General features: G+C 43.6%; 3 protein-coding genes and 2 long non-coding RNA genes across 10 annotated transcripts; 3 read left to right on the top strand and 2 right to left on the bottom strand.

Annotated features, from left to right (window-relative positions):
- Positions 1-6,650: 6,650 nt before the first annotated feature.
- Positions 6,651-11,921, top strand: LOC128324759 (uncharacterized). Its single transcript, XR_008307083.1, has 4 exons — positions 6,651-6,727; positions 6,819-6,912; positions 7,355-7,491; positions 11,390-11,921. It is a non-coding gene; the product is annotated as an uncharacterized LOC128324759 (long non-coding RNA).
- Positions 11,922-13,406: 1,485 nt separating this feature from the next.
- LOC128322671 (uncharacterized) lies at positions 13,407-15,443 on the bottom strand. Its single transcript, XR_008305873.1, has 3 exons — positions 15,384-15,443; positions 13,869-13,975; positions 13,407-13,512 (listed from the first exon to the last, which is right to left on the bottom strand). It is a non-coding gene; the product is annotated as an uncharacterized LOC128322671 (long non-coding RNA).
- Positions 15,444-19,493: 4,050 nt separating this feature from the next.
- ZNF341 (zinc finger protein 341) lies at positions 19,494-61,836 on the bottom strand. 4 transcript variants are annotated; one of them, XM_053250651.1, is made up of 15 exons: positions 61,731-61,836; positions 47,494-47,604; positions 45,507-45,694; positions 41,344-41,496; positions 39,514-39,744; positions 37,334-37,529; positions 36,372-36,456; positions 34,680-34,885; positions 32,463-32,656; positions 31,272-31,480; positions 30,482-30,578; positions 29,093-29,225; positions 28,067-28,178; positions 26,976-27,046; positions 19,494-25,313 (listed from the first exon to the last, which is right to left on the bottom strand). In XM_053250651.1, exons 1-15 carry the CDS (start codon positions 61,759-61,761, stop codon positions 24,790-24,792), a joined length of 2,541 nt encoding a protein of 846 aa, XP_053106626.1. In that variant the 5' UTR covers positions 61,762-61,836; the 3' UTR covers positions 19,494-24,789. The 4 variants fall into 4 exon arrangements, with proteins under 4 accessions (XP_053106626.1, XP_053106629.1, XP_053106627.1 ...); XM_053250654.1 differs by lacking the exon at positions 61,731-61,836 and adding an exon at positions 61,225-61,712 and having other exon boundaries at positions 34,695-34,885; positions 41,344-41,493; XM_053250652.1 differs by lacking the exon at positions 61,731-61,836 and adding an exon at positions 61,225-61,712 and having other exon boundaries at positions 34,695-34,885.
- Positions 61,837-64,688: 2,852 nt separating this feature from the next.
- PXMP4 (peroxisomal membrane protein 4) lies at positions 64,689-73,938 on the top strand. The gene is given in 5 exon segments (XM_053243644.1): positions 64,689-64,821; positions 65,663-65,723; positions 67,085-67,293; positions 73,632-73,784; positions 73,823-73,938. Coding segments are annotated over 5 exon segments (672 nt in total).
- A 9,117-nt stretch (positions 73,939-83,055) lies between these two features.
- On the top strand, positions 83,056-93,674 carry LOC128324029 (peroxisomal membrane protein 4-like). 3 transcript variants are annotated; one of them, XR_008306578.1, is made up of 5 exons: positions 83,061-83,696; positions 85,259-85,321; positions 86,246-86,444; positions 87,965-92,600; positions 92,718-93,674. XR_008306578.1 is itself a non-coding variant. In XM_053248117.1 (4 exons), exons 1-4 carry the CDS (start codon positions 83,584-83,586, stop codon positions 88,226-88,228), a joined length of 639 nt encoding a protein of 212 aa, XP_053104092.1. In that variant the 5' UTR covers positions 83,061-83,583; the 3' UTR covers positions 88,229-93,674. The 3 variants fall into 3 exon arrangements, 2 of the variants coding, with proteins under 2 accessions (XP_053104093.1, XP_053104092.1); XM_053248117.1 differs by having other exon boundaries at positions 87,965-93,674; XM_053248118.1 differs by lacking the exon at positions 85,259-85,321 and having other exon boundaries at positions 83,056-83,696; positions 87,965-93,674.
- Positions 93,675-113,412: the final 19,738 nt, after the last annotated feature.

A 113,412-nucleotide genomic window follows, 5' to 3' on the forward strand; every position in this document is an offset into this window, starting at 1 on the left:
GAATATCTAGTTCACATTGAATCTAGTTTTTTTACTCTCTGCTCCTGCCGATCTCCAAGAGACTCAACATAATTCATAGGGGGTGCAACATGCGCGGGTGGAGAGTCATAGGATGTGCCTCTGGGGGGCCCCTTGAGGCAGTGGGGCCCCAAGACGACTGCCTCCCCTTGCCTAATGGTAGTTATGCCCCTGCTCTTGCCTGCAGCCTTGGAGAAGCCGCTGCCAGGTAGTGTAGACAATACAGAGCTGAACGGACCAATGGTCTGACTCAGTGGAAGGCAGCTTCCTATCTTCCTAAGTTTCTGCAAAAGTTTCAAGTATTCAGTACGGCTCACAAGCTTCTTCTTTCCCATTACCGCAATGCCTAAAGCACTGACAACAAAGCAGGAGGTTATGATCGTTGGCTATTTCTCTAGCTTCTTTGAAGAAGTGGAAAGTGAGTGAGTCTCCCCATTAATATTAAGGGGAAGCATTCCCCTGCTCCCAAATCTCCTTGATTCTACTCCATACTAGCTGCACTCCAAATCACAGCCAGAGCAAATAAGGCCTGAGATACTACTACTACTATGGGTATTTATATACCACTCTTCAACCAAAGTTCTCAAAGCGATTTACATAGAAAAATAAATACATAAATAAGATGGCCCCCTGCCCCCAAAAGGTTCACAGTCCAAAAAGAAACATAAGGCAGATACCAGCAACAGCCACTAGAGGGATGCTGTGCTGGGGTTGAATAGGGACAGTTGCTCTCCCCCTGCTAAATATAAGAGAATCACCACTTTAAAACGTGTCTCTCTGCTCAGTTAGCAGGGGTCAGTGAGCGGTATCTCAGTTAGAGATACTGTGCAGAAAGCTGCCCATCCAAAAGGAATGTGCGTACTCACTACTTCTGAGCCAGCTCAGAACTGATCCACACAGCTGCTGCAGGTGGCAGCTGCTCCATGCCTCCAAAGCAGTGCATCTTTACAGCTGTGGCCTACCCCTGTTAGGAATTATAGGAGCTGATCACTGCTGCAATGCTGCATAGCTTCAGAGGCACGGAGCAGCCCCCACCTTAGAAAGCTGTGTAAACTCTTGGCTGGTTTGGGAAGCAGTGAGTGTGCATTCTTCTTGGTTGGGTTGTTTTATTTGATTTATTTATTTATTTATTTATTCAATTTATATACCGCCCTTCCAAAAAGGCTCAGGGCAGTTTACAACAGGATAAAACCAATTAAAACCAGCTAACAAAATCAGAACGATAAAAACAGAATAAAACCAATTAAACATGCAAACAGCTAAAAGCCCTGGAAGGCCAAGACAAAGGTTTTAAGGGCTGTCCTGAAAGGCAGTAATGAACCCAAATTACGGATTTTTGCCAGGAATGCATTCCATAGCCCAGGAGCAGCTACAGAGAAGGCCCGCCTCTGAGTCACCACCAGATGAACCAGTGGTAACTGGAGAAGGACCTCCTCAGATGACCTTGTGGTGGGGATCATGCAGAAGAAGGCACTCTCGATAGATAGTATATAATGCGTCATATAGTATAGTATGTCAGTCAGGGTCCCTGCCTCCAATTATTCACTGTGAGTATAAACATCCATTCTTGCATTTCACCTTCATAATGTGGGCTGTACCCTATTTGTGCCCGTGATAGACTTTTCAGATTACCTTGCTTGTATCCACACACTCTGCACAATCCAGGCTGATTTAATTTAAAAAAATGATTTCACACAGAGCAGTTGTGTGAATTAGCTGGAAGTCCCTTCTGCACCTCTGCCTGTCACAGGCTTAAATTCCGCTGCAGTCAATAAGAATTTTGCGCCATTAAAGTCTGAGTTAATTGCTTTTCAGCAGCACTTTATTTACTGTTATAAAAGGAAACATACCCCAAAGGCTACAATATCGTGGGGATGAGCTTTCTGCTGACAGAAGTCTTGCTTTCACATCAACACTCATATAATTACCTGACTCTGGCAATAACATGACACTGTTCTTTGCTGGTGGGAACACACGTCAGTGTACACAGATCTAATCCCAGGGCTAAACTGAAGGACTCTGGCAGATGCTAGGAGAAAAGTGACATCTACAGGTGGTTTGTTGCTACTGCAGATGTGCTTCACATAACTCTCTTTTACTATTCTGTAGCAATGCTACAGGTTATGATACTAGTTTCACCTGCACTGTGATTACCCCTCAGAACTCCGAAGAAGGACTAGACTATAGTAGGACAGACAAGTTATCAAGCTACAGTTGGAAGAGACAAGCAAGACATCCAGTAAGGCGGTAGGAGTTGGGGCAAGGGCAGGCCTTTCATGAGGCAAGGTGAAACATTTGCCTTAGGCGGCAGATTATTGGGGTGCCAGCAGGGTGGCAAGATGCCTGCCCGCCACTGGAGCAGTGCTTTGGGACTGCTCTGATCCCAAACTTTGCAAGGATGTATGTATGTATGTATGTATTTTATTCATTTGATTTATATACCGCCCTTCCAAAAATAGCTCAGGGCAGTTTACAGCGAAGTAAAAACAAAACAATTAAAACCTAAACTATAAAAACAGCATAAAACTAATTAACAGTTAAAACATTTAAACAATTAAAAACCCTGGAGAACCAGGCCGAAAACTTACAGCAGTTAAAAACGATTTACAGCAAATTAAAAATCCTGGAAGGCCAGGCCAAACAGATAGGTTTTAAGGGCTCTCCTGATTGCCTTTCCTCATCTCCTCAAACTCTTTGCAAAGCTTGCAAAAAGCACGAGGAGATAAGAGGAGGGTGCCCACAACCTCCCCTGCTCCCCATGCACTTTCAAACAGGGATGTGCGTGAGCTGGCCATATAGGCGTCAGCAGGACGGGGAGTGGTTCCCTTAAAAAGGAGGTAAGTAGGTCATTACCTGCTCCACTGCCAGGAGCAGTGCTCACTCTAGCAAAGGCCATGCATGGCTGCAGTGCTGTTTCCTACAGCTTGCACATGTAGCATCAGCACATGTGCATGCCATGTGCATGCCAGCCATGTGTGTGCCGACACTGTGCATGTAGGCTGCAGGGAACAGCACTGCAGCCATGCACAACCTTTGCTAGAGTGAGCAACACTCCCAGAAAAGTGGCAGGGCAGCAGAAGAGCAGGTAAGGATCTGCTTACCTCCTCCTTAAGGAAACCACTCCCCACCCCACTGAACCGGTTTAGCTGCGGGCATCTGAGCCAGTTCAGCACTTCCCCAAAGAAGCACCAAACTGGCTTGTGCATATCCCTACTTTCAAAGTATGCAAACATGCATTTTGAAAAGGTCCTGCTTCCTACCAGGGAGCATACCCCCTCTGCTAACTGAGCAAAGAGACTCCTTTTAAAACGAGGATTATCTTATATTTAGCAAGGAGAGAGCAACTGTTCCTATCCAACCCCAGACCAACATCCTTCCTGTGGTTGTTGCTGGTGTTTACCTTATGTTTCTTTTGAGACTGAGAGTCCTTTGGGGACAGGGAACGGTCTTATTTTTTAATGCAAGCCGAGTTGAGAACTTTTGTTGGAAGGTGGTAGATAAATATTCATCATCGTCATCATCCATGGTAGGATCTCCTGTGCACTTCAGTTTTTGAAAAACAGCATTGAACTCTAAGAGTTGACAGGAGGGGAACTGTAGGTTGCTTACCTGTAACTGTAGTTCTTCTGGTGGTCATCTGTCCAGTCACACAGATGGGCTTCACGCCTGCGGGAAGAATAGTTCGGAACACCTATCAAGCTGATTTTTCTCCTAAATTGCCTCAGCTGGGCACCTCCCCATACACCTTGGTCACATGACCCTACCCCCTTCTCCTCAGTTCTGGAGTACGCCGAGAAGTAAGGATCTGCAGTGGAGCCGGTTGGGAGGGTGTGTGACTGGACAGATGACCACCAGAAGAACTACAGTTACAGGTAAGCAACCTGCAGTTCTTCTAAGTGGTCTCTGTCCATCACACAGATGGGTGCATAGCAAGCTCCAGAATCAAGGAGGTGGGGCAGAGCCCTGGACAAGGTTGTGAATCTGTAAAACATTTTGATGGCATGCAACCCTCCCGGGAGGGTTGGGAACAGAAAGGCCGGTTAAAACGCACAAAAGAGGAGTTCGTGGAGAAACTCATAGACTTAGTAGTCTTATGCATCTTTCAAACACACTCCATTGTTTCATCTGTTTGGGTACCAAACAACGTGGAACCATCAAATGGAAGGTCCTCAATCCTGGTCCTGGCTTCTGTTTTAAGACCAGAGGCACGAAGCCACTCATGGCGACGGAGTGCTACAGAAGTGGCAAGAGACCTGCCCACAGCATCTGTGGCATGTTTTGAAGTATGTAGCAATTGTTTACTGAGTTCATAACCATCTGCTTGGAATGCTGTAAGGGTAAGCTGAAGAGAGGGTTGCATGCCGTCAAAATGTTCCACCAATCTCTCCCATATAAGGTGATTATATCTGGCCATGCATGCCTGGTAATTAGCAGTCTTGACTCCCGTGGTGGCACTGGTGTACAAGCGTTTGCCCATTGCATCCGTCCTACGGCCCTTGTCCATGGGAGTTGTTAACATATTATTTTTTTACTTAGATTGAGCTGCCACCACAACTATAGAGTTCAGAGAAGGGTGCTTATGCAAAAAGGGAGAATCCTCTTGGTGAACTCTATACAAATTTTCAATTTTCCTCGAAACAGGTGGCACAGAGGAGGGCTTCTCCCAGAAACTCTTGGTGATGTCTGACAGAGCCTGGTTCATTGGAAGTGCAATGGAGTGTGAAGCAGAGGAATCTGAATCCATGTCAGAGGAAGAGTCAGAGGACTGTAGAATCTTCAGGGGTGTATCTAGGGTAGGGCAGGCAGGGCACATGCCCTGGGCGCCACTTGAAGGGGGCGCAAAGTCTTTTTTTTTTTTAATGGCCACCAAAACCAAAATGGCCACTGCACATGCTCAAATGACCTCTGTGAGGCCCTAGGACATGCCAGGCCTCGCAGAGGCCATTTGAGCATGTGTGGTGGCCATTTTGTTTTCAGTGGCCATTAAAAAAACCCAATTATTTTTTAAAATGGCCACTACACATGCTCAAATGGTCTCTGCGAGGCCCTAGAGGCCAACAGTGGGGGGGGGTAACCTAACCTTTGCAGGACCCCCCCCAGCCTATAGGAAGTGCCCCGAAGGAGCTACAGGTAAAAAATAATAATTTAATATAATATAAGTCACTGTACACATATTCAGTTTGGCACTATGTACAGAGAATCAGGGCTTGTGAATACTGAGCTAAAGTTTATGTGCTAGGATTGTATTCATTTGCTCTTACTTTGCTTATGATAATTGAGTTAAATGCGGTGTCTTAAAAATATGGTTATTAATGGTGAGTTTGTCTTTGAATCAGTGTGAAATCCTTAGTATTAAGGCCCACTGGGAGTTTCTTGCTCTCTTTCTCTCATTTTAACTGTCTTTCTGAAATACTAGAATAAATTCCAAGCAGTGACACAGTTTTCTCTGCATATCCTGTAATTATTTTCAGAGTATCTGGGAAAAGTCAAATTCTCCATTTATTTTTAAAACTTATGTAATAGTGATGCTAGTAGATGCATAGTAGAGAATTAGACAGGCACTTCTGTTTAGTTTTCCAAGTATACCTCCACATAGTAATTGGGTATTTCATGAGCCCCAGCATACTGAAATTCATAGTTTTCCAGCATTTTTTGGTCTGGCTACGTCCACTGCTAAATAGTTTTTGAAATTTGAAAAGATTAATGAGCTTGACTTATATTTTTGAGCTATTATTATAGTAAAGTTATCTGAAAGATGGGTGTGAGATGTTTGGACAGGGGGCGCAATTTCAGTGCTTGCCCTAGGCGCTATTTTCCCTAGATACGCCTCTGAGAATCTTCTAAGGAGGTATTGGACCCAGCGGAACTAGTGGTGGTAATTGAGAAGGAGCAGTCGAAGCCAGAGTTAGATGCTGACCAGATGTACGTTGCCCCTGAAGAGGAAGAGGTACAGTCATGTTCTGGGGCTCCTCATGTAGTGCCACATTTGAGGCAGAAGAACCTCCTGGGGCAGGAGCGGAGACAACAGCTCTGTGACGTTCGTGTGTGCGCAGGATTAAACTGGTGCTCATGCGTGGGGGAGCGCTCCCTCCCCTGGAAGGAGGTGTGTTTCCCTATGTGGAAGGGGGAGCGGGATCTAGAGCTAAAATGTCTCCTTGACAGGCGAGGGAGCTCACGATAAGGGAGTCTGCTATGTGAACACTCATAGGCTGGGTAGTAATTAGGATATGCATAGCGTTTCCAGCCATAAAATCGGTCAAAATAGAGCTCCTATCCGCTTTCTTCTGACAGCTCTGAGTCACAAGGGGAGTAGTAAGCAGATGACTCATAAGGTGATTCTGAGCGCCATTGCCAACCCTCCTGGTAGGAATGGTAGGAACGTTGAGGGGCAGAGTCATCTGAGAAGGAGAGAGCGTGGTCCGACTCATAGGAAGACTCCCCCGAGTAAGCTGTGGCCTCAGTGCCGACTGGGACGTGTGGAGTCTCAGATTGCGAGACACTGGTCAAATGCTGTCCTCCTGGTCTACGGGGGGGGGGGGTCAGGAGTGTGTGTCATATTGGTGCTGGGGAGCTCGACTGCTGTCTTCATGAGTGCTGCTTCCCCTCGGCACCCTGCTGCTTTTTCAGCCTCTGTGAGGCTTCAGTGCTGGAGAGCTCCGAGCGTTGTTGAGGGTTAACGGCGTTCCGGGCATGCTCAGTATGAGAAGCAGTGCGTTTATGGCCGCCATCAGTCTGAGCTTGTTTAGGTTTCGGTGCCAACAACTCCTTAGACTTGTCTTTCTTCTTTTTGTGTTTCTTAGGTGCAAGAGCGGTCAGGTGAGCCCCAGAGTGGACTGCTCAGCGGGAACTGAAGGCTGTGTCGAGACGGAGGATGAAACAGCCTGCCCCTGTGAGGTAATCTTGAGTACAATTGGGGCGGGAGGCAGTGAGGAGGCAGAGGGAGTCCCCACAGGCATCCCAGGCCCTCCTGGCTGCTGTGAGAGCACCCCCAATGATCCATTCACCTCATCAGAGGTCTCATTCGGAGCGGCGCCCAAGCACTCCATGGTTTTTCCCAACAAGGCGCTTTCCCAAAGGAATCAGCGCTAACGAGATGCCCTGTCACGCTTGGCCCTCTTCGAAAGTTTCTGACAATGTTGGCAGGCGTCAGGGAGGTGGGTCTTACCCAAGCAGAAGAGACACAGGGTATGACGGTCAGAGGCAGGAAAAGCAGAGTGGCACCCAGGGCAGCGCTTAAAAGCAAATTTACTGACCATAAACTGAATATGAAGCTTCCAGTCCTTTGCCCTCTCTCCCCTCCTTTTTTTTTTTTTTTTTTTACTAAAAATCCGAATAGGTGACTAAAGTAAAACACAAAATTAGAAAGGAAGGAAAAACGAAAGGAGAGATGTAGCAGAATAAAACAGAAAGGAAAAAATGGCCTAGAGAACAACTTGACACGTACCGACTATTACAAAGCAGTGACCCAGTAAGGTATGTGGATACGAAATCATATACTTAATGCTATGATCTATGTACACTGCTTTGAAAACTCTTTTTAAAAAAAAAGCAGTATATAAATAATAACAGTAATACTAATGACTATTATGTTTAGAATATTTTTATACTGCATTTTCACCAAAAAATTCTCAAAGCGGTTTATTGCAAGAGAAAATGGATTCTTGTCCTGAAAGGGCTCCCATTCTAGAAATAAACACAAGGAAGACAAGACATCTGTAACTGTCCTTAGGAGGGTTACTGTGCAGGGTGGAATAGGGTGATTGCTCTCCCTCTGCTAAATATAAGAGAACCACCACTGGTGGCGCAGTGGTAAAACTGCCGCCCTGTAACCAGAAGGTTACAAGTTCGATCCTGACCAGGGGCTCAAGGTTGACTCAGCCTTCCATCCTTCCGAGGTCGGTAAAATGAGTACCCAGAATGTTGGGGGCAATATGCTAAATCATTGTAAACCGCTTAGAGAGCTCTGGCTATAAAGCGGTATATAAATGTAAGTGCTATTGCTATTGCTATTGCTAAATGACAACCCTTTGCCCGATTATTAGAATGGCAAGCCATTCTGAGTTTCTTTAGAGGAAAAGCTTCATTAGTTAAAATGTACTCTGCTCTCAAGTTCAATACCTTCTCCATTGCTGCCCCAAGGTTTTGGAATGTGCTCCCTCCTGAAATTAGAGCCTCCCGATCTCCAACAATTTTAAAAAAAATCTTTAAAGATGCATCTGTCCACCCAGGCTTTTAACTAAATATTGTTTTAATCGTTTTAACTCTGTTTTAAAACTTTGTTTTGAAATTTTAAATTGTAATGTTTTAACTTGTTTGCTGTTGTTTATTTTAACTGTTTTGATTTTTCTGTTCTCATTTATTTTGTTTTGTTGTAAACCACCCAGAGACATAAGTTTTGGGGATAAAAAAATATGTTAAAATACTAGAAAGCCTATCACTGTTCAAAACCAAAGCAACAGCAGACAATCCAGACAAAGGCAGACCATAATATAGCAGATGCTGAAGGTTTAGGTTTATATTCTTGGAGGTCCAGTGCAGAAGGAAGCACTGAAGGCCTGACTGAATGAAGACAGACAGTCTGGGTAAAGTGAAATGAGATACTCGAGCAATGAATCCAAGGCCACATTCACATGTAATGTGGAACCATGGGTGCAACGGACCCACAGTTTCCCCCCGACCCACTCACCTGCTCTCCTGACTGCATTTGCACATAACAGACAGGAGGCTCTCTGCAGTCAAGGTGACTAAAGAGAGGAGAGAGAACTGGCTGCATGGGCTTCTTTCTTGACTGAAGGACAGCCCCAGCAGCCAATCATAGCCTGAGTAAGGAAGGAGATTCCACCATCTACTCCAGTTGCAGCAGAGTGGGAATGCATTTGGACACAACACTGCCACCGTCAAACCACAAGTCGGGTAGCAAAAGCCACTGCAAACTGAAGGTTCAAATCAGAATCTCAGAAGGGAAACCTCGGGTTGCTTTTGGGCCATAACTGCAGTTGCACGCATTTGGACAATCAAAATGTTCAACTGGAGGCCCCTTCAACTCTGGTTTTGCGTTATGTGTGAATGGGCTCTACTGCTAACACAAGCAGACTAAGGATCATATATTTGCTACATAGATCATGTGGGTTGGTTATCCATCAGTGCATATAACCACTGTGCTACTGACCTTACATGCAATGCACTTCACAGCAGGCTGTTGTTCAACTGGTGCAGAGACAACATGCAAGTGAGAATTTGCATTACTAGTGCATATACTTTATAATCCTTGAAAAGTCTTCCATTTAAAGATGAAGGCAGATCAGAAAAAAATAATCAAATTGCTCGTGCATACATGCCTTTTTAAAACTGCCTCAGCTGAAAACATTTTAGGAGCATTAAAAAGGAAGAAAATAAAAGTCTCTAAAATTTATCTCTGCAGGAGCGCTCCCAGATGTTGATTTTACTTTGATTAACCACAGAAGGGCAAGTGTGCATTCACAAATAATCCAGGTTTAAGCTGAAGTCCCTGCTTGCTATTGTGGAGCACTCCATACATGATTCAGGTTTTTCCATTTCTCATTGTGACTTAGCCCAATTTATGTCTGGGGTAAAAAAAAATCCATTTTGCGTGTTTTTTTAGGCAAATACCCATAACTTGCAGTACTTCATCCCTGTGAATCCTGCTGTAAAGCCTGCTGTCTGGGAAAGCTCCTGGACGGTTTCCCAAGTTGTTAACTGTTCTTGGAATGGTACTGGTTTGCCACCCAGTGTCCAAGCACAGTATTGCATCTCTATGGTCTGTGTTGAATCAGTTATGCCTTGAACTTGTATCTCATTCTTCCTCCAAACTCAGATCAGTGAACATGGGGGTTGTTTCATTTTATCCTCGCGCCATCATGAAGCAGTGCAGTCTAAGAGAGAGTGACTTTCTATGAATTTGATGGATGAGCAAGGATTTGAACCCAGATCGCCACATCCACCATTCTATCCACTTCTAGAGCCCTTTTCAAAGGGCTTTAAGATTCTCTCATGTATCTTTACAACATTTCCCAGAGATGTGGTTTTCTCAGGGACCTGAAGCTGGTCTTTTTAGGACCAAACCTAAACTTATGCATACTACACGATGTTCACATTGCACATTGTGTGGTATAACACAGCCTAATTTATAGTAACCTAAATACTATAAACAATGAATCAACAGCAGTGTAGAAAATAAACCACCATGAAGAATTCTACCAAATCTTCCAATGCACATTTTGATTCCACTGTTTCATCTTGCATCTGAAAGTCAGTGAAAGTCAGACTTTCCAGAGGATTCAGCTCCATTTAAGGTGCTGCCTCACAAGCCGGGCAAAATACTTATCCCAGCTCACTGCCTTCCTTTCCTTTTGTGTAATCCTTCTACCAGGCCTCCTTATGCTGTACCAAGAATCTCCCAGAGCTAAGGTGTGAAGGGAAAATGAAAGGATACCCAGCTGAAAATGTCAATGATCTCTCATTGTGGTTCCTCCCATCATATATCCTATATGAAACCTTAAGGCAGGCATTCTTAGTCTTGGGTCCCCAGGTTTTGTTGGACTACAACTCCCATCATCCACAGTTACAATAATCTTTGGTGACTGTGGCTGGAGATGATGGGAGTTATAGTCCAGCAACATCTGGGGACCCAGGTTCGAGAACCCCTGCCTTAAGGCTTAGGCATCATACAGACCATCAGATCTGGTAACTACAAACTTGAAGGTTATTTACATCCCTGTTCCTTGACAAGCCATAGGCAAGCAACATAAAGCAAGCATTGGAAGAAGACGAGGGAGGGGGATGGCCTAAGAACATTTAAGCCACAATTACAGGATCATTTGTAAGCAACAGCCAAATTCCAGAGCAAAAATAAACACTCATATTTGAAAATTAAACCAAGGACAAGTTAATTGTACACTGAGACATCATAGACTTGGAGGAGAAAGAGTCAACATAAGATGTAGGGAAAGAAATTAAGAAACTGATAGAGCACATTGCAGCAGTAGTCAAGTCTGAGTGTTACCAGCACATGCACCACTGTTTTAAGGCCGTTTATCTCCAGAAATGGACGTAGCTGGAGAATCAGCCAGAGCTGATAAAAGTCACCCCTGGCCACTGCCTCAGCTGAGAAATCAGGGAGAGGTTTGGGTCCAGAAGTACTCCCAGACTATGTGCTCTTTCTGGGGGGGGCGGGCGGGGAATCTGGGACAAACCTATAATACCAAACCATCAGTTGTTATGTCTGAGCCAGCCTGTCAAATATTGCACATGTTTTAGCAAAGGAAGACATGTTTATGAATCTTGTAGTGACTGGAAAGGCATGAACATTTATACTTAAATATTTTCATCATTCTTTTTTTTTTTTTTTAAGCAAATTTGTATGCACTCCAAAACTGGAAGATGCTTGGTGCTCACAACCCAATGAAAATGTAAATATTTGGATGGAGTAGTCATACAAAAGCTAATGGATTGTACATGGACGGCTCAAGGTATTCAGGAGAAAAGTAAAATTTCAGTGACGCAGAACCTGAGAAGTGTGGCATCATTTCTGTGTTATAAAGATGCATATTTTGGCAATGCATACTGAACTATACTACCTTACACTTGTAGGACTTTTGGGATTTGTAGGATGGGGTTGTCATCATTGTAGTATGTAATTTTTAAAGCATGCTTTTTAGAAAAATCCATTGTATAATTTGTTTTCTCACTAAATACTGGAATGGTCTTCAGGGGTTCCCAACCTGTGATCCTCCAGATATTGCTGAACTACAACTCCCATCATCCACAGCCACAATCATCCCACCATCCACTGCCACATCTAGCGGGCCACAGGTTGGGAACCCCTGGTCTGTAAAATAATTATTTATTACCCCCATAACCTAATTTCTTTAATATAACAAATGTGTGGAGTTTGTAATCAAATAAATACAGGGGTGGTTAAGCAGCCTTCACATGCCTTTGTACTCCCCCCACCCTGGGTTATTATTCTTTTTAATTCATCTTATAGTGTTTTTATATAAAAAGAGACAGTTTCAGTTGTCCCTTTAGTTTAGGTTGCCTCTTTTCCTTTCATAGAAAAAAGAAAGAAGTTGTGAAATCCACATACAGATATTGTTCTAGAACTTGCATCAAGAACAGAAAGGGGTTTAACGTATTCATTATATTGATTGGAATTACTACAACTCTCTGGTTCAGAAGCATCTCATTCAGACACTCTGACTAATTTTCTAAAGACTCTATTCAGGTGCCTCAATAGGCTGGTCGGTTTTAGTGACGGAGTAGGAATTACTGTAAATAAGACTCTGCAAAGCGAACAAAGGAGGTTGCAACTAGAAGAAGGTAACATGGCCCTGTTTTCAGCCATTTTAAATGAGGAAAGAGAAGGCGATTTCAAGGGCGGGCGGGCAGGCACACAACATCAGCTCAAGACAACTACATAAAACCATAACTGCTGTAAAACTATAGTTGCCATGCTGCCCCCAGAATTCCAGGTTTCACTCACCATTTCAAGCATCTCACCCGGATTGCTTAGCCCAGCCGGATTCGCCCAGATTTCTTTCTTTCTTTCTTTCTTTCTTTCTTTCTTTCTTTCTTTCTTTCTTTCTTTCTTAAAGCTAAGCTCTAGACCTTGTAGAAATGGAGTTATGGAGCAAAATGTGTACTCACTATTCTGCTCACTACCTGCCTACTAGGCTGTGTATTGTAATGTTTAAGGACTTTCTTGGCTTTACATTCAATGCATGCCTACTTAGAAGTAAGCACCATTGGTTTCAATCAGATCTTCTCTCAAATGTGTGTACAGAATTGCAGCCTTAATTAAAAAGCTGTGCATTTTTTAAATTATTATTTTGTTCTATTGCTACTGTTAATATGTCAAGGAAAATGGTCAGGCAAAGATATCTTCCCCGACTATTGCTGGTAGGTATCCACAGCAAATACAAATCAACTGGAAAATGCAGCTGCTAATTTGCATATGCAAAAATTGTTTCCAAGCCAATTTACATGATATGCAAATTAGGCACCCGGATTTGGAAAGCTGGAATGTGGCAACCCTATGTAGAACCCTACAGAGATATTTTAAGGTTTCCCTTGCCCCTCCTTTTCTGCAGGTATCACATGTTGGGGAAGCACATGAGGATATAGGTGTGATTATATTTCTATCTAGAATTATTAAGAAAGTAGACATACAAATCTGAGGAGCAGATCATATGTACTTGTGTATGTGTACAAGGTGCATGGTCAGCATGTGCACCTGCCATTTCCCAGCAAGGATCATATTAAGAGACTTATTTGACAAATGTTCTAGTCATAAGACATCCCTCTCTTCAGAAATGTCAGGAATTCACTTGGCTTTGAAGGTATAGATACTGAGGACACGTTGGGTAATGGATCTATCTCAGGATCACTGATCTCCAGCAAGTTATTGTCCAATTCTTCCAGCGTCCTTTGTCCAGTATCCTAGTTCATCCAGGATCCAACCATGACTTCATTCGACTTTTGCAAGGGGAGAGAGAATTGTTATTTTCTGGTAGTAGCACCAACACAATAACAATCACATTTGCTAATATTACAGCAGCAAGACACAGTCCCAAGAAACTTCCCACTCAACACAATGAGGCATTCTGGGAGTCTACAAGTGTGTTTACATATCCAAATTATTCTGCTGTTCCCAATGGTGGCCAGAGCTCCAGACAAGATTCTCTAGACCTTGGAGCTGGAAAACTCATAAGTTTGTAGCTGCTATATATTCACACAGAGTATTTGGAATCACAAAAAGCCACTGCATTTTGAAATCACTCCATGCCCAATATTATGTGCAACTCTCTTGAGCTATTACTCTGAAGTCTTACCTCATCAAACAGTTCCTACAGGCTTTGAGATAGCTCTTGAAATTTCATCTGCTAACTCCTGCTGTTCTGCAGTGTCTTGAAGTAGTTCGTCTACTTTGTCAACATCCCTGAAAAAGAGAAGGATTTAAACTGTCCACTCTGTTCATAACCACTCTGTTTATAGACCAACAGAAATCCCCCTTTGTTTTGCAAAACATTAAGATAATCATATAGAGGACCTATCCACAGATAGTCTGAAAGGTGAAGGTTGTAAGTGGGATGGAGGGTGCTCTGCAAGTGGGAAGCTTGGGCACAGGAGCTTGCCACTCACAGAAGCACCCTCCATCATGCTTAAAGCCTTCGCCTCTTTTCAGAGGCTGTACTCAAGTACAGCCTCTATTTTGGAATCTCTGTATGAGGCTTAAATATGAAGGAGAAGGGGATGAGGGGAGGATGGAGTCTACACAATCTTCCTGCTCCACATACCAAAGTTCCTTGCTTATCCTCTACTAGGGATGGCTACTGTTTTCTCTATTATTATTATTATTATTATTATTACATTTATATCCCGCTCTTCCTCCAAGGAGCCCAGAGCGGTGTACTACATACTTGAGTTTCTCTTTCACAACAACCCTGTGACGTAGGTTAGGCTGAGAGAGAAGTGACTGGCCCAGAGTCACCCAGCTAGTTTCATGGCTGAATGGGGATTTGAACTCGGATCTCCCCGGTCCTAGTCCAGCACTCTAACCACTACACCACGCTGGCTCTCAAGACCAGGCCTGCTCAACTTTGCCTCCCCACAAGCTGCTTTTGGACTACAACTCCCATAATCCCCAGCCACAGTGGTCAATAGCCAGGGATTATGGGAGTTGTAGGCCACCTTCTGCAGGAGGGCCAAAGTTGAGCAACCCTGCTCCAGACTGTGGTTGGGGCCAGGAGTGAACAGCAGTAAGGACTTCAGTCATGGAGCACTTATGATCCGAAACAGCAATACATGCAGATATGCATATCTGATATGCAATATATTTAAAAAGTTGTAACATTTGTGTAGAATTATTTCTTGTAACATGAAACTTGCCCTAAACTGTCAAATCGAACTTAGTCCCACCAATTCATGAGATCTGACTGACAGGGCAGCCCTCAAGAATTTTGCCACAGATAATGGCACTCCAAGCCAAGTTGAGCTCGTGAGATGACAAGCTTTCTATAGCTTATTTCTATTCCTTCTGGGTCCAACTAATACTTTGCTTGCCATTTAAAAAGGTCTCACATTTAACAAACTAAGGCTGGGTTCACACAATCAGAAGAATCCTGGTTAAAAATTAATCAGGGTTAGTGAATCCTGGTTATCTATCCTGGTTATATGATGGTTAACCAGAGCAGTTTGACCAGGGTTGCCCTGAAATTCTAGCTTCACACAATCAGCTCTGCTGGACTCACTAATCCTGATTAACTTTTTTAACCAGGATCCTTGTGATTGTGTGAACCCAGCCTAAGATTAAAAGACCGGGACAAGGAAAAATTTCATATGCGTACCTGGCTTCTCAAAGCAAAAATGTAGCTTATTCTGTGTAAGAAGAATATCCTCCTCAAAAATGTACCGTCACAGATGGTACCATTAGATTTCAGGGTCTGCCTTATAAATCAGAGAGCATTTCAATCAGTGCATTGTGGCCCTGCCCAACAAGATCCTTCTGTTACCGGTTATACTAATTAAACACTTGGTCCACACAATGAACTAATCAAAAGGAATGTCTTACATGTTGTCACGAGCAGCTTTTTAGCAGCAAAGCCCATGGTCTTCTTGAGCACTTCATTGTTGGTGCTGGAATTTTCAAGGATTTCTCTCTGAATAACATCATGCCATCTATTTGCACAAGCTCTTTCTCATGCCTCTTCTTTCCCTTTGAACAAAAACAAGGCAAAACAGGCTTGAACTATTATAAATGTCTAACACTGCCTCTGCCAGAATGCCATTCAGAATGCAAAAGCACTTTTAACTGATGCTTCAAGAGAGCTGGTAGGGAAGAAAGCTGGTCTTGTGGTAGCAAGCAGGACTTGTCCCTTTAAGCTAAGCAGGGTCTGCCCTGGTTGCATACAAAAGGGAGACTAGAAGTGTGAGCACTGTACGATATTCCCCTCAGGGGATGGAGTTGCTCTGGGAAGAGCAGAAGGTTCCAAGTTCCCTTCCTGCAGCACCTCCGTCATAGGGCCAAGAGAGATTTCTGCCTGCAACCTTGGAGAAGCCGCTGCTAGTCTGTGTAGGCAATACTCAGCTAGATGGACCTGTGGTCTGACTCATTTTATGGCAGCTTCCTATGTTCCTATGTAAGTGATGCCTCCTGCTTTTTTTGTTCAACCCCCAGCCCCCGCCCCATTAACTTTGGTGACTAATTAAGTGTCCTTTCCTAAGCAAATCCACTTTACTGGAGCCAAGCATTTCTTTTCCACTTTGTATCAAAATACAGAATATAAAGCCAATAGACAAGTGCTGGCAGGCTAGATATTCAGCAGAGATGGTATTAGGCAGCTAAAACACCGATTGACTTGCTGAGGAATAAAGCTTTCCTCTATAACACTCGGCAAGCTGGCAGCTATAGCTGCTGAATAGGGAGAAAGCTCATCTTACTCCACAATCTCCCCATCCTAGAAGTCCATATGATTTGACTTTCCCCCACCCCTGCTATGTTACATGACGGCCACTGACAATGCTCTGGAAGAGGAGCAGAGGAGAACACAGTCAGCCCATATTAAATCAGAGCACTCTGGGTAAGAGCCAGCATGGCATAATGGTTAGCGCATTGGACTAGGACCAGGGAGACCTGAATTCAGGCTAGGCTGCTCATGTGGAGCACCAGGATCCGCATAGATCTCAGCACTCCCACCCAGACTAACCCCAATTCTTGGCCTGGCATGCATCCTGAGGAAACACAGGTGGGCGAATCCTCCAAGGCACCATGCTCATCATGAGGTGCCTTGTGAGATCTCTGGTAGGGATGAGCACAAGCCCATTCGGCCAGTTCGAAGGCGGGGGGGGTTGCACTTTAAGGGTGAGAAGTGCACTTACCCCTCCCTCTGCTTTCCCCCCACCAGTGCTCGGTTATCAAAGACTCCTTTGGGGTGGCAACATATCTCCCTGCCGCCCTATCCTCTCTTTGCCTGGAAGTAGCAGGAAGTACCTGACACGCATGCACCTGCCCAACATGCGCAAGGGCAACATGCGCATAACTCCCCACAAGATTGACAATCTCTTCCAGTTCAGCCTCTTCTCTGGCAGATGATGAATCTAAACATTTCGCTGAGAAAGGACAATAGAAGCCTCAAAATTCTATTCATATTTAATATGTTCTATCAGAGCTGGACCTTATCCATGAAGTTTTTTAAAAGATGTGCAAATCAAGGAACCACAATTCTCTTTTACAGCCACACACAAAAAAGCATTTTATTAGCTCAATAAACTTGAATGGCAAACCGACATCATCATGAGCACTCAAGTTCTGTCTTTAAAAACCATACGGTTCCTGTAGAAATCTTGAGAGATTATGGAATGGAAAATTCATCTTGCAGTGAAGAGAGAGATACTGATGACTTTTTCCTACATAGTGAATAGATTGCACTGGATTTCACACAAGCCACTTGAAGAACGTGAGAGCTTTTCTCCCACTGCAGGTGTGGAAGAGAGAAACACAGTTTTAAATGCACATTTGGCAGGGTTTATGATTTATATCAATATAGGGCTATACAGGAAAATGGACTTTCAATTGTGATCTGTTGGTGTCTAGACAGAATGGTATCTTCCATCTCCATCCAAAGCAGAATCTGTATATTTGTGAAAATAAACCAAATAGTACAAAGGCACCATCAGTCTGCAGTGACCCTCCTTCCAAAGGAAACCAAATCCAGAATCTAGAATTGGGGCAACCAAAGGTAGAGCAACAGTAGTAAAGGGGGTTATAATTGAAGTTTATAGAACATGAACAATGTGGGAAAAGTTGGTTGGTTGGTTGATTGATTGATTAAGTGCCGTCAAATCGGTGTTGACTCTTAGCGACCACATAGATAGATTCTCTCCAGGATGAGCTGTCTTCAACTTGGCCTTTAAGGTCTCTCAGTGGTGCATTCATTACTGTCATAATCCAGTTCATCAACCTTGCTGCTGGTCGTCCTCTTCTTCTCTTTCCTTCAACTTTTCCCAGCATTATAGACTTCTCAAGGGAGCTGGATGTTCGCATAATGTGTCTGAAGTTTGATAGTTTGAGCCTGGTCATTTGTGCCTCGAGTGAAAATTCTTGATTGATTTGTTCTATGATCCATTTGTTTGTTTTCCTGGCTGTCCATGGTATCCTCAAAAGTCTTCTCCAGCACCAAAGTTCAAAAGCGTCAATGCTTTTTTCTATCTTGCTTCTTCAAAGTCCAGCTTCTGCATCCATAGAGTGTCATGGGGAAAACCATTTTCCGAATGATTCTAATCTTTCTAGGCATAGACACGTCACGGCATCTAAACATCCTTTCCAATGCCTTCATTGCAACCCTACCAAGTGCCAAAAGTTACCAAAGAGCATATGTAGAGTTCTCTGTCTTCAAGCATTCAGAAGAACTGGAGCAGCCAAGAAAACTGTTTTGCAGTCAGTTTAGGATAAATTTTTTCTTCGTGTGATGAAAGATGACAGGATTAGTTATGACACCATGTGATAAAGGTAGCTTATATGGATTTAAAAATAAGAATTCAACCAATTCGTGGAATACTTGCCTCTCTGTTCTTCTGCGATTGCTGGATGCTAGCAAACAAACAAGAGGGAGTGGCTATTTCCCTCTGCTTGTGAGCTTCCAAGAGTCATCTGTGGGTCACTGATTGAGCTGGAGCGCTGGATTTTTATGTGAATTAGCATAGCAGAAATTTAGAAGACACTGGATTTTGCTTAACAGAAAGGCCAAGTTGCTTTCCAACATGGAGTAATATTATCTAAGAATGAACTTCTTGCTTTTGACCTATTATCTTCAAGAAGAACATTACTTGCTAACTCTAAGGACAGGATTGCATTGGATCCAAAACTTTGGAAATGTCTGAATTTAGTATTTCTTTCAGTCACAGGTGTGGCTACCCTAGGATCACAACTGAGTCAAAATAGTCCTTGGAGAGAGGGTTTTGTTATGTACAGAAATAACTTCTCCACACCACATTTTCAAAATGGGACTGATTGCAGGATAGCCACAGATTGTAGTAACCACATAATTGTACCTTCAGTACTGGCAGACAGAGAATGATAGAAAGGTATATTCAGCAAACTGCTTCCCTCCAGACATTGTCAAAAGATGCCTGATAAACATCAGCCAATAAACATACCACAAATAAACGAAAGTTGCAATCTTGCCATTGTTGTTCAGTGGAGTAAACCACATTGAACTCTGAGAATTACTTGTGAGTAAACCTGTTCAGGACTGCTCTGCACATTCCTGAAAGCATGTGGCAGAAATTAGTTAGATTACCTAGATTCATATTTTTACTGGCTATTTTCATGAGAAGGTACATAAATAACATACATAAATAACCTGTTTTGTTTAGTATGGGGAAATGTTATGAGATTTGGATCAGCTATCAGAAAGTGATTTTATTTTATTTATTTATTTATTTATTTGAGTGGCTAAAATTGCCAGCTGACATCCAGACTAATGTTTTGCATGCTGAATAATATGTACATTTTGGTGATATCCTCCCTTCCTTCTGCAGCCTTCTATACCACCCAAAAATATGTCCCTTAGGATCCTAGAGCCCTCAGGGACATATTTTGGGGAGGCACAAAAGGCTGCAGAGGGAAGGAGAGATTAGAGAAAACCACCCATCCCCCATTGCACCCACAAAATGTTATTTGGTGCGCACAACATTAGTCTAGATGTCAGGCACTGGTGAGTTGGTGAGATTTTAAAATAACATTACAGTAACTGAGTATAACAAAGTACTTCTGAAGAGGGCATTTACAAACCATAAAGAGCTTTCAACAGACATCTTGAAAATCATTTATTCAAAACAAATGCTGGCTTCATCATCTGATGTAGGGAACTAATACATATTATACCATTGTAAAAAGTATGTTTTAAAGACAATTTAAAACTAGATATGTTGTTCCCTGTTAATTTATAAGTATCCAAAAACCATACAGTGCACATAGATCCGAGTGATGCTTCATATACACCAGTAGCTAATGAAACACCTTTCCATTGTGCATGAAAAAAAATCCCTATGTTTGATGTCCAGCTCACACTGGATGTTAAATAATGAGATATTAATAGTCATTAGATTAGCTATGGACAGGCCTAGGAAATGGTTCTCATCTGCGATGATGTTATGGCTTCCATAACCAACACTTCCCATCACAACTTCTCCATTATCTGCAGAGACAATTGAACAAAGTAAAAATTGAGGTATCACCCTCAAGACAAACTACTTAATTCTGAGCAGCACTGACTTGACTTGAGCCTGGGCTTGGCAGGGAACCCTTTTCAGTGCCCTTAGTCATAAATGCATAGAGTTGAGGTGAGGTGAATAGCAACTGGGGAGAGGTCCTGTTTATGAAATAAACCGGTCACCTTTCTAGGACTGGTTCAGAAATACCTTACTGGCCCAGGCGATCCGAAGAGGACAAGCCCCAAGCGTGCCAGTCGTGATGTTTTGTGGATGTTCTGATCCCTCGCCCCATGTGCCCCTTTATTGCATGGGGATGTTCATCTGAATGGCTGCTCCTCTGGAGCACATGTAGAATATCCACTCAGATTAACATCCACCCCTGCCCCCAATAAAGGGACATGCCAGAACGGCATTGGGATGTCCACAGAAAACCTCAGAACAGGCACAGTCTCAACATGGGTCCTTTCTAATTGCATAGACTAGTAAGGTATTGCCCAAACTAGCCATTATTAAGCTTTAGGGTCTTGCTAAAGACTGTGATTTGTCTGAGCTTATAGACAGTCATTTTATTTTTATCTGTTGAGAGCTTTTAAACAGGATGCTTAGCTATTATCTTGTTATATTTTACTATTAGAGGCCTGGTTGTTGCTGCTTGATCTGAAACTTCTATTTTTTGCATTTTTGTATTGATGGTGTATCACTTTGGAAACTACATTTGAAAAATGGGGGAAGGGGGATAAAAATTCATGAGATAACTAACAAATAAATGTATTTTGTAAAAGTTAGTGGCATTGCTTGCAATTACACTAATTGCTTTCATCATCTGTGTTAAGAATACTACCATGTTTTTCCCCTCTCCTCAGAAAAACCATTCAAATGAACAACAGAGGATGTCTGAACTGCGCAGATTGTATCTTACCTTTCTGTGAAGTCAGAATTTAATGACTAAGGAAATCTCTATAAATAACCTTTTTTAAATGAAGGTGCTCTCAGAGCATTCTGTCCTTTGGCAGGCAGCAGGTTCCTATCCTTTTCATCTAAAGGAGGCGTCAAGGTCATTCACACAACCGAGAACTGGGTGGGGCAAGTGTCCTAACAAGGTTTGTGAGCCGTGTGTGCTCCCAATTTTCAGTTGTGTGGGAGCAAACAACTAGGTAGGAGGAGGGAGAAGTGATTGTGTGGAATCAAGGAAAGAGGAAAAGCGGCATAGGACATTCCCTTGTACCTTGGTCAAATGCTGGGTATGAAAGCTGGGTAGGACAGAGCTGTTTCCCCTCCTATCTTGATTCCACATAATCACATCTCCCTCCTCCTACCTAATTGTTTACTCCCACACAAACAAAAATTGGGGGCACACACAGCTCCCAAATCTGGGTCGCTGTCTTGTCCCATCACTTGTCCCACCCAGTTTTCGGTTGTGTGAATGGCCTCATCTGCTATTAGCAACTATGACAAATGATGTCTTTATACATGAAAACCTGCAAGCATCTTATATTACTTCTGTTCCATATCAGCAGCATGCAGCTGTTACTCAAATTGAATTGGAATGTGCAAAATCTATGATTATCAATGAGGATGTCTAACGAAAGTGCTTTCCCTTTATCTTCTCTATGTAAATGACAATCAACAACTTGCAGAGCCCATAACAAATATGGAGCCACTTTCAACTAATCAAAATTTACTAGTCTTCCTTGGTTCAAACAGGCAATCTCATGGATATTTTGAGACTTGACTATCAAATTCAGTACAATGCAATGAGTGCTGGGTTTATATGTAAGAAATCTGAGTTGTGAAGTTCACTGGAATGACCCTTGGGCAAATCAGTATCTTTCATCCTGACCCACCTCACAGGGGTGTTGTGAGGATAAAATGACACTCTGAGCTTAGAGAACAGGCAGGATACAAGCATAATAAATAATAATAGCAGCAGAAACAAGATCTTTGGTAAAACATAGTGTTTAAGATGCCAGGAGACTCAGAGCTTTCTGCAGGTATCATGAAGTATATCTGTGCACCTGTGTGGACATTTGAGAACAACTGCATGTGGGTATCCTATGACACACAGGATAACACCAGCAATCTAAGTGGTCCATTGACAGCCAACAGAGTAATCACATGAATTATACTTAATAATATTCATATAAATTTGGTACTCAGTGTAATTACAAGTCCTGAAAGCTTTTGGTCCTTAATGAATATAAAGCAGTTATTTATTCAGCTCTGGGCAATCACTCCAAGCTACTGCCAGGGAATGGGGTTGTAGCGCAGTGGTAGAGTATCTGCTTTGTATGCTGAAGCTCCCAGGTTTGATCCCTGGCCTCTCCAGGTAGGGCTGGGAAAGGCTCCTGCCTGAAACCTTGAAGAGCCGCTGCCAGGCAATGTAGACAATACTGAGCTAGATGGACCAATGTAGATGGACAATACTGAGCTAGATGGACCAATGGAATGACTCTACAGAAGGCAGTTTCCTATGTACCTATGCACCAATCAAGTAGCAGTTTCACCTTCATCAAACAAGTGGTTTGAGACAGCAGCAGATCATTCCAAAGCAGCTCTTCTGGTAGATGGATCATGAATTTGAACCCATCAGTCAAGTACCTTATAGAACTCCAGTCTTACCTTAAGTGTATACTGTTCTGTGGTGTAGGGATGTGCGAATAGGTTCAGTTTGATGGCTCAATATCGGATTGAATCTCCACCCCCGGTTCAGTCCGATCTCGAGCTGAACCCTCTGGCCTGTTCAGGGGGTTCACGAGTCTTAAATTAAAAAAACCCAAAACCCACCAGAAATAGAAGTCACCACCGCTGCTCCAAGGGCTTCTTTGAGGTCGCAAGGTGTTCTCCAGAAGTTCCCTCTCCCCACACTGGCCTCCATTATATTCCAAATCACCTGGTTTAGGCATTCTCACCCCATGATGGCAGCCATTTTGGAGGCCGCCGCACATGCCCAATGGGCCTCTGTGTGGCCTCCAAAACAGCCACTGCCACAGGGGCGGGCGAGGCCCAAAACAGACCAAAGACCACCCAAACCAGTTGGAATATAATGGAAGCCGGTGGGGGAACATCTGGAGAATCCCCCACCACACACACACAGAGCCACAGAGAAGCCCCCGGAACAGCGCGGTGAGTTCTATTTCGGGGGGGGGGGGGTTAATTGATTTTTTTTGTAGACTCGCAAACCCCCTGAACTCGAATGGTGGGGGGGAGGGGGCGTTGAGGTGCACAAAAACAGTTGTCCAGACTCGAACCAAGCCAGCAACCCGGTTTTGTGCACCTACTGTGGTGTTATAAAAATACAAAATAAAGGATCTAACTTTAGTGAGGACATGGTTCATTATTAGAACTGTTTCATCATGTTATTTTTTTCTTGCATCCCCTCATCCCCAGTTCTTCTTTATGCACTGTAGATGATTTAGTAATCATCCTCTGGTCATGATACCAGTTTCTGTCTCTCCACAGACACATGTTACCTATACATTTCCAGTACATTTCTACTTCCAAATAGTGTACTCAGATATGTCACTGTTCATGTTAGCCTGCTGCTCATCATCTGAAAATCCTACTGACTTAATGGGGGAAGTTGACATTTCAATTGGTCGACTGTATTTGTATCAAATAATTTCCCTTTTCTATGCACATCAGAAAAGAAGAGCTGCAAGATGTGTCTATGAGGATATTTATGAATGATTTTCCCAAAAGATCACATAATGGACTCACTTCCAGTAGGAAGGATTGTTTGCTCACAGCTGGAAAAAACTAACTGCCCAGATACAGGGCAATATAGATCGGAGGGTGGAACTACAAATGGGATGCACTACTACAACAACAGCAATATTAATTATAATAAAACTTCAGTCTTGGGAGATATTTGTAAGTTATTCCAATAATGTGGATTGTTGTCCTCGCAGGGTTCAGGACTCACTGAGTATCACTGACCATCTGTCAATGAAAAGCATAACCATAGGCTCATTCACACAATCAGAACCTGGGTAGGAGACATGTCCAGCAGCTGTGCATGCTCCTGTTTCCTGATCATGAGTGAGTTAAACATAAGTTAGGAAATGGGGACTTTGATCGCTTGCTAATCTCCAGCTGGGGAGGACCGTTATTTGTCCTAGCTTGTTCTGAAGCTGAGGACACAGGCAAGGCGCGCTCATCCTACCAAACTGGGGTTTACTGGGACCACTGCCTTGTTTTTAACGCACACACAATCAGAAATAAGGAGCTTGTGCAGCTCCCGGACTTGAGTAGGACGCATCTCCTGCCCAAGTTCGGATTGTGTGAACAAGCCTCATCTTTTTGTGCCTGCCGTACATTAAAGGTTCTTCCAGACTAATTCATTTGGACAAGGGAAGACACTTTCTTTCTTACCAACACACTTTTTAAAGAATGGTAGTTTGTGCAGCACTGCATCCCTCCCACCCCCCACACATACCACCTTCTTGTTCATTCACGATCCCCTGCAGCAGGATGTTTCCATCAAACAACAGAGGACTGCCTTCCCTTTATTAAGAGGACACAAGTCACAGTATTATCCAGTTAGTCAGTGGCTTGGATGTAAACAGGGACTGCCAGCATGGCACATGGACTCTCTGAGCCAGGCTGCAACTCAGTCAAGGCAAGGTTGGATGAGATACCACTGCGAGGGCTGTGAGTGCCAAGGTCTGAATCTGTGGCGGACACTGCTGCAGCTGACCTGCCAACCACAATGGACAGGACTGTGTCTGGCTCTGGAAACGGTTCTTTACTGGGACCACCTTTTTGAGGATTCTCTCGGCTCATACTGTCTTTCAGTTCTGTCAAGGCCAATTGAGTGGAAAGAGGAAACCCCACTTTCCGCCGAGTCCCCCACTTCTTCTGGGATTTTCTGACCGGCAGTTCTTTGTCCTTGGGGGAGCTCAGTCTACACTTGTGGTCCTTCATGTACTTCTGGCGTGTAAAGCCCTTGCTGCAGGTAGGGCAGCGGTACTTGTAGTTGCCAGTGTGGGAGCGCTGGTGCTCCACCATGTGGGCTCGCCGGCTGAAGGCCTTGTTACAGTATTGGCACTTGTGGATCTTCATCCCTAAACAAGGAAGAATGCAAGTGACTCCATTACAAAGGGCTGATGGATTATGATGCTGGAATGACCCACTACCAACATTACAATTCTGGAGTTGAAATTCTCCTCTAGGGCAGGAGAGCTGGTCTTGCGGAAAGGTAAAGTAAAGTGTGCCGTCAAGTCGATTTCGACTCCTGGTGCCCACAGAACCCTGTGGTTTTCTGTGGTAGAATACAGGAGGGGTTTACCATTGCCTCCTCCCGTGCAGTATGAAATGATGCCTTTCAGCATCTTCTTATATCGCTGCTGCCCGATATAGTACCAGCGGAGATTCAAACTGGCAACCTTCTGCTTATTAGTCAAGCATTTCCCCACTGTGCCACTTAAGGTGACTGGTAGCAAGCATGAATTGTCCCCTTTGCTAAGCTGGATCTTCTCTGGTTTGCTTTTGAATGGGAGACTACATGTGTAAGCAATGTAAGATATTCCCCTTAGGGGATCGGGCCACTCTGGGAAGAGCATCTGCACCTGCAAGATAGGGCTGAGAGAAATTCCTGCTTGAAGCCTTAAAGAAGCCACTGCCAGTCTGTAGACAATACTGAGCTAGATGGATCAATGGTCTGGCTCAGTATAAAGCAACTTCTTATATTCGTAGAATTAGGAACCAGGTTTTTTTTGGAGGGTGGGGAGCTTCAGCTTACCAGATAAAATGAGACAGACACTTTTGTGAACTCCTTATCCTTTTCTAGGGGGTGATGGGTGCCATTTGAGGGGCAAAAATTATCTAACCGTCTTTCATTGTAAGCCACCGGAAGCAGCAGTGTGCTGGAGAGTAGTAGAGTAAAAATAATAATCTTTCCCGTTCTAAAAATCTGGGATCTTTAGTGAGAGGCAGCATTTTGCTTAAGGCCACAGATAGCTAGTTCAAACAAGCATGTAAAGGAGGGGGTGCGCCCATCAGGACATCCCCCATATCCCTTGACCGTGTATGGAGGCTGTTCACCTAAATGGTCCCTAGGTATGCTCTCCAAGTACTTGTTTAAACAAGTACTTGCAGCATCGGTTTAGGGGCCATTCTGATGAACAGTCCCCCCGACAGATGGTGTCCCCTGCAGTATAGTTTTAATCGGCCCCTAGTGACCTTGTGGCTGAGAAGACATTTGAACCAAGGACTTCACAGCTCACATTCTCAGCCTCCACACTACATCAGCTCTATGTAACGACATACCAGCCCTCCACCCTATCTAGAGTATAACCCAGTCGTTTTGTATGAGAAGCCATGAAAACCCCACTGCTCTGAATCATCCCTACACGAAGTACAAATGTTGCAGGAAAATAGAGCAGGCACGAGTTACGAGGGTTTTGCTATCTTTGGCTTCTGTGAGCTGATCCTAGGACAGCAATTCAATACACTAAATACACTAAAGCAATTCAAGGCACTAAATACAATGTGAAGTGGATTGTTCAGTCTCATTAGCAGATAGAATTAGATGAATCTTAATCGTAGGTCAGAAGGGAGATAATAACATTTTGTGGTCTGAGCTGTGCTGCTCTTTCCCCTTTTCACTGCAGCTGAGAAACAAAACCAAGAGACTCCAGCTTTCCTTGTAGTTCAGTAAATAAATGATGAAAGGGACCCTGTTTATTCTCGGGACAGGACACCATCAAAGCCAGAAGCTCATTTACCTGAATGGGAGAGAATATGTGCCTTCAGCTTGTCTGGCCTGTTGAACTCCTTATTGCAGCCGGTATGATTTCTAGAACAATAAAATAAAGAATTGATAGGTGCAGAATGACAACAGTGGCACAAAGATACAGACAGAAGGCTCAGATAATTTCTTGTCTGCAGATGATCACTGGATGTATTTTGTGATTTAAATGGTCAGACAATTACTGGAGCCATCTGGCTTGCTCACCATGATACCAAAAAAAAAAAAAAAGCTCAAAACAAACAGACAAACAAATCCCCAACATAGTAATGTAGATGGCATTTGGCTGCTAAGAGAAAGATGCTGCTTTTCCTTCCTCTGAGCTTTTTTTGAAAATTAGTCTATTGAAAAAGAGCTGCAAATACGGTGCCAAAAGCTGAAAGTTTATTCTTAATTTCAGTTAGAAGGGACGAAAAGACCATCAGAACAAACTATCCACTTCCAAGGAAGGCTATTTCCACCCTGCCAATCCACTGCACAATGTGCCGCACAGAGGGCAGTTGCCTCACAGGGAGATGCGGACACAGCAAATTACTCAATCAAGTAAGCCAGACTAGGCCCAACAGGGGGAGACAAAACCCTCCTTTCCGGAGGCAGAAGGAACAGCTGCAAGAAGGCACTAAGAGGGTGCTGAACGGAGGGCACGGAGGATAGTGTCATACCCAGTCAGCAGTATGACAGGTGCTGTCTGGAAGTGCTCTTGGAGCTGCAAGGCACCACAAGGACAACTGCCCTCACCTGCCTAGCTCTCATTAGGAAACCCTGTTACACTGAATGATGAGAATGTGACCGTCCAAAAGAGATAACAAGCCAGATAGACACAATGCTCATTCAAGGACCCAGTCCAGGAAAGGATTGAGGGATTCCCCGTCTCCTGTTTGCATTGGCTCCAAAGACTGCAATTTGTTTGGTGTCACACAGACAAAACAACATACAGAGGAACTAAAGACTCTACATTAGCCTAGAATATACTGACAAGAACCATCCTTCCCAAAGCTTAAGGTTAACCCCAAGCTGCTGTCAAAAACCAGTTCTGTTTTTGGCTGCTGTTGGCCATTTGGTACTTACGAAAAGGGGCATTTATATTTCTTGAAAGGTTCGTGGATCAGCATGTGCCGTTTGAGTTTATCTTTCCTATTGAAGGCTGAGTCACACACTGAGCATTTAAAAGGCTTTTCACCTGTACGGGAAAGAAACATGAATGCAGCAAGGAAGCTGGCTGAACTTAGCTTAAAGACTTACAAGTATTCTATTGTTTCCCCCACTTTTATCTGGACTGTAGAAAACCAGCACATCAGAGCCAGACTCTAAAGTTCCCCAAGATCTCTCACCTGTTTCTCTTGGGCACATTCCTAGAGAGTCACATGAAGAGGAGAAGCATAAGCACAGCTGGAAGCATTTCATTGTTATTGTTAAATATACACAATGCACCAGGCAAGTCACATTACAACTGACCTGTCTGTTCATTCACATGGCCGGGTGCAATAAAAGCACTCCAAACACCTCCAGATGTGTGCATGTTCCCCTGTTGCACCCCACAACCCCAGTATATGACTGTTTAGGATGGAAAACTTTGCTGTCAGCTATCCATAGACTATTGATTCGGGATTAAATCCAAAATGGTTAAAATAAACAGGATATTTTGCCATTTAGTTTCTTGGAATGTAGATCTCTAGGATATACCAAATCATATGCTGAAAGATCCACATTCATCTTTCAGTCTCTACCTCTTCTTTGTCCCCTCCCCTCCCCACCCCGTCTAGCTTCTTCTAGCGGTGTGCTGTTTCCTGTGTCCTCAGCTGTGATTGCTTGTGGAAGCCAAAATGCTTAACTTCTGTATTCAAAAGGATGGCTACGCCCTGTCCATTCATCCCCAATGGATATTAGTGAGTTAACAAAGTTGGCTGCAATTTTTTCTGATGTGTAAAATGAAACCCCAGCAAAAAAAAAATATGTCCGAAATAAAGGCAATACCTGACCTGAAATGAAGCAACCTGGCTTAGATTGTGGGCCACTGACCATCACTAAACATGGTTACAGAGCTTCCCTAAGAAGAGAGCTCAACACTCTGGAACGTTTTGTGCGAACACCCACCCGAGTGAATGTGAGCGTGTAGCTTGAGGTAGTGTTCTCGGCGGAATAATTTCTTGCAGATTTGGCATTTGAACTTGCCCCCGCCCCCATGTGTAGGGAGGTGCCGTCGCAAGTACCTCTCACAGGGGAACACCTGGCGGGGAAAGACAACAACAGCAAAGGTCACCAGGAAGGGCAACGTATCTCACCCTCAGGCAAAGGGAAATCAGTTTTGAAAGGTAGTTCGCCATCACAAGACTGTGCAATGCAACCTCCCTTCCAGGGATGCAGGGTGGAAACATTTCCACGACACATTTTTTAAGCAAAAAAATCCCATTTCTCTGAATACTAATCAATTTTATGAAACAATGCAACATAATAAATGGATACCAATACACCATCGGAAAAAGTGGGCAGATTCAAAGTTGTAATGAAGTGTTTTCACTCTAGGAAGCATGAACAGGAATGGCGTGTGAGCACTGTAAGATATTCCCCTTCGAGAATGGAGTCGCTCTGGGAAGAGTCCCTGCATGCATAGAGCACCACTAGCTTTTCTCCTTGTTGTACTACTTCTGAACAGAGAATTATAGAGTGAAAAGGCCCGGAGAGGCAGAAGGGCCTCCTAAGAACTTGCTGAGCTGCTTCAAAGACAACACAGGACTGACTGTGTTGTTCAGTTGACTGATAAACTTGAGCATGAGAGCTTGCTGATGCTACCTGGCAGCCGGGGCTGGGGCATTGCCTCCCCCAGGAAATCCAGAGGAGGGCTTGAGCCTCGCCACCCCCACCTGGCATTCCGGTGGGGGCATTGCCCCCTCCAGGAAATCCTGGAGGGGGCTTGAGCCCCACCGCTCCCACGAAGTTTACACCTCAGGATGTGGCATCAGTGGCAAGGAAGGCCTGCGTATGAGCGGGCAAAGAAAGAACCTTGCAGGGAAAGAAAGAATCAAAGGAACTTTCTGTCCTTGTTTGCCCTCTTGCTGCCACTACTACCATCTCTTGCTGATGCTGGGGGGGAAAGCATGATATTTGATTTGCTGGTATGCTATAGCCACGTGTAGAATGAAAAGGGTGCCCAAAACAGGTCCATCAAGCATTGTCTCTTTTTTCATGTACATCTGGATGTGTCCTTTGTTATAACCTGTGCAGGCTCAGCTCCTGTGGCCATGCAAATACCCACACCACACTCATACCTACCTGCAGTGCATATTGTACAGGTCAGTTGAACATTAGAATGAATCCAATGTACAACCATGCCATTCAGGAGGTGTCCTTGTCACTATTTCTTCAACCTAACATCTCTTACAAGAACAAGGTAGGAAATAAACCTAAATTAAAGGGAGAAGGAGTAAAGGGGGACACAAACCACCCAACATGGCCCAATGACATTTTCCAAGGTCCTCTACCCACCTTCTGACAATGAGGGCAGGGGAAGCTATGCGTTGCTGTCTGTAAGTGATGCTCCAGGGCTTCGAGGGTGGAATACTTATTTACGCACTTGACACACCTAAAGCAGGAGGGAGAAGAAATAACAGATGGAGTTAACCTGACAGAACCCTGTAGGTGGCTAGGTACCAATTTCCTAACTTCTTAAGAATATTTTTCAGAGGGAAAAACAAGACACTTCTCTTGAAAACAAATCATGGGATTGTAAATGGGGCAACAGCGGGAGTTTGGGTGAAAACTGGCTGTCCCCATACCCCAAAACCATCACTGACAGCAGAGACTCCCAAATCATATGAGCCAAGCCAAGCCAAGCCATGCTTTATAGCTAGCCACGAACCTTCAAAACCTGATGACCGAATTTTATCCTCAAAATCTTCTCCATTGTATAAGCATGTTGGTGAGATCTAGCTATCTACACTGTTCAATCAATCAATACAATATTTATGGAGGAAGAATAGCAAGAAAATGTGCTGGCATTATGGGACAGAAAGGAGGTCCTTAATGAATCTCTAGGCCCCACCCCTTGACTCCTCTCAGTTTTATCCAACTCATGCCCTCCATACTCTTCTAAAACAGAGCCAGGTCCCCTCCTTGGAACTCCAGCATGGGGGTGGGCAGGCAAAAACCCATTGTACTCATTGCTTTCCCAACTGCATTGTTAAATGTTTGCCCTGATGTTAACCACAGATTCAAGTCGTAAGTCACAAGGCTTTAGCTCTCTCACTAAATACAGGTTGGAAAACTGCTACTTTACTTGTAGACGGCAATATCCTTCTTGGGACTGTGTTGAGGCAGCAAGCTATGGGAATACTGGTGGACACCCAGCTCATAGAGGGAGGGAAAGTCCTTGCTGCAGAGGTGACAACGGTAACTCAGCTCCTCCTGGTGGTTCTTGATGTGCTCTAAGAAGGAGTCCAGCTTCTGGAATGTCTGTGCACAGCTTTTCACCACACATTTGTACACCTGTGGGTTCACAGGAATAGGAGAAAGATTAGATCAGAAATTTCAAAACAGTGTTCTACGAAAGAATGACCAAGTGTGCCCTGAGAAATACATCAATAAATTAAAGGCTCTTGTGAGCTCAAAATACCGACCCACAAAGGCCATCTGCTACACCTCTGCATGAGTTTTGGCTTTGCCTCCTTCTAGTTGGCTTCCACTAGAGGTCAATCAATCATTACCAGTGAAGAAGGAGAACAAATTGCTTGCCCTCAGATAAGGCTACCTGGTGCAGCTCTGCATGAGTCTCTGTTCTCAAGATGCCTCCTTCCAGCCAGGGCACATAACTTGGGCAGGGGCTCATACAGAGACACAGCAGGTGGGCTCTCCTGCTGCTGAGTAGTTCTTGTCCACACCCGCCTAATATATAACTTTGTGGGTGCAAAAAATGGAGTGTGCCTCCAATTTTAACTCAGAACAAAGTATCTCTTCACCATCAGGAATGCTGGACTAAACCTTGGTGCATTTGGCTTAGTCTGACTGTGTTGTTACAGTTTGGGGGCATAGTCAGCATAGATGCTCTGCCAGGGAACGAAGCGTATTCCAAGGCACACCTTCTTTTGGGTCTGCAGAGGGGTCACAGTCACAGCCCAGTTGTACTTTACCACTTCATATATATCATGCCTCAGGTTCCATCGCTGGCATTTCTTGTTAAAGAATGTCAGAAAGCCAATGCAAGTTAGGTAAGACAGTACTAGGCTAGACTGATGATTGGTCTGACTCAATATAAGTGCACTTCTGTGTACTAAATGATGCCCTGCTAAGGAAATAAAAACTTGCATCAAAATAAACTACATTTGGCTGCAAGAAAAGCTGAGTTCCCTGACCCAAATAAGTTATGCAAATATGGATAATTAGTGGCTCTGTTACCCTACTTCTGCAAGCCATTGGGAATGATCAAGAGTAAGCAGGGCAAGGAGAACTCATGCCTTGACTTGGCACGCACCTGCTCGTGTTTGTGCTGAGTCATGTGTGATTTCAGCTGGAAGTAGGTGTTGAATTTGTTGGGGCAAAACTGGCATTGATAAGAACTATCAATCAAGACAACTTGCTTAGCTTCCAGCTTGCCAGCCTCATTCTCTTCTGTGGGAGGCATTGCCTGAGGCTGTGGAGGACTGCTTCTAGGAGCAGGATTTAAGCCTGGAGGCAAAGAACAGGACACAGAAATATTAGAAGTTCAGCCTGCAGAATTCTCAGGCATGGTGGCTTTTAGCACAGGCTACTATTGAAGGCTAGCCTTGCCGTTTCATGCAGGATCCTATTGCTCTTCTCTAATCACAGCCCCCTATGTCTCACCTTCAAAATGCAAAGCATGCTTTTTCTTAGCTTTGTATTTTATTTAAGTCATACTGTAACTGAAGAGTTAGGCTTCTTTTCCGGAGTTTAAAGCTAGATACACTCCTTTATCAACAGGTCAGTTATTAATGAGCGTATACTTGAGTTTTGGCTGTACCACTTTGGACTGAAGCTGAACACTCACATGACTAAGAAGCCTTTTATACAAAAAACATTTCCTCCACACGGACAACTAAAGGTTAGGAAGAAAGATGCTCCCCTGGCCTACTTCTTGACCTATTAGTTTTCTCTCTGCAGGAATGTGGAGATTTGTTTTGGTTTTTGTGAGGGGCATTCCATGTGAGTTTCTGTCTGCAGTCTGACGTCATGCTTGTAATGCAAGCATGAATTGTCCCCTTTGCTAAGCAGGGTCTGCCCTGGTTTGCATCTGAATGGGAGACTACATATTTGAGTAGTAAGATATTCCCCTTAGGGGATAGGGCTGCTCTGGGAAGAGCATCTGCATGCATGCATCCAAGCTCCTTCCCTGGCATCTCTAGTCAGGGCTGAGAGAGATTCCTGCTGTAACCTTGGAGAAGCTGCTGCCAATCTGTGTAGACAACACTGAGCTAGATGGACCAATGGTCTGACTCAGTATATGGCAGCTTGCTATGTTCTTATGTAAGTGGTGTCTATATCACGATATTCAAATGATATGATGTGCACGAATCACCCATTTTTATTTATATCTATATATATGTACCACCCTTCATTCCCCCAGGACGAAGTTAACAAGATAAAAACAATTCAATAAACACATAAATACAGCTAAAATTTTAAAAAGAGCAAAGGACAGCTCATTGCCCAAAAGCCTGGATAAAAAGGGCAGTATTTCCTTAAGATCAATCAAGACCAGAAGTAAAGGTATTAGGAAACCAGCGACATTGCACCAAATCAGTGGATACATAGGCCTTACCCTATAAGGCTATGTACATGAGCAGCCCTACCCAGGGTAGGGCTGCTCATATGCAGTGCCAGGATTGAGCCCAATCCCAGGTGCTGCCTCCCCCGCAAGCCCAAGTGTTGTATCCGGGCTTTTACCTGAGTCAAAGGGCACAAGCGTGCCGGTACAGGGTCGTGTGTATGCTTAGGCTGCATGCAGCCTGAGCATACAAAGAGTCCAGCGCCTAGAGGACCCAACTCCCGGGGAGATCCCCCAATCCCACTTGTCACATAGTGCACTGTGGGAATCCTGGAGACCAGGATGAGTCCTGGCCTCCAGAGATCCATGATGCTCCGTGCAGCGCAGATCGCATGGGCAAGTGGTGGCATGCCAAAGAGGACCTTCAGGAATCGTCTGGGGGGAAGGTAGGTTCCACCCTGCTCTCCCGCCCCCCACCCTCCGGTTGCTTCTATAGAGAGTTCTAATTTAGGAGCAAACTGGTTTAGATGAATGGTACAGAGATTCAGTATACTCAGTATAGTATAGCATCCCCTATTGCATGGCTGGTTGGATGTAAGACATCCAACCATATCTAAGCTGAGATATAAACTGGAGAGAAAAATTCTGCGTTGGCCACCTAGCACGAAATTCTGCCACTATGTGAAGTTTTCACAGTAGGAGTAATACTGATTTCTAGAGCTGAGATAAAACAACATGGAGGCAGAATACAGAATAGAGTTTGTGCTGAACAGGATCCTGTTGGCCTACATATCTGACTTACAAATTCCTACACCAATAAATTACCAAGAGAGCAATGCACAGCAATGAACTCTCTAAGCCTTCTCTTCCAGGTGACTATGAAAAAGACAGACAGGTAGAAGAGGGAGGAAGCACAGTTAAATTGGACGTTTGGGGAGCAGGTCATCAGTCAACTGGCCATCCCACCAGTAAGCAATGCACCTGCATTTTCCTCATCCTCCTGCTGGCTGGGGTTGAGTGCCATGACTTGCACAGTGACAGAGCTCCGTGAGATGGTACACCCAATTCCTGGTGGCCACACCTTATGCGTCTGCATGTGCTTCTTGACATTGGACTTTTGCGCAAAGGCACGGCCACATACGATGCACTGGAATGGCTTCTCCCCTGTGTGACTGAAACAGAATACCACATCAGAGAGGAAAGACAGAATCTCTCAGCGGGGAGTAACTGCCTTGGTGCTGGTTAGTATGAGTGCATTTAATGATAATCTGAAAGGCTATGGACTCAAGTCATTCCTTAAGGACTGTCCATCCCCATTCAAGCTCACTTGTCAGTATAGGCCTTACCGTCCATACTATCTTTGCAGCAAATACAGAAAGCCATGGCCAGAATTTGAGCTTTTACAGCAATTGCTCCATATTTATGGAACCTCCTTATGTAAACTGCCCTGAGATTTGATATGGGGCTGTATAAAAATACGATAGATAGATAGATAGATAGACAGATACTGTTACAGTCATGCCAGTATAGTTAAGATGAATGTTTTCAACACCCCACCATTATTTATTTATTATTATTTATTATTTTCAACACCCGACCTGAATATTCTACTGCTTATAAAATCAAAAGTATCACTCCAATCCCCAACTTTGCACACATCTACAAGGAGATAAGATCCACCTCTCCTCCAGCTTGGTGCAAATCCGTTGCAAGATTGTTGAGATACAACAGTTTAGGTTTTTAAATCCTAAAAAGAGGGTTCAAAGTGTTGGTGACATTTTTTTCACCTCAATTTTTTTTTAAAAAAAAAAATGTTTTATGTCTTTTTAGCATTCCCCCCAAATTCAGGACCATACTGGACTGGTGCCTTTTGCTGGTTTGAAAAACAGCTAGTGATTTTTTAAAAAAAGTAATTATTGTTTGAAATCCGCACAACAGCGGAAATAACTAAGGGAAAGTTAGCTAAGAGCATAACTGAGTCTGCCCACTGAGAATTCTGAAGCCAGTTGGAAGGGGAAAGTCCTGGCAATTTCTAGTGAGAGACTAGGTAACAGGGGTCCTTACAAGCTATATGAGGCAGTGAGAACAGGGTGATGAATAGACTTGTGAAGTCACATATGGCAGCAGTGAGGTATCAATTGTGAAGCAGCCCATAGTAATAAGTCTATCTGTTGGGGAGCAAAGGTAGGAGCTGAAAGTGGCTGGAAACTTACCATTATTTATTTACTTAGATTAAAATGTATAGGCTGTTTTTCCACCCAAAGAGGGCCCTCAAAGCAGTGTACAAAAAGAGAATAAAAATACAATTTAAAAAATCAATATATATGATACAAATACTCCCAGTAATAACCAATCAGCAGGGCCAACCTAGCAGGCTGGCAACAGACCCTGTAAGATCTTGAGGCTCTTGTGCTAAGCAGCCAACAGCTAGGCCTGAGTGTAGGTTTGAGACACACAAACACATACACACACACTGAGATCTGCACTGGAGATTTTGGTGTATACACTACCTGTTAAAGAGATTTAAATTTTCAAATTCTTAACCAACAAAAATGGCGCCAATGAAAGCAATATAATTATTTCTCAGAGAACCTAGTAAAACTCTCCTCCCACCATTCAACCATATCTTCTGCAGCTGTTTAGGAAACTCAACATTACCTCCTGATATGTTGCTGCAGATCAAAGTTCTTGGTGAAGGCCTTATCACAGTATGTGCATTTCAGCTTGGGGGACTTGGGTTTTCCTGAAAAACAAACAGTGGGAAACCAGAATAGGTTCATGCTGAGGAGACCATGCTCACTGATTCCTGTTCCCTCAATCTCCATCATGAGACTGAGCCCCATCATGGAGCTCTATTTGAGAACAACAAATAAGGAACACAGAACACTATGGGAATACACCGAAGCAAGCTTCTTAGGCAAAAAGGTGTATTTTTTGTATTAAAAAATTGCAGGTGGCAATTTAATAGAATAATTGAATAAACAAGCAAATTTAACAGTCAATTTAATAAAGAAGCCAGTTTAAAAGACATAAGATCATAATCATTAGTGAACAAAACAAAATACTTGGGACCAATACTTGTGCATTTCCCCACAGAGTGGGGTGAAAGATACAAGTAGCATTTAGAGTTTCTATGGCGGTGCAGGGAGCAAGAAGAGTCAGACACTTGTAATTTTTCTTCCCTCTGCATTCCATAATATGCAAAATTCCTCTCTAGCTAATGTCAAGCTAGATGTTCCCCAGTAGAGGGGGACAGGCTGTGTCTCATAGAAAAGATATGGAACATCTATTTCAGATGTTCATGAGAGGAAAGGAAGCATGTGGCATTTTATATACTTTTAATCAATCAATATATGTTATTGTATGATTGTAGGCCATAACCATGTAAGGCAAAAATAGTAACGTACAGTACAATCATGAAAACAAGAAGCAAAACAATCAATTAAAAACCAATTTCAAATTAGCGCTAATAATTCAGCAAATTTATAATACACTTTAAAAAATAAATAGATTCTTGAGAATCTAACAAAAGTCTGCAGGCCATTCAGTACTGCATAGGGACCTTTTGCTACCCACCAGCGGATAAGACCATGGCAAGGGTTGGCAGCAAGGAGTCTTACCTTCTAGCAGGCTGCTGTCTGTTTTGGAGCGACGACTCTTAGAAGAAGACGTTGAATCAAAATTGGTCACATTTCCGCCACATGTGTTGTTCAAGGGAGCAGCAGTGTTGGGGCTTTTAGCTTTAAAACCTTGCTTGCCTGGACTGTACACTGGAGGAGAGGGGTACACAGAACTTTCCACACACTGGCTGGGCACCTGAAAGACATAAATCACCGGTGAAAACATGCTGCAAAATTCACTGCCAACATCAGCTCAGAACAGACCAACTCAACACATTCCATCTTCTCCCTACCACCAAAACAACAGATATGGGATCACAAGGTCTTCAAATGCCTGGCCTAATTTCAAACATGTAATTAGCATCCCAAAGGTCCAAGTTACAAAACTAGGAGGGAAATGGTGAAACCAAACCTGTGTCCAAAAACTGAACCTTTAATTTTTCTTGAGCCAAAATCTGAACTGAATCTATCCTTTCAGTCTTCAACTGTGCCTTAATTAACTGACTGCTGCCAGGAGGCTATTGTTATCACTATTCATGGCTGTTGTGAATTATCACGGTGCTTTTCTTACATATTTTTAAGATTAACATAGAATATGTTTGGACCCTCGGTCCTTCTGGCTCACTCTGAAGTATCTTATGTGACGTACTTACTTTCTGACCAGTGTTCTGAAATTAGCTGTAAGGTGACAAAATTTTGTGCAGCTGTCTGTAAAATTAGGCAGAACCTTACCAATTTTGGAATTTGTAACTTTTCAATAGCAGTTGTTAGATAATAGTATCAGCATGTTATAGCATGATTTGCTAAGGACACCTTAGATAGTTGACCAACTATGTTTGCTGTTGTTTTCGATGCAAGTTGTATTATTTTGCTTTGTATATTTGGCTTCTGTAATATTTGTGTTATTTGGCTTCTGTAGCTGGCCATGGACCAAAATAAAGTTATGTATGTGTGGACCCATAACAAAATGTTGCAGTATATCTCTGGTGTGCATGTGTTACTTGAGCCTGTGCCTCAAGGGGGTGAAAGTATTATGCACCTTTCCCATCAGAAGCATAAGGAGCTGTGATGGTCTTGAGAGAGTATTTAGTGTATGGAGAGAGAGCATGAAAAGATGTATTTCTCCTTTTATGCTGAGAAATTTCCTGTTCTTTTTGTTCAAGAAAACAAACTGAGAAATTTTCCCCTCTTCACCACTGAGTTCCACTCACTCTCCACCCGGTTGTCTGTTAACTGTCATATGAGTCTGCAAACATTCCACTTCATTGAGTTATATTGGGGCAGTTTGGGGAGGGAGTTACCTGCATTCGGTTTTTATTTTCCCTTCAAATGTTTCTGAAACTAACATATCTGAGGGTTATTCAAGTCTACCTCCCTCCCTCTTGACTTCAGGTGCTCTGGTTATGCATCCATTAGAATCATTAACATTTCCAGCTCTTTCAGAAACAGATATAAGATTGCCACAGACTAGAACCCTGTTCAGATATTATTACCAAGTCAGGATGCTATACTCACATATAGGTTTCATCCTATGACCCCATGAATGCCACACCTTGGTAGCTTTCTAAACAAAGCTTTTGCCTCCATGCTTATCACTGGCATTCCAATATTTGCAGACAAAAATACAATGTTCTGCCTCCATCACATACAGCCTGGTTACATATGTTTCATTCCAGTAATCTCTCCACATCAATCAATCCCTGTAGCCCAAGCCTTGTTTTTTCTTGCACCCTCAATTCCCTACAGTTGGCTGACATCCATCCTTGCCCACAGAGGAAATAATAATTGATCACAAGACAACCTGATGCATCTTTAATTTCTTTGATAAATAGTGCTTCAGGATTGAGTGGATCAGGAGCAGCATTTGTTTTCTGTCTTGCTGGAGCCAGAGGCCATGCACTCATCAGAAAGAAGGAAGCAGCACATGGAGCTACAGTGCACGATACAGCAGAACAGCTCTTTTTTTAGATTTAATCTGGTCTAAATATTTCTTTCATCCTGGAGAGAATCTATCTATGTGGTCACTAAGAGTTGACACTGACTTGACAGAACTTAATCAATCAATCAAATATTTCTTGATTTTAATGGTTTTATTCTGTGTTTCTGATTTTAATGTAAACCACCCTGAACCACTTCAGGAAGGGTGGTATATACATTGATTGATTGAATAAATCTTTTACCTCCATCGGCGGGTAAGGCTGCATCCCCAGATTCTGTATCTCCACTGTACCATTCCCAGCCATGGGGGCAGGCGTGCTATACACTTCCACCACTCCACCGCTGCCTGAGTTGCCCTGGCCTGGCGCTCCAAGAGTTGGAGGGGGAGGAGGGGGAGGCTGAGGTGGTGGGGGAGGGGGAGGAGGCGGTGGCTGAGGGAGGTATCCTGCTCCAGCATGCATACTCAGGCTGCTCTAAAAAGACAAAAGGAGAGATTAGCAAAACCTTGAGAAGAAAGCGTCAGATAAAATTTGCGCTCAGACTCTGACCTTGATTCATGAACCACAATCACCACACGTGCTGGTAAAAAAAACAACCCTGTAAATTCAATTCTGATTCACCAATACAAGCAGTTATCAAAAACAAAACAGGTTTTTTTGCAAGGCTATCTAGGCCAAAGCTAAAAGAAAATGAGTAGGAAAATTCTCCTCTTTTCACGGAGGGAGATTTTCCTCTATTAAATATATTGTCTCTTGTAGTATACAAAGATTTCACATCCATAGTGACCAAGATGCCATGGTCCTGCACTCTGGCTGAAAAATCCATGATAAAAATCCATGGAATCCCTTATAAATGGCAGGTTGAGAAGAGCAAATGGTTTCAAAAACAGTCCACAAACTGTGAGGGGGTTCCAAGACAGAGTTGTTTCCAACTACTACTGGGGATTCAGTGGTGGAAGTCTCTTTTTCAGTATATTTAGAAATAAATAAGATATGTGGTCTTGTGTTCAAAAGAAATTAATATCCCATACATGAAATAGAACTGAAAGTTTATATACGATGGTATGTGCAAATACATAACTCATCATGTGATAAATAACAATCATAGCACCAGACTTCCAGTCTTTACATACAGTAGTCTAAAATAATGTTGGGTTCCCTTTTTCACAAATTTCAGAGATCAGGTTAATTTATTGCAACCAGGTTAATTTATTGCAGCAAAGAGACTTGCGGTACCTTAAAGACTAGCAACTCAGTTGTGGCATGAGCTTTCATGGACGAAGGTCCACTTTGTCTCACATGTCAGTTGCATGAATCTGATGAAGTGGCCATCTGAACAAGTGAGCAGGGGTGTGCATGTACAGCTCCAACCACAAACCGGGAGAGTTAGAGTGGTTCGATTGCAAACCGCTTCAAGCCAGTTCATTGACCTCACTGGCCCAGCCAATGGGTTCGACCAAACCGGTTTGGGGACCCACAGTTTGGTTTGAATTCAGATTGAACCACAGCAACCTGGCTGTGCATATCCCTACAAGTGAGCTATGGTCCTAAAAGCTTATGCTAAAACAAAGTTGTTACTCTTTAAGGCATGACCAGACTCTTTGTTGTTTCTCATTCATTTACTCTAGCTTGACTTTAAAAGAAAGAATGACATTTCAGAACTACACATATTATGGTGTTAGCACATCATGGGTTTCTACAATCACTATGCTCAATTGTTTTCCGTGCCTTTCCCTACACAATGTTCCCTTTCCCTTTTTGATAACTGTATACACAAAGCTTGATGCATAATGATTACAACATATCCAGTCTTCCTGAACAATAAACTTAGTACTGAATGCTTTGTATATGTTACAGTCAGATTGTGAAAGCAGTCATTTTGTAACAACTGACATTTCAAGCCAGGTTATCAAATGGTTATTTCACTCAGAGGTACAAAGATGCTCTGACAGGTTTCTAGTTTCAGACACATTTGTATATTTTGCATCTTTATAGCAAGCTATTTATACAATTCTACACATGATTTGCCAGAGGTTTTATGCATCTTAAAAGATAGGAAAACATTCTACATACCTGGGCAGAGGGTTGCACTGTGGGCATTGGTTGGTCCAGGGTTGTAAAAGCAGACATAGCCGACATCAGCACCTCATCATTCACTAAGATATTCCCCTGCACTAGCGTCTGGATGAGAGGAGAGGGTGGGACTGTAATATATGTAGAGATCTGCTAGAAGGAAGAGGCAAAACATAATCTCATGTTGGATCACAGCACAGAAATTTATTTTTTAAAATCACACTTGAAGACGGTATTAAAGCAGGCTATGAGAAAATGTCCATTATTCAATCTAATCTCTCTCTGCCAGACTGGACATGATAAGGATCTACAAAATGTTACAATATCTAAGATCCTTGCCTTGGAAAGTAACAACATCATTTAACATTTTATTGTTGGTCAAAATGCAAACACTGTTTGCAAGAACAAGCCTTCCTCTTTGTCCTCTAAGCAAAAACTCAAGTTCATGCCCCTGTCTTCTCTTGCTTGGACTGCATCTTTCTCCTCTCTGATCTCCCATTGGCTCATCATGGTCCCCACACCTCCATCCAGCACTCTGCTGCCAAAAGCATGCTTCTCGTTATACCGAGCACAACACATCCCTCCTTAAATCCCTTCACTAGCTTCCTATCCATTTTAAATCCACACAAGTTCCTTGTCCTTGCTTTCAAAGTCTTCCATGGCCTTGCTCCTCTGACCTCTCAGCTCTCATATCCTGTTACACTCCTGCTCCTAATACTTACCCCTCCAGCTCCACCATCCTCAACCATCTGAAGGTCTCCAGCTCCCTCAAATGACTGTACCTTTCCTTTCTTGCTGCGCTTTATGCTTGGAACTGCTTCTCAGAACCCTTGTGTGATGCCCCTCTCTCACATCCTTCATATCCCTTCTTAAATACATATTTTCCATGAAGACTTTGGCAAACTGCCTTAGTCCCCAATTCTCTACTCTAACCAAGCTTAAGCATGCACCACTGAAACAAGTGCATATTCCTTCCCTGTGTTTACTGTTGCTTCCTTTTCCCTCCCTTTCCTCTTTTTGTCTCCCTTGTGTAACCTAGATTAAAGGCCTCTCAGGACAAGAATTTGTCCGCCAGTTCTTTGCAAAGCTCCACGTACAGGGGTGTCATAATAATAATGGCAGACACACTGCACAATGGTATGCCAGCCGAGTAGTATTGCCTCCAAGCAGACTGCACGATTACAAAAATGGCATAAATGACCTCCCACAAGAGAAGCCCATTGGAAATAGTGGGCTTAATCTTGTCTAATGCTCTCTTCCTTGGAGGAAGAGCAGATATAAATGTAATAAATAAATAAATAAATAAATAATGTCATTTGTGCAATTTTTTTATTTGTGCAATTTGCGTGCTAGCCAATAAGAAGTAGTATCCTAAGTGCTTGTAAAGCAGTTCTTGCAAGCATAAGTTCCACTTGCACAAGGGGGAAGCTTGTGTAGGCTGATGTTTGCCAGTCTCTCCTGTGGCCTCAAAAAATCAACTCCTGAGAGCTGGGAAGGATGGAGCATGGAGGGTAGGGCACAAAGGGGAGATCAATGGAAGGAGGAGATCACCCCCACCCACTGTTGTGAGCAGAACGCCTTCTGATACTACAAGCGCTTAGGATACATCATGATAATAGCAACAACAATTTCACCCTGTTTTCAGGAGGAATTTACTTGTCTAAACCATTTCAGCTAGAAAGACTCTGTAAAGCATATTCAATTGCCTCTATTATACTAATGCAGGATTTCAAAACAAAGATAGGTAACTCATGGAGAAATAAGCCTCCATGATCTCATGAGCTATTTCCCAATGAAAATAGGCATCTGATATTAATTATCCAGGGGTTAGCCTGGAAATTTGCAAAGAAAACGGTCCAGGTGATTTACTTGATAATTATATGTTCACTTTCCTTGTTTTGTTTTGTTTTTATTTATTTTATATACCACCCTTCCTTAAAGGTGGTGGTGTGACAAACTACACATAGGCCTCTAGCTCAGTTGTACCTATTGTTTAAAATTTCGGCCGGCCCATCCACCACCACTGTTCCCCTGCACCACCACGCTGGCATGCCCGGCTTTCTGGCTGGCTGCTCCCCCCGCCCCGTGCCAGCTTCTGCCCACCCCCCCTCGCGCTTTCTGCTGGGCCGGTGGGCCAGCCCACTTCTCCCCCCCCCCCACTCCATGCTTTCTGGCTTGCAGGCCAGCCGGAAAGCCAACCCTCCACCTCCACTCACCCCCTCCTCCTGGCGGCTGGGCCAGTCCACCTCCTCCTCCCACCTCCTCATCCTCATCCTGGCAGCCGGGCCAAGCCGGACCACCGCTGCCTCCTCCGGCTGACCGGTGGCCGGGCCAGGGCCAGGCCAGCCTGCTGCTGCCATTGTCTCCTGTCCCCGTTGCTATCGCCCAGGCATCTGCTCTCGCAATAGCTGCCACACATGGGATTAGCGACAGGTACGTTTAGGAGAATTAAATATATAGGTGGGTTGCTACCAAATAGTCTAAGATTAGGTGGGGAAATCAACTATGAAGCTGAGGGAGTTTGTGGTTAAAAAAAAAGGTTGTTGGGGAGGGGCAGCAGCCCACAAAAGACAACTTCGAGCAGTCAAACTCACTGCAGTTGCAAGGATCCCTACAGATTTAAACCCAGTGAAGTATCGTTTGAAGGAAGTAAAACATGCTTTAGAAGCTCAGATGGTGGCTGATAAATGGGAGGTGCATTTTGATTAACTTTTTAATTTCAGAACTCATCCAGGAGAACCAAATCCTTTCCTCCTAATTAAGTTTCCGTAACTGGTTAAAATGGATCAATGGCTGCCCCTAATTTCTCCAGAGGTTAAATGCTTAATTCAAAATCTTTGCAAAAATAAATCTCCAGGAGAAGATATGCTCCCTCCCTGGAATCCTTCTAAACAAACTTCAATGATGCTAGCAAAATTGTTCAACTATATCAACATACATGGTAAGATACCAAATGAGTAGGAGATCTATATTACTATCCCAATGTTTTTAAAGGTTAAATAGGATTCTTCCAGCTGCCACTCAGTAACTTCCACTGACATAACATCTAACCTATGAGACATATTGAGGTTGTTTTCACAACCAGCAATACCCAGGCTAGCATGGCTCGGCTCTACCTGGGTAGAGCTGATCATGAGAAGCACTGGGATTGGTCCTGATCCTGGTGCTCCTCAGTCGGGTAGCCCGGGTTTGAAAGGCTAAAAGTGAGGGAGGAAGGTGTGCATGTGCCCCCTCCCTCACTGTCTGGTCGTGTCAGCCCACACAACCATAGAACTGGGCAGAAGGAGCACCATCCCCCAATGCATCAGGCTCCTTGCACTGTACGTTGTGAGATGCAAGAGGACCCAGCCTAATCTCCTCCCCTCACCTTCACTGCTCCTGGAGCGCTTGCACACCACTGAGAGCACAATGCTTCAGCTCTGATTGTGTGGGGAAGGCAGGCAGTCCTGCGTAATTCCCACCCCCCAAGTCCTCCCTTGCCCCATCCTCATGAGTCATGTGAATGACTCTATTTTGTACTTAACAAATTGGGATCAAGAACCAAAGTAATATCAGCAAAGGAACAGGCTGAATTCAGACAAGGGAGTTTAACATTACACCACTGTTTTGTACTTAACCACCTTATAGGTTAATATGCAAAAATTCTACCTGTATGTGGACTCAACTCTGATAGCCTATATGGTGAGATACTTCAACTAATATTGTTGTTTGCAAACATTAACAGATGACTACTTGTTTTGATTTAAAAATATTTAATATCTGTATGAAGGTTAGAGTAGGTATTAAAGGCAGATGTCTTGCTTCCCTGTTACAAGAGGCTGGAGACAGGGATGGTCACTCTTCTATTTAATCTATATGTTAATAACCTGGTCCTGCAGTTTCAACAACATGCTTACTTCTCAATGGCCATCCTGACTCAAAGTGAAAATGAAAGGGTTCACAAAAATCAGTTTGGCTTACCAGCCAAGGATGGATCTGTCCCCAACACACACACACTCGAAACACACACACACACACACACACACACACACACACACACACACACACAGAAAGAAATGAGGGGGGTTTTCAAAAGCCATAACATTGCAGTAGCTGGTTTGGGAGTTACATTAAACTGTCCACTGTGCAAGGTGCCAAGACCCCCAAGAGCCCAGCATCTCTACCTGCCGATTGGTGGTCTGAGCCTGCTGCACTGATGTAATAGATGGGGTGTATACACTGTTGGCAGCCAGAGAGACTGTAGCTAGTGAGGGGGCACTGCCCTGGCACTGCTCCCGCTTGTGAGTCATGAAAGCCGGCAACGAGTTGAATTGCTTCTTACACTTCCCACAAAGAAACACATCTTCATCATCTGAAACAGAAGAGTAAAGTTGCTGATCCAGCTTCAGAGTCCCTTTTTTTAAAAGTTGCATTTGAGAGAAACTCAAAGAGAAAGCATTTGTGGCTCACAGGCCAATAGGGTCTCTTAACCAGAGGCGAGTGAACTGTCAAGTCCAGCTGAAACTCTGGGATCTTTACTACCACTTGGCTTTCTTACGGCAGTTTACATCTGAAGTGCATTCACAGACCACTGGCAAACCATAGTTAGGGCCATCGCTGCACCTCCAGAGAGCTGCAGTATCATGGAGATGGGAGAGAACTTATGAAGCTGAGTCCTGAGCAGATGGGAAACAAAAGCACCCAGAAACTGAAAACATGGCACAGGTTCTTAATTATGGGTAGTACAAAGCATAGCTTTGCATTATATCTGAACCCAGCTTATGACTGAGGTGCTAAGCTGAAAATGGTGAAGAGCTTTGGAATATACATGTAGGTAGGAATGGGCTGCACCTTACCAAATTTGAAGTAAGAGAAGAACACTTCCCTTACTCCAACTTCTTTACTAGTTTGCTGGTGAAATAAAAGCAAATCATTTTGGAACTCAAAAATCACATATGTTGGACTAAAATAAAACATGCCATCACAGATCACACCTTTGAAGAAACACTCCAAGACATCAAGAGAAGACATACAGCACATCCTAATACTTGCAGTGAAAAATGACACACTGCTCTCTTACTGCCTTTGAACATTCTTCCCTATATCTTATTTTCTATAGCAATAGCACTTAGCAATAGCACTTACATTTATATACCGCTCTATAGCTGGAAGCTCTCTATAGGCAAGCTTGTAAGGAATTGGAGGGATATACGTGATGTTTTTCTACAAGAATCTGAAAGGCCCTGCCCTACAACCAAGATGTATGTTGCAACCATAATAATCACAAATAACCAAGTATCACATTCTGAAATAATATGGCATGCAGAAAAGGACAGATTTAGAGGAATCTCTAACCAGGAAACTGTTCATGAGCACTAAGTGCCCTTTTTAGTCATTCACACATACACAATGAACACACATGAGTTGGAGGGAAGGTAGCATAGTGTAGGTTCCAGCCCGCGTTACACACATTCATTAAGAGGTCTGTAGGGAGTCCCAACATGTACAGCTGTCCACATGGAAGCTACCTACAGATGTCTAACACAAGGCTGCCCTCCAGCTGTTTTTAGACTACAACTCCCATAATCCTCAGCTACTGTGGCCAATAATCGGAGATCATGGGAGCTGCATGCCAACATCTGCAGAAGGGCTGAAGCTGTGCAGCCCTGCTCTAACAGCTATGTGTAGGGGAAGGCAAAGCTTTCCAACACAATGTGTTCACTGTATATGTATTTGGGGTCTTGAAAGGTTGAAAAGAGGTATGATCAGACTTTTGAGGGAAAATAATCAAGAGAAAAACCAACTGGGAAATGTTCTCTAATATGCTGGCTGTATACAGCAGGGTCATAACTAAACATTATGTGCAACATTCACCAGCTAATTGTCACATTCCTATATAGCTAGAGAATATGAGTGACATAACATTGACCCCAAACTGTTCCAAAAACATGGTTTCTGGGCTCACATAAGCAATGCTTGAACATATGGCTTAGCAGAGCACAATTAGCTTTGATTCCTTTGAGGAGGCATGTCAGTCTCCTTTTTGTGTAAAGTTCTAGCAAATTATTTCTGATCTACACTGGGAACAAGGCCAACAAATGGCAAAACGGAAGCCCCAACTCTGACTTGGATTCCTTTCAATCTTCTTTAGTATGCAAATGAGGGACTCACCCAAAGACTGGATGGTGGAAGATGTATTGACAGTTTGTGCTGATGGATCTGTCACTGCTCCTTGGCCATCTAGCAAGGACTGGACAGCCAGCACTGTCTGATTATCCATTCCTGAGGGGGACAAAAATGACAGTCAGAAGAGCTGCATTCTGAGACATTCACAAATAATTTCAAGGACAAAAATGGATCACTACATTTGACTGATTTGACTATTTAATTGCACTAAGCATATAACTGAACTGCAAAATGCAATGCCCTAATTCCGAGACAACACAACCTGTTTTATTACCTATTGACAGTTCTCATCCAACAGTGAACTAACCCTCTCACATTCACACCCCACCATCTTAATTATCCAAACAGACCCACACAATAACTATACCCTTCTTGGGCAAGAGAACATTTCAGAGGATGAGCAAGCCAGATTCAGAAGTGGCAGATCAACTACGGATCATTTTTGGTTTTGCAGTATTTAATAGAAAAATATGCAGGTAGATCTAAAAGATCTCTTTGCAGCATTTGATTCAATTTCAAGAGCCTCCTTTGGGTCAAATTAAGAGATTCCACAATTGACAAATGCCTGTTATTACTGTTATATAAACTTTATGAATGCTTAAAGGTGTTATTTATCTGGACACCTGTCTAACCCTATTTCCACCCACAAAGATGTTAGACCCCTGCTAACTGGGCGATGAGGCACCTTTTTAATGTGGTGATTCTCCTTATTTAGCAGGGGGAGAGTAATTGTCCCTATCCACCCCCAGCACAGTACCTCCAGTGACTGTTGCTGGTGTCTATCTTATATTTCTTTTTAGATTGTGAGCCCTTTGGGGACAGGGATCCATTTTATTTATTATTTCTCTATGTAAACCGCTTTGGAAATCTTTGTTGAAAAGCAGTATATAAATGTTGTTGTTGTTAAGACAGGGTTGTATTTTGGCACCCTTTCCTATTTAATATCTATATTATTTAATTACACGATTGCAGAGACTTGACCTGCATGCCCCCAAGCTGACAAACAGGACATCTATTTTACTATATGCAGATGATGCAGTAATTTTATCGTAAACTCAAACTGACCTAAAGAGAGCCCTTAAGGCTCTTGCACAACATTGTAAAGAAGAGAATTTGGTTATCAATTATTCCAAGATGAAAATAATTTTTTCCACCAGGCCAAAAGTACACAATGGTACATCGATAATCAGCCTATAAAGCAAGTAAGCTGTTTCAAATATCTAGGTGTTGTTTTTCAGGCCAATGGGGGAAAAATTGTGCAATGTGTTTCTTCATTGGCCCAAAGAAGTGCGGCAGCTATTTTAAGATTCCATCATGCCCAGGGAGGAAGTTTTTCCCCAGTGGCTATTAAACTGTTTGTTGCTACATCTTATACAGAGTGCAGTTGGGCCCCTATCCCAACTTTGGTCTACTTGAAAGGGTTCAATCTGGTTTCTTAAGAGCTCTCTTTATTACACCTAGATGTGTTTTGAATATTGCATTGAGACTGGAGACAGGACTGGTTAAAGTTGAAAACAGAGTTAAGCCATTATTACTTTCTGGCTTAAGCTTAATTTTACATCTATAGGTTTGACACCTTTACTCTTGCTGGATAATTTCCAATCTACTTGGTGGAAGGGTATGAACCATAAGTTGTTTTCTTGTGGTTTTTACTTTCATAGGACTATGAGAAGTCTTTAGTTATTATACAATACACAATGGATACCGAATTACAGAGTGATCTAAATCTGTTGTTCAGTTTCCTTAGGGTGCTTAGGGAACTCACCAGATCTGGTCCAACATTATATTAACACTAACTTATCCAAAATACTGATGGGCTTTTGCTAGGGCCCATTTCAATGCCCTCCCTTCAGCATTTTGGGAAAGCAGATTTCAACACATACCTATTTCACAATGTCAATATCCCTGTGGTTCCAGAGAGATTGAGTCAATAATTCACGTCCTCCTTTAGTGTTCCTTTTACCGTGATTTAAGACTTGACCTGATCTTGCCAATATTAGTGAAATATTTAGGCCATTTGGCTGATTTTTATGTTAATTTTGTTTGTGCTGACAAAGATTCTTATGTGTCTTGTAAAGTAGCTAAAGTTTGGGGTTTTTTAGCCTCTAGGACTCGTCATATGTTTGTAAATTCTGTTTAGGTTACACAGGTCAGTGTTGTATTGTTTTCTCTATACAAATGTATTTTTCCTTTTTTTCTCTTGCTGGTCACTGACCATAATAAAGTTGAACTGAACTTGTAGATATATATATACCCTTCTCAATATGATACCCCAATGGTAGAAGTAGGGGAATAGTTTCTAATAATCAAGTGCAGGAATAAGATCAAATGAGTTGGCACTTGAACACACCAAAAGGTTTGGCAATATCAATCTCATTTATTTATTTTCAAGACCAAAATAAAATGTTAGAATAATTCAGTTTATCCATATGCAGAGTCTTTCAGCCACCATCACAGTAGACAAGTTTTTGCAGAGGGATGAAAAATGCTGTATGGACACTGAATTGTTGTACATTACCTTGTACTTTTGGAAAGGCATCTAATAAATATTGTGAATAAATAAAACATAGCAGAGCAACTCTGTATATAGTCATACCATTCGTGTTATGGCCACCAATTCACACCACTGTATGTGAGGAGAAGAAAGATGAGTTTTAGGGATAAACTAAAGAGATACTGAGGTACCAAATAACTAGTGGAAGCCAAACTACTTATGTCCAAAATTACTAGAATACTTCATGGCACAGGAGTGCAAAGATTTGACCAGATAGCTAAAAGTCTACTTTTTAATAGCTACTTTGGACATCTTCAGCACCTATGTGGCTGTTAGATATAGGTACACTGTGTGTTCAGAAACAGCTTTTCTGAAAAGAAGAGCTTCTTGGCTGCGTATAGTTGTGCTGGGCAAGCCTCTAGGGAGAGATGGCAGGGTGAGGTCACAGGTGAGCTAGGCTAGCTGTCATCTCTAGCAGCTGCCCCTCTTGCTAAAAACAAAACAGGTGCAGAAAACAAGGGAGACGCGCACCTGGCTCAGCCACCAAACCATCTGCCCCACCTATAGCCTATATTTTTAATGATTTTTTTTTTTAATTTATCAAATTTGTAGACTACCCCAAGCTTCCGTCTCTGGGAAGTATACAACAACATAAAATAAGACAAAAATAAAAACCTTAAAACAATTTAAAACCACAGTCAAGTTAAAAAGCTTAGGTGAAGGGGGGGAAGACAAGGACTTTTACAAAGTTGTCAGAGATGGGAAGGCTCTTATTTCAGCAGGGAGCGCATTCCAGAATCTTGGGGCAGCAACAGAGAAGGCCCGTCCCTGTGTAGCCACCAGACAAACTGGTGGCAACTGCAAAAGAACCTCTCCAGATGATCTCAATGGGTGATGGTACTCATGGTGAAGAAGACATTCTCTTCTTTGAGAAGAAGTGGAAATTTATGAAATATTCTCACAATCAGAATGTGAGTTGAAGTGGGGATTTGGGATCCCTAGGCCCTGCACACTCTCATGGCACATGTTGTGAGAACCCGAAGTTTTACCAGGAATACAGATCGGTATTCTAGGATCTGATTTGAAGTAGCTGATCTGGGCCCCATTCAGGTTTGCCACAGCAAAGGATCTGGATTCCCAGTAAAACTCTGGATTCTCATGACACATCCTGCTTCAACTCCATCATCCTGATTGTGAGAACGCTCTCTTGGGGGTGGGGTGAGATGAATAAATGAGTGAGTTGTTAGACAGGGGAAAATCTTCTCCCTCTTTCATAAATCTGGAATTCAGAGATACCGAGTGAAGTCAATTGGCAGTAGATTCAGACATGCTAAAAGGAAACATTTCTACATGCAATGTATAATTATTGTACAAAACCTCAAGGTGTGGTGATATCAACTTAAAGAGCTCTACAGTAAAAAAGGATTACACAAACCCTTTTGACAGATCTGTTCACCATTAGTGTTAGCCATTATGGTGAAATGTTTTGTTTTACATGTTTTAAATGTTATTGTTCAACTAGCTGGACCAGGCACAGAGCATTTGCGCCTCTAGTTCTCTCTGCCCAGCCATTTCCTTCCTCCCCCTGCCCATCACAGCTTTCACCCGTCCCATCTCCTCTTTCCCACCCAGCTGCCTGCCCCCTTCACTGTTTCCTTCCTCCTCCTCGCCTACAGATGCCGCAGTTTCCTCCCACTCCCTGCCCGCCCGCCGCCTTTGCCTCTTTGCTCTCGCACCACATAGTGCCGTCATTCGCCTGCCTGCTGCCGCCGTTAACTCCTGGCCCACCAGCTGGCTGCCCATCCCCATCACTATTGTTCCCATCACTATCTGGCAACTCTTGTGAGAGCTGCCACACATGGGATTAGTGACAGGTACGTCTAAGATAAATAAATATATACAGGGGCGTAGCTAGCCTGCCGGTGGCCCATGTGCGGCCACGGCGGACGCCCCAATAGCCACGCCCCCGCATCTGACGTCAGATGCAGGGGCGTGGCCTGGCTCCCGAACAGAGTCTTGAGGCTCCGTTCGGGACTCGGGAGTCAGCTCAGTTGTAACTGCTGAAAGGGCTGCGCGGCCCCTGCAGGGAAGAGCCACTCCTGGGCTGTGTTGCGAACGCAGCACCAGTCTTAGCTCCTGAAGGGGCCACGTGGCCCCTTCAGGAGCTAGTTAGGCTGGCGCTGTGTTTGCAGCGTGCAGCCAGGACTCTTCCCTGCCTTTGCAGGGAAGAGCCGCTCCTGGCTGGAGCTGCAAACGCACACCAGCCTTAGTTTAGTTCCTGAAGGGGCTGTGAGGCCCCCGCTCGGGAGCTAAACTACCGCCCCCGCATCTGACGTCAGATGCGGGGGGCGTGTTGGGGCCGCTCTCACGGCTCCTGATTGGTCACCGGCCCAGGTTCTTTGACCCCGTTGGCCCAATGGTGGCTCCGCCCCTGAATATATAGACAGAAGATAGATAGATAGATGCTTTGAGGGCTATGCCAAAAACCAACCTACATAATTTTGAAAAATAATGAATAAATAGTACACTGCACATCCAGAGGCAAAAGCTCAGAGATGGTTATCACGTTCATGCTCTGCTTGTGAACTTTCAGAGGCACCTAGTGGATTGCCACTTAAATACAGAATGACTGGTCTTGGCCATACCTAGCAAGAGAATTATTGTGTTCTTATTTTCATTTCTACTGAGACAAAAGTCTTCTTCAGACATTTTGGCAAAACAGAACAGTATTTTTATTTATTTATTATTTATTTATTCAATTTCTATACCGCCCTTCCAAAAATGGCTCAGGGCAGTTTACACAGAGAAATAATAAATAAAAATAAGATGGATCCCTGTCCCCAAAGGGCTCACAATCTAAAAAGACAAATCACTGGAGGTACTGTGCTGGGGGTGGATAGGGCCAGTTACTCTCCCCCTGCTAAATAAAGAGAATCACCACATTAAAAAGGTGCCTCTTTGCTAAGTTAGCAGTATATGATCTGAAAGCAGGTGGACATCCCACCCACATCCATCACTCACCGCCTCCTCTGCACCACTCATAGTTACACTGGCATTCATCTGAAAAGGCTAACGATGTATCCATGAAGGTGGACGCTTCCGCAATCAGAAGGCTCAGGAGCCTGAGCTTCCCAATCATGGAATCGTTTACCATCACAAATACAGTGTTTGCCTCTTTAGACAAATGACAGTGTATCTGAGAGTGTCGCAGTGGAAACAGTGAGACACAGGTTGGGGCAGGATTTCCAACCGGCTTCCAGTGTGGGTAAGCATGTACTGCATCATTTCACCAACAGTCTAATGAGGACTAGTGTTTAGTAAACACAAATGACAAGTGATCATGTGAACTGGTCATTAGATGGGCATTTAAGAGCATGTCTGTTCAGGAACCATGATGTTCTTCAGTAAAAAAATTCTGTTATGGTGGACAGTTTAGATCTATTCACATATCATGTTCAATGAGTGTATGATCTGTATACAATGTACACATAGAGCCCTTCCTCACGAGCAGTGAAGGAGGACTACCCTGTTTTCAGGGAGGAAACCTGAAAGTGCTTACCTCCCTGCAGACGATCGTTCTGCCATCCTTGGGTGGGTGGATAGCCCACCCAGATGAGCCCACCCAGATGAGCTGCCGGCAGCTCCAAGAGTTGGGATGCCGGGATGCGCTGCAATGTGTCACCCCACCCCCTGGAGCTCCAATAATGCTCTGCACAAGTTTATGGGGACACCCCCTCCCCGCCCTGAGTCTGCCAGCTGCGGCTGCTTGCAGCCACGGCTGACACACAATCAAGGAAACAGAGTTAGGAGAGCGCTCACTCTCCTCCTAACCATGTTTCCAGGGGTGGCACCGTAGGTGGGTTTGCCGCCGTGGTGCCACTGGTTTGGGGCTCAATCCTGGGAGAATCCCCAGCATCTATGGCCAATGCCCAAGGGTTCTGCAGCAAACTCAGCAATATGAAGAAGTACCCAAGGGTTTGGAAAACATTAGTTATCAGGTATTTCCCTTTCATTATGTGAACATCAATGTGTGACAGAAATTTTATAGGCATGTTCCAGATTAGCACCAGCACCACAAGAAAAGGAATCTGGGACATACCTATAAAAATTCCAGTGCTGTGAACAGCTGGGCAATGAATCTCACAGTGAGAGATCTAGCAGAAACAAATGTTTTAGAGAATAAAAAATGACAGTGGAGGCCTCTAAAGAAGGCACAAAGAAATTTTTGCAGACATTCATATGAGGAAACTGCACAAAAGGGTCAAAGATCAAGCTTTACATGAGGCACCTTCCTCTCAAAAACATTTACACCTATATAAAAACACTCCCATTGTTTTCCCCCAAACCTTTTTTGCAGTGGGTGGGGAGATTAAAAACTTGCTCATCCCCTGCCCAAAACTTGATGCAGAACGAGACTCTGCCATGTTAATGAAACATCACATTAAAAACTGAGACCAATGTAGCATGTGTGTCACAAGGAGTATTTTACTAGTATATACATATATGGTATACTAGTAGGTGAGGCCCGTCGTTGACTAGGTAAAGTCATTTTGCATAGATTACACTTATAGGAAAGTTCAAGAAATTACATATATTTAATATAACTTTTTATTAATGTGCTTGCAAAAGGGAAGTAAAAGAACAGTTGAAATTTGTAGGATTTCAAATTCAAACAGTATTCATATATAGTAAATTTAAACATAGTAAATTTGAAACTGAGAAAGACCTGCTTTTCTTGGGCATTATGTCATTTCGGAATTTATTTATTAAAGGCAGAACAATACATAGTATGATATCACAGATCTAATTTTTGAATTATTTATCTGATTATTTTTTTAAATCTGTTGAAAACAACAGTTTATTAAAAATACAAACAAAAAAAACCCAAACCTTTCCCCGAGCATATTCTGATATAAAAAGTAGTACATTCAGCTAATTTAAGTGGCAGGATTGTTCATGCAAAATTTGGTATCTGTGGGTAATCAGGAACTATGATATTCAGGATTCCTTCAAAAAATTGCCAAAAACATTATTTAAATTTCCCCCGCGCATATAAAGTTAAAACAATACAATAATTTAAAAATCATAAAATTAAACAAACAGTATTTTTAATTAAAGACCTGAGAAAGCTTGGGTAAAAAAAAGGGTTTTCAAATGTTTTTTTAAAAGTAGCCAGAGATGGGGAGGATCGTAACTCAGCAGGGAGTGCATTCCACAATCTTGGGGCAGCAACCGAGAAGGCCCATCTCTGTGTGACCACCAAACGAGTTAGCGGACCTCCTCAGACGACCTCAATGGGTGGTGGGGTTCATAGCGAAGAAGACGCTCTCTTAAATACCCAGGACCTAAGCCGTTTAGGGCTTTATAAGTCATAACTAGCACTTGGTAGTTTGCCCGGAAACCTATCAAATTAAACCAAGAATTCCCAGACTTGGGTCCCCAAATGGACTACAATTCCCATCAGTCCCTGCCACAGTGGCCTTCAGCCACCACACTCTTGTATTAATTCACTTCTACACTTCAACAAAACAACCCTGATAGCTCTATTCAGTCAGTCAGTCTTGGGTGGGGAGGTCTCCAGCCATTCTGACCAAATGGAAAATGTTATCTTGATATAAAAGACAGTGATCAATTAGACACGAAGCACAAAGCAAAACTCATACATGGAGCCTCTCACAGAAAGATTGTTCCTGGTCCTCTTGAACATCTGCATAATCTGTATCATCCCATCCCGTTATCACTTATGACCATCTATGATGCTTATGACAAAGTGATGGGGGGAACATAGGAAGCTGCCATATACTGAGTCAGACCCTTGGTCTATCTAGCTCAGTATTATCTACATAGACTGGTAGTGGCTTCTCCAAGGTTGAAGGAAGGAATCTCTCTCAGTCCTATCCTGGAGATGCCAGGGAGGGAACTTGGAACCTTCTGCTCTTCCCAGAGCAGCTTCATCCCTTAAGGGGAATATCTTACAGTGCTCACACATCAAGTCTCCCATTCATATGCAACCAGGGTGGGCCCTGCTTAGCTAAGGGGACAAGTCATGCTTGCTACCACAAGACCAGCTCTCCTCCCTTAAGGAGTGAGGGGAGGCTGAAGTAAGGGCAACTCTTCTTGGTCCCAGTCAGATACCCAGGGCAGAGTAGAGCAAAGGAAGCAAACTGCCCTGGGGACCCACAAGGCTGAGGTCCCCCCAAAGTACAGTTACTGTCTTTATCTACTGACAGCCTTTGGGGGATGCAGGAGGGGGGCCCTAAGACTCTGTTTTGGCCTAGGGTTACCTCTCTGCAGCCCTGGATCTATCATTCTATTCTGCCTGGTAAAGTGTTTTGTGAAACTAGAATGCAAGTATAGACTATACCAGGGAACCTCAACGTTGGGCCCCCAGATGTTCTTGGATTTCAACTCCCATAATCCCCAGGTCCAGTGGCCTTTGGCTGGGGATTATGGGAGTTGAAGTCCAAGAACATCTGGGGGCCCAACGTTGAGGATCCCTGGACTATACTACACCAGGGGTGAGCATTAGGTGGCTCTTGGGCTTATCTGAAGTAGCTCTCCAGGTGTTTGGTCTTGCTCTTTCCTCCCTTCCCTTCCAGCCAATACAGCAAACCCGACTGGCTGGCTGAATGGGGACATGGCTGGCATTTGCCATTTTTAATCTCTCTGAGTGTTCAGAGTTGCTTTGATTTTCTCTCCCACTTCTTCCCTCACAAAGCAGTATCGCTTGCTCCCCTTCTTCCCTGAAACAAAACCAACCTGAAATTTAGGGGGTTTGTTGCTAAAAGTCCTTATTCTGTCAATGTAAATGTTTGTACAAGCTGCCATTTGTGACGGGCTGTTTCACCAGTGGCTATTTCGTGCTTGCTGCTCCAAGTCTCCAGCCAGCCCCAAACTGACACCCACACCCTTCCTGGAAACCTTAAGTCTGCCCACTCCCCATCTAGGGTTGCCATATTCTGGCTTTTCAAATCCGGGTATGTAATTTGCATATTATGTAAATTGTCCTGAAAATAATTTTTGAGCAGAATAGTGACTGCACATTTTGATCCATAACTCCGCTTCTACAAGGGCTAAAGCTTAGCTTCTTCTTCTTTTTAAATGAAAGCTGAAATCTGGGTGAATCTGGGTGGGCTAAGCAATCTGGGTGAGAGGCTTAAAATCTGGGTGAAACCCGGAATTCCAGGGGGCATGGCAACTCTACTCCCATCCTACTCCAAAATAAGCAGTTCTAATAAAATATATCAATTTATTTACTACTACTACTACTACTACTATTTATGCACGGCTTTTCAACAAGTGTTTCCAAAGTGGTTAACATAGAAAAAGAAATAAATAATTCAGATGGTACCCTGTACCCAAAGAGCTCATAGTCTAAAAAGAAACACAAGGTAGACACCAATAACAGCCACAGAATGAATGCTGTGCTGTGGTTGGATAGTAGAGATGTGCATGAACCAGCACTCAGCATCGGAATGGAAGTGAATAGACCTCAACTGAACATGATAGGTATGCTGCCGCCTCGCACCAGTGGTTTTGAAGACAGTGCTGGTGCCCAAACTGACCCAAACTCCAGACCTCCAAACCGGTTCATGCACATCCCTACTGGATAGGGCCAGTTGCTCTCCCCCTGCTAAATAAAGAGAATCGCAACTTTAAGAGATGCCTCTTTGCTCAGGTAGCAGGGGTTACTATTTATCACTTATTCTCCTGGTCTAGCACAGGAATTACCATTGCTCTGTATTGGGATTCATAACAAGAGAATACCAGAGGTGTTTTCATGGGGTAACCAACCAATGCCCAGGCTTAATTTTAGCAAAGTTTTTATATAGACCTGGTACATGCAGTATAAAATCTGATCGTGTGCAGAACTCTCCCATCACACCCCAACCCCAAATATCTGTGATTTGGAAGAAAATCTTCCAGATCAGGAAGCATCTTTCAGGAAGGCCAGTGATGTGGCAGCTCATTTTGGGAACTAAGCATCACCAGTTCCCTCTCTGAGCTTTGCATCTCGCTTTAGTATTGTGGCACCACAGGGCCATTTAAGACCATATGAAGAATGTCTTGCTGTATTGTGTGACAAGGAAGACAAACTAGTTTCTAGAATGTATGATTTGTTATTATTGGAAGATACAAGAATGGAAGTAGTGAAAACTTCAATGATTAAATGGGCTCAGGATTTTGGTTACAATATAGACTTGGGGAAATGGGAAAAACTATGGATAGAAGACATGAAATATATTGCCTGTTCTAATTTAAAGGAAAATAAGCTTAAAATAATGTACAGATGGCATCTAACTCCTAAGAAGTTGGCTTTAATGTACAAGAACATGTCAAACAAATGTCGGAAGTGTAAAAAAGAGGAGGGTTCCTATAAACATTTATGGTGGACTTGTAATAAGTCTAAAGGCTATTGGGATTTAATATACAATGAGCTTAAGAAAGTGTTTAAAATGACCTTCCCTAAGAACCCAGAAACAATACTATTAGGCATCGATAATAGCTCATTGCCTAGGAAATACTGGATCCTTATGTATTTGACAGCAGCAGCAAGATTGATATTTGCATACAAATGGGAAGACAGCGATTGTCTGAGTAAAGAGGATTAGATACTTAAAGTGTTAGAGCGGGCAGAAATGGCAAAGCTAACACATTATTAAGAAATAAATTTGAAGCATTTAAAAGGGAGTGGGCCCCTCTTCTTATTTACCTAAAAACATATCATAAAATGGATTTCTATCAGGCTTTTGAGTGGTAACAAAAATGCCCTAGAGCTGACTTTTGTACGATTTAACGGGGGGAGAACGATTAAATTACAGGCAAGACTGGGTTTTGTAACTGATACTTGTTCTAATGATGAGATGGAAGTCCTTTTGTTTGTGTGTGTGTGTTTTTCTCTCGTTTTTTGTGCGCGTGTGTATCTTATGTTGTGGAAAATTGAACAAAAAGTTATTGTGTGGGGGGGAAAGAATGTCTTGCTGTGATTCTCTGCATGATTCCTCAGAAGTAAATAATCCTACTGTGTTTCATGGGGTTCACTTCCAGCTAAGCACACATAGGATTGCAAGACTTATGCTATACTTGCATGGGAGAAAGCTCCATTGAACATAAATGGGACATTCCTGAGCAAACTATAAGGTTACTTTCACAAGAGAAAATAAAGTCACTATTCAGACTCTAATTGCTCTATGTGTATATTTATGTGTGTATGAGGGTCAGAAAACAGGTCAAAGAACTTCTAAAAACAAATATATATTTTAGCCAACATTGGCATTTCATTTGAATTACAGAGAGAGGAAATTTAAAAACTGACATTTGGTGCAATCCTATGCATGTTTATTTAGAAGCATGTCCTGGTGTATTTGAGGGAGGCTTACTTCCATGTAAGTGTGCATAGGAGTAAGTCCCACTGAATATAGTGGAACTTACTTCTGAGTAAACATTCTTAGTGTTATGCTGGCAAGTATTACTTCTAGGGGAAGGGTCTAAACTGATATTGTTTTTATTACTTGTATCTCTATGCCATTGTTTGGAGCTTCCATGAGTTTCTAAGTAGAAGGAAAATAGGAGAGATTTTTAAAATATACGTGTGTGCATGTGTTACTGAAGTGCAAACAGTATTTGACCCTATGGCATGCACTGCCACTTCCAAGGTAACCTAAAAAAATACACAAGACAAATCAGACTCAGTAGTATGAGTAGGGCTGCCAACTAGGGACATTTATAGAGAACATGTAATGATTTGGGGGACCAAATGACTTTTTTTTCCCCCATTCAGAGGAATAAAGACTATTTGGAGGACCAAACAACTTTTTTTGCATTTGTTGTGGGGTCCAAAGTTCTGGGGAGCAGCTGGAACATTTTGTTCACTCAGAACTCTTTGCTCTCAGGAGCAGCTTCTCTTCTTCTCTCTCCTTCCCCTGCCAGAACCCTACTCACCATCCATCCTAGAGTGGAGGTTCTGCTTCAGTGGCAGGTTGCAGAGTCATGTAATGGAGGAGCTAGGGTTCAAAGTCGAACCAGTTCAACTGGTGGAGTTTGGTGTGGGGGCCCGGGCAAGCAGCACCTTTAAAAATGAGGACAGCACATGCATGCCCGGTGGCTATTTGTGTGGTCAGCAACACCATGCTGACCACGCAAATGGCCACCGAGCATGTGCAGAGGCCATGTGCGTGCTGCCACACCACCATGTGCAGGTTGATGGGGCAAGAACTGGTCCTTGACCACACTTAACCCAGTTAGCAGCTACCTCTGCTAACAGAATAAAAAGGTTCCTTTTAAAGTGGAGAATCTCTTCTATTCATCATGGGAGAACAACTGGCCCCATCCAACCACAGCACAGCATTCCTTCAGGGGCTGATGCTGGTGTTACCTTGCATTTCTTTTTAGACTGTAAGCCCTTTGAGGATAGGGGAGCATCTTATTTATTTGGGGGGGCTGGGTGACCCATGGCGAAGGAAGACTCTGTGTGTGTGTGTGTGTGTGTGTTTTAAACCTAACCAGGGCATTTATCACACAGCTGGCTTTACTGCGAGTTTGAAGTTGCCCCCTGAAACCAACACAAAAAGTAGATTCTTTTTACCATGGATCAGTGTTCCCTCTAACAGGGATTCCCAGATGTTATTGACTACAATTCCCATAACCCCCAGCCAAAGGCCATTGCAGCTGGGAATTGCAGTCAACAACATCTGGGAATCCCTGTTAGTGCCCTGGATATAAATCAGGTTACACTCTAACACACAATGAAAAACCCAAACCACATGTGAGTGCTCCCTGACAGCTCACAGGAACTTTGGGGTAAATCTGGCCGATGTATCTCCTCCATTCTAGAGGAGATGCCAGCTAAAAGCCCTGTGTTAAAAACACCCAGGAGATGAATTTACGGTTAAGAAGCAGGGGGCTTGAGAACTCTGCACCTTGACAGCAGAATGAGCAGACTTACAACTCACCTGGTCATCAGCTTCACAGCAGTGAGCTGTATTTATTCTCAAATTATCCCATTTTTATCAAAACAGGCATATAATAGCAATAAACATATGCAAATTTTCTGCAAAGTAAAGGATTTGAGGGTGAAAATTTCCACTTTGTTGGTGATGGATAATAACTTTTTTCACCATCTGAACCCGGCAAACCCTAAGCATGAGTTAACTGGCAACTTTAAACTTGAGGATTTAGGCGATAAACAACAGCCAGTTTCTGGGAGAGGGGGGCAAACCTACCCCAAACTACACTGGACAAGGGCACGGAGAGCTGCATCTGAAGGTCGGCGAGTGAAGAAATGGAAGGGATATCTGGGAGATTCTGCTCTCTCTCTTTTTCGGAGCCTGCTGGGTGAGCAGTTCTCCGAGGCAGCAGCAATGGCCAAGTCTAGGTAAACTGCGGGCGGGCAGGTCTTCCAATAGGACCCGGGTCACCTCGCTTTTCTCTACGTCCTGCCCGTGCCGGGGAGGAAGACAGATGCGCCTGGCTCGCTGCTGCTGCCGCTGCGCGAAGATTAAGACAAGCACGCATCGCCCTCTGTCCCCCGCCTGAGCGGCTATTCCGTCCACCCTCCCTCGGCCCCACAGGCTGCCTGGGGCGGCCCCGCGTCCCTCTCAGCCCCTGGCCCCGTCCACAGCGGTGGGAGGGAAGGCGCCCGGCGCAGAACAGCCACGTCTGTGCTGCTGGCGTCTCGGCTCTCCCTCCCGCCGCTAAGCCTCCGCCCGCCAGACTCCCCGATATATACCTTCCAGCGCCTCGAATATCGCCTGCGCCATCTTGGAGCTGAGGCACCCGCGGCAGAGCAGCCTAAACGGGCATTGTGGGAAGGGAAGGGAGGCTCGCTCGGCCGCCAGGGGGAGCGCGCGACGACGGACTGGGGAGGGGAGGCTGGCTGAGGGAATAGCCTCTCTATTGGAAAGCGTATCCCGGCCGCGCCTCCTTTCCCCGTCTGTCGTGGCATGTCACGTGTGTTCGTGTAGCCGGGCGCGATGCTTGCAGCTGGGGCTTTTTGCCCCCGGGCCGATCTTCAGGGGGGTTCTGCTCTGCATCAGTCCTCCTGGAAGAAACGTGGGAACTGATCGGAAGAGGAACTCCTTCACCACTTTTCCTTCGCGCGGTGCTCTGCGACCTGCAGAGATTCAGCAGCTGAAGCATTTCCCAAAGTGTTTTAAGTGAATCCAAGAAAATGCACCGCTGTAAAAGTGCCATTTCCTCAGAGGAAAATATAAATAAATGCAAACGACACAGATCAGTCAGGGCTCTAGGAGCTGCATTTTACATCAGCTGAAGATTGCAGATGTTTTTTAAGGGCAGCCCAAATGTAGAGCATGTTAGAGTAATCCAGTCAAGATCAGGGGCAGCAAGGTTGGAGTGGGCCCAGAGACAAGATTTTCAAATGGGGTCCCCCCTCACTGAAGCTCAGCTCATGTAGTAAAGAAATCTTAAATGAGGCTGAATAGTGGTAACAAAAAGCATAGTAAAATATCTATCTATCTATCTATCTATCTAAAATAATTGTGGACGATGCAAGTCATTTAATGGTACTAGAGAAAGACATGCTGTTCTGGTAGCTCCAGGTCTTAACACTCACATCCATTTCGGAGGATGAATACAACTGAAGGAAGCTGGGGGAGTCAGTCATGTGACTTGCCTCTGGGGGGCCGCCCAAGGCAGTGGGCCCCCAGACAACTGTCTCCCCTTGCCCTATTATAGTTATGCCCCTGGTCAAGATGTAGCTTGATAAAGGAATAAAGCTCGGTCCAAGAAGCATGCCCATACTGTGTACCCGTTCCTTCAGGGGGAATGCATGCCACCACAAATCCAGGATATGCTGATCTACTGTCTTGGTATTAGTAGGTCTCCTAATGAGGAGAAACCTTGGAGAGTTGGTGCTAGTCAGTATAGACAATACTGAGCTAGATGGACCAATGGTCTGACTTAACACAAGGCAGCTTCCTATGTTCCTTGTCCTCCAAGCAGCTTTGAGGGCAGCAGCAGTCTTTTTTGCCTAATTACCCTTGGGAGGATTCAGCCCCTCACCTCCAGCAATCCTAGAAGGCCACCTCTCTTCTGAGATCCACAATGGATCTCACAACATCCCTGAGTTTGGCCCTGAGAAAAAAAGCAGGAGAAGAAGAGAGCATGGGCATAGCATCCATTGGACAAGGGGGGGACAAAAGGGGGCCTATGAGGGGCCCACAAGGCTGCCGCCAGGTGCTGGGGTGTGCAGTGCTTTCCCCCACGCTCCCCCCCCATGCTTTTTCCTCCCAGCCCCTTGCCGCTGCTCCGCCCCCTGGCCGGGCCACCATGCAGGAGCCGCCAGGGGAGGGGCTTCTGGTCCCAATCCACTGCAGCCCGCCCCCCAGACAGAGGACAGTGGACCCACTCCAGTCTCCGCCACCGAGCTGGCGCTGCTGCAGCCACCCTCCCCAAAGACTCACTAAATAGTGGGTTCAAGAGATGGAGAGCGGAAGGCGTGGGGGGACAAGGTTGCCCCCCCCCCTTGTGTCTGACATCAGGTGGTGTGGCTGGCGGTGGGCACATGGGCTTTGCGTGCACAATGGAAGCCCACTGCCTAACTTTGTCCCCCAGCTGCTGGGAACCTCGCTACACCCCTGGAAGAGGGACATTAGCCTTGAAAAAACCACTGGGTCCTAGTCTTCAAGCTGGAGCTATTAGGGGCTTCAAAACTGAAAAAGTTGGAGAACACTGTTTAAGAGAAGGGTCCCCCCCCCACACAGCCCCTTCGCTCTCTTATTCAGATATTATGCTGTTTCTGCATTCAGATGCCTACACATGTATATATGTTTGTGTGAATGACTGTGCTTGCATTCATTTAAGAAGTGGATCTGGGTTCAGGCCCTTTCAAATTCATGGTTTAGGAGATGTACTTCTGTACGACATGGGAACACAACATTGGCGGCAGCTGCCTCTTGGAGCTGGCAGTGGGGGCAGAGGAGTAACCATAGGTGGGGCTAAGAGTAGGCAGGTCCGACCTGCTAATGGAACTGCTCCAGGGTGATTGGCAAACACCCCTAAATGTGTTCGGGCTTTGTGTGGCGAACTGGGGTAGAGCAGTCCCATGTCAGAACAATGTTTGTGCAAAGTTTTGGTCCTGGGAAAATGAACCTATAGAGAGGTTGAAGTTCAGAACAAAGAAAGGTTTTATTTGGGGTACAGCAGAATAAGAAAGTTATTTAAAAGCAATGTTACTACTAAAAATACGTCACAAAGATTAACCAGATAACTGCAAAGAGGCAATTTAGCTTAGTGTCTGAATTAAAATAATCCTTCCACTGATTTTAGAATAAGAAAGCAAAAACGGTATTTGGCTAGCAAAATGGGAATCTAAAGCCATTCCTAAAATATAAGGGAAACCCAAGTTCAGTTATAAGCTGTCTGCTACCCAGACTGCCTTTCACTCTTAATATCTCAGATTTGCTTTATTGCTGAAACCTGGTTTTCCCCCCATTTATATATTTAATTCTCTTGGACATGCATGCCCAGGATTTGGCAGTGGAACTCTCGCAAGACATTGTGAGAGTTCCTGGGCCCAGCGAGAGTTGAGGGGACAGAAAAAAATGGCGGCGGTGGGGGCGGGCCACAAGCAAAACGACCAGAGGAGGTGGCCTCGGCTGGCTGCTGGGAGGCAGCAGCCCCCCGACCTGACGGGAGGTGGTGGGACGGCCTGGCCGTGACAGGTATGAGCGGCGGCCTGAGCAAGCGGGAGGTGGAGGCTGCGGGATGGCCTGGCCGGGCCATCCAAGATATGGAAGAGGCAGCAGCCTGGCCGGGACTGGCCGCCGGAGGCAGGAGGCATGAAGGACCTGGCTGTGGTGGGAGGGGGGCAAGAGAGAGTGGGGCAGGAGGGGGGGAACAGCAGGCCCCCCAAAAGCGCACAGATGCTCTGTGCGGGTGGAGAAAACAATAAAGGATCCTGATGATTTCCTCTACCTTTGTGGATTCCTACCTTAGCTACTGAAATACTTTTACTAGCCCCTTTTTGTGATCCCCTCTCTTCTGTTAAGAATAACACATCTTTTCAGTTGTTTGGACTGTAGTTAACCTAGTTGGCTTCCTTCACTGGCTTTCTGTTTCACTTTTCACTTGGCATTAACTTTTTGCCCTAACTTCTGAGCCTGCAGTTCTAAACACAAGTACATAGAAGAAAGCCTTATTGAGCACAGAATAAACACGCCTATGTTGTTCAGTAGCTTTACTCGCCTCAATGCCCCATCCTTTGAAACCTCTGTGCCCCTTTCACTTGGAATCCCAATTAGGCCATACCTGCACTATTCCTCAATTTCTTTAAATCGGTAATTAAAACAAACTTTTCAACTTGTTTATCAACTCGGTTCTGAAGGTTATCTGTGTTTTATATGTAGCCCTTCAGTAGCTCTCATAACTAAATGTGCCTCTTAGTATTTGCACTTTTAACATTTGTTGATTCTTGTTTTATCAAAGGTTGTTTCTACCTTTGTTGTGTCAATGCCTCTGCATATGGGAAGCTAGATTCCATTTTACTTTCTTGTTGGAGTGATATTGTTATATAGGGGAGAGTGCATGCTTCAGGTGTGCCCCCCCCCCCAATTTGGATGTTACATAAGACAATTTTATGTGTTGCTTTATGCATTTCCCTTTGACAATTGTATCTCTGTGTTTGTGTCCTTTTCATAGGCGTGGGAAAAATTCATGCCCCTCATGCTTTGGTGGTGGTGTTTCTGTTCAGAATTGGAAGGTACATTTGTCACTATCTTTCTTGCTCAACTATACAGTGAGGAGATTCTCACGATCGGGCAAAAGCGAGCTAAGGGAGCTTAGCCTGCTTTTGCCCGATCATCTGCTGCCACGGGAACCGTGCGGCTCCTGGCAGCAAACCCTCCCAATTCCCCCTCCCCTTAGGCGATGTTAGCAGAGTGAACGCTCCGCTAACCCCATCTATTTGATTGTGTATTGCTGTGGCGTGGCTCTGTGCTGCGGCAACATATGAGGAGACCCCTGCCGGGAGGCTGAACCAAGCCTCCCGGTCCTGAAGGTCTCTCCAGGATGCCCCACACACACTTGCACGGGGCATCCTGGAACTTCTGGGGGCTGCGCGGCCCCTGATCCCCACAGCCCTCACCAGCCCCATGACGGAGCCGGCAGTCGTGTGGTGGCCGATCCGGCTGCCCAGGGCTGTCTGAGGATCGTCTGCAGGGAGAGCAGGCTAAGCCCACGCTCCCCGCAAACCCTTTCAAGGAGGGTCTCACTGATCGTAAGACTTGCCTCAGTATAGCTAATTGTTTCATCATACAGTCATGGGATTTCATAAGGTCTTACTCTTACAGTTGTTAAGAAGTTACGCCCTCTGCTCTGAACTGATTGGACCTGTTAAGATATTGCCTTCAGACATTTCTCTGTGCCTCTTTTGAGTTGATTAACCAGATTAGATCACAAAGAGCTCTTGTGCTGGAGGAATAGTTTCCTGTTTTGGTTTTTAGTTAAAGAAAGTCGCTAATGGTATGTGTCATGCAAATCTATGCATATCTGCTCAGAAGTATATCCCACTGTGTTCTATGGGACTTATTCCCTATGGATTGTAGCTTAAGTCTAATTAATTCAAGGGGCCTTTTTACAGGGTGAAGGTGCATAAGATTAGGCTGAGACCATTAACTATAATAGTTTCTAGTGTTGTAAGATTAAGCATGCAGATTTGCCACAGAATATATTCATGCACATAGCAATATAATTACAAATACAGTGTTGTACATCTTTAGTTTTCTATTGTCTTCTGAATTCTCACATGAATCCTCACTGTGATTTCCTGAAATAAATCACAGGCAGTGATCTGGCAATGAGTTTTTGAAAGCACACATCTAGAAGCAGAAGAGCATCACCTGCAGGGGTGTAGCTATAATTGAGCAGATAGGTTCAAAGAAACCAGGGGCCCCAGCTCCTGAGGGCCCCCAGCTCCTGAGGGCCCCCCACCTCCACCCCTCCCAATTTTCTTCATTATCTCTCTCACTCCAAGGGGCCACGGGGGAGAGGGGTGAACACGGGCCCCCTGTCTCCTAGCTATGCCCCTGATCACCTGTATGATGATTCTTCGTTTCTTTTCAGTTTAAGGAAGAAATTGATAGCAATATTTCAAGGTACTTACACCCATTCCAGAAAACTTCCATGTTTTGTATTCATGTATAAGGGTCTGATGGCCTTGCAGTCCAGTATACAGGGAAAGAAGATTCCACTTCACTCTTTTCTTGCAGCCTGTATTGGGGGCTGGTTAGTATTTTGGCGGAACAATAATATCAACAGCCAGGTGAGCAACTGTATTTGGGTGCTGCCCATCTGAAATGATCATGTTTCATTTCAGATGAATGCTCCTCTGAAATGAATCACTTGAAACTGGCACTGAAAAGTGCAGTTGGTGGTAGCAAGGCAGAATTACCAACACTGTATGTAGTAACTTTCTTTTTTTCCTCTTTCTTCCCCCTCTCCCTCCCACTGCTCTAGAGCAGGGATTCTCAATGTTGGGTACCCAGATATTATTGGACTTCAGCTCCCATAATCCCCAACCAAAGGCCACTGGGGCTGGGGATTATGGGATTTTAAGTCCAATAACATCTGGGAACCCAACATTGAAAATCCATGCTCTAGAGAACCCCAATGAATGGAAGCTATAGAAGAACTGGGGTGCAGATGTAGTTAATTTTGTTACCCCTGGGTGTAATTCTAGCAGGTATATACATTGAAACCATTAATAAAGGAAGAATGCTGTGGAGTAAAAGGGATCACTAAGTCATTTATTTTATGTATTTATTTTATTTATTAATTAAATTTATATACCCCTGCTAACTTGGCAAAGAGGCACCTTTTAACGTGGTTATTCTCTTTATTTAGCAGGGGCAGAGTAACTGGCCCTATCCACCCCCAGCACAGTACCTCCAGTGACTGTTGCTGGTGTCTCTCTTATGTTTCTTTTTAGATTGTGAGCCCTTTGGGGACAGGGATCCATCTTATTTATTTATTATTTCTCTGTGTAAACCGCCCTGAGCCATTTTTGGAAGGGCAATATAGAAATCGAATAAATAAATAATACCGCTGAAGGCTCTGGAAACTTAACTGAATATCACTGAATCAAGTGATGTTAGTGATTCCTTTTGCTCCATGGCATTCTTCCTTTGTTGATTTCTATGTATATACCTCCTACTAAAACTCTTAGATGTAAAACTTCATCTATTGCCCAATTCTTCTACAGCTTCTACTCTTTGGGTGCTGTAGAATGGAGAGAAGAAGAGAGAGAAGGAAAGAGAGAGAAAAGAAAGAAATATTGGGCAGCAAGTGTCTGGTGGCGGAGACAACCCACCTTTTCCAGGTTTGGATAACATGGAAAGGAGAGGAAGTACTGAGAAGCTGATATTATATTTTAAGATATCTACAAAGTGCATCAGAACAATAGTTTGAAATATAGTTGTAAGTAAAATGTGCAATGCTTCAAAAATAGTTTGAAGGAGCAGCAGCTGATCTTGCCTTTCAAGATATCTGCAAACAAACCACTTTATGCCTCACAGAAATTCCTCAGACTGACAATTCAAAATGCTGTTCCAAAACCACAACCATACTTTGTATTTTAAGAAAAGTCCATAAATGTCATAGAGTATGTCATAATTTTGCAGATTTAGCAGTTCACTGCTAAATGAATGTCATCGTTTCACAGTTTAGTGTTCACTGGCTGACAAACTGACTAAATAACTCAACAGTACCACTCAGAAGTTACTTAGAAGGCCTGCTAAATTTCAATAGGACCCTGTCTAGTAAATTATGCCAGGATGTCAACCACTAATATCCAGTTAATATCACTTCAAAAACAACTATTTCAAGCACTGTGCCAAATCCAACTGAAAAAAATATCACTCACACACAAATCACAAATATCATGTGCACACACACACACATACAAAATCAGATTTTCAACTTATTTTATGATGTCAACAAAAGTCTCAGAGAGATGCATAGTTCATAAAAATGAGAGTGGAAAATTTAATCTAAAACTTCAGAACTTCTAGGCAGGCCTGTCTGAAGAAGGGGATGAGGGATGCCCAGAGCAGTGTTCTCTCTAATTTTTTTCATCTGTGTGCAGAATGAGTTTTGTTCTGAGTGGCAGTAACAAGGCAGTGTGTGCATATAGGCATTGACAGTGAGACCTTCCTGATTAAACCTGAGCGGGATCTAAAATTAACTGAGCAGACATCAAATATGTGTGAGCACGTGCACATGTGCACGACGTAGAGGGAACAGTGGCCCAGAGTATCATGCTTCAGGCATTATAGCAGAAGAAAAGAGACCCTCCTCCAGGGGGTCATATGGCTCAACTGCACAACTTAATGATAGTGAACTGAGAGTGTCCTCAGATGCCAATAAATGCCATCCAGTTCCCAATTGCCCACCTTGGGAGAGGGGGTTTCCAGCCTCCCAGTCCCTACACAATGTAGCTTCTTCTGAAAGTGAAAATAATGCTCTTCAGCAATATCCTTACTGCCTCTTCCTTATGTTTTTGTATTATTGAGTGAATAATATTCTGGTTTTGATCTCTTAATTTCTCATAATGTTATAAATGTATCTGAGCACAATAACAACAACTTTATTCATTGGGCACAACAATAAAACCGTAGAAAACACACACAATTAAAAACACATTAAAACAAAAAAAGCTACAATAAAATACGTTTTTTAAAACATCAGAAATGTTTATAAAGACATCAAAGAGTTTTGCAGCAATATATGAAGACTACACCAGTTTGGTTCATGTATGTGGTCGCTACGAGTCGACACCGACTTGACAGCACTTAATCAATCAATCAATCAATCAATCAATCACACCAGTTTGGTTCAGTTTGAATTGGTTCTTCAAGTTAACATTCAGTTAACTTGTGTCATGTAGCATTTGAAATTCGGGTACCTTGCTATCTTCCTAAACAAAGGTTTTGTCTTCGAAGGGTTGCAGTTGGATGCAGGGGCGTAGCAAGGTTGGAGTGGGCCCAGAGACAAGATTTTAAAATGGGCCACCCCCCAAAGTCCAGGGCCTCCACACACCCCAGGCCCCCAAGGATTTAAGTCTGATATTCCAAAATAAGTATGCTGCCTGCAAATACATTTCACTGAATACACACACACACGTCACAATATATAGTGATATACATTGAGTACTATACATTTGTATTACTTTTAATGCCTAGAACACACTAGAAAGATGAATGATTAAAATGGGCCCCTCGCTGCAGATTAGCAAAGGAGACTTTCAACCATGCAGGGTGAACCTATGTTTGTTTTCCGAGAATTCTGAACAAATTCAGTCAAGTTTGATTGCAGGAGGTTTTTCACAGGAGGCTTTTAAAGCCCTTTAAGACACATCTCCTCTGGAATGGAGGTGCTGCATTCACATGTTGGCCAGATGCACCCTGAAGTCCCTGCAAGTTATTGGGGAGCAGTTCACACACAAGAAAAATAAAATAAAAGCACCACACATGCTTCACAGTTCTCACTCAGACCTTCTGGGTTGCAAAACAACTTGAACATAAGTGCATTTATAAATGAATGAATGAATGAATAAAATTAATAAAATACTGTTCCAGAAGTTTTTGCAATTTTCTGCCATGAAACAAGCCACTTATAGGACTTTTTAGATAGTTTTTTTTAAGTCAGCAAATTTTCCAAGCTGTTTCAAAATAAATATTCAGAGACTTCTCGGTCCCTCCCCCCCCCATATCCAAGCCCTATGGCAAGCAGATCCCTATATATGGGGGGGGGGGGGCGGGAAAGGTAACCACAAAAAGGAGTTCACACTCTACCTGGCAAATGCTGGTCTGGGTTGAGCAGGACAGCAAGGGGCCTTCTGCTGCAGAGAACACTCTGGCTGCCTCCTCCTTCCTGGCTGGCTTGGGCCCTACTCGAGTTCAGGCTTCACTGCGGCCTACACGGAGGCCTCCGTGGAAGCCCCGCCCACCCGCCGATCAGTTGAGAGGCGGGAGAAAAGGAGCTCTTTGCAGCTTGCCTGCTGCTTCGATTGCGGTCCAGCAGAACAAGCAGGAGAGACGGCGAAGAGGGCAAGTGGCTGAGAGGCCTTGGGGCTGGGCAGGGGGCAATGGGGAGTCACATGAGGTGCCTCTGGGGTGCCCCTCCAGGCAGTGGGGCCCCCAGACAACTGTCTCCCCTTGCCCTATGATTGTTACACGCCTGGTTGGATGCTATTTCTGATGTTACATGAAATTAAAAAGAATACACACAGAATAGAAAGTGATAGAGGACTCCAGGTATATGTGTGTGTGTGTGTGTGTGTGTGTGTGTGTGTGTATGTATGTATGTATATGTGTGTGTATGTATGTATGCGTATATATGGCAAAATATGCTTGCATCTATATAAATATTGCATAGTGCAATTCAGAAAAGCCTGCTTATACAACAAATACTTCAAACAATACTTTGTAACAAGTGTAACTTGTTGCTCAATCATGTCAAGGAGCAAGTAACTCATCTGAAAAAGTACAAATGCATCCCAGTATGAAAGAGGACTTGATAAACAACTTGGAAATCTTCTCCTACACCAGGGAAGGTTTGTACTGATTACATTTGCCTAATTGGTTATTTGGCAAATATTCATTCAATTTTTTACCTGTACAGATGCATATCTGCCAACATGTCCCTATTTTCCCATTCAGGTAAATGGGAAAATAGGGACATGTTAGGGATGTGCACTAACCGAGATTCGTGCACTGGTTCGGCACCATGAGGAGGAGAGTAGGGAGCAGGATCTTTAGAAAAAAGGAGAGCAAGCCCTTAGCTGCTCTCTGCTGCTGCACGAAGCTTCCTGCTATGGCAGTACTCTATTGGAGATCCAGCTCCAGGTGACATCGTCCTTTTGCACCAGTATCCGTAATGACCACTGGGGCATTGGGAGCAGAGATAGATAGTTAGGGTCTCCTTCGCTTTCCTTTTTATCTCTGCCTCTATGACCCCTCTATGGATAGAATGTACTCAGGAACTTCCTGAGAGTGACTTCCTACTTCTTTTTCTTCCCAGAATGCTTCTAGCTTGCTCTCTCTGACAGGGGCGTATATAGGGTCGGGCGGGCAGGGCACATGCCCTGGGCACCACTTGAAGGGGGCACCATTTTTTAAAATGAAAAAAATAAAAATTGGCTGCCGAAAACAAAATGGCCACCGTACATGCTCAAATGGCCTTTGTGAGGCCCTAGGCCATGCCAGGCCTCACAGAGGCCAATTGAGCATGAGCGGTGGCCATTTTGTTTTCGGTGGCCATTTTTTTAAAAAAAAATTAAAAATGGTCACTGCACATGCTCAAATGGTCCCTGCAAGGCCCTCAGCCTGGACTGCAGTAGTGAATTAAGAGGCTGGCAGAGGGGAGGGGGAACCTTTGCAGACTCCCCATGGCCTTTAGGAAGCCCCCCCAAAGGGGCTACAGGTTAAAAAAAATTTAATTTAATATAAGTTGCCGTACACATATTCAGTTTGGCACTATGTACAGAGAATCAGGGCTTGTGAATACTGAGCTGAAGCTTATGAGTTAGGCTTGTATTCATTTGCTCTTACTTTGCTTCTTGTGATAAGTGAGTTAAATGTGATGTCTTAATAATATGGCTATTAATGGTGAGTTTGTCTTTGAATCAGTGTGAAATCCTTAGTATTAAGGCACAATGGGAGTTTCTTGCTCTCTTTCTCTCATTTTAACTGTCTTTCTGAAATACTAGAATATATTCTAAGCAGTGATACAGTTTACTCTGCATATCCTTTAATTGTTTTCAGAGTATCTGGGGAAAGTCAAATTCTCCATTTATTTTTAAAACTTATGTAATAGTGATGCTACAATGCATAGTAGGGAATTAGAGAGGCATTTCTGTATAGTTTTCCAAGTATACCTCCACATATTATTTAGGTATTTCATGAGCCCCAGTATACTGAAATTTGTAGTTTTCCGGCATTTTTTGGTCTGGCTACGTTCACTTCTAAATAGTTTTTGAAAGATTAAAAGGTTAAAAAGCTTGACTTAGCTGATATTATGGCAAAGTTATCTGAAAGATGGGTGTCAGATGTTTGGACAGGGAGCGCAATTTCAGTGTTTGCCCTAGGCGCTATTTTCCCTAGATACGCCTCTGCTCTCTGAACACCATGGTTCTATAGGTCTCTCTCTGACCACCAATTAGCCAGTGGTTAGATAAGATATAGGTCTTTCCTATCGTCATGGACTTCTGAATAAAGTAGATTAGTTTAACCTTCCATGAATCTCCATGCTTATCATTTACAAGCTGCTGCCCCTGAGAGACTGTTAACTTCTGCTGTAATGGGAGTGAGTTGGCTCCTGAAAAGCTCTGCTATATAAGTAATTACCCCCAACATGCTCATCCCAAGAATTCGCATGCGGTGCTGGCACGCATTGGTTCTTGGGAGGAGCTCCGCCACAGCAGGAAGCTGCAAGTGGTGGTGGAGAGCAGCAAGGGCCTGCTCTCCTTTTTAAAAAAGATCCCTCTCCCTGCTCCCCTCAATGCAGCACCAAACTGGTTCAGACCTCATCCGAACTGGTTTGGCACTGTGCGTGAACCTTGGTTCGTGCACATCCCTAGGTCATGTTGGCAGGTATGCGAGATAAACATGTAACCTGCTCTCTCATCGTTTGTTTGGCTTGTCTTGACTGGCAGTGGAGAAGGGCTACATTTTGGACCCAAAATGGGATTCCTTCCCACTCTTTGCTGCTCTGAATTGTGGGATTGTTCTCTGGCTCCTCGAGTATCATCAACACACATCATTGAGTATATCATTGAGAATATCATTGATGATATTCTTTGAGTATCATCAACATACTCTTCATTGTGTCAAGGATACGTCTATGAGGAAGGTAATGTCTGGCATGATGTTTCTGACTTTGTCATGTATAATGAAAGATCCATAAGCAAATATTTTTGAAGATTCTTTGGATAATGGCACATTATCCAAATTTGGATGCTTAAATAAGTTTAAGTATCAAAACACATCTGACTGAAAATGTACTGTACTATTGTACTGAAAATATATAATATCTGCTTGTGTGATGGCCACAGTGTTCTGTATTAGGTGGTGAACTCTGTTGGTTTGATCTTGCAGTTACTTGTGCTTTTGCAAACATCTTGCAGTTTTTTATAAAGTGCCCTTATTTTCTGTAAGAGATTTCATTTTCTTTACTAAAATAACAGCTATGGAATTGCTTTGAGGTGGCAAACAAGCTATAAATGCACTGATCTAAAAAGCTGACAACGTGAAAAAGGAGAGTGAATATATTTTATAAAATGCTGAAATATCAGATTGCTTAGGTAATTCTCTGAATTCTTATCTGCAATAATTTCCTTACTTCCTCATTTATTAGTGTGGGGGAGGGTTAATACTCCCCTTGGCAGATGATAGCTTGTAAAGCTCAAATTTAGGCTCTGTGTGGGCAAATAAGTTATTTGGAAACCATTTTTGGATCATATCATTGCAATGATATTTTGGCTTTTCTATTCCCCCTTCTTATAGCAATGAGATATAATAATTAAAAACCTAAATATGAAGATGGAGTGGTGATGATATACTCATTCTCCCTTACTCTTGACAATATTTAAAGACCTCTTTTAAATATTTTTAAAGACCTCTTTTAATGCATAAGTAAAAACAAATAAAGCCAAGATCTTACAAACTTGAGCAAACATGTTTCAATACTAAAAACAACTTTGTCAATGCTCTGTCTCAAACAGTTGGAAACTCTTGAGTTTAAATATATCAGCTGAAACTAAATAACCAATCCAAGAACAGGGGAAGGAGGAGGAGACTCTACAGATAAAATTTTAACCTTTTTTATAGACCAATGAATTTCATTGCCTCTTTCATTTCTTCCCTAACATTAATAGTTGGTTGCAGCTGTTAAATATACATGGCCTCTTTGATCTTACGCTTTACTGTATTTCTATCTATAGCCAAAATAAACATTTTTGTTGGGCACAACTTCTCCTTTATGTTTTTCCTCCATATGCTTTGCCCAAGGTTTCAAATGATTTTTATTATGTTGCATGACTGCCAAAAACCACCTAATGGCACAGCAGGAAATGACTTGACTAGCAAGCCAGAGGTTGCCAGTTCAAATCCCCGCTGGTATATTTCCCAGACTATGGGAAGTACCTATATCAGGCATAGTTTCCAGACTATGGGAAACACCTATATCAGGCAGCAGCAATATAGGAAGATGCTGAAAGGTATCATCTCATACTGCGCGGGAGATAGCAATGGTAAACCCCTCCTGTATTCTACCAAGAAAACCACATGGCTCTGTGGTTGCCAGGAGTTAATACCGACTTGATGGCACAATTTACCTTGAGGCCACCTAATGGCTCAACGGGAAATAACCAGCCTAGAGAGCAGGAGGCTGTTGGTTTGAATCCCCGCTGGTGTGTTTCCCAGACTATGGGAAACACCTATGTCAGGCAGCAGTGATATAGGAAGATGCTGAAAGGCATCATCTCATACTGTGCAGGGGGAGGCAATGGTAAAGCCCTCCTGTATTCTACCAAGAAAACTACATGGCTCTGTGGTTGCCAGGAGTCAACTCCGACTTGATGGTACAACTTTTCCTTTCCTTTATGACTGCCAAATGCTCTTTATACCAGGGGTCTTCCCGTCTCACCAATGTAAAATTCTTCACATTCCAGACAGACAATCTTATACACTGCTCTTTTAATTTGGCAAGTACCCTTTTCCTTCTCACAAATCAATCAGTGACAACGACAAAAGCATCATCTCGTTCTCATACTGCGTGGGAGGAAGGCAATGGTAAACCACTCCTGTATTCTACTAAGAAAACCACATGGCTCTGTGGTTGACTCGACAGCACAATCTTTCCTTTCCTTTATCAGAGGTTAAATACCCCCCCTCATGAAAAAATAGCGGTATCTGTGTGAACTCTCCAAGCAACTGAGAAGTTGTGCACTGAATCTGTTACTTCAGTGTGCAAATTCTCCCTGCATGCACACCAGAAATATGTGCAACATTTTGTTGAGGGTTCATACTTGTTATTTCTATTTATCATTGGGTTAAATAGTAGTAGAGCTGTCCGCTTGTCTTTCTTGAGAAATGAGGCCCATTTTTTCAGAAATGAGGCCCATTTTTCCATCTGTCTGAAAGCTGGCTGATCTAATCTTTTAAAGAATACTTACAAATTTCACATTGATTGGTTGGAAAACAGGGGCAGCAGAAGTGCAGCTGAATCACCTATTGCAGCTGAATCACCTATTATTCTCAGAATTGGGTCCCCAGATGTTGTTAAACTGCAACTCCCATCATCCCCAGCTGGCCTTTGGCCATTATAGATGGGGATGATGTTGAGTTGTAGTCCAACAACATCTGGAGACCCAAGTATGAGAACCACTGGCCTATTGAAATCAATAGTAAATGAAAATGAACACCATAATGGAAACAGATGAATTCTGTGTTGAAATGAACATGATTTTAATGCATGAGTACCTAAATAAATGAGGCTTTCAGCAATTAAAACAAATGGAGAACTGAAACAACATTCCATTTCCATGTACACCCTTAACAGATGAATTGCAGATAAAGTTCTTGTCACTGCATTGCCTTGCAGGATACTACTGCATTGGTTACAGTACTGTCTATCATACACTCTGGGAAAAGATGGAAACTACAGAGGAACTGCTAACTATACTATCTGCTGCTGCAGATTTTGCATGCAACCTCTTCACATCTTACATGGCTATGGGGAGACAAGAGAAACATGGGGGTAATGAGTCATAGGGATCAGCTGGAACAATTAGTGGCTAATGAGAAATTATTAGGGTCGATGCAGTCGCATTAGTCCATGGCACTAGGGGCACATATACACAAAATGCAGACTTTCAAACAAAATATGGCTGCTCTGGCAACAGACATTCCATGTAGAGATGTGCACAAAATTGGAAAACCCAGTTCGGCTCGAACTGAATCAGACTCAAGCTGAACCAGGTTTGTTTCAGTTTTGGGCACAGTCGAGCTGGTCTTGGTTCAGTTCGAATCCAAACCAGTTCAGGCCTGGCTCGAGGAGGATAGGAGGCAGTAAAGACTTTTACGACACCACCACCCCCGCAAGTCCTGCTATGCTGCCGGCTATGCAAAGTACACTGGGAGGTATGCTCCCAGTAGAGTCACCCAAGGTGTGAAGGTCATCCCAGCTGCCCTGCTAAAGCAAGCAATAGCACTTACATTTATATACCGCTCTATAGCCGGAGCTCTCTAAGCGGTTTACAATGATTTAGCATATTGCCCCCAACATTTCTGGGTACTCATTTTACCAACCTCGGAAGGATGGAAGGCTGTCAACCTTGAGCCCCTGGTCAGGATCGAACTTGTAACCTTCTGGTTACAGGGCGGCAGTTTTACCACTGCGCCACCAGGGGCTCAGGCACCTATATTAGGCAGCAGAGATATAAGAAGGTGCAGGAGGCGGACAGTCACTTTAGTGACAAAGACAAAGGCATCATTTCATACTGTACAGGAAAAGGCAGTGGTAAACCACTCCTGTATTTTACCAAGAAAACCACATAGATAGACAAGATAGAATGATTGTCGATGTAGTGCCAGATGATGGGCCCCTCAGGTCGGATGGTACTCAACATGCTACTGAGGAAGAGCTGAGGACCTTTCAAAGTACTGATGGTGTTTATAACGCAGTTCGGTTAAAGCCTTTTGGACATCTAGCAGCTGATGTTGCCATGCAGGAAAATAAAATCCAAAGCTGCAGAGACAGAATTACAGTGGGTACGTGGAACATAAGAAGCATGAATATGGGAAAGCTTGACATAGAGAAAGATGAAATGAATCAACTACAGATTGACATTAGGGGTGTGAATGAAACCGGCTGGCCCAGTTCGGTTTGAGTCCGGACTGGACTCGAACCAGACCAGCCAAGTTTGATCCAGCCCCCATCGAACGCCCCCCGCCCCCCCCATTCCGGTCCGGGAGTGGGTGGGTTTTGCAAAAAAAATTTTTTTTTTAACCTTACCAGACATTAAATGTACAGTTCCAAAAGGAAGAAAGAAGTGCAGTTCCCTTCCAAAAGAAGGCTTGTGCAATTCAAAAATTCAAGTCATGCAAAAGTTGTTTGTTGTTGTTATTGTTGTTGTTAAAACTTTTATGCTGCCCTTCCAAAAGGCTCAGGGTGGTTTACATTAAAACACCATTAAAATCAGTTAATAATTAAAACAAAAATTATAAAAGCATAAAACAAATCAGTTTCCTCCAAGACTGCCTGGAGCTGAGAGGCCACCACCCTCTCAATTACCTTGCCAAGCCATGGGAGATTGGAAACTGGCCTATAATTGCTCAACTCTGAGGGATCTACGAAGGCTTCTTTAGAAGAGGTCTAATAATTGCCTCCTTAAGACAAGGAGGCATCCTGCCCTCCTTCAGAGAAGCATTTATGATTTCTACCAGGCCGCCTACAACAGCCTCCCTGCTAGATAGAACAAGCCATGTTGGACAAGGGTCAAGAGGACAAGTGGTAGGCCTCACCACTCCAAGCAGCTTGTCCACATCATCAGGAGTCACAAACTGAAATTGATCCAGTCAAATCGTATAAGAGGAATTGTCGGACACCTCCAGTTCAGACATCAAATTAATTGTGGAGTCTCCATCTAAGTTGGCCCGAATCCGAGAGATTTTGTCCGCGAAAAATTCATTAAACACATCACAGCGGGTAACTGATGCTTCCAAATTCTGGTTCAAGGGAGAGGGGGCAGATACTAGTCCCCTCACAACCCTGAATAACTCAGCTGGACGTGAACTCACAGAGGCAATACGGGCATAAAAGAACCGCTTCTTTGCCGCACGTATTGCCTGAGCATAGATCTTTAAATGTGCATGTTGTAATCTGTGGGATTCGAGTCGAGTCTTTCTCCACTTACGCTCCAGTCACCTACCTTGCTGCTTCAGCCCCCATAGATCTTCCATATACCAAGGGGCCAATTTGGAAGCAGGTCAGAGGGGATGCTTAGGAGCAATCGTGTCTACTGACCTGGTGAGCAAGTTGTTCCAATTCTCAACCAGGGCATCAACAGAATCACCAGCAGAGCCAACACTGAATCCCTCTAAGGCTTCTTGGAATCCTACTGGATCCAATAATCTCTTCAGGCGGACCATTCTAATAGGCCCCTTGCCCCTGCGGAAGTGGAAAGCGGTTGTAAGTCCAACCTTAACCAGATGGTGGTCCATCCATGACAATGGGGAGATCGTAGGAGTCCCCACCCATGGAACACCACCCTGATCAGAGTAAAAGACCATATCAAGTGTGTGACCTGCAATATGAGTCAATCCAGAGACTGCTTGAGATAGGCCCATAGTTGTCATGGCCGCTATGAACTCCTGAGCTGCCCCAGACAAATTGGTCCCGAAATGAACATTGAAGTCCCCCAGCACCAAAAGTCTGTGAGACTCCAACGCGAGTTCCACGACCAAGTCCATGAGCAAAGTAAGGGATTCCGTTGGGCAGCGGCGTGATCGGTACACCAACAGAACTCCCAATCTATCCCTTGTCCCCAAACTTAAGTACACACATTCAATGTGGTCTGATACCCTAACAGGGACCCTGGTAAGGGAGATGTTATCCTTATAGACCACAGCCACGCCACCTCCCCACCCATGTCCCCTCACAGGGGAGTAGCAAGGTTGGAGTGGGCCCAGAGACAAGATTTTAAAATGGGCCCCCCCACCAAAGTCCAGGGCCTCCGCACACCCCAGGCCCCCAAGGATTTAAGTCTGATATTCCAAAATAAGTATGCTGCCTGCAAATACATTTCACTGAATACACACACACACGTCACAATATATAGTGATATACATTGAGTACTATACATTTGTATTACTTTTAATGCCTAGAACACACTAGAAAGATGAATGATTAAAATGGGCCCCTCGCTGCAGATTAGCAAAGGAGACTTTCAACCATGCAGGGTAAGCCTATGTTTGTTTTCTCAGAATTCTGAACAAATTCAGTCAAGTTTGATTGCAGGAGGTTTTTCACAGGAGGCTTTTAAAGCCCTTTAAGACACATCTCCTCTGGAATGGAGGTGCTGCATTCACATGTTGGCCAGATTTACCCTGAAGTCCCTGCAAGTTATTGGGGAGCAGTTCACACACAAGAAAAATAAAATAAAAGCACCACACATGCTTCACAGTTCTCACTCAGACCTTCTTGGTTGCAAAACAACTTGAACATAAGTGCATTTATAAATGAATGAATGAATGAATAAAATTAATAAAATACTGTTCCAGAAGTTTTTGCAATTTTCTGCCATGAAACAAGCCACTTATAGGACTTTTTAGATAGTTTTTTTTAAGCCAGCAAATTTTCCAAGCTGTTTCAAAATAAATATTCAGAGACTTCTCGGTCCCTCCTCCCCCACCCCCATATCCAAGCCCTATGGCAAGCAGATCCCTATATATGGGGGGGGGGGGGGTGGGAAAGGTAACCACAAAAAGGAGTTCACACTCTACCTGGCAAATGCTGGTCTGGGTTGAGCAGGGCAGCAAGGAGTCTTCTGCTGCAGAGAACGCTCTGGCTGCCTCCTCCTTCCTGGCTGGCTTGGGCCCTACTCGAGTTCAGGCTTCACTGCGGCCTACACGGAGGCCTCCGTGGAAGCCCCGCCCACCCGCCGATCAGCTGATTGGCGGGAGAAAAGGAGCTCTTTGCAGCTTGCCTGCTGCTTCGATTGCGGGCCAGCAGAACAAGCAGGAGAGACGGCGAAGAGGGCAAGTGGCTGAGAGGCTATGGGGCTGGGCAGGGGGCAATGAGGAGTCACATGAGGTGCCTCTGGGGTGCCCCTCCAGGCAGTGGGGCCCCCAGACAACTGTCTCCCCTTGCCCTATCATTGTTACGCGCCTGTCCCCTCATCTGCTCCTCTACAGAATAGCCTGGAGGAAGAAGCTGGGACCAGATTGGGCCACTAGCCTCCCCCAACCAAGATGATGGGACTGATAACACTCCCTGATAAAGGGGCTGATAACAATGAGAAAAGTGAATAGGCCAGGCTACTCTAGAAACCAGTCCATGATCATTAGAATCTAGACCAAGACCATTTCTCTTCACCTGCCAAAGACACTTCCTGCTGACTACGCTGCTACTCCCCACAGAGTAACAATGATTATTCACCAAATATAAAACTCTTCTGCATGCAACAGTGCTGTTAAATTCCCAGTTCTGAGGATTTTATTCCACTCTGTAGGCTTCTAAATATCTTGGAATGCTAACAAATTATGTGTGTACAGACATGGAAAAGACACAGCTGTGTGGGTGTGTTATAGCTGCAATGCTACGCACACAAATCACACTCACAGACCATTGTGCAATTCTGAATTTTCCTTAGAAAAAGCTTCGCTTGATTGTCTTTGTCAGAACTTCTAGAATAATATTAGCAATTTTGTAAAATAATCTTCACCAGTTAATCCACTGGAGGGCACTCTAATTCTGGAAGGGGAAGTACGGAACAGAACACAGGCTCCTGCGCTACCAATTTTGCCAGAACAAATTTTATTAGAAAAAACCTTTGCAAGGGAACATAAAAGTACTCTTCATCTAAGAACTGTAGCTTTTAGCCAGAATCATGGCAGTAATCTTTCCCCAGAAAATATAATTATCTGAATGACTGCCTTAAGTAGAATGACAGAATACGTCCTCTTATAACCAAGGAAGAGGATGAACAGGTGCAACTATGTAAGTGGTTTCAGATGTACAGGACCCTGCATCATAGGCAAAAGACCTGGTTACTTTTGACGCCATAGATTCCACACACATTAAAAGGATGAAAATAACAGTTGATCATTGGAGATAATGGGGAAGATTAAGCTCTATATTGTACCTGTGATTTGGCAGCAGGTTTCTAAGCCTCCCTCACTGCAAAACAAAAAATGTTAGAAGCAAGAACAGGAGTTGATGCTCTTTCAAACTCAGATCTTACGGTGCGCAAATTTTGTTTGTTTTTAAAATGTGCCCTGTGGATTTAAAATATAACATAGTTGTCACCTCATTTTGCACTTTGGGGAGAAGGTGAAGGCAAGTAGGAGTTGAGAGTTCAGGCTGAGGGTAGTTTATGACCACCCTGGATATAGTCCAGTGTTACTATCTTTGTATCCAGAGGTGCTCTTACCCCTGGACTTCCGGGCCGAAGTCCAGGGCCTCCAATCTTTAGTCTGTCCCACGCGGTGTGGTTGCCACACCCCATGCACCAGGTGGCCAAGCGTGACGGTGACCTGTGCCAGCAGCCGAGCATGATCTATGGTGGGGGGTGGGAATGTGGAAAGAAATATGTGGGATTGCAGTATGTTGTGTGTTGAAATGTTTCTGCTAATACATATTTGCATAAATATACCTGTTCTATATTCTTACATTTTTGTGAGTTCAGTTGCTGTTTGTGCCCTCAAGAGCCCACATGTTAAAAATACTGTTTTTCACGGTGTGTGTGTGTGTGTGTGTGTGTGTGTGTGTGTGCAGGGCTGTCCTTACAAAGCCCTTACAGGAGTGTGGGACCCAGGGCAAACCAGCCAGCGCATTGGGGGGGGGGGCTTCCAGTTAATTCTAATGGGGTTTAAAAGAGTGGGGCCTGGGGTGGTCATCCTGCTTGCCATGCCCTAAGGACAGCCGTGTGTGTGTGTGTGTGTGTGTGTGTGTGTGTGTGTGTGTAGGGGTATGATGCTTAACTTGCACTGGGGGGAGCTCCAAAGGCCTTTAGGTCCAAGCTCCAAAGTAACCTAGGTGCACCTCTGTTATCATGCTCTCCCCATGGACGATGGGGGCTGGAGTTGCTAAGAACAAGAGCTGTCACGTTCTTGCTTCACTGGTGAAACACAAGGATGTACGTCTTTCATGACTGCAAGTACATCACGCTAATACAGGGCGGTGACAAACCTAAACATCTCCACCTGTTGTTGGGCAACTCCCAGTACACCCAGCCTCAATTTATTGCCGCTAGAGATGATGGAAGTTGTAGTCCAACAACAGCTGGCTACCCCTGCGCTACTGTTACCGAGGCAGACAGACTAGAAAGAAGAATCATACAGGATGCGATTGCGATTTGTCAGCTAAATTACTTATCGGACAGTGTGCGTGTCTCTAAAACACCTAAAATAATCACGCACTCAAGGCAGAAAACAAAGTTCAGATTGCAGCAAAATGAATCTCATTAAAAAGCCGCCTCCATCGCCCTACAAACGCTGTCTAAACCAAAGCCAGCGCTCCGCGGAAGATCGTCATGTTGAAGAGCTGAATTAAATACGCGGTGCTTTTCTCGCACTTAATCAATCAACAGGAAACTGTGTGTTTGTGAGAGAGCGAGAGCGTGTGCCAACACAAGACTCTAGTCCTTTTCTATCTCTATGCCTGCATCGTCTACTGATTGCGGTCTTTTTGAGCCGGAGCGGAACCATCTTTTCACGGATCAGCTTTCCACTCGGAAGGGCTTTTCTCGAGCTCCATTGTAATTCATTCTGTGCCCACTCAAATCGGAACGGGTTGAGACAGAGCAAGTGCCGGGGTCGGAGAGAGGCTGGACCGTGGCGGCAATGGGTGCGGAGGCGATGCTCAGGACCCTGCTGTACACCGTCAACTCCCTGCTGCAGCAGCGCAGATACCAGGCGGCGCTGGCCGTAGTGAAGGGCTTCCGTAACGGAGCGGTGTAAGCTGGGGCTGGATCGTCTCTCCCTCGCTCGCTTGCCCGCCTCCCGTCCCACCTCGCCCCTCTCCAGTTAGGCGCTCCTGGCGGGAGGGGGAAATGAGCCCGAGGTGGAAGGCAGCTGCTGGGAGCTTCTTTGACTTCGCCCAAGACACGGGTTGGGGCGCTGAATTCCTTCATTCGGGAATCTGTTGAGTGCCGCGTGTCTCCTCTCTGCTAGTATCGGCATGATGGGGCTTGCAGAAGCCATTTCTCCCTCTGGTCATGTTGTGACAGATGAGCTCCTCCTGGGTGCAGCTGAAGGAGCTGTGTGTACAACGGCGCGGCTCAAAATCTAGTATTTTTCGGGAAAAGGAATTTTGGCTCGTTCACTGATACCTCTTCCTTGTGCTGTAGATGAGATTGGCAGCTGTGATTTCCCTATAATTCTCTGTCTGTCCCTACTTCACTTGAGTTAAGACCAAAATCCTTATCTATAGAAGTTTTCAAAGAGGCACTAAAGAAGAACCACTGAAGTTATTTAGAGCGAGTGGAATTCTTCCACTGATTTTAGAATAGGAAAGCAGAAAAGGCATTTGGCTAGTTTAAAAAAATGGAATCAGAAGCCATTCTTAAAATAGAAGGGACACCTGGCTTCAGTTATAGCGGATCAGACACTGCTACCTAGGGATACAGCCTGGCTTTCAGTCTTAATACTTTACCTTTTTAAAATTGCTTAAACCTGTTGCTTTCTCATTCAGAAACGATTTCTCTAAAACCATTGCTGCTAAAAACTTCATTGTTTGCTACCTCAGCTATTGAAATGCATTTACTGCCCTCCTTCTTCGATCCCCACTGCTGCTAAGAATAACCTGTCCTCTTAGATGTTTGGACTATGAAAAGTGATCTATGCATATTTTAATAATAATATATGATCAAAACTCTGCTTGGTCCCTTTCACTGGCTTTCTGTTTTGTTTTCATCTGGCATTAACATCTTGCCCTAACTTCTAAGCCTGCAATTCTGAACACAGTTACAAGGGGGTAGGCCCCATTGAACATAGAGTAAACACACCTAGGATTGTGCTGTAAAACACAGTACACTAGCTCCTGCTTCCATTTTAACTCTTATTTTCTTTGTTGTTCAATCTCCAGTGGGTTTACCCACTTCAAAGGTGTGTTGTTTTTAAACCATCTGTGCACCTTATACTTGGAATCGCTACTAGGCCACATCTGCAGTGTTCCCCATTGTCTTTAAGCATATACTCAAGATCTACATTTTGAACTTGTATCTCCATAGCATGCTCCTTTCTGCAGGTTTTCTGTGTGGTAGTTGTAGCCTTTCAGTCACTCTTATAACTATAAGTTTACCTGTAAAGAACTATGAGTGCAGAGCCAACTCAATAGGGGTGTATAACCTGCATCTTTGCATATAATAGCAGATGACGCTTTCTCCAGACTTGGGTATTCAAGGGCTAATTAGACAAATGAATCAACAACTGGATTAAAAGGAGGAAGGAATACTGAAAAATATTGTGTGTAGTCATTTGTGTCTGTTTTATTTTATTTTTTCTTTCCTTTTGGCAGTTATGGGGCAAAAATTCGTGCCCCCCATGCTTTGGTGATGACATTTCTCTTCAGGAGTGGAAGGTACATTTGTCAGTACCTCTCTTTCTCAGCTACGTATCTAATTATTTCACCATAGAGTTGTGGGATTTCATAAGGTCTAGATCTTGCAATTGTTATGAGTCATGCTCTCTTAGCATATTGGAGTTGCTGAGATATGATCTTCACACGCCTCTTCTCTCTGTGCATCTTTCAAATAGATTAACTGGATTAGGTAAAGGGTAGAGTATGCTGTTGAGTCTGTGCCGACTCCTGGTGACCACAGAGCCCTGTGGTTTTTCTTTGGTAGAATACAGGAGGGGTTTACCATTGGCATCTCCTGTGCAGTATGAGATGATGCCTTTCAGCATCTTCCTATATCGCTGCTGCCCAATATAGGTATTTCCCGTGGTCTGGGAAACATACCAGCGGGGATTCGAACCGGCAACCTCTGGCTTGTTAACCAAGTTCACAAAGAAAATATATGCTCTTATTTTGGTTGAGTAGTTTCCAGTTTTTATTTTGTAAATAAAGGTGGCCACAAATGAAATGTGCCTTGCAAACCTAGGCATATTTACTCAGAAATAAGTCCCACTGTGTTCAGTGGGGCTTACTCCCTAGTGGTGCATAGGGTTGCAGCCTAAGTCTCATTAATTCAGGGAGACTTTCTTTAAAGAGTAAACACGGATAGGATTAGGCTGTTAGAGATCATTAACTACAGAAGTTTCTGGTGTGTTAAAATCAAGCATGCAGAATTGCTACAAATTATATTTATGTGCACATTAATATCATTACCAGTGAATTGCATGTCTTTCCTCTTTCTGTAGACTTTTGGAACTAGAATGAATTCTCACTGTGATTTCCTGAAACAGATCACAGACGATCACTTAGCAATTCACTTTTGAATGAATGTGTTTGTGGGGGAGGGGGGAGTATTATCTGCAGTAAATATTTTTTATTTCTTTTCAGCTTAAAGGACAAACTGAAAGCAATTTTTCAAGCCACCTACACTCATTCCAGGAACCTGGCATATTTTGTATTCACGTACAAGGGTCTGATGGCCCTACAGTCCAGAATACAGGGAAAAAAGATTCCAGTTCACTCTTTTCTCGCAGCCTGCATTGGGGGCTGTTTAGTATTTGGGGAAAACAATAATATCAACAGTCAGGTAAGCAACTATACTTCAGTGCTAATTTGTATTGCTAGCCATCTGGAATTAATTGAAAATCTAGTGATGTTAGTGATTCCTTTAGCTCTGTTGCTATCCTCTTTTATTGATGGTCTGTGTATGCACTTTCAACTAAAACTGCCAGAGACAACAAAATTAATGACACCCCAGTTATTCTGCAGCTTGCAATTACTCAGGTGCACTAGACTAGAGAATAGAAATGAGATAGTACACTATAGACTTCTACCTTGCTATTACTGAATGCACTATATATGTGAGCGCTGTACGATATTGCCCTCAGGGGATAGGGCCACTCTGGGAAGAGCACTTGCATGCAGAAGGCTCCAAATTCCTTCAGTGGCATCTCCAAGATAGGCTGAGAGAGGTTCCTTCCTGCAACCTTGGAGAAGTCACTGTCAGTCTGTGTAGACAATACTGAGCTAGATGGACCAATGGTCTGACTGCATATGGGAGCTTCCTATGTTCCACTCTTCAGCTGCCAGTTTGGTTAGGCATGTAACACAATGTCAGAATTGCTATAGGTCCATTTTAAACCTCAGAGAGGCTTGAGTGCTGAATGTCCATTTGAGCTGCCCACTCTTCCATGTCGCTACACCCTGTGTCAGTATCATTCTTTTCTCATTTGGAGTGTGTGTGTGTTTCCAGTGTTAATTTGGTCCCCTCCAGGCCCAGAGCCATAATCCCCAGCCTCATCCTGCTATGATGACTAAGCTAATGATTCATTTAGTTAAGAATGGGTTTAGTTCCATCTCAAACAGTGGTGACAAGATGCCCCAGAAAAATTAATAACAGTCCAGTAGGTCTAAATGTGTCCCTATTAGCTATTGGTCTATGAAATATGTGATGCATTCCTTTTGTTTAGTTAGAGTACAGCAGGTTGGTTTACTTGTAGTTTGGGTGGCTTCATGCATCAAAGCTACAAGCAGTGGGGAAACACCATTTCCCAGTGAGCAAGCACTCCAAGTGTGAGTTGGAGGTTTTGTACATTTCATGACGTGTGAAGACACCCATGTCAGATGCAGAAAGTTGAATCCTCTCCATCAACCCAACATTTGTAAACAACATTTGAAGTTTTTTTGAGAATGTCAGGAAGGGAAGGAGACCTGACGTTCACCATCTGACATTGGCAGCTTCACATGACATAGAATATGCGCAATTTCCAGCTCACGCCGGAAGCATATGATCACCAGGAACTGGCACTCTTTTCTTACTGACTTGTGGCTGTGTTTTGAAATTCACTAAATGAATTTCAAAACAAAATTATTGTTCAATTTTGAAATTCATTCTGTCTTCTAGCATCTGGAGCTTCTTATACGTTGCTGTCTTCCTGAGCAAAGGTTGTCTTTGAAAGGTTGTGGTTGATGATATTTGTGGTGTTTCACAGAATTAGAAACTTGACATGACAACATGGTGATCTTATCCTAAATTCAGGATTGTTTGAAATAGTCCCACTTCTTTGATGAGTTACATGCCTAATGTTCAAACTTTCTTCCATACAGATAAACATGTACCTGTTGTCTCGTATCCTGTTTGGCTTGTCCCGGTTGGCAGTGGAGAAAGGTTACATCCCACAGCCAAAACGGGATCCCTTTCCACTCTTCGCCGCTTTAGTTTGGGGGATTGTTCTCTGGCTCTTTGAATATCACCGGCATACCCTACAGCCATCTTTGCAATCATCCATGACATACCTCTATGATGACAGTAATGTCTGGCATGATGTTTCTGACTTCCTTGTATATAACAAAAGACCTGTCAGCCAATAGTTTTGAAAGAGCTTTGAATAATAGCACCTTTCAGAAACAGGGCTTACTTTTCTTTTTCTGAACATACGTGACTGAAAATTTAATATTGATAATTATCTCTAGGTGTGACCTGGTCACAATGTTCTGTATAAGCTGGTGATCTCTGTTGGTTCAATGTTGAAAAGAGGCCATATTGCAAGCAAAACATCTTGAAGGGGTGTTTTTTAAAATGTGCTCATCTTTCCGTAAGAGACATCATTTCCTTTTCTACACCGACAGCTGTGGCATTGCAGTAAGGGTGGGAAAACAAGCTATAAATGCGCTGATCTAAAAAGTTGACAACTTGGGGGAGGGAGAACACCAGTGAATATATTTTATATAATGTTGAAATACCAGATGGTGTAGGTAACTCCTTGTATGCTTCTATGTGATAATTCCTTCACTGCTTCCTTTGTTAGCAATAAAATAAATTGGTTAATTCTCTCCTTGGTACATAACAGCATGTAAAGCTCAGGTTTAGGAACTTTGTGTGTAGATATGGAACTTGGAAAGTTTTCTGGATAATCTTTTCTAATATCTCTTTGCAGATCTGTTCCCTCTTCCTATTCTCAGGACATAGCAATATAAAACCTGAAAAAAGGCATGTGGAAAAGGATGTGGGGGAAAATATATATATGTGAAGCAACAGAGAAAAGCTTCAGTAAAGGCATGATGTACATTCAGCAATGTGAGTGTCCCACATCATGTGACTAGTCCTAGACCACATCTCATATATACTTAAAGTGAGATGTTGTACACAGTGAAATACGCGTCCTCTCCTGTCGGCTTGCAGTATAGTCTAAAACAGGAGAGAAAAAGTGAGGGAGATTAATTGGCTCTGCTAATGAAATTGTTTGGGTGGGTAAATTCCTTCCTAATCAAAGGTCCAGCCTTTTTCATATGGAACAGAAAATGCAACTACATATTATCATTACAACTGGCAAGGACTGACAATGCTGTAGGCAAGAAGACTTTTGATTAAAGTATAGGTGATTGGCAATCTACTGTCATAGAAGTAGCTTTAGCAAAAAAAAATACTAAACGGATAATGGCCGTTGATCAACTCTCTTCATCACTTTTTCTTATTGTTTTTAATGAGGAGAAAAGGAGCAGATGACTACAGAGCAAATAATTCTAGGGAAGTGAGAGGCTGGCTACAAGAAGTCATCTTATACTAGCCTTCTACAAGATGGGCAGAGAAATACAATGATGCCTTTATTTTTGGTTCTTAAAAGCAGATAAATGTAGCTCGAAGAGGGAAGAAAGAAACCTGGCAGAAGTCAGTTGTCATAGGAAGCTCAAAGCTCCCAAAAATTCCAATTCCACTCCCTGTCTTTTCACTCCACTGCATCAGTAGAAGTACAGAATTTATGAGGAAGATGACACAGTGGCTGAGATCTGGACTACCAATGTGGACGTGTATGACCTGAGCACCTATTTTGGAGGACTGGACCTAGCTGCACATTGCCCAGAGTTCAGTTGGGAGGATGAATTTTGGGGTTCATACTTTGCCCAGATTGCCTGTAATTGGTAGAAATATATCCCTGAGGGCAGCCCTTGGGGACACATTTCTACCACTTGCAGGGCAATCTGAGGTGGAGGTAGGAACTCCGAATTTGTTCTCCCCACTGCACACTGGGCACATCCTTAGTGGGGAGGACAGCTGAAGTGGGTGTGCTTGCCTCGTTCCATCCCTGCTTTGGTAGTCTGGATCTGAGCCAATGCCTTGAATATTCTATTATTTATTTATAAGTTGCATCCCACCTTTCCACTTCTAAAGTGGCTTGCGTGTAAAATAATAATAATAAATCTTAAATGCAACCGGTAAACAATAAGACAATGAAAAATAACACTTAAACTGAAGAGCAACAGACAAATTAAACCAGATGGAACAAAATAGTCTTCCAAGTGGTGGTAAAGTAGGAGGCAAATGAATATCTCAGGCAGCTTCATGTATAGGCAGCTTCATCTGTACACACTCACAGAGCATGTTTTTGAAGAAGCTGTTTTGTGAATTAGGATGTCAAACTAATCCTAATTTGAGTACAGAAAAGTTATCTTGACTTCAGTAAGTACGCTGTGGAGACAGTGTATTCTAAATAAAAGTACTTAAAGTAAGGCCCCCAAACAGTCTTTCATGTTTGTTGCTTTAGGTATGAATTTTAGTGAACAGGTGGGTGAACTGGAAGACTAGGGCAAGACAAACGTTATGGATTATACATATATTGGGTTTTTATCTTTCTTATTGGCCAGGGTGTTTTATATCTGGTATAACTTGCAAAACTGTTTGTGCTGGCATATTATTTATTCCTGGGATGAAGTTTTTACTGACAAGGCTGTAACACTGGTGAATGTTTCTTCTTTCTAATGTCTTACTGCAGTTACCAATTTAGTACCCTAAATAATTTTATATCCTTCAGTATCTGTGCACAAATCTGATGATCTCTACACTACATCTACTACTCCATTTATATCTTCTGCAAACCACCATCTCACCAGCAGCTCTCTGTTATATCATGCCTCACATATGATATGCTTCAGGACATTCTTGATATCTTAGTGGTGTCTCCTTCAGTGCATTTCCCCTCTCTTCCTCATTTGGTTGCTTCTGTGCAATGGCACAATCTTCTTCTCCCCCCGCCCACCCTTCACACAATAGTTGTTGCCAGCTAGAGACTTAGCATTGTAACAGTGCCTGCAATATATACAGTAGCTATATTTTAATGTCCATATATCTGCTGTCTTTGTATCCCCGGAACACTAAGCTTTTCTAGCAAACTGTCTGAGATTCTAACTGTCTGCCATTCACAGAGCACAAAACGGCCACAAAACAAATCTGTGATCTCACCACAGCAGCATGCTTTACATATCTGTCTGTGGCAATTAACTGTGCTTCTTAAAGATTGCTTTCCTGCTGTGTAAGGGTAGAATACTATGCTACAAAGTCAGTCAATTTCCCAGGGAGGTAGCTGGAATAATTTTCAACAACATTTAACATCCACCACTGTCCCTGTAGCCTGATAGGCGAGGTCAAATCCCTTCTGCCACTAATGTGACTGAACAATTCCAGTGTGTGCTCGGGAAGTGAACTAGAAATAATGGGTCTGTCTGAAGACTCTTGGATACGTAGGTTGCATTCCTCACCCTTCCAGATTGTATTGTTTGGCCGGCTAAGTGTTCTGTTTGGTTTTCATGCTAATAAGAGAGAAACACAAACAGAAATAAGAAGACCGTTTGAAAATCCACCTCCCAAGCAGCCCATCACATCAAAATTAAGCAAGTCCCAACCATCCCCATTCTGAAGATCAAAACAGACGTGCACATGAACCATGTTTACATCAGCTCAACTGTGGCTTCTCATTGAGGGCTCGATTCTTTTGTGTGGTGTACCACAGGAAATCTTGGTTCCCAGTAATGTTGGGGAAATATCTATCCTGATCTGATTTGCCATGACTCTGTGAAAACAATGCTATTCAAGCTCAACAAAGTGGTGGAATAGTGGAAGGGATCTCCATTAATGGCATCTAAAGTACATCCAGGGAAAATAATCTGTGAATGGGCTATAGAAGATTATAAATAAGTAACTAATTCTTAAGTTTAGGAGACTATAATGAGCACAAATTGCAAGAAGAGGGTTTAAAAAAAAAATCTCAAGTCTTTATGGTCTTCTCTGTAGTCTTAAATTCAAGTCCTCTCAAAAATCCGGAATCTTACAGGGTGACTGTAGTTAATTGTTTTTCTCCTCTAACTGTAATAGCATTTTGTTATGAAGCTGTATAGAATAAGCTTCCCAATCTATATAGGCAGGACTTGATTGGTGGATAACTGCAGTGTTACATATAATATGAACTTTTTAAATGGAACAAATGATCACTTGACAATGCCAACAACTCATAAGTGCCTTTCTAGAAAATCCAACTACACATGCTCATGAGGTTAATCTTGCTTCCTTACTTGCTTGATTTTCTTTTCCAAATCATTCAGATTAGTAAACAGTAAAGGGCCACTCTACATGTTATTTTAGCACAGATGTTAGAGGGGAAATGTATACACCAATGTTGCTAATGTATGAAGGCCATGCATGTATCTTTTGTAGTGTGTCTGCACTGGAAACTGGCATGCCAATTGTACCTTCTTAACACAATCGCCAAATACAAACTGCACATGCATTTAAATTCCCTATAGAAAAGATGTGTGATGTGGTGAACCTAAGAAAGCCGTCTGAGGCTTTTAAACAAATGGAAATTGGAACGGATTATCTTGAGACATGGGGGCTATTTATGATGTTGTGCAGTTATTCTCCACTTACGTTAAAGTAGCCTGATTCTCTGTATCAACAATTCTCTGTTGCGGGGTTTTTTAACCTTGGCCCCCCAGCTGTTGATGGACTACAACTCCCATAATCCCCAGCCATGTCCATTGTGGCTGGGGATGATGGGTGTTGTAGTCCATCAACATCTGGGGGCCCAAGGTTAAGAAACCCTGCTCTGTTGTATTTGCAGCAAACATGAGATCAAAAGGTGTTCATTGTTAACTACTCCTGGCCACAATTCCTCCCCTCAAGCCAATTTCCTGAAGCTCTAGAGATCATACAAGTGGTTCTTCCTGGGCCAGTTATGCTTCCTTCACAACCAATAGCTTTTCACAGGTATTGCAGCAAAAGTGGGAATGAGATAGCTGTGGGTTTGAGTTGCTGACTATGCCGTCACGTTCACCTCAGTGGTTAACATAAACATTCTTATTTGGAAACGTCCGGTGCAGAGGCTGAGTGTTAGTAGTTTAGTTTTTAGAGTTGCAATACAGCATTTGGCAGTGGGGAGGCATAATTTTCCAAGAGATAATGTTGCTGACACTTGTAAAAGACAAACCTTGTCTTGAGTTTTCTAGGAATACTGGACTAATTAAAATACATAGTTAAAGCAGCAGTTAAGGACTCTGGGCAGATTGTTAACTAGAAAGCTCTGTTCTTCGAACTGCCATCACAGCTATAGCACAACTTTTGACACAGAGGTGTTGCAAGAAGTCTGCTTAAAAATGTTCTCTCTTTATAATGTATGCAACTCCCCACCCCCCTTATCTGTTTTATAGGGATGGGCAAGGCAAAGCCTGTGGATTCTTCTAAGATTCCTTAGAATATCAGGTTTTATGGGGGGTGGGTGGGTTCTGATTGTAACAATAAGCTTGCAAGTGTTATGGAAAACACTGAAGTATGCAAATGTTGATTAAAATGCTAAATTAATTCCTTTTATCGATTTCTTAGTCCACATATCAATATTTTGTGAAGTTGACTTGAGTTTTTTACACTTAAAAATCAGAATAAAATTCTTGTGAAGTATGATCTGTTTGTCAACTGTAAATTGGCATCTGCTGTGTTCATTAAAATGATATGCAAATTATTGCAAGCAATTAAATATGCATATTAACTGCAGCTGTCCATCTTACTGCTGTGTTTCCAGTGTGGCCTTCCACAATGACCAAGTTGTCTACTTCTGCTCTCAATGATTGATACTGCTCATTAACTACATGTTCATAACAGCATGGAAAAGATAAGCCATAAGCAAGTAATCTAATGTTGCTGCTATTAGGGGTCTGCTATTACTATAGGAAGTAGACAGTCATGAATATTACTTAAAGCACATACATTCTCAAGGCATCTTGTTTGTTTGATATTTTTGGCTACCTTAGATCCTAAAGGGCATTTGAAAAACCTTCTGAATAGAAGTAACGTGGGTGGGTGGAGTGTTTTTTCTTAAAAAGGTTTCACCCTAGAAAGCAGAACTGCTGTTCATAAAGCTAAATATCACCTAAGTAACCATCAAAACATAGTCACAACCAATACAATAATTGAATTAGACCATGCCTTGAAGCAAAAAGCTATGTTATAATTTTATTCATTACGGAAGCATGTTGGGTGCTGGCTAATATAACAACTTTCTTCTTGTGTCTAACTGCGAAATCCACAATGGGAAGCTATCATTGGCCTTGGTTGCCTTCCCCATGCTTATGCACTATTCAAAAGGTGAAACATAAGATGTGTATGCAGTTTGAACAGGTGTACAGCATATATCAACAACCTGGAGCAGCCCATGATCTCTTAAAGAGTCCTCCAATTTAAGGGCCAAACTAGATATACGTAGATACAAACAACTTTCTCCTGACTACTTTCCAATCAATGCCCTCAAGCGGCAAGAAGAAGCGGGCTTGTCAACTTTTTATTTTTGCTGTGTTTTTATCTTAAAACCACCTCCCCCCCAGCTGTTTTTCTCCCTGTGTAAGGAGATAATTAAATTGAGAGCAGCTCATTAGACATGACTATGTGGGTAGAGATAGGGATGTCAGTCACTCTAGCCACGTATCTCTGTGAGAAAACCCCCTGTATGCCCAGCATTAATTGCAAGCAATTCAGTCTAATAACAGAAATGCCAATAAGAACTGGATTGGGAGGACAGGGGCAGCTGGCTTTGTGCCAACTGTTTCTAACATAGAGAATGCAGTATTACATTCTCTTTCGGAAACAGAACTCTCATATTTGTGTTATGCCATTGAATAATTATTTATTGAAACAATATCTTTCTACAAAACAAAGCAAACTCTTAGACTGCACACCCAAAAAGGCATTTAGGTTGAAGGACCCTACACAAGTACTTTCTGAGTTTATTGTTGATGGGGCCTGTCTTCACATAATTTTGCTACAAGCCATTAAAAAAACATGCATTATCTTGTTTTTTACAACTCAGATAGAGATTGTCTCCATTTTCAAACTGCAACTTTGATTTTTACCTGTTAGTGCAAGTGTAACTTGTCTCTGCTTGTATATTAACTTGTACTGCAACCCTTAAACACAACTTAAACTACCGCAATTGTGTAATGTTAAAGGGAAACACCTCCCTTTCCCTAAGGTAGATGGGCTGATGTACTGCCTGGCTTTCCTTAGGGGTTAAGCGGATCTGTTCACCCTGAATAAACTTACTCCATGGGTTTGAAATTAAACTCTTTAATTCTGTCTGGCGTTTCTGAGCTCGCTGCCGATGGGGTCCGCCTTGCAAAGAAAATGACATCTTTTGTGACAGTAGGAAGAACAGCTGGTACAGCAGCTGTGTCCAAAAATTGCACAGTAAAAGAGTTGCAGAGTGTCTATGGGGGAAGGGGGAGCAGGGTTACCACAAAACTCTGCCCTAGTTTCTCACAGATGGGGGAAAAAATCAAGCCATAGGCTGTATCCATCTGGTCTAACTGTTGCTCAAGAGAAATGGTTAGGATAATGAATTCAGCATTTGTTATATATAGTGACAGTCTGTTAAATGAAGCTGAATGGTCATCTTGATATAATCCCAATATCATAAGACTGGTCAACTTTTCTCTTAACATATAGTTAGCTCCAGCAGTATGATGGATAGAAATGATGCAGTCTCTTTGCCTGGAAATACTAAGCCAAAGGCTCCCTTCACATGTAATCGTAGTGGCAGGGGAGGTTCCTCTTTTTGCAATCCCCCAAGATGTAATCGACCACCTTAAGTGGTGCAGCGGGAAAATGCTTTACTAACAAGCAGAAGGTTGCTCGTTCGAATCCCCACTGGTACTATATTGGGCAGCAGCGATATAGGAAGATGCTGAAAGGCATCATCTCATACTGCACGGGAGGAGGCAATGGTAAATCCCTCCTGTATTCTACCAAAGAAAACCACATGGCTCTGTTGGTGCCAGGAGTCAAAATCAACTTGATGGCATACTTTACCTTTATGATGTACTCACGTGTGCAGAACCAATCACATGGCCCTGTCCACATGAGTGTCTTATTCACCTGTATCTCATGGCCAGGGATTGCAGTACACAGAAAGAGCTGTAGTTGAGTGTGAAGGCCCCCCCCCCCCAAGATCGCAAATGTGAAAGGGAAAGCAAATGATGTGATAAATGAGTAACAAGGATACGGTAGGGTAAGGTAAATCATTCCCTCATTAAATACAAAGCTACTTTAGGCCAGTTTTCTGAAAGCATTTGTGGCTGTGTTTTGTTGTTGAACTTGATAGAACCTGGGCAGTCACCACAGAAAAATGTAGAATAACTGCCCGAAGTGAATAGAAATTTAGATCCACATTTATGGAGAAAGCACTATTTTCTGACATCATAAAATTGGCCAAAGCATCTCCCGTGTTATGGAAGAGGGCTGCAAACACAGACAACTGAAATTACTTTGGATATCATTTTATCATTTATAGTTCTCTATGTACTTTTCTGAAAGCAGTTGAGGACTGAAGCCTAAATGGCAGCTCCAGTGTTGTGCAAAAAGGGAGTGACAGTAGAGTTGGTCTTCTGAAGCCGTTGAACATGCTTCACCAGCCCGATGACTTCTCAAAAGCAGCAGTACATTTGCCAACAGAGTTTCCTGCATTTGATCAGAATTAAAATATATCCACATGAAATGCCACTGTGAACTGTATTAGCAAGCAAAAAGTACATTCTTTCAAGTCAAATGCCCTGAAAACATTAATGGAACAAGACTCCTGCCTTCTGCACCTCAGGGTCTAGATAATTTAGGCTTTTGTGAGACTTGTTCTTCTGTCACTGCCTGTTTGCAGCAGAAAAGGGACAGTTCCAACATGGTTTCCCCTGCTGGCACAAGTGATGTCAAAGTGGGTCTAGATTTCCATCCTTTATTTGGAAACCATGAGACTCCTTTATAGGAGCTGAAAATCCTGTTTTGTTTTTCATCTCATCAGTGCATGTAAAACCTGCTTTTTTAAATCAGCCAGTTCAGCTTAGGCTTCCTTATCAAGATCTGACTTTGCAATGAATATGTATGCATTTGCTCTTCATGCAGGCAAAACTATAATGGAAGCAAGGGTTTTGTTTAACCAGTTTGGTATTCTTTTTTTAAGTTTGTTTCTTAGGTTAGCCACACTCCATTAACACTCAGATACTTCACACACTTTCAAACTCAGCGCACATTTTACATTTCAAGTATGAATATTGGTTCAACATCTGCACCTGCTTACAAAAGATGAAGGAAAATGCAAGGTACAACACAATGCAAACTCTCTTGAAGGCTGAGGCATAGGAATGAAAGTTGTTGAGGATATTCAGAACAACAATCTGCATACCAAGAGCAAATCCTTGCTGAACCACACCTATTCCAAGGCCAGGGAAAATTCCAAGGCCAGGGAAAATTCACTCACACTGAAAGTTGGTTTGCATGAATTATTTATTTTAAAAAATTATACCCTGCCCCTCCAGTGCACTACTGCTCGGGGCGGCTTACAACAAAAAAATAGATACAAGACATAATAAAAGTAATAAAATTAATCAAGTTGAACAAACAAGTTAAATGTTAAAAACCACAATCATTATTAGATTCAAATTAAAAATATATATTTTTAAGAGCTAAAAACTGAAAGTTATAAAAAGCTAAAGAACCCACCAGATATCCCCACTCATCCCCTACACCCATTTTCAAGAAGGTCAGGAGTGAATGAGACTTCTCAATTTATTTTGTTTTTTTAAAAACTCTGAAATTACATCCAATAGTAAATATAATATACATAATCTTGGCTTCTGCTGTTCCCTCGTAGGGATGGCCTCTACTCCCCTCAGAAGGGCTTCCAGATATACTATATGCTTGCTGAAATGTCAGTTGGCATCCACAGTCTTAATTACTGTCTTAGAAAGATACCCTCACTCACCACTGTTTTCAACTATGGAAGAGACTATGACCTGAACAGAACTGTCCAAAACTGATGCTTCTCTATAAGGCCTAGTTCTCACTGAGTAGGTAAATCTGTATGTGGGCTGTATCACTTCAGACCAAGTGTGACTAGATGGATTTTTATTTAGCTATTGTTAAATAAATTAGATCACACTTCTACACATCATTGTTTACAAAGCAGCTTACAAGTACAGCAATAAATTTAATAACAGTGCATTGATAAAATACCATAAAAACAACTTCCTCATGAAAACCATAAAACAGTGGTAAGCAAAAGCAATAAAAGACAGCCAGCACCAGTAATACAGATTATTTTAAACACTGCTGGCTACAAGTTTCACCTAGCACCTAAATGCTTTAGGTGCTAGGTTTAAAGGATGCTCTCTATCCCTTCATCTAAGTCCATTGATAAACATATTGAAAAACACCGGATGCAGGATAGAGCCCTGTGAAACCCCACTCAAAACCTCCCTCCAGGTTGGTAAGGAGCCATCAGTGAATCAGTGAGCACCATTTGGGTACAGTTTACAAGTGAATCCACCTTGTAGTATTATCAACTAGCCCACACCTGACTGACTTATTAACCAAAATGTTATGGTTGGTGTTGGTCAAATGCTTTGCTGAAATCAAGTTAAATTACATCCATAGCATCCCCACAATCCACTATGCTATATCCTATGGGGTTTCAGACTTGGGTTCCCAGTTGTCGTTGGACTACAACAGCATTATCCCCAGCTACAATTGGCCACTGTGGATGGAGATGATGGGAGTTGTAGTCCAACAACATTTGAAGACCCAATTTTGAGAGCCCCTGCTATAACCCCCCCCCCTTAAAAAAAAGTAGATCAGTCTGGAATGATTTAATATGTACAAATCTATGCTATCTTCCACCAACGGTTATCAAGATGCTTACAGAGACTAGATGAATGGTGCTAGTATCTTATCTAGCATCAAAGTTAGATTGTCCAGTTAGTAATTTCCCAGATTCCCATTTCCCCCTCTTAGGAAATAGGAAGCCGGGGATAACATTAGCCTGTTTCCAATCTTGTGTCACCTCGCTCATTTTTGGAAATTCCTCAAATATGATAGACAGGTGTTTCAAGAGCAGCTTCTTTTAGAATGCAATTCATCTGGTCCTGAAGACTTGGATTCCTTTAAGATAGATGTTTCCTGGCCTCAGTCTTGAACTGCAGTACTGATCCTTCAACATTCACACAGCTTTTACGAGGCTACACACAGTTCCTCTTGGGGAGAAGATGAAGGCAAATAGGCATTGAGCAATTCCACCTTCTCTTTGTCACTTGTGAACATTTCACCTTCCTTGCAGAACAGGGGGACTACCATTTCCTTCTTCCTCCTTCGAACTTACCTGAAAAAGCCCTTTTTTGTTGCTCTAAACATCCCCTGCCAGCCTTAGTTCATTCTAAGCTTTAGGTGTCTTGACACTATCCTTACAAGTCTGGGCTGCTCGTCTTCATTCATTCTTGGTAACCTGTCCTTCCTTCCATCTCTTATGAGTGTCCCTTTTTATTTTCAGCTCATCTCTTAAGCATTTTTGGTAGCCATATTTATTCTGTAATATGCCTCCCATTTTTATTTCCCATAGGAATTATTTGTGACTGCACCTTTATTAACTCTTTGTTCATAAACTCCTATCTTGGCCTCTTTCCCCCATTAATTTATCTAGGCATGGAATCCTTCCTACCACTACTCTGAGCTTATTAAAGCCAGCTTTTCTAGAATCCAAGATATATGTTTAACTACACTCACCTTTAGTTTTCAATAACACCAGGAATTTCAGCATTACATGGTTATTTCCCCACAACATTCCCACTACTACAACCTAATTGACCAACTCTTTCCTATTTGCTAGGATCAAGATAAAGATAGCCAATCCCTTTGATCCTTCCTCCAGCTTCTAAAAGAGGAAGTTGTCAGCAAGGCATGTCAGGAATTTATTGGCGATTGAATGCTTAGATTCCAATTTATTGGCGATTAAATGCACATAAGAAAAGCTCAGCTGGATCAGGCCCAAGGCCTATCTAATCCAGCATCCTGTTTCTCACAGTGGCCCACCAGATGCCTCTGGAAAGCCCACAGGAAAGAGGTGAGGGCATGCTTTCTCTTTGCTGTTGCTCCCCTGCAACTGGTATTCAGAGACATTTTGCCTCTGCGGCTGGAGGTGTCCTATAGCCACCAGACTAGTAGCCGTGGATAGACCTGTCCTCCATGAATTTGTCTAATCCCCTTTTAAAGCCATTCATGCTGGTGGCTGCCACCACATCTTGTGGCAGAGAATTCCATAGATGAACTGTGTGCTGTGTGAAAAAGTACTTCCTTTTGTCGGTCCTAAATTCCGTGACCTTCAGTTCATGGGATGACTCCTGGTTCTAGTGTTGTGAGAAAAAGAGAAAAAAATTTCTCTGACCAATCTCTCTACTCCATGCATAATTTTATACACCTCTATCATGTCTCCCCATAGTTGCCTCTTTTCCAAACTAAAAAGCCCCCGATGCTGTAGCCTTGCCTCATAAGAGAGGTACTCCACGGCCATGATCATTTTGGCTGCCCTCTTCTGCACCTTTTCCAGTTCTACAATGTCCTTAAAGATATGGTGACCAGAACTGTACGCAGTACTCCAAATGTGGCCGCACCAGAGATTTGTAAAGGCATACAAATATTAGCATTCTTATGTTCAATCCCCTTCCTATTGATCCCTAACGTGGAGTTTGCCTTTTTCACCACTACCACACACACTGAGTCGACACTTTTAATAAGCTGTCCACCACGACCCCAAGATCTCACTCCTGGTCAGTCACTGACAGCTCAGACCCCATCGATGTATATGTGAAGTTGGGATTTTGCCCCAATATGCATCACTTTACACTTGTTAGCACTGAACCACATTTGCCATTTTATTGCCCACTCACCCAGTTTGGAGAGATCCTTTTGGAGCTCCTCACAATCCATTTTGGATTTCACAACCCCAAATAGTTTTGTGTCATCTGCAAATCTGGCCACTTTGCTGCTAACCCCAACTTCTAGATCATTTGTAAACAAGTTAAAGAGAACTGGTCCCAGTACAGATCTGTGGGGGACCCCATTTCTTTCTTCTCTCCATCGTAAATGCTTGTGTTCCAGCAGATACCAGGGGAGTTGAAGATCTCTTTACTATTAATTATTGCTAGAGTGATAAGGGCAATCAAGTGCTGGTGACAAGGTACTTTTCTGATACACCTAGGGGGCATGAAAGGATTTTTGAGGTATTTTTATAAGTAAAGGAGTAATGCTGGAGTTCTGCCATGTAAAATTCTTCCTAGAATAGAGAATTGTAGATACTTACTAAAGTAAAGTGTGCCGTCGAGTTGGTGTCGACTCCTGGCGACCACAGAGCCCTGTGGTTTTTCTTCTGTTGAATACAGGAGGGGTTTACCATTGCCATCACCTGTGCAGTATGAGATGATGCCTTTCAGCATCTTCCTATATCGCTGCTGCCCTAGAGCTGCCTTAGAAGTTCAGCAGCTGAAACAGTTCCCTTTGCTTTGCTTTGATTCTGAGGAAAGCATATTGGCTGAATTTTCTACCTTTCCTATACTTGCTAACAGCACAAGAGTCCCACCAGCAAGAAGATGGAATGGGTTATGTTCCATTTTGGGTGGGGGGGGAAGCATTCTGTTGGAAAAGAGAAGACTCAGGGGAGATAAGATAGCAATCTCCAAATATCAGTTGAACAGAAGAAGGAGCAGAATTATTCTTTGTTTCTCTTGATGGCAGGACTAGAACTGATGGGACAAGGAAGCAGATTTAGGTTAGGATTCATTTCCTAACGTTAAGAGCTGTTTGAGAGTGGAGCAACCTGCCTTAAGTGGTGGTGGTCTCTCTTTTGCTGGAAATTTTCTGAGGCTGGATGGGCCCATCTGGGTGCTCAGTTTTGGTCCTCCAGCTGTTTTTTGGACTACAACTCCCATAATCCCCAGACACCATGGTCAAGAGCCAGGGATTATGGGAGTTGTAGGCTAATATCTACAGGAGGGTAAAACTGAGCAGCCCTGGTTGTAGCAGGTTCCTACACTGAGCAAGGAGTTCAACTAGATGATCTCTAGGGGTCATTCTGTGTTTCTATGCATTTCAGGCATAGTTTGTATTGGATGAAGACCACTGAAAGTATCTGATGGGAAGGCTCTTCTATGGTCATAGAGCTTCGACAACATAAAAAGGATCCAGACACCAGCATTGCTAACCTATTTGCATTTTAAAAATCCAGTCTAGTGTTTCAGTCAACCCAAAATGCTGAACAAAGTGCACCATGATACAGGTGAAAATGACCTCCCTTGCTTCTTCAGGCATTTCAGCCAATGGGACCTCCAGGAATGTTCTTTGGGGATGGGGCTGTAGCTCAGTGCTTTGTATGCAGGAGATCCCAGCTTCAGTTCCTGGCATCTTCAGGTAGAGCTGGGAAAGCCTCCCGCCTGAAACCTTAGAGAGCAGCTGCCAGTCAGTGTAGACAATACGAGCTATGGCCTGACTCAGTATAAGGCAGCTTCCTATGTTTCAATATTTCTCAGCTTGAAATAAAACAATAATCAAATCCTGTATATGTGAAAGCACACATGCCCAACAAATCCCCTCAACAGACATTTAATTTAATGTAATGAATTATTTACAAATTTACAAATAAATTTAATTTATTTGTATACCACCCACTACCGAAGTCTCTAGGCGGTTTACAACAATAAAACAAACAAAGACATTTTAACAGTTAAAACATATAACAAGATCAGATTAAAATACCTATAAAAACTACCGAAAAGCTAAAAAGCTTGGCTGAAGAGATGTGTCTTTAGCTGTTTCCTCAAAGCCAACAGGGATGGAGCAGCTCTTAATCTCAGCTGGAAGTGGCAAAGAGGCACCTTTTAACGTGGTGATTCTCTTTATTTAGCAGGAGAAGAGTAACTGGCCCTATCCACCCCCAGCACAGTACCTCCAGTGCCTGTTGCTGGTGTCTGTCATGTTTCTTTTTAGAATGTGAGCCCTTTGGGGACAGGGTTCCATCTTATTTATTTGTTATTTCTCTGTGTAAACTGCCCTGAGCCATTTTTGGAAGGGCGGTATAGAAATAGAATAAAATAAAATAAAAAATAATAAAAAACAAAGATCTACAGATTGAAATTGAAAGGCTGTGGCAGAAGAATTCCAAAATAATACCAGTAGTAATTGGCGCCCTGGGTGCATTTCCTAAACACCTTGAAGAGCACCTCAACACCATAGGGGCCACAGAAATCACCATCAGCCAATTACAAAAAGCAACTTTACTGGGAACAACCTATATTCTGTGACAATATCTATAATAATAACAGTAACAATATTGATAACAAAATTCTGGCATCCCAGGTCCTTGGGAAGGACTCGATGTCTGAATAAAACAAACCAGTCAATAACACCTGTTTGACTGTGCAAACAAGAAACTATTATTATTATTATTATTATTATTATTATTATTATTATTAACTAGCGTTTTCAGGCCCGTTGTAATAAAGGGCGCTAGTAGGGGAGAGTTCCCCCCCCCTGCCCCACTCCCTCTGGCCTTTGCCCCCCCCCCGCCCTCCCAGCTGCCCGAGATCTCCTTACCCGAAGCAGCCCACGACAGTCGGGCGAACTAAAAGCAGTTTTTGCGAAGAAGAGAGGAGCTCCCGAACAGAGCTCCTCTCTGTGCTAAGCCAATGCCCAAACTGCTGCTATGGACGCAAAGGACACAATAGGCGTCCTTTGCGCCCAAAGCACCAGTTCGGGAAGAGGCTTAGCACAGAGAGGAGCTCTGTTCGGGAGCTCCTTTCTTCTTCGCAAAAACTGCTTTTAGTTCGCCTGACTGTCGCGGGCTGCTTCGGGTAAGGCGGTCTCGGGCAGCTGGGAGGGTGGTTGGCGGCCGTGGCGGCGGCCGCAGAGGCATTCTCCTGGGCCATTTTGGCCCTTAATCATTTGGGGGGGGGAGCGGGGAAGGAGAATTTGGGCAGCTGGGAGGGCAGGAGAGCGGGCGGTGGCCGGGCGGAATCTGGGGGTGCCGCTGCCGGTCCGGTCCGCCCCCGCCTCACATTCCTGGCCGGTCTCCCCAGTCGGGCAAGGGCCCCAAGGACTCCCAGCCGCCCGGCTGCGGCGGCGGTGCCAGGCCTTGGCGGCGGCTCCGCCACCACCTCAGCCGGCTTCCCCCGCCACCTCCTCCCCCCGCCTGACTTCGGCGGCGTGGCCAGGCCGCGGCCATGGCTCTGCCGCGCCTTGGCCGCACCTCGGCCAGTGTCCCCCTCCTCCGCAGTCCCGGCTTCTTCGGGGCGGCTGTTTCTGGCCGCCCAAGATGGCCACCAGGTCCTGCCTGTCGTGCCTGCCTTGCTCTGTTCTGGGCATGCGCTCCGCGCATGCCCAGAACAGGCGAGGCACGGGCGGACACCAAGCGTTTTATTAGAGGGGATAATAATTAATAATATAATTGTGTTCCACAGTCCTGGTGCAACTACAGAGAAGGCTTGCCTCTGAGTCGTCACCAGATGCGCTGGTGGCACCCACAGACACACCTCCCCTGAAGATCTTAATAGGCGGTGGGGTTCCTAACGAAGAAGACGTTCTTTTAAAGTGTGTTAAGTGTTTTATCACAAATCCACCCTCCTACTTAAAATTCCAATAGTATCACAGTCCATATCTTTCTTTTTGTTGCGAGTCCAGTATAGCTTATCAGCCAAATGCACACTGGAAGGCATATGGAGGGAACTCCACAATCCAGACCATATTTCACGGGTGTATTTTCAAAGCCAAATGCTTACTACAGATAGGAGTGTGCTGTTATCTTCCTTTGTTCCATCTTTTAAACGTTAGCTTGCTTCTCTTTTGGTTATGTGTGACATGAACCTAGCATGTTTATTCAGTACCTCTATGATCAATGCGGCTGACTCCGAAGCAAGTGTTCATAGGATTCTGGCTGCAGTGACTATTTTTTTGAAGGAAAAACACAGTAAATAACAAGAGTCTCTCCACACCTCCACGCCCCCTTTTAAAACCTCTTTTTAGACTTTTAACATAGTCTTGATCACAGGGAAAACATCCAAAGGGGACATTAATAAGAACAGAGACAATTGATTGATTGATTGATTGATTGATTGATTGATTGTTAAATTTGTATACCACCTTTCATTAAAACAATCCCAAGGCAGTTCACATAACAATTAAAAATGACTATAAAAATGACTATAAAATTGACACAATAAAAATATTAAGCTAAAATATAAAACAAATCTGACTAAAAATATTTAAAATACATGCATAAAAACTGTACAAAATATAAAGAAGCAGCAGTAGAGACAATCATATAAAAGCCTGGGTAAAAAGCCAAGATTTAACACGCTTTCTAAAAACTGTGAAGGAGACTGAGGAGCGAAAAGCCACCAGGAGAGCATTCCAGAGTTTGGGGGCAGCAACAGAGAAGGCCCTGTCCCACGTGCATGACAGCCGAGCCTCCCTCACTGTCAGCACCCAGAGCAGAGCCCCCTCAAATGACCTCGTCAAGCGGGCAGCAACCCTTGGGAGCAGTGTTCCCTCTAAAGCGTGTGCACGTGCGCACACTCACAAGATTTTTGATGTCTACTCAGTTAATTTTAGATCCCGCTCAGGTTGAATCCGGAAGGCCCTATTCTGAACGCACATGCACACACGCTGCCTTGATACTGCCGCTCAGCACAAAATTCATTCTGCACACTGCTCCTGGGCCTGGGCCCAAACCATTAAGGGCTTTAAAGGTCAAAACCAGCACCTTGAATTGGATCCGGAATTAATACAATCAAACCATTAGGTCAAATTATTTCCATCATTGTGATAATAATACTGTTGAATAGCAAACAAAATAACAGCTACTATATACTCTGTAAATAAAGATGCTTGCTTCCCACTGTTTATGTTACCTGATCTTATAATCAAAACGAGGCCAGCACTATTGGAAGCAAGCCGTGAATAGCCATAGTTCTTCAATGCATCATTTTCTTCAATAGAATGGTAAGTTGCGATGAACTCCAGAACTTTCGTCTAACTTTAATCGAAACACATATCATATCTTGAAACTTAGACCTGGTTCACACATGCATGTACTTCACTTGAGTTATTTACACTTGATTATTGCACATTTTGTGACTGGGCTCCTGAATGTGTGAACTGAATCCATTGAAAATCATTATATTTGGGCTGTACAAAAATATTAAAAGATGCGATGGGCCATAGATATATGCAAGACATAACTGCACGTTGCAGTTATCAGATTGTGAATATGCATGTGTGGACATGCCTGTAAAGCTAACAGGTTCATAACATAGCTAGTGAGTCTTTAAAGTGTAATGGTTTCTGGGTGACATAAAGTTTCCCTTAATCTGGAACAAGGATTCTTACTCTGGAGTCTTCTGTAAGGCAGCACAGCAGAACTTCAGCCCTCCAGTTTTTGTTTTAATTTATCAAATTTGCATACTGCCCCAAACTTCCATCTCGGGGCGGCTTACAGCAACATAACAAGTTAAAATACAAAAGTAAAAATCTTAAAACAATTTAAAACCACAGTTAAATTAATAAGCTTGGGTGAAAAGATAAGTCTTTAGGGACTTCTAAAAAGCTGTCAGAGATGAGGAGGCTTTAATCTCAACAGGGAGTGCATTCTAGAGTCTTGGGGCAGCAACACGGAGGGAAGGCCCATCCCTCCATGGCCACCAGACAGGCTGGTGGCAGCTACAAATGGACCTCTCTGGATGATCTCAATGGGTGATGGGGCTTATGGCAAAGAAGACATTCTCTTAAATACCAAGGGCCCAAGCTGTATAGGGCTTTATAGTTTATAAGCAGCATCTTGTATTTTGCCTGGAAACGTATCAGTAGCCAGTGTAACTCTTTTAGTTTAGGAGCAATATGGTCCCTTCGCGATGACCCAGAGACCAACCTAGCTGCCGCATTCTGTACCAACTGCAGTTTCTAGACTATGTACAAAGGCAGCAGCCCCACGTACAGTGCATTACAGTAGTCAAGTCTGGAGTTTACTAGCATATGTACCACTGTTCTGAAGTTGTTCATCTCAAGAAATGGACGCAGCTGGTATATCAACCAAAGCTGACAGAAATTACTTCTGGCCACCACCTCAGCCTGAGATACCAGGGAGAGGTTTGGATCCAGAAGCCCTCCCAAACTGCACACCTCTTCCTTCTGGAGAACGGGTGGATCAAAACTGTCTCCCAAGTTCCGACCCCACACAATCTTATCTGGATTCCGTCTCAGTTTGTTATCCCTATCCCTCATCCAGCCCATTACCACCTCCAGACAGGTATTTAGGGAGATTATGCCTTCTCCTGATGATGTTGACATGGAGAAATAGATCTGGGTGTCATCAGCATACTGATAACACCTTGCATCAAATGTCCTGATGATCTCTCCCAGCGGTTTCAAGGAGAAATTTAAAAAAACACCATTGGAAACAGTATGAAGCCATGGAGAACAGCATATAAAAGTTCACATTTTGAACAGTCTCCAAGCAATACCATCTGGAATTGGCCCGAGAGGTAGGAGCACCACAAAACAGTGCCTCCCACGGTCCCACCCCCAAGCCTCTGAGACACTTCAGAAGGATACTATGATCAATAGTATCAAAAGCCGCTGAGAGATTCAAAAGGACCAACAGTCACACTGTCAATTCTTAACTGGAGATCATCCATCAGGCTGACCTAGGCAGTCTCTACCCCATAGCCTGCCCAAAAGGCAGTTTGAAATGGGTCTGGATAATTAGTTTCCTCCAAGACTGACTGGAACTGGGAGGCCACCACCCTCTCAATTACCTTGCCTAGCCACGGAAGGTTGGAGACAGGCCTGTAGTTGCTCAACTCTGAGGAATCCAGGGCAGGCTTCTTCAAAATAGGTCTAATGATTGCCTCCTTAAGACAAGGAGGCATCCTGCCCTCCCTCAGAGAAGCGTTTATAATTTCTACCAGGCCTTCAACAACAACCTCCCTGCCAGATAATATAAGCCATGTTGGACAAGGATCAATAGGGCAGGTGGTAGGCTGCACCCCTCCAAGCAGCTTGTCCACCTCCTCGGAAGTCACAAACTGGAACTGATCCAGCCTAACCATAGAAGAGGAGCTGCTGGACACTTCCTCATCAGACACTGCAGTAATTGTGGGATCTGAATCTAAGTTGGCCCAGATATGAGAGATTTTGTCTACAAAGAACTCATTAAAAACATCACGGCGGTAACTCAAGGCTCCAAATTCTGATTCAGGGAAGGAGGGTATGTAGTAACCCCCTCACAACCCTGAACAACTTGCCAGACGTGAGCCTGAGGATACAATCCTCTCTAATAAAAGGCTTGGTGTCTGTCCGTGGACAACCAAGCGTCTGTCCGTGCCTCCCTCAGCCGTTCTGAGCATGCGCGGAGCGCATGCTCAGAACAGACCGAGGGAGACACGACCGCCAGCACCTGGCGGCCATGTTGGGCGGCCAGAAGCGGCCGCCCCGAAGAAGCCGGTGAAGCCCCGCAAAGCCAGTTAAGAGGCGGCAGGGGAAACTGGCCGAGGCGGCAGCGGAACCGCTGCCTCAGCCATTGGATGCGGCGTGGCCGAGGCGGCAGCGGAGCCATGGCCAAGGCCTGGCCGCACTGCCGAAGCCGGGCGGAAGGAAGAGGCGGCAGGGGAAGCTGGCTGAGGTGGTGGCGGAGCCGCCGCCGAGGCCTGGCGGCGCCACCAAAGACGGGCGGCTGGAAGACTTTGGGGCCCTTGCCCGGCCCCAAAATTACCCTTGCCCCAAATGTTTCCCGCCACGGCCGCCGCCGCCAACCACTCTCCCGCCCTCCCAGCTGTCCAATTACTCCTTCCCCAATCCCCCCCCAAATGATTAAGGGCCAAAATGGCCCATGAGAATGCCTCCGCGGCCGCCGCCGGCCGCCCTCCCGCCCTCCCAGCTGCCCGAGCCCTCATTACCCGATCCAGCCCGCAACAGTCGGGCGAAGTAAAAGCATATTTTGCGAAGAAGAGAGGAGCTCGCGAACAGAGCTCCTCTCTGTGCAAAGCCTCTTCCCAAACTGGTGCTTTGGGCACAAAGGACGATCGGGTAATGAGGGCTCGGGCAAGAGGGAGGGGGGACAAGGGCAAGGACAAGGGACAAGTTGCTCGGGCAAGAGGCAGGGGGGGCAAAGGCGAGAGGGAGTGGGGCAGGGGGGGCAAACTCTCCCCTACTAGTGCCCGTTATTTCAACGGGCCTGAAAACACTAGTATGGGCATAAAAGAATTGCTTCTTTGCCACATATATTGCCAGAGCAAAGGTCTTCAAGTGTGCTCAGTGATTTAATTTGTCAGATTCGAGTTGAGTCTTCCTCCACTTGCGCTCCAGTCATCTACCTTGCCACTTCACCTCCCGTAGATCTTCTGTATACCAAGGGGCCAGTTTTGAAGCAGGTAGGAGAGGGCGTTTAGAAGCGATCGTGTCTACTGCCCTGGTGAGCTGACTGTTCCAATTCTCAACCAGGGCATCAACAGGATCACCGGCAGAACCAACACTAAATCCTTCCAAGGCTTCATGGAATTATATTGGATCCTTCTTGGGCAGACCAACCTAATAGGCCCCTCACCCCCGCAGAGGTGAGACGTGAGTATGAGTCCAACCTTAACCAGATAGTGGTTCATCCATGACAATGAGGAAATCACAAGAGTCCCCATTCACGGAACACCACCCTGATCAGAGTAAAAGACCAGATTGAGCGTGCGAGCTGCATTGTACATTGGTCCTGAGACCACTTGGGATAGGCCCACAGTTGTCATGGCCACTATGAATTCCTGAGGTGCCCCAAACAAATTGGTCTGAAGTCCCCCACCACTACAAGTCTGGGGGACTCCAATGCCAACTCTGCAACCAAGTCCATGAGCTCAGGGACTCTGCTGGGCAGTGGGGTGATCGGTACACCAACAGAAGTTCCAGTCTATCCCTGGTCCCCAGACTTAAATACACACACTCAGTATGTAGAGGAGAGCTGGTCTTGTGGTAGCAAGCATGACTTGTCCCCATAGCTAAGCAGGGTCTACCCTGGTAGCATATGAATGGGAGACTTGATGTGTAAGCACTGCAAGATATTCCCCTCAGGGGATGAAGCCGTTCTGGGAAGAGCAGAAGGTTCCAAGTTCCCTCTCTGGTTTCTCCAAGATAGGGCTGAGAGAGATTCCTGCCTGCAACCTTGGAGAAGCCACTGCCAGTCTGTGAAGACAATACTGAGCTAGATAAACCAATGGTCTGACTCAGTATATGGCTGTTTCCTATGTTTCCTATGACCATATACTTCAACAGGGATCCTGGTAAGGGAGATGTTATTCTTATAGACCACAGCCACTCCACCTCCCTGCTCATGTCCCCATACCTGCTTCTCAACAGAATACCCTAGAGGGAGAAGCTGGGTCCAGACTGGGCCACCAGTGCAGCCCTGGAGTAAGGAATCCTTGCTCTGGAGTAAAACTCTTTGTCTTCCTTCTTAAGGAAAACTGTATATGTTATCTAAGCCTATGTCACTTGCTTTTTTGCGGGCTGGGGTGGTGGTGGTGGTGATAGGTATTAATTCTTCCAAAAAATTGATGAAAATGCTTTAAACTCCCAAAATGTTAACACTTGTGCCAACAGATTTGGTATTGGTGTTTTGCAATGAGATCAGGACAAGCATGGGGCATTGGCAGCTTTGCCACAATGACCTTTTGCAAGTCATATGCCCCACTCCCTTTGCTTCTCCCCGCCACCCCCAGTCTGGGTCTGTATGTTATGACAGAGATAACACTACTCATATCAGGACGCTCTAGAGGACTGTTTTTAAAGTTAAGAGCCAGTGATTAAAGCTTCTTAAAATAGGAAATGCTGCTTATTTAATTATTATCGTTCTAACAAAAATAGATCAGAGCAATTAGTTTACATGCAAACTTTTAAAAAGACTTGATCTTAAGGCATCAAAGCATACAAAAAGGATGCCCTCTGGTATACTTGCTTTGACAGCAACATTGTCATGTAGTATTACAGCGGGGACGTAGAAATGCCTGTGCCTTTAAAACTTCTTCATGTTATTTATTTGGATCTATATTCTGTCCTATTTTAAAGGATCAGTACAGATTACAATATGTGAATTGAGTTAGGATATGGAAAAGGCTGCTGATATAAATACTACCACACACATTGAACCCTGGGGCTAAAAAATAAAGAAATGTTAGGGTTTTATTTATTTTTATTTATTTATTTTTACATTTCTATACCGCCTTTCGTTAAAAGAAAACCCCAAGGCGGTTTACAAAAATTAAAAACATACAGTAAAAAGCAGTAAAAACATCAAGCTAAAAACAGGCATAAAAACAAGACAACAGATAAAAACACACAAGAACAGCAGTAAAAGACGATTATGTAAAAGCCTGGGTAAAAAGCCAAGTCTTTAAAAGCTTTCTAAAAGCTGTGATGGAGTCCGAGGAACGAATGGCCACCGGGAGAGCATTCCAGAGTCTAGGGGCAGCAACAGAGAAGGCCCTGTCCCGAGTGCACGACAGCCGGGCCTCCCTCATTGTCGGCACCCGGAGCAGCCCCCCCACCAGATGTCCTAGTCAAGCAGGCAGCAACCCTTGGGAGCAGGTGGTCCCTCAAATACCCCGGGCCCAAACCGTTTAGGGCTTTAAAGGTCAAAACCAGCACCTTGAATTGGACCCGGAAACAAACCGGCAGCCAGTGCAGCTCTTTCAAAATGGGGGTGATATGTTCCCAACGGGCAGCTCCGAGATAGAACTCTCACTGCCGCATTTTGCACTAGCTGTAGTTTCCGGATATTCTTCAAGGGCAGCCCCACTTAGAGCGCGTTACAGTAATCCAGCCGTGATGTGACTAAGGCGTTGCCTCATACATCACAGGCACAACGCAGTAATACCTTTAAATCCCAGTGGTTTCAATGGGAGAAATTTAAACATGTGTCTAACTTTCCCACTGAACTCAATGGGACTTAAAAGTGCTTAACTTTGACTGAATTGTATTCTTATTTATTTATTTTTATATTTATATCCCACTCTTCCTCCAAGGAGCCCAGAGCAGTGTACTACATACTTGAGGTTTTTCCTCACAACAACCCTGTGAAGTAGGTTAGGCTGAGAGAGAGGTGACTGGCCCAGAGTCACCCAGCTAGTTTCATGGCTAAATGGGGATTTGAACCAGGGTGGATTTGATTTAAATCAAACTGATTTAAATCACGATTTAAATCACTAGAAGGGTGGATAAAAATCAAAAAAATCCGATTTAAATCAAAAAATCCGATTTTTTATTTAAATCGGATTTTTTTGATTTAAATCGGATTTTTTTGATTTTTATCCACCCTGCTAGTGATTTAAATCGTGATTTAAATCAGTTTGATTTAAATCAAATCCACCCTGATTTGAACTCAGGTCTCCCCGGTCCTAGTCCATCACTCTAACCACTACACCACGCTGGCTCCCATAGGATTTTTTATGTTAACATGTAAAATATGTTACATGCACACACACACACAAATTTAATGTATGCATGTGGCAAGCCATTTATTATACAGATGCGTGAGCCAAGAATTAGGGTTGACTGCAGCTCCCAATGGTGTAGGGACAAACACTCATTTCCCACTTCATAGGGGTGAACAGTCCTTACATATGTTCAGATATGGACTCTGGAGAATGTCCAGTGGAAGAATTTTCTGTAAACAATGAAGCAGATGCCACAAATGCTCCTTTATGTGTCCTTGATGTTCATACTTGATGCACAAGTGGCAGTAAAAGAATATGCTTGTTTAGAAAGCAAAGTGAGACTCGTAGCCCATTCACCCAGCTGGTTGTTCAGTACATGTGGTGCAGAAGCGAGGATGTCTGCCCAAGTGCTGCATGGAGTATGTAATGGGTGCTTTCTTTGCAGAGAAGCAGATTGTATGGATTTGGTCCATGCACATAGAACATATATCAGATCCAGGTGAACGCAATAACTGGTTTAAACAGAAAGAGCTATGCTACCAATGGAAGGTGTACTCATTATTGGCAAAGGGCAACACCTGGTAAAGTAAAGAGTCATTGATGCAGCAAACAAGGCCCAGCACAATTCCTAATCCAACCTTCCTGATGCTCTCCCAGTGTTCAGGAAACAACTGGAGAGTGTGAATTAAGGATCACAGAAATAGTGCAAGCCAGCAGGCAATGGGCATCTGCATCCAATACTCCACTGAATCTACACAGTGGATCCTCCCTGGCAATGCAAGATCATGCTTGTACTAGCTCCATTCTGACATACTCCCTATTTCATTTCCTGTTGTTTTCCTAGAAACTGATAGGGAGAACAGAATAGAGATTGTGACGACTCAAACTTGTTTTCAGTGCCAGGTCTCAACCTTGGAACATGTGAATTAGGAATATAGGATGCTGCCATATACTGAGTCAGACCATTG

Source organism: Hemicordylus capensis, chromosome 4, assembly GCF_027244095.1.
Source record: "Hemicordylus capensis ecotype Gifberg chromosome 4, rHemCap1.1.pri, whole genome shotgun sequence".
NCBI lineage: Eukaryota > Metazoa > Chordata > Lepidosauria > Squamata > Cordylidae > Hemicordylus > Hemicordylus capensis.

Coding starts and splice junctions, on each gene's coding strand:
- ZNF341 (XM_053250651.1), bottom strand. CDS start 61,761: ATGGCGCAGGCGATATTCGAGGCGCTGGAAG. Junction 37,530..39,513: donor AGCCTTACCCGCCGATGGAG/GTAAAAGATTTA, acceptor TATGTCTTTCAG/GTGCCCAGCCAGTGTGTGGA. Junction 27,047..28,066: donor AAATATAAATGCCCCTTTTC/GTAAGTACCAAA, acceptor TTATTGTTCTAG/AAATCATACCGGCTGCAATA.
- LOC128324029 (XM_053248117.1), top strand. CDS start 83,584: ATGGGTGCGGAGGCGATGCTCAGGACCCTGCTGTACACCGTCAACTCC. Junction 85,322..86,245: donor TTTCTCTTCAGGAGTGGAAG/GTACATTTGTCA, acceptor ATTTCTTTTCAG/CTTAAAGGACAAACTGAAAG. Junction 86,445..87,964: donor ACAATAATATCAACAGTCAG/GTAAGCAACTAT, acceptor TCTTCCATACAG/ATAAACATGTACCTGTTGTC.